This window comes from Pithys albifrons, chromosome 9, assembly GCF_047495875.1.
Source record: "Pithys albifrons albifrons isolate INPA30051 chromosome 9, PitAlb_v1, whole genome shotgun sequence".
Lineage (NCBI taxonomy): Eukaryota > Metazoa > Chordata > Aves > Passeriformes > Thamnophilidae > Pithys > Pithys albifrons.
The window spans coordinates 18,611,732-18,755,158 of NC_092466.1; the positions used below are offsets into that span (position 1 = coordinate 18,611,732).

The 143,427-nt window shown below is 42.1% G+C and overlaps 4 protein-coding genes across 5 annotated transcripts; 1 reads left to right on the forward strand and 3 right to left on the reverse strand.

Moving 5' to 3' along the window:
- Window positions 1-1,218: 1,218 nt before the first annotated feature.
- ANKRD22 (ankyrin repeat domain 22) lies at window positions 1,219-13,475 on the forward strand. 2 transcript variants are annotated; one of them, XM_071564190.1, is made up of 6 exons: window positions 1,219-1,802; window positions 7,772-7,963; window positions 9,743-9,850; window positions 10,557-10,634; window positions 11,480-11,578; window positions 12,310-13,475. In XM_071564190.1, the coding sequence occupies exons 1-6, from the start codon at window positions 1,782-1,784 to the stop codon at window positions 12,385-12,387; spliced, it is 576 nt and encodes a 191-aa protein (XP_071420291.1). In that variant the 5' UTR covers window positions 1,219-1,781; the 3' UTR covers window positions 12,388-13,475. The 2 variants fall into 2 exon arrangements, with proteins under 2 accessions (XP_071420291.1, XP_071420290.1); XM_071564189.1 differs by lacking the exon at window positions 1,219-1,802 and having other exon boundaries at window positions 3,803-7,963.
- LOC139675937 (lysosomal acid lipase/cholesteryl ester hydrolase-like) lies at window positions 12,315-27,699 on the reverse strand. Its single transcript, XM_071564187.1, has 10 exons — window positions 27,553-27,699; window positions 23,975-24,113; window positions 22,580-22,694; window positions 21,416-21,614; window positions 20,698-20,807; window positions 19,060-19,196; window positions 18,390-18,530; window positions 16,915-16,986; window positions 15,939-16,007; window positions 12,315-15,022 (listed from the first exon to the last, which is right to left on the reverse strand). Exons 2-10 carry the CDS (start codon window positions 24,104-24,106, stop codon window positions 14,789-14,791), a joined length of 1,209 nt encoding a protein of 402 aa, XP_071420288.1. The 5' UTR covers window positions 24,107-24,113; window positions 27,553-27,699; the 3' UTR covers window positions 12,315-14,788.
- Window positions 27,700-30,545: 2,846 nt separating this feature from the next.
- On the reverse strand, window positions 30,546-39,101 carry LOC139675938 (lipase member M-like). The gene is made up of 9 exons (XM_071564188.1): window positions 39,057-39,101; window positions 37,802-37,919; window positions 36,934-37,132; window positions 36,151-36,260; window positions 35,292-35,428; window positions 34,711-34,857; window positions 33,599-33,670; window positions 31,993-32,064; window positions 30,546-30,868 (listed from the first exon to the last, which is right to left on the reverse strand). Exons 1-9 carry the CDS (start codon window positions 39,093-39,095, stop codon window positions 30,635-30,637), a joined length of 1,128 nt encoding a protein of 375 aa, XP_071420289.1. The 5' UTR covers window positions 39,096-39,101; the 3' UTR covers window positions 30,546-30,634.
- Window positions 39,102-55,771: 16,670 nt separating this feature from the next.
- TMEM72 (transmembrane protein 72) lies at window positions 55,772-63,281 on the reverse strand. Its single transcript, XM_071564191.1, has 5 exons — window positions 62,937-63,281; window positions 59,134-59,200; window positions 58,652-58,723; window positions 57,766-57,905; window positions 55,772-57,580 (listed from the first exon to the last, which is right to left on the reverse strand). The coding sequence occupies exons 1-5, from the start codon at window positions 63,004-63,006 to the stop codon at window positions 57,120-57,122; spliced, it is 810 nt and encodes a 269-aa protein (XP_071420292.1). The 5' UTR covers window positions 63,007-63,281; the 3' UTR covers window positions 55,772-57,119.
- Between the last annotated feature and the right edge of the window lie 80,146 nt (window positions 63,282-143,427).

A 143,427-nucleotide genomic window follows, 5' to 3' on the forward strand; every position in this document is an offset into this window, starting at 1 on the left:
TGAATATGCTGTTCTGAAGTTTAATTGATATCTGGTTTTAAAAATTAGTTTCTCTTATTATTTCTCTGATGAAGACTCTTCTGACAAACTCTTAGTTCCCTTTTAGCTCATATGAAACTTTTGGAGTGTTGTTAAATTCTGTCAGGAAGTAAGAAATTGTATTTCCTACACACTGAGTAGGTGAGAGTTTGCCCATGTACTGACTTTGAGTGTCTTTTGGAGAAAAAGACTTACAGACCAAAAACAACTCCAAAATTTCCAGAATTCTAATGTAATTCTAAGCATGGCTGAGAACACTGAAGCAATACGTGAAGCAGAAGTGAACCTGTGTCTGTACAGATTTGCTCGATTCTCATACCTCATCATGCTTGGACTGCTTATCTGTTCTCCAACTGAAGCTCTGACAAAAGTGCTTTTCAAGTTGTTATGCATAACATCTTAGTGATTTGACGTTTCTTTCAACAAGTTATAGTTGATATATTTCAGCAGCCTGGCCAGTTGATGCAGGAAGATGTGAATTCCTGAGGATCTGGATGTGAAGAAATAGTGGAGGTATACCTTCTCACCTTTGAGGTGCTACTCACTCCTCCATGTCTTTAGTCCAACAGAATATACACCACATGCTGAAATATCAATCTGTTGTGAGGATAATGAGTTTGTCGCAGGTAGATGTTATATCTGTTTCTGTTACATGTTGAACTAATTTTCTTCAGATAAACAGCCACTAGAAGGATTACAACTGGTGTCAGTGAACAAACGCTACAGTCAGTGAGGCTATACAATTTAATTAGAGAAGGATAGAGATAAGTAATTTTATATGGTGTTCTACCTCATTGGAGAATAAATATGAAAATTATATGAAAATAAAAATTATCAAATGTAAGGTAAAGGGCTTGGATTTAAGATGCATACTTACAAGATTTAAAACTGGTTTTAATGTTTACTTGAAATACAGGGAACATTAATTTAAAATATAAAGGGGAAAGATATTTTGAGGTGTGTGCAGACACTTGAAATACACATGCCCTACTTGGAAAGACTGAGTGTAGTACTATCAGCATCTTATCCTCTGGGCCATCAACAATAATTCTCTTCCCAATTAACATATAAAATTATCAGGTTAAACATGAATCATATTCATTGTTTGGGTGGGGCTAGGAAGAGTAGACTGAACAAAAGGTGATGAAAGTGGCTGGCCTGTTTCATTGGAGACTGAGACTAATTGTACTAGGAGCTCTCATTAAATTAAAGGCATGGGATCTAGGTGCTTCCATTTTCCTGAGAAGAATCTTGAGGTGTTCTTGCAGAGGGTGCAGAATATGTTCTAGTCAGAAGTAGTTTGGGTGGCAAACTAGTTATTTCTCTGAAGATTTAGATTTCAAGCTTTTTATTCTTCCCCTCACCCCTCTTTTTCACTTGTGAAACTTTCTTCCTCTCTCTGTCCCTCCCTCCTCCCCTCCTCGACCTGTTTTTCTACTTTCCTTTTTAGGTAACTGGAGGCCTTTATTGCAAAAATAACAAAGGAAAATGCTTCTGTGTTGTAACTTGTTCTGTCAGTCTCCGGGAAGCTGTTGTTCTCACGTTTGCCTCCCTGGTTTGGGTTTCTGAAGACAATTGTTTTATACTACTGGGTAGAAAGCTCTGAAAGGAAATATAGCTTAAGAAAGAGTGATACTTTTAAGTTAACTATTAACCAGATTCAAACAAACTCAGGTGCATTCTAATGAGGTGAACTTGTTGGGCAGTTGAACAAGAACGAGCTCAAGCACCGAAGAATAGGCATGGGAATACTCTATTCAGAGGTACGTGACCACTTTTTGCACAGTAACTGAAGTTATTGAAGGTATGGATATTACTGGATTTGGTTTGTTCCCTTCTCCGCCTTCCGTATACAGGCTTATACAGATCTGGAAGATTTTTCCCTTTTGGAAATGTTTTCCTTTGGCTATTACAAGTTGTCAGAAGTATTGTTTGTAGGAGCAAAGAAAATGTAATAACTGGTGTAATTATTGTAACTTCACAAAGTATGTGTTCAACATTTTTTGTTGTTCTGTATTGAGATCAGAATGATTCTGAAGATGGTGCAAGCAACAAACAACTTTGCAAAAAGCAGACAACTCCTTGGCTTACATTGGCTATAGATAATAAAACAAATGCCTAAGAAAACATCCCGCTCACCCCAAATTGTTTTTGGAAGGTGATTATTTTGGTTTTGGGTTTTTTAGCTTCCTTTTATGTTTTTTTTCCACAGACTGTGATTCATTTAGTTTTTTCCTGGACTTTAGCATATATGTGATATGTAAACCATATAGTTCCATTAACTTCCCATTTGTACACATGGGAACGAATGAGGATTTTTGTCCTGTATGACTGTGAATAGAGTGTGTTGCACTGTTGTTTCTTCTTCTGGAGATAGCATTACATAGCTGTTCCCTTAAAAGATTACATTTCTGTGCTGAAAGACACCCTTTTATTTTTAAAAAGCTATTCAATGAAATCAAGTATCTTCTCTTCTTTCAGTATTACGGGGAGCTTGAATCTGTGCATTCATAAGGTAATAGTTGAACAGACTGTTCTGAAACAATTTGGTGCCTCTCTCCAGATCTACTAATCTGAGATAGTATTGCACAGGAAAAGAGAGTCATCTAGCTTAATTAAACAGGTGTTTAAAGAATTTTCAAACGCTGTCCATATTTCCCGTGTTTATTAGTTAGTATTTTCATATATATTAGTTATCTTTCTTTAAAAATTTTGAGAGACATTTTTCTGGGTAAAGTGGTGCTCATTTCTACAGGACAGAAATCTAGAGAAGTGAAAATAAGAAAGTGTATGTTGCCTTTTCTGAGTAATAGGCATCGGTTATTAGTACATACCTCAGCATCCAAAACATAAATTAGACTTTTCTGTTTAGTTCATAGTGTGCCTTTGAAATAATTTTAGTGCACAGGAAGAGGCTATGAATTGATTTAGCATATTTTGACTTTGCAAAGTATCTCCTTTTTGTCTAAACAACTGCAAAATGCTGGTGTAATTTAGGCAATCCCCTGCAGTTCTCAAAGGCGGAAGCAATTATAAACTCAAATTGTGCTTCTAGTTGCAAGACAGGCTTTACCTTCACCTCCTCTCTACTGGCTGAATACTTTGTCTTTCATACTGTGCCTTTAATCTTTATTTCATATGTGGTAGAACTTGATGAACAGCTCAAGGTTTATCACTAGCTCAGCAAAGCTAAGCAGAGAGGGATACAAGAAACCCTGAAAACAAGCAGAAAAATTCAGATGTGGCAGTTCATCTGGATCCGAGAAAAATACCAGGACCTGACATCAATCACATGTTGCATAATGAATTAATCACCCTCCCCTGAAGAATCAGTTCTGCAATTGAACTTCCTGACAGTGAAAGTTTGTTGCTTTTCTTGCACTTCTATCTGGCAATCTATCTCAGCCATCTTGTCTGTCTTGTAAGTACTTCTCACCTTTACTGAAGCCTTAGATAGATATTGAACAATTAAATCCTGGTCTGAAGGGCTTGCAGAAGAAGTATTGTAGAAAGAGAGATTTCAAGAACTCAATCATTAGCATATGTAACCTTCAAACTCCAATTTTCACTCTCCAGTGTCTGTTATTTGCTTTTTTCAGACAGGCAAACTGTACTCTCGTTCATGATTAGCCCTTATGCTATGGCATGGAGAAGGCACACTTGATGAAGGTGAAAGGAGTTTGGTGTTGTGATTCTCCTTTTTTTCCCTCCCTTCCAATGTATGTTTTGTGCAGCATCATGCTGTCAGGCTCATCTTCTGTATCTTGTCTGAATGCTGGGTGGTGCTGCAGATGTGTGAATGAGAGCAGAGGTGAAGGGCTTTGCTGCCAAACACTTCAAAGAGGCACTCCCTCTTTACCTAAGCTGGAATTCTTGGTCCTGCTCCCACTCCCTTCACACCTGAGCTCGTGTTTTTGTTGCGTGCAGTTTGTTGTGCCTGTGCCAGGTCTGCCCTTCTACCTTATGGAGGTGGGCCAGGTCTGTTGTGACTTCTCTGGGGCAGTCAGAACACTGAGATTTATAAATAATGTGGTGTAGGCAAGAATAGTCACTCTATGTCTTGGAGTGCAAGCCTCTCCAGAAGTTGTGAACTCAGTTCCCACTGATACTTTCTTCAGAGTTTTTCATTGTAGGAACATTGGGCTTTGTTTCTCACACATCCCTAAAGTAGATGTTATAGATGTTATATCTGTACTCTGCTTGCCAGTACATCTCTGACAAGGGAAGCTGCAGGGGTTCTGCTGGCTGTCCTCCACTGCCATCAGACTTCTGCTCTCATAGTTCTGCTCCTCTCTATAGCTAAGCCCAAGTCTGAGACCTGAGCTTTGGATTCTTTGGATATGACTTCCACCTTGCATGTGATCCCAGTTATTCTGAGTACATATCCCACAGGTTTATTTCCCTGTTGTATATGATGGGTGGATAACAATAACATAAGAATATGACTATTATAATATTAATAACCATAACACAAATCTGAAGCTAATTGTTAAGTTTTATCACTGCTGAGCTACTCTTCTAACACTGTGGATAACTAAGTGAAGTTTCTCAGTCTTCAATCCTCCCAGATTTTCTGTAGACTTAAAGGAAATTTGTTTTCTTGGGTTTTGGATGGAATCTGCTTCTAATACCTTACATTGTTCTAACTCCATAATTGGCCTCCCTGCTGATATTCCAGATAGGTGCCATCTAATGCTATGTTTGTAAGAAACTCCATTGATTGTCTTCTGAGCAAAGCTTGGAGAATTGTTTAAAGCAGACTTAAGAACAGATAGTCCTCATTTAGATAGGGATGCCAGAGTGGAGACCCAAAAAAGTGAAACATGGAAGACTGATTTGTGGCAAAGTCTTCACAACCACAGAAATTCTGGCATATGCTCAGGCTCCAGCCTGTAGCCAGTCAGGTTTTGTATCCATTCTGCTGCTACTGAAAAGCTGTTTGTCTATTTTACTCTGTAGATGAATAGAAATCTCTTTATAGTTTTCATGCTAAATTTCTTGGCCAGATATAGCACCTTTTTCACCTTGCCCCTTGAAATTAATTGGGTCTTCTTTAACACTTACTCTTTAATTTATTTTGGAACTCTACAACCCTATCTCTCCCTAGCCCAACTAAACAAATCAATCTTTCTTCAGGCTCTTCATATTCCTCAGTTGTAGAGATGTTTCATGCTCCTGCCATAGGTTGATCTCATTTTTGGACCCAAGCCACAAGAACTATCCCAGCTAAGTGCCTTCTGTAACAGCTCTCTTCTCTTTCTGTGACAGAGACTATCTAATATAGCATTTGCCACTGGTTGCTGTTTCTGTTGACTTTCTTAGACAGGTGTCAGATTGCCACCTACTTGTAATTTTTCTTATCTTTATGCTTTGCTAACACATTTTGAATCCCTATTGGTATTGATATCAATATAATGAACTTATAGTTGTTTGTATTACTTTGTTCACTTACTTAAATATTCTGCTACTGTGTTTGCCCTTCTAGTCATGTTTGCCAATTTGGGAAGTATGCAAGTTTGATCTATGGGACTTTTCACCTTTTTTGACTAAAAGGGGAATTTTCTAAAGTAGAAACCAACAAAGTGGGCCTCAAAAAATCCCATAAAACCAGAAGAAAGTTTGTCTTTTTTTTTCTTTAAACAAAACCAGAACATATTAATACAGAAGAGAATAATTTCTACAAAACCCCCACTGCAGTGAACAATAATAATAAGTTAAAAAATACTTTAAGTACATCAGTTATCCATGTATTAGCTGTAGGAATGGATTAGATTTCCTTCCTTACATTTTCTGTGCCCTAGATGTTTTCTGAGAACAGCCAGTTTTGGTAGGTAAAATAGAATGTGGGAGTCATGTGTGCTGGTCTCTGTGCGTGACTTCAGTCCTAGATAATGTGGTCTCCTAGGAACTGGTATGTACTCCATCATTATTCGTGGCTCTAGAACTGAGTTCAACAGTAATGTAAGGTTTAGAAAAAGATTCTGCAGGTTAGTGACTGTATCAGTTCAGAAATGCCTTGAGTTTAATGGTCTACCAAGTAAAAGTCTTTGAGGCAGTACAGAATGAACAGCCAAAAAGCTCATCGTTTGGTGACATGAGTTGCTGAACTAGCGAGAATTATTCCAGAAAATAATAAAACTGTGTGGTAAATGACTGCAATTTGAGCAGATGTTCAATAAAGCAGCAAATCTTCTGCATCTTTAAATAAGCAAGGCAATACCTAAAAGCAAGAGTAGTAGGGAAATCAGAGGTGCAGGCAGACTTCACTTGATCTTCTCTTTCCTGAACATGAAGATACAGTACTAGACACCAACATGACAGAGAGCAAGGTTCTCGAGAAATCTAATCGTGTAGATGGCATCTGTGTGCAAGTCACACTGAAAGGGATTTAAAGGAGGGTTTTCTCCTCAAAATCCTTAAAACAGTTCTGGTCCTGGTGGAGTGCAAAATAATAAATGACATAAGTAGACTTTTGTGAGAATACAGGCAGATGTGCAAATTACACTATTGCATGTATTCTTTGTAGATTTTTGTCTGAAATAATAAAACAAGAAGTGGTGCAAGGTCTGCTAAGCATGTAAATACTTTCTTTGTAAACAAATGACTTCTCTTATGCAGCTGTCCAGAAGTCACGATACTAGAGGGAAACTTGGGTTGTTGATCAAAATTTGGTTGAAATGAAAGTGTAAATAAGATGAATACTTTTAATATGGGGTGAGGGGAGAGGGAAGTAACTGCAGGCAGAGTGAGGAATGAACTCTGAGTTCAAGGTCAGATCTTTTCATGTAATGTATTTAGGATGTGAAAAAAAGGAGAATTGAAAGGAAAAACTGTAGACAATATTTTAAAAAAATTCCTATTTTGGAAAATATTGAATAAAATCCTTGGTATCAAAGACAGAAGAAAAGAACCTTAGTCTCTTTTTGACTGGTGAATTCAAATGTTACCAGTCTGTCCTACTTCTCATTGTTATTTTATGCTTGTACTGGACTGTTAGAAACTAGTAGTACTCCTGCCATTCTCAGACGCTCCTTAATCTGAATTCTTGCTGCTGGAGGGGGAAGGAATTGCAGTTTAGGTCAAAGATGTATAAAAATACTAAGCAAAAAGTTGAGCAGCAAGCAGTTTTCAAAAGCCAAACAGGATCTGAGCAGTGGCATACAGACATGGATTTTTTTAGGTGCAAAGTTTATCTTCAAACTTAAAAAGAAATATCGGGGTGGGTGGCTTTTTAACTTTCAGCTGAAATGTGATTCTGTTCTGAGAAGTGACAAGTCAGGAGTGATACCTCCTGTTCAGCAGTGCTCAGCCAAAGTGAAAGTCTCTTGTACAGTCAGAGAGACATGGGCTTGTCCCTGCTTGCTGCTTAATACACTGACCAGCTTCTATGAGATCAGAAGCTCTTTTTTTTTTTTTAATGGCTGCACATAAACCGGATTTATCTCTTGGATTATAGAAGAAACATCCAAAATGAGCAGAGAACTCATTCACTATGCAAAGGCTGTGTGACCTCTGAGGCCAAGGGCTGAGAACTGCTGTGTGACCTCTGGGGCTAAGGGTTGAGAGCTGCTGTGTGGCAGCTGCAGCCGTGTCTCCTATCACCATCTTCTGGAAGTCACCAGAAACTACAATCTTTGTCAAGTATTTCAGGATGTGCAAGCAGTAAATCAGAATGGGAAGTATGGATGTCTTAATGAAACACGTAATGATGAATAATATCTTTTCCCTTCAGCCCATTTGTCAGGCAGCTTATTACAACAATTTTAATAAAGTTCAGCTCCTTTTGGAGAGCAACTGCAACTACCTGAACATCCAGGACAACTTCAGTGGAGACACCCCCTTAATCTGTGCCTGTAAACAGGGGAACAACAGGATAGTTAGCTATCTTCTAAGAAGACATGCTGATGTCAACCTCAGAAATAAGGTTAGTGTCCACTGACTCCTTCGTTGTGACTATTATTTCAGATTCTAGAAGTGCAAATGGACACACTTGCAAGCACAAACAAACCTGAGGGTTTTTTCCTACTGAGGCATAACTCTCAAATTATAATTCAATAAACCTATATGTTTCTTTTACTCTCCTCATTTCTTTTCTTAACTTGTTAATACATGCAAGATAATAAAATTGCAAACCTGAATTTTTCTCTGTTCATGTTCTCCAGTTAGGTAAGACTGCATACCGCCCCTGGTCCCCATTGGGTTCTGCCTGCTTGCCCATGCAGCAGCAGTCCACATTCCTCTTGCCCTCCCCCTTGCATCTATCTCTTCTGTAGCCTTTTTTCCACTGCCTTTTTCTTCACGCTGGCTAAAACAAAGATCTGAACAAGAGACTGACAATATTTCACAAATGTGTCCCTGAGGAGAGATTGGCTCAACAGAAAGATTCCTTATTTCTTCTGCAGACCTACATTTTTTCATGCTACAGAGCAGTAGCATGACAGGTAATGGTGTCCTGGGGGGCAAGGAGGGAAGCCTTCTCTGTCTTCCTACCCTGTTCCCTATTTTAGGAAACCTATCTGCCTTGCTGTTTAACCCCAGCCAACAACTAAGTACCATGCCTAATGGGGTAAGAAAGTTGTTTTTGTGACAAATTTTCTGCTGGGTTACAAATAAAAAATGGCTGGAAGATGTGTGGTCTGACTTAATTAGTGATTTATTCTTACACTATTAGGGGTGATAACTAGCCAGGAAAAAACGCTGCAGCATTGTCAATTGTATTATAGCATCTCATATAAGGCAATTTTTATCAAGTTCCTATACACTTATGGGCTATCTTACATATCTGGTCTCCAGTGCATTTGTTCATTTCTTTGGAGAGCTACAAATGTTCATGGGGCCAGTGGAATATTCTATCCCACCTTTTCTTCTCAATGCAGAAAGTTCTTCATCTTACCTCAAAAACCCTTCAAAAGGGGTCAGTGTTTTACACTAAGATAATTTTTATTGCATTTGTAGACTTTTGCTAGCCGTGCCTGTCTTTCTTGAATGCCTCCCTGCTTCACCTTCACAGGAATAAGGCCCTTGAGCACAGAGCTTAACTGTGGTGCTCAAGACGGAGAATGAGGAGCAGCAGGTGGCACAGAAGGGCTTCTCTGCTTAGTTTGGGCCCCTGTGTCACACTGTAATCTAGTCTGTCAAATTCCAGTTTGACAACCTACAGGAAGCTTAACACTAGCACAAAACAGCCTTGCCCTTTAGTTGCTTTGATACAAAGTGGGTTTTATACTCTGTTCTCATTAAGAATCTGCAGTGGTTCTTGCTACTTGCCTGTATTTCTCAGATGTCCCAAAGGAGATGTCCTAAAGTCTCATATGTCCTTGCTTCAATAACCAGCACCGTCATAAGAAGGACTATGGGCATTCTTCCTGCTGATTGAACTTGCTGAGTGGTTGTAGTTTCCACATGAGATGTTTGCTCTGTCCTTTGACCCTTTGCAGCTGTGTCCAAGTTTGCAGACATGCACAAAAAGTTCTTTGGATCCCACATCCTCCTTGCGTGTCGTATAGTTCAATTTCCATGGCCCTGTGTGTGTTAAATGTGCCTCTGCTTGAAGGAAGGAAAATACATGTGTCTTTTTCTGCTTGAAAATCAGAGGAATATTACTAGTAGATAGTGAAATTTAAAATGGTCTGCTCTTGACAATATTAAACAAATAAAGTCAGATCAATGAATCTGGTACTAATCAGAGTTATTTTGTGTTTAGAAGGACCGCACTTGTCTGCATTATGCTGTGAGAAAACGGTTTACCTTCCTTGACTATGTGCTCATCATAATCCTCATGCCAGTTATGCTTATTGGATATCTTCTCATGGTGAGTCTGGATGAAAGTAGGAAAGACACTGTTGTTGGAAGAAATTTGAACTTAGAAGTTTTTGTGCACAGCCCAGGCCATGGAGAGGGAAACGGGGCCTCTGTATCCTTGAGCCTGCTTCAAGAAGAGCAGTAAACAATAGATAGAATGCGGCAACCGTTGGGAGAAGCAGGTAAACACATTGATACAGAAAAGCATAGTTTTGAGAGAAGCACCAATCCAGCTGGTAGCACGCCCTAGCCACTGACCTATGATATTCCTGTACTATTCATAGACTGAGAGAATATGTGATATGTGTGTGTGTGTAATGTAAACAATAAATCAGAACACTGATCATACTCCTATGGAGGTTACATCATGATTCTCACGCCGGAACCTGGCCAGCTCCAAAACCCAACATTTCTTACTTTACACTGTATCTTTCCTTTTCCCTTTATCACATTTTTCATGGCAGTAGTTCAGGCCAGGACCTGTACAGAATATAGAACTGCTTTCTTAAAGCAAGGAGTGGATGGATGAGTACAACAGAAGAAGCAGGAATTTTGCTGTGAATATAGCTGGTGCAGGAACATAACTTTATCAGTACCTCAGCCTAGCATTTGCAGAAGACACTGTTCTATTTTGAAAATCCCACTGTTTTAGCCCAAACTTACTTAGCACTATATGGAGATGAACTGTCTTACTGTGTTTCTCTTGCACCAAACAGGTCTCAAAGACTAAACAGAATGAAAACCTGATCAAGATGTTGCTTAGAGCTGGAGCTGATGTGAATGCTACAGACTCTGTAAGTGATTCATGAAAATGTAAATGTAGTTCTCTTGCATGCAACATTTCTAAACAGAGACTATAGAATCTTCTAGCAACATAGTCCTGCTTTCAGAGTGGGATCAGGGAATGAACTGTCTGTGATGTACAAGGAGAATTCAGTGTTTTCCCTTGACACTTAGGCAACAGTTTTTCAATGTACTAATGTACTCAGAAATAATCCCCACTGATCCACAAATTCTCCTTTTCTGAACAATGTCCTCAAAAGAGAATTCAGGCAGGCTGGGTTGAGATACTTATGTATTCAATATCTGATCCAGTGAAGATTCTAGTGATATAAGGGTCTGAGTTTATCAGCATTTATGAGTTCTTGTACTGAAGCACATTTATGGGCTAGACCCTGTGTCTTCCCTTAGACTTCAGAGTGTGTTGATCTGTCATATACAGAGTCCTGTATTCACTAGACTACTTGGGTGTAGTAAAGAGCTACTCTAAGATAGAAAAGAAGACCTAATTTATATCAGCAACCAAATTCTAAAACACTGAAGTGTGAGCAAACAGTATTGCTTAAGACCTAGCTGAGATCAAGGGCATGAAATCCTCTGAAATTAGTAAAGAACTATTGACTTCCTCCTAAAGGTATCAGACCGGTTTTAGCAGCTGCATTCCAGGGAAAGAATGAGGGTTTTTTTGTTCCTGTTGCCCTTATGACAATGTATTTGTTTTATGTAGTGTATCGTGGCAGGAAATGGTATGTGTGTTTCGCATTCAACTGTCAGAGGAAAACCAAGGCTACAGGAACTTGCTTAAGGTCTACTAAAGAATTCATAGAGCTGAAATTCATCTGCTTCTGTCTCCCTTCAGTCTGGTAGCACAGCCCTTCACTATGCTTGTGAAATGAAAAACCAGGAAGTCATTCCTCTGCTACTTCAAGCTCATGCAGACACTTCTATAAAGAATCAGGTAAGAAGGTGAAATTCATAACTATGTTCTTATCATGACGCTGAACCAGTAGGTTTTACAGCAGTTTAAAGAAAAAGGTGTTCAGCTTCCTGGCAACAGAGTTGTTTTGTGTTTGGTATAAAATATTTGCTCCACTGCCTTTGTTAGCAAGAGCAACTTCAAAGTACAAATTTTTCATTGCTGGATTTCTACCAGTAAACACTGCCTGTATGTCCCCTGGCTTGGCATGTCTTAGCTATCTTTATGGTCCCTCTTCTTAACTCAGACTGCTCTACAGTTGTTCCTAAGAAGCAGGCTGAAGGGGAGTGATAAGCCTTTTAGGTGCTTTTGGTGCTGTTAGGCACCATTCTTCTGAGAGGCTAAGTCAAGATGCTCCTGTCACCAGAATAGCTCAAATGTTGCTCTGAGTGTATCTGCATTACTGAGTTGAGGTGAGCAATATATTCCCCATGTTGCTCTTGAATCCAAATCTTAGCTTTGCTCTGCACTTTTGGATATTAGTCCCGGGAAACAGTGAAATGGCTCTCCCTACTGGATGGGAGGTGTCCGTTCCTGTATTCAGTCAGAGTAGTATTAGACCCAACATGTTCTGAAACCTTTGTTTTAGGAGAATGAATATGACAGGGAAACTTATACAGGAGAGCACTGCATCTGGGTGGCCAATTCAGGAAAGCTTTTTGTACTTGATCAATATCTATCATATTGCAATGTATTTCATCTGTTTCTTTCAGGATGGGGAGACTCCCTTAGATATAGCAAGAAGATTACAGTTTCACAACATTGAAAGCGTGCTAAGAAAAACTTCCTAGTCATCAAGGACTCTGAAACATGCAGAAAATTACCTCATCTGACAATACATTTTGCATAACAGCAAACATCCTACAGAGGATGAGTGCTGTTACTTGGTAAAGACTTGGTCACATTCACCCATTACTTGCTGTAGACTTTGACAACTTTGTGTGAGACTTGACAGTTCCCCCAAGGCCACGTGTGGGCTGGAAGGAGTTGATTTGATTTTACTGAGCCATGAATGATTACAATAGTGTTCAAAATACTGCCTTTCCCATCTGCTTCATTGGTTTTATTAGTTGACTTCTGCAGACTGTGGATTTCGAAAGCTAGTTATAAAATATCTGGAAGCCTAACATTGCATATGATGGTTGGCAGACAAGGCAAAAAATAAAATATCCTTTAGAGTGCACATTACTTGTTCTATATGAGAACTAATCAATATGCTACAGCAGTTATACAAAGTGTGGTACCCTTACTCTAAGTATTTCTCTTCCTACAATGGGACTGACTGGGAAAATAGATCTTTCAGTTGAGCACTTTCTCTTTCCATCCCTCCTACAAGTTTCACACACCTTAATTCTCAATATGTTTATGTTGCTACAAGGGTAGGATTATCTTCTCTTTTTTTTCTCTCTCTCTTTTTTTGGTGTTTTTTTTTTTTCATATCAGACACAGCAGAAAGAAATTCAATGCCTAGTTGGAGACAATAAAGAAAGTCAGTTCCCAGATCACTTTAATCTATTAAGAAACAGTAATGAAAATATATTTGGCAAAAAAATAAAAAAAAAAGAAAGAAAAAGGTCTCTTGCCACCTTTCCAATATAAACAGTGTACTAAAGAAAAAAGAAGTCAATAAATGAAATGCTGTTGATGGGAACCAGAGGTATCCTTCCCATGGGACTGGACAGAATAGGATGCTTCTCAGAGTGGTGCATGCAGCAGGGGATAATACCAATAATAATATAATAATAAAAATAATATACCCATGAGTCTTCTCTTTCATAGGTTAAGGCAGAAGAAAACCTGCATTTGTAAGCATTGTATTAAAGTGGCCTGGTGCTTTGTGATTTAATAATACAGCAATAAAAGGGAATCTCCTTTGGAACACTGCTGTACCTTGCCTTCTTGATCTAATGGGTCTTTATTTCTGTTGATAATTTTGGCCTTTTCCGGTAAGCTGTCAGAAGTGCTGCAGATAGATCCCATGAGTAGCATTGCTAATGGGTGCTACACTAGATGCATAGACAAGCTAGTGTACTTTTCCTGTGTTGAAGAAGACACATATTTTTCAGTGTAACTATTCTATTCAATGCCAACTCCATTGAGTCTTGGCTGGGCAATATGAGTTTAAGGCTGCATGCAGAAACACCCCATCAAACAAAGCTCCATGTTGTGGCCTGCAATAATGAGCACTTTTTGTATGTAATCTGGGGACAGACACTCAGCAACCAGATCAGCTTGTAGGTGAGTAGATGTGAGGCACTTGCATGGAAAGTGAAGATGCCATTTCTTAGGGCTAGTGGCTAGAAAGGAAAAACAACTCACTGCTTTCCTATGTTTTAGAACCTGCCTTAACAAAGAATGGACAAGACACAGAACAGTCTAAAAGTCAAAGCTGGTATCTCAGAGTGCTTGCAACAGCTTCATTGCCACTGTCAAGAATAATTCCTAGGATGGAAACTGTATTGCCTGGAGTGCACCTTGCCAGCTGGGACTACATCTCCTTATTCCTCAGCTTCCATCTGTGGTCTTCAAAACTGAGGGTTTTAGAACATGTGAACAAATATATGGATGCTTTGCAGGCATGAAGGGAAGAGGAATATTTCTATGAGTTTTTCTGAGGCTGGATTCCTTGATGTTTGGTAGTCATCTGTTTTCTGCTCAGGTTCTTATGTTCGAAGATCTCTTGGCTATGTGGACAGTGAAAGCTACTATAAGGAAGGGAAAAAATTTTAAAAAGCCAAGTTCTCTGTAATTTAAACAAAGATCCTCATTTCAACTGAGAAATGACCAAATTACACTTTTGGATCTCCATAGGAAGAAAAAAACTGGGCATTGGAATGCCTTGATACATAGAGATATGTGAGAACAACAGAATTTGGGCTTAGGAAAACCAGTCTTGTAGAAATAGAAGGTGTTCAGGTTAAGTGATCCCTGCAGTATGTGCTCAGATATATTCATGTTTCCAAATTTCATTCATATACATCTCAAACTTCTCAGGAAGATACCAGTCACAGTAATACCATGGAAAATTTCAAACAAAGAGGAAAGCAAGAAACAAACAAGAACAGATAAATACTTATATAGGTATCCATTATGTGTGCCTGCGTGTTTACTTCTTCCCCAGATACCATCTTTTTTTGCCAAATAGAAATTTTAGAGGTTTTTACTGAATGAATCAACACTCTGCACTTGGTTTCAAAAGTATTTTGCTAGTAGTTCAATGATCTTCGTATACATTTTCTCCGTTGCATCAAGGCCCCAGATGAAATCAAGATGTCCCCATGCAGGAAAATGCTCATGGTAAATGAGATTAGTAATCTGAGGAAGTAGCTTTGCTGTGTCTTTTGGATCTGCAAAGGTGTCCTGTCCACCACTCCAAACAGCAGTTGGAATGGTTATCTTCTCTACCTCGTACACAGGAGGAGCAGTCTGTAAAAGAGAGAGAAGGCTGAGTAAATGCTGTTGCATCAGAAGTTATGTTTAGAGAAAGGATTCTGTGTAAGTATCTCTCCTTCTCTTTCCCTTCTGCCCTTCCTACAGTAAAACCGTAAGGATGAAGGCCACCCTCTGACTGTTCATTGCCCCATTCCCTGTCTGTTATGAAAGGAATGACTGATTCTATTCCTGTATCTTTCTGTAACACATGGCTAAGAGTTGTCCTGCAGTTTGATACCAGCTTGCGCCCTTCAGAGGTGAGAGCACAGAATGAACAAGGTCAGCGCTCATCAGTCAAGGACAGTGGGGTTTTTCCCTGTGTATACTCAGGGTGAGAACATCTATAAGTTTCATTGGGGCATGAAGTGCAACTGTTAGTTTTCATGCATGGAACTCAAGTGGCTGACTATATCTCTGAAGCCTTTCTGTCTGTCAAAAACAGCTTGTTCTGGTATAACACAGGACACTGCAAATAAAATGTGCTGGTTAAGAGTGGAATGATTGTCAATCCATCGGAGAGCTCACTGTAACTGTGAAGTTCATTTTCTCCCTTAATTGAAAGGCAAGCCCTAAAGATTTTGGGGAAAATGGAGAGCCCTGTACCCATCCAGTCCCAGGACTCAGGTGTGGCTCTTAGTCTTTTGAGAATGACATTTAAGTTAGCATGTCATTGGACACATCCCTGAATCAGTAGGGGAGGCAAAATGAATTTCTGTTAGCTGTCTGCAAGGGTCTGCCTATGCCATGTCTGTGAACAGACTTTTGTACTTATGCGTGTGATTAGGTTGAAACATTACCTGAGACCACTCTCCCCCTTGGTAGCATTCCTGTGTGCTAAAATTTGAATTTTTCTATTTTTAATTTCACCAGGATCCAAGAATGAATTCTCAGGGAAATCATGTTGCCTTACCTGGTTGTATTTCTTCATGTTTTCCTTAGAGCCGTAGTCGTAAGCTCGAAATTGGCCTGTATGTATTACCTATTTAAAAGAGCAGAAAAAATGAAAGTGATTGGAGACCAGAAGTACAATGCAGGAAGCATTTTCTTGCCTGTGATATAAGTCAAGGCTCAAGTAGTGGACTGTGTTACTCCCCCACCTTTCTCTGGTTGCAGGCTTCCAGTGTATTGAGGATAGATATAGGGTAAGTGGCTTCATTCCTTTTCTGTTGCTAGCTTTCTGTCATGGTCCTTATCTTCCACCTTTGGTATGTTTTGTTAATTAAAATTTTGCTTTACTACCTTAGGTAACTAAAGTTGGGGTGCCTGTTTGTGATGGAGAGTTGGGTTCAGTTGTCACATGGAAAGAGAACCCGAATGACTATAATGTGTCAGGGCTATTAGTAGTCTAGTGTAATACAATATACCTTGGAGAACTCGTAAGTGAAGAGTTAAGTACGCATACATGGAGTTTTTTGTTTGTTTTGGTGATTTTATTTTTTGCAGAAATATGACAAGTAGTTTCATTTGTGAGTGGTTGTATGTAATAAAGGCCGAGAGAAAACCAAGGTCTGTCAGTTTAAAGTAGCTAAGTATGTGCTAGAAATCTGCTTGCTGTGTTGCCTTTGCTTTTTTGTCTTGCTGTATCTGTGTTTGCTTTGTTAGAGGCTGGCAAAATAGACTGCAAAGTCACTAGCTGTGAGTGGTTTTTCTCCATTTCCTGGCTAGTTGTATCCTATGGGACTGACTGCTGGGAATCATTGTCAGGGGTGTCTTCAGGAGCACGTCTGTATTCTAGACCACATTAAGTGTGCAGGTGCTCATGGCAGTGGCTGAGAAGGTATGATGGTCAGTTTTCCAGATCCATAGTCTTCGGATTTCCATGTAGGCTATTGGTTGCATAAAAAGCAGAAGTAAAAGACTGTTTATACATCAGTGCACAGTTATACCTGTTGCCAATGAACCACGTTCTGTACTGATGTTCCAGCTGGGGAATGTCCTACGTATGTATCTATTCGACTCTGAGAAGAAAGCAGAAATTTTATAAAGAGAGAAATTCAGTGCTGTGACAGAATAAAACTGTGAAGAAACTGAGCAACATACTGCTGCTTTGTTAAACCTCCATTTTAATTGGTTATTCCTCAAATATCAGATAGAAAACTCAGAAGCAGACTGCAGAATAGTTGGTTGAGAGTATGCATCTGCACACCTTCTCCACAAAAGCAGGCCATTCCCCAAAGATAGTATAACTGTGGGATGCTGTGCTCAGCAAAAGCAGAGAAAAACCTTCCAATCCTTTCAAAGTAGTCTTCCCACCTCACACCAAATTCCCATGCAGGTATAAGTCTTATGAAGATTTGTTTTTCTCTTCAATTTACTCCTAGTCCTAAAGAAGCCAGCTTACAAAACTGGTACACTTTATTTGTGTTTATATTTTTTATAATTCTGTTAGGGAGATGTTCCAGTTCCATCTTCCAAGATTCTTCCTCAGCCATGTTATCTTGCCCTAAGAACCATACTAGTGACTGGTTAAGGTCTGCAGTTCAAAAGGGCTGCAATGCCTTGAATTGCTTTTGCACTGTAATTTTGATTCTAACTGCTTTCCCACATGTGCTTCTAAAAGTAGTAGATGGAAAAAAGTGGGCCCCAGTCATTACAGGTATTGCAGTAATAAACATTATACAGGCCAGCTTTTGCACTTTGACCACCATGTCCATATGCTGGCAAGCAAAGGGAAAACTCTCCTGTCTCTCCTGTCCCCTCTGACTGACACATTACTGTTTGTGAATCCCACTGTAGGTGTGCTGTACTTCTTAACACAACAGAAGGACTTTGTGTAGCTCTGCACCCTGTAGATCGAGCTGTTTGGTCCAGTTCTAAGGTCAACAAAATGTGACAGTGCCCCTTGCAGTAGTTCTTTGGGACTAAGTTTTGGTGCAAGTGAGAAGTAGAGAGAAAAAAGGGGCTTTTTTATGTTCTATCTCTTCTAGTGTTCAGAGGACCTCAGGGTCCACATGTCAAGGAAGGAAACTGGCAACTGTATTGTCAAGAAGAAATCTGGCTCCATTCATTGTCTCTTTTTACAGAACATCTCTGTGTGACCAAGTTCCAGTTGGCTTAGCACCCAAAGAGGGTACATCTATTGACATACACAATATAGCTTTAGTCAGAATTCAGTCCTTTCTTTCTGGAATTGGAATGTGCCTAATTGTTGGTCCCAACCATCATTTAACTCTAGCCATGCTGCCACTGTTGACAGCATGCAATGTCCTGGCATTCCCTCGGTCTTCCAAGAACTATGTTGTGGTTTATGTACATTTACATGCATGATGGTAACTAGATAAGGATAGAGTGCACAAGTGTAACCTCCAAAATCATTTTAGTTCTTCTTTTACTTTGAGTAGGTGTTCTTGCATATACTTACCGTGTTCAGATTTTTTATGCTGCCTCCAGCTATGTAACAGAGAACATGGGCACAAAACTTATTCAGGGTTGTACATAACCGCGTCACGGGTCCTTTCAGAAATCCAACCTGGTGCATGGTTCCTTTGCTGCCAAATACTAACTGAAGGAAAGGAAAGGCACAACACTTTTTTTTTTCTTGTTACAGAAGCATTTTATGCAGGAAATTGTAGCTAACAGCCTAGTCTCCTAATGCAGCATTCAGTTTACCCTCACAGTACCCATAAAACACTCTTCCCCATAGTGCATCATTTATTCTTCCTTTTTCACATAACTGTCATCAGTCCTGGAGGAAGCCATACTTCTATTTCTACTGTAGTGACCTCAGTGCCTACTCATTTTTGAAGTTCCAGATATTACCACGGCTGTTATTGCAGTTCTGGTTTAGTTCCTCCTGCATGAGTCCAGCAAAATATTAGTTCCACAAGACAGAGTTTTATTGCAGCCTTCAGCTGAAAGCTCTATATACTTTTTTTCCCCATAGATTTTGGGAACAGATTTTTCAAGAGCACTCAATTCATCCCAAGCTCAGTGTCTGCATGTCACTTGTTTGGGAATGCTTTGTCTCAGGCTGAGTGAAAACTGTGAAGGTTAGTCTAGCATTGGGTGTCTTGGAAGGAAAAATGACATACCCTTAGCAGTGGTTCAGGAAGACTTGTCATCTTAATCAGAATGCTTGTAGCATGTGGGCATGCAGTTATTGCACCCAGAGCAAAGAACACTTTCACCCGTTGAGCCAGCTCAGGGTATGTAGAAAATGCTATGAAACCTGCAAAAACAGAAGAGACAAGCCTGAGTTAGTGAAGATATCTTCCACAGATAAAATAAATACATAAACAGTGGGTAGCGATACCAGATTTGCAGTCTGCTGTTCATGTTTGTCTGTGCTGCATGTTTTGTTTAAGGCAAATTTTGAAGAAAAATTATGAAACTAATTTTATTTGGGAGAAAAAGTGCATTCTGAGGTTTAGAGGATGTCTGAGCATTGCCTTCATCAGAACCGTTTTTGTGGCAACATGTCAGTGAGGTTTTCCTGACAACATCAATTCCCTCTGTAGTTCAAGAAACTCTCATAAAAAAATGAGCTTTTCAGATTATAGTCTCTAACCTTCTATGCATGTTTAAACTTTCATGAACCTATAGAATAATCACCTGAATACTGGGAGCATTGAGTGATTTCAACTAATTGTTTGCATCACAGGCAGCTGAGGAAAACCTAGATGATTAGGTTTTTTTGCCATGAGGGTCTTTAAATACTCTTATGAGAGGCAAAGAATGAAAAGTTCTGGAGTTGTGACAATATATGATTTTTCCCACATTTCCTTCTCTTTTTTCCTGGGCTATTTACACAAATGAACTGGCAGTTGCTCATTTCTAATCAATGCCCATTCATGGATCTTACACATAAACCAGAAATATCAAGAACTTTAAGTTGACACTAGAAGAAAGTTAGCTGCAGTCAGAGACCATGAAATAAATTAATGCTAATGGTTAAGAGAAAAGAAGCTATTAATGTTTTTCTTTCCTAATTTTCAGTCTCTGGCATTATGTTTTTAAACAGTAATGAGGCCAGTTATAGACACTCATGAACTACACTTTAAACTGTAAGATTGACATTAAGACACATGACTTAGTAAAGTTGAGGTTGTTTTTCCTTGACTTCTGTTAACTTAAAGTATGTATTTTATTTGCTGTTTTATCATTTTAGTTTTTCCCTCCTGTTCACAAGGAATAGGCTCCAAAGGAAGTGTTTGCAGCACCAATGCTGACAGAGCCCAAAAAGGGAAGCATTTGGACAGTGCTCTCAGGCACATGGCATGACTCTTGGGGCTGGCCTTGACAGGTTGTGACCTGGGCTTTGATGATCCTTGTGGGTCTCATCCAACTCAGCATATTCTATGATTCTAATTGTATACCTTAATACGAAAGAAGAAGTTAATAAACATTCATGTGTATAACTTAATGAAAATTCCTATCGCTGTGAAAAATATCTGATGGTACCTGAAGTACCCAGTAAATGACCACTTCTACATCTCTAATTATTTAAAAATTTAAACTATACCTGCATCTGCTATTAGGTTTATTTGCTTGTTAAGGGTAACCAAAACTGTTTTTAGAAAAGTTTTGCATATATTCAAAATATCAACCCAGACAAATCTCTATGTTTTTCTGGTGGTCTACAAACAAGGAAAACAGCACAATCAATGGAAAGACCCACCTACTAATCAGACAGGAAGACAAGCCATTGTGAATAAGTGTCCTAGCATTACCTGAAGTTGTGCCTTCAGAGTGACCAACATAGTATACCTCCGTCTGTCCAGTTTTATTCATGATGAAGTACAGCTCTGCTGGAATATCATATTTACCCATTTCATTGAAGCTACAGGAAGAAACACAAAAAGCTTGCAGATGATTCAGCCATCACAGTATGAGTTACTGAATGTCAGTTTGTTCATTGCACCAAGCAGGACCCATTGAAGGATGAGGTTGCAGGTTGTGTCTGCATCTCTGCTTGGTTTGGGGAAGTGGGCAGAGGAATGCAGCTGCACAGACAGGCTGCCTGATGCCTTGGTCTCTCTATGGAGGGGGTCCCAGTTTTGCCTGACAGCTGCAGCCCTTGGGGGACTGAATTTAATCATTGCTTTCACCAGCACGGGTTACAAAACACATTGCTTTCTTGGTTGACTTCAACTGTGAGAGATTAGAGATTTCTAGGCAAGGCTGCTCACCCTGTTCTAGCTGAGGTTCTTGCTCTCCCTCTCACAGTACTACCTTTTCCTCAGCATTCCATTTAATTTCCCAGTGTCTGAAATCTCTTCCCCAGCAAATACTCCCAACTCTGAGTAGCAGTGAGCATCCTTCTCCATCTGGTTCTTTACTCTCCTTGGTTGTTGTAGATCCTGATGCTGGTTTAGGTAAAAGCCATCAGGCTGAAGTTATCTAGTCCCCTTGGAGTTTCTGTGTTGAGTAATTCTCTCTACAGAGTACCTGAACTTCCAGAATTCTTTCTGGGAGGGCTTAAGTGTCTTGTGTTTTAAAGACCAAGTGTTTCCTCGGCTGTTTCCCATCCAGACATCATAGCCAGCATCTGCGAGGAGGAAGCCCAGGCTGTTGTTGGGCATGTTAGAAATCCAGTGAGTAGCATCTCCTAGAAAAGCATGCTGTAGAAAGACTACAGGTCTTTGCCCTGAAAAAGATTAAAATATTCCTATATTGGAACATTAATTAATACTGGAGTGCAGAGTTCAGCTTAGGAGAGGTTTTCTTCTTCAAGGAGTTCCCAGGAGAACTATACATAGATATTGTTCGAAGAAACCTGAAGGTTTGTTTCATGCAACAGTAACCAATTTATGACATTTCATAGCCATTTTATGACAGGTCTGGCAAATAAAGAATTTACTGAGGAGGCCTGTCCCCACCTCCTCTAGCACTGGAAAGCCAGCTTACAGGCCTTTATGCTGAAACCATCTACCTAAAGCTGAGGAATGCTGAAGGCATAATAGTATATGGAAGACAAAATAAAATTAATCCAAAGAAACATATCCACCTTTAGGTAATGACCTGAGCAGGGCTGAGAGGCCCCTGTTTTAACCTCTCCAAATAGGAGAAAGCATCCAAAATAAACCATTCTATAACAAAGAGTAATAAACAAAGTAGCAGTACCCAGGGTACCTCAAATTCCAGTGAGAAATTTTTATTGCATCAGCAAATGGGATGGAACCGATGAAATGAATTTGTTTTTCACTGATGACCTTATCTCTTACCTCCTTCCGCAAGAATATCTTCATCCTTCAGAAGCCTGGAAATCAGTTTTCATATGCCTGACCTCAGAGGCTTTCTTATCAGACTTCTATTATTTATTTATACTACTTAGGGTGTTAATGCCAAATCTCCCTAAATCCAGTTTACCAATCTCTCCCCCAGCCCATTTGAGGGAAAAAAACCCAAAAGCGAGAAAAGAAAAAAATACTAGAAAAGTCTGGAATAAGGCAGAGACAGTGAATTTGCAAACTTCAGATGAATTCAGTGTTCAAGTCACATTCTTGACTAGGTGCTGCTATGGAGATGGAAAGGTGTGCTACATGCGATTGCATGTACCAAGGGGAGGAGTTGGCTTTCAGACCTTGCTTACGTCCTCTAACTGTGTCGCACCTGTATTTTGGCTGTTTCTCCCAGCAGGAATTCTGTAAACAGCAAGAATGTATCCATCCTCTGTTGTAACTTCATATTCCTCACTGGGGTACCCATGATATCTGATAATTTCACTCTGTGGAAAATCAAAGAAGAGTTTGCTAACATGCAAGTTGTCCTGTTCTGGAGGGTGACCAAGATGAACAGTGTGAATGTGTGGGATGTGTGATGGTACTGCAAGACCCCTGGCCATAATGACCATGGTTGAGAATAAATATTACAGGTCTTATAAAAACATGCAGCAAAGTCCTCTCCAGACCTGCTTAGATGGTAGTTGTTCAGTATTAGGCTCCCTGGTGTGGGACAAAGCAGAACTGCACTGAGTGACTAATTTTTTGGGAGATAGTGTGTCATGTTTTTCAAGGTTGATACAGATCATACCTTTCTACAGATTAAATATGCAGCCCTACCTGCATAAGACAATGTAAAAAGCTATGGGAAGGGTCCATAAGGAATCCCTTCTTGCCAAATGTGGTTAGGCAAGCCATACAGGCAAGGCAAACAAGGGTGGAGATCTTGTCAAAGGAACTTATGAGACCACCTACACCTAATTTCTCTGAGGAAATCTTGGGTGATTCAGGGCAAGGCATCTTGAAATAGCTTGTGTTGTGAGAATATGGTCTTTAAAGAATGGGTTCAACTTCCTTACCACTGAGCAAACAGATTGTTACAGAAGGGCAGGCCTTTTAGGCGCTTTAGCTTAGAAACCAGCCTTTGCCTCCACTGCAAACAAATTCTTCTCTGTGGCAGCCCAGACAATTCAGATAAGGAGAATCAAGGCTTCTTCCAGGCTGTTACTGGAGGGTTCTTTGTTGTGTTGCCAGATTTACCCTCCTCCCTTTGTGCAGTAGCCCAAAATATCAACATGAGTTGAGAAAGCTGGCTGCAAGCAGTTGTCATGAGGCATTACAGGACTTCACATTTATCATACATCTCTTGGGGTTCATCCTAAATGCATGAAGCAAAAGTTTGTTGTTCAGTTTGGTATGAACTGGAGCATGTAGTCTATGCTTTGGCCACAATCCAGGGGTGAGTCTGCTTGCTGGGATCAGAATTCAGTGGCCTAGATCATCAGTGCCCTGAGGAGGTTCTGGGAAGTTGCCTAGCCTTGGAGCCGAAAGTACCAGCCAGCACTCTCCATTGCAGTGCTATGTATCTGCCTTCATGCAGTAAGTCCCTGGCACATTCAGAGCCAGCCCTCATTGTGATGTTGACTCTAAGGCAGTGGTTTTGGAAACAGCAGGTTGGCAAAATGGGAAATATAGAAGGAGCCCTTCTTAGGTTCCTAGCAAAGACTTAGTTATGGGACAGTAGTAGTGGTACTGGGAGAGAAACTTTAGAAAGAAAAGGACTTACAACGTTCATAAAGCATTCGGGGTTGCGAGTCTTCTTGTACGGGCTTGTGTCGACACTCAGAGTGAAGCGTGTTGTGAATCCTGCTGAAAAGGCAATTCCTTGGGAGCAGAGCAGCATGAGTAGGCACCACATCTTGGGGCTGTGTGAAAGAGCAAATACAGGAGTGTGTCTGTTAGAAAGAGAGTGGTGCAGAATTCAACTGGAAGACCAAGTGGGGAGTCTCCTGAAGGCTGCCCTAGGTCTGTTTCCCAAGGCCTGTTAGAATAACTACCTCTGTGAGAGGAGGCTGTCTACAGCTCACCCTGTTTAAGAGGGTTGCAGAACAGGAGAAGAAAATACTTGGGGATACCATGCAATAATATGCCTGAACACTCTATAGATTACAAGGGAACTGTGGCTGATAGACAAGGCCAGCTCTTGATACAAGCCTAGCAGAAGTTTGACAAGGAAGCATGAGTACCTCAGATGACCATCACCCAGCTTGTCTGCTTTTTTCTGTCTCTACTCTTTTTCCAGCAGAAGACGTGAAAGAAGAAGAAGAAAGTATTATTTGTTTCCTGTCTCCTCAGGAATGAGGTAAGAGCTTCAGAATGGGGTCTCTTTAAACCTGCTCTCTCCTCTTCTGTGATCAAATGTCATTCTTGGGGCTGTCAGTGCTGTGCTGCGGTGAGGGATCAGGTAATGAGGCTCATGAAGGGGCCAGGAGTGATTCAGAGACTCTATGAGATGTAGTTGCCTTAGGGCAAAATGCTTGCAGTGGTTCAGTGCCAGCTTGTGCTTTCATCATGGGGTGATGTGCCACAGACCAGGTTCAAGTTGTTTGAAATTAGTTACTCTGAGAATATGAAGCAAACAAAGTGGCTGTGTGTGGCTTCCCAAAATCACCATGAGTCAATTCCCAGTCAGCTTCACCTCTTGGCCACCAACCAAGCAGCCACGAGCAGTGAGCAATGGATCCTGAGACTGCCTTTGTGTTGCCAGGTGCCTGTCTCCTTTATCTCTTAGAAATGTCTATCTGCAGTGCAGGTCTTGTATTGGTCGTGGGGAATTGAGACCTTACCCTTTCCTGGGCTGACTGAGAGTGCCAGATTAGCTTTTCTGATTATAAATTGCAGAGTGCAGCTGATCCAGCACCAGTTTATGCAAACTCCACCTACAGTAGGAGTAGGCCATATGCTTCTGAGCTTTCGTCTTTATTTTCCAGAACCGAGGACAATGAACGCTGGAACACTTATCTCTGAGCTTCCCAGACCTTTTTTCAGCATGAAAATTTTGACTCAAATACAGCCTAAGAGAGGGAAGAACAGATTCTGTGCCCCAGAAAGTTACTGAGTGTGGGATTATGGGCTAAAAAATATTTGGAGAGCAAAGGAATTGCTCACAATTTCAGTGCTTCTTTCCTACAAGAGAGCTGTGGGTAGATAGGGCAGAATTTTTCTTTCTGAAGAACTGTACAAAAAAAATCAATGCATGAAGCTCAGTACTGTGCTTACACATTCTTGAAAAGCCCTTAGAAATCTAGTTTTTGTTGTATGCTGTTCTTGAATGTGTGTAGAGAATGAGGACTGTGAAGAGAAAAGTAGCAGTTGTTCTGGATGTATATAAAGACCATAAAGATCAGGCAGGAGTCCTAAATGTTCAGCAATAGAATCCATGGACAAAAGGTACACCTAATGCAGTGTAAGGCTTCAGCTCATCAAGGCATCTTGTAAGATTGCCTCACCAGTAATGACCAGGGACATCACTGCTCTTGTGAGCTTGGTTTCCTCAGAATAAGAGGACACACTTCTGTGACCACGGTGTGCTTGTGTTAACTCACCTTTCTGTCCATTTTGTAATTAACTTTTGATGTAATCGTCAAATATCGACCAAGTTCAGCACTGACATACAAGCCTGTGAGGTAATGGGGTTCACAGGAGCTCCTGGGGACTGTTTGTCAGAGAAGGACTATTCAACAGGGTTTAGCCTGCCTGGGCGGTAGGAGGCCAAAGGCAGTTGTGTGTCTGGCAATCAGCTGAGCAGTCAGCAAGAGTGAGCTGGTCAACTTTTCAATGTCCATGTAGCTTCAAAGCAGCCACAGCATGCATGGTTTGTGAAGGAATTTTTTAGGAGCTCTGTCTGTATTACAGGTTCCATTTGGCAGTTAAGCAGACCCAGGAGACAAGTATTTCTTAAACCAGGCATTGGACATGGAGAATGCAATTTTTAATGAAGAACAGAGGTTCTCATGCAGCCACATGTTTCTTGAGTCTGCTTCTAGCATAAGACATCTGCTATGATGAGATATGGTGCTCTATGAAGCGTATTTGTATTTGGAAATGTTCAATATCAAGAGAAAATAAGAAAGTATTCCCTGTGAAGTTACAGGGAAGATGAAAAACTTTTGTGGGAATAAAAGAGTTGTAACCAAGAGATTTTAGCACTCTCTAAATCTCCTTATAGGAAAATATGTTTTGTCTTTTTGTGATATTCAATTTAACCATAAATTTGACTGAACAGATTTAAAGAATTCAAATCTCATGAGTCATCAAACACTTGAAATGAGGCAGCATTTGCAAGCACCCAAACTTGAAAGCTGGCATCAAAACACATTCATTTGATTCTCTTTGTATATCAAATACTTCTAACTTTCTGTTGTCAAAACAGAACGCCTCACAACTCACGCAGTGCAACACTTTGTTTTGCTTTCTGCTGTTTTATTCTGTCCTAGTGGGAATAAAATATACTTCCCTCTCCCTGCATGGGGGATCTGATTTGGAATGAAAAAATTCTGCTAATGTCTCAGTTTGTTTTCAAACGCAGGTTAATTGTGGCAATGCGCAGGCTAAATTATTCCTCTTGTTAGGGAAAACTTTCCTCAATGCACTGTATGATCACCTGGCTTAGCTGGCATGGCTTATGAACTTCCAGGTATTCACCTTTGAATGAGACACAGCAGGTTAACTACTACCAATCTTGGCAGGCCATGCTTTAGGAATAAAGACAGGAGACATGAACAACTGTTTTCATCTAGTGAGGTGAATTTGTAAAACAACATGCTTAGATGGAAAAAATAGTTAGAGAAATGCCTTTGAAAGGTCTTTAGATACTTCTAAGATTCAAACTGATATGCAAGAAATTACAAAATTCATCCTTCTATCCTTGTGCCTTAAGCAGTCTAAAATTTATTTTGTAGAAGCTGTAAGGCATACACGTACCAAACAGAACAACAACTATGACTAAACACGTATGAGAATTTGCTGCCTTACTCAGTAACAAAACATACATGTGCATTACACAGCAGGAACAGGACGTCCAGATTGCACACTGTTGCAGTACTGGGACATTCATTACCTTGTTCTCAAACTCAAGAAAACAAGTAGAGAAAATATAAATAATTTATCCTTTTCTTCCTTTTGTGCAGCTCAAAATTCTTTGTCTTCTAACTTGAGCAAAGAAGTACCTCTGCACAGCAATAGGCTTACAGATCAGAGAGGCAACACATTGTCTATTTTTACAACCAACTGCACAAAAGCAAGACAGCACATTTTTGTGGAGATAGAAAAAAGACTATGAGCATGTATGTACAAGCAACTTACCTCTGCTTTGACTGCCTTGCTTGTGTCTTCTGCCACAGTCCCTGGTCTGTCTCCACAGGCAGACTGATTCACTGGCAGAAACCTGCACCGATAAAAGGAAGTCAAAACAAAATGAGCACTTTAGGGAAGCAGCTGTGAGGGTCATGAGCTGGCAGCATGTATTGTAGAGCGTGTTTGAGTGCTGATTTGGCAATGCTTCAGAAGTGGGGAAATCTTTGTGATGAAAAAATCTTCTTGTTTAATTCCCAAACCCCAAATGCACCACGGAGCAGGAGAGTTTACAGAGTATCTACAAATCAGTGGTTAGGATGTTTAGCTGGGACTTGGGTCTTCCTATCCACTGGGACTGTGGCAGATCTTGACCAGTACTGTTGCCCAACTGAAGGGCTGCTTCAAATGTGATCTTTTAAGATGAAAAGGAGCAAGTGTTCAGCTTGTGTCAACACAGTCTCTCAAGAACACTGTCCCTGCTATTGCTTTTCATTTGTTTATGTAAACTTCAACATTGCAGACTGACCTAAGTCTGTTTTCCAGTGAACAGCACAACTCATAAACCCCATCTTATTCTGTGTTAATCACAATCCAATGCCAAAGAAGCCTTGAACACATGTAACTTTTTTCTCAGTGAGGGAACAAACAGGGGTTCTTGTTTATCCCAAGACATTTCCATCAGCTCTGAAAACTGGTATCTTCAAAGATCTTTGCCTAGTGGCTGAATTAGTTGTAGTCAGCCTGAGGTCTCAGTCCTCACTGAAACTGGTTTGCTGGTTATGGGCAGGAGGACTCGTTCTGTGTCCTTGGGCAGCTGGCCTATAAACTAAACAGAATCCTCCTACGTGAGGATCAGCCGTTTATGCCAATTAACTTACAAGTGTCTTCAGAAGAACTTGTGTTTCATCATGGACTGATGAGCATTTAGAAGAACACCAGATGGAAGGGGTGTGTTCTTAGGAACACCATTGCAAAAATGTGATGCCTTTGACTAGTGAAGGAAGGCAGTGAAATAACAGGATGTCAGTGAAGGCACAGAAACAGTTCTGCTTTACATATAAAGTAAAGAACATTGTTTGGGATAGTGAAAAATGTAATTTGGTATTTTCTAAGTGAAAAGTATTATGGCTGGGCTGCTCTGATGTCTGTAAGTGACAGTAACTTTCATCAAACCATAAATTAATCACTCAAAAGGATTTCTGCAATATAATCCCTCCTCACATCTCAAGGTGGGATCAACAGTCCCCATGATGCACCCAGTGCTGTTTGCAAAATCTGATTTTACTGATTTTTCAGAAAATTCAACAGCCTCCCTCCTCTATGGTGTCTCAGGTAGCAGGATAGTTACATAGTTGCAAGCTCTTTTCTAAGGGACCTTAAGGGATACTCTGGCTGCTTTCAGGTATATTGCCATTGCATTTATCATTCAAAGTATGGAAAACTTATAAAGTGGGTCTCAAGTCCTTATAGATTTCTACTACAAGCAGTGAGATAGTTGAAAGATTGACTGTCTGGAGAGTTTTTGTCTTCAAGAGTTTGTATTTGGTGTAAGGAATGTCCTTGTCTGGAGGGGAGCTGTTTTGGTTTGATTAAAATCCAGTTACATTTGTGAAGCAGAAGAAAAAAGGATAGACTTCAGCAGTGGGCTCAGGAGATGAAACAGGCCTGTTGTTTGCCTTGCAAGGGAAAGGTGCAGAGGTGGCAACAGCCATGGTTAATTTGTCTGGCTAATGAACCATTGTGCAGAGTGAGGCATTGTCCCTTTGGTTGCACAGTGTCTTCGGAGAACTGTCTTAGTGTAACAGCTGTAGCTGCCCTGGTTACCATCCCAGATTTGGCCCATATTAAACTTCATTCAAATGGAAAATGAGGGTGTCATATTGAAAGGAAACCTCTAAATGCACTGTCTTTTCATAATGAACCTAATGGCATTTTATTGTGGAGGGATGGTGACCTATAATGCTGCAACCTAATAACCGTGGAGATTACCCTTCAGCTGAGTGGTTTTATGCAGTAACTACCTATTTCAAACAAGATTGGTAGAGTCATAGTTACTCCAGAAAATTAATAGGATGACAGTTTCTTCAGCACTGTTTTGAAAGCAGACCTTTCCAGCAATGTCAAAGTGCTCTAAATACCCATGGGGTGGAGATAATGAATTCTTTCTAGCAATGTTTGGTTACTTTTCATTTTAGGGTTTAAATTCCAAAGAGGCTGCTCACAGCCACAATAAAGGTTAGAACAGCTCAGCTCTGTGGTGACCAGTAGCTTACATATTAAATAGAAGGAGATGTGAGATTCCTGCTGGATTCGGGGTGTAACTTCAAACTAAGTGTCCAATGGAAGTGCTGCCATTGCCAAAATGAAATCAGCTGCTTTCTCCCACCTTGGAAAGATCATTTACACAGATCCTAAAAGTGTTGCCAGCAGAGAGTGAGTCTGCAAAGATTTCTTTCTCAGGATGGGTCTTGAACCTGTTTCACACCTTCCAGGTACATGCTTGAACCATGAGACTGGCTACTGTTTTCCATTGGGCCTACCTTGTGTCCCTTTCTTTTCCTCATGAAAACAGTGAGCAGTCTTGTTTCAAATGAAGACGAACCATTTTATTTTCAGGAGTGAGGTTATTTTAGTATAAACACATTTTTTCCTTTCTGGTTATCATCATCTCATTTAATAATAAAATTAATCAATACTACAACTGTTAGAATTAGTTTTGTCTCACACTATGCCTTTAAACAACTGTCAGCCCAACAAACTGAGAAATAGTAAGAATGGAAAACTTCTTGAGATCACTGGACATATCCAGAGAAAGTAAGGGCTTTCATTACTGTTACAGCATAAAGAAGAAAGCAGGCTGCAAGCAAACCTTGTCCTCTGCTAGCTAAGTATGGTTATTGCAGAATCTAAGCTGTATCAATTAAAAAAGTATTACAGACCCATAAGGTTGCCAGAAAATATGAACTGCATTATCAGATGCAAAGACATTGGAGCCTTTCTCTGACTCCAAATGCAACAACAGAAGGTTTTTTTTCATAGCAAATAAATCTGCATGCTGTTGAATGAGTCAGGTAAGGCTCCTGGCTGTGGGTTAAGGATACTTCTGCATCAGATCAATAATTTCATTGTACATGTGCAAAGGTGCGTCCAATCCCCAGATGAAATCCAGGTGTGCCCATTCAGGAATCTTCTTGTGATAGATAAGCTTCTTGATTTTAGATAGTAAAATGGCCACATCCTTGGGATCTGCAAGCAAGTCTTGTCCCCCAGTCCATACTGCAGTTGGTACAGTCATCTCTTCTATGTTGTAGAGAGGTGGAATAGCCTGGAAAACATGAAGCAGTACAGGAATGAATGTCCAAGAGAGCGCAGAAAACTTCAAATATTCTTTTTGGGCTTTCTTCTATCATGGTTCAAAGTACAGGTGCCTAAACCAAAGAGAAAGGAAGTTCCCTTGCTCTCATTTTATTCAAGTGATAGCAGTGCCAAAGCTAAAACACCTTTTGAGTTGACAAAGAGATACTGTTGGGTCTTTGCCCTCTGAACTAGGAATCTTAGGGCAGGAACTTAGAACAAGACAGAAGATGTCAGGATGCCTCTGGATAAATCCCCATCACGGTCCTTTTGAAGTACTGGTCAGCTCCAGAAGACACAGTCTAGACAGAAAACACACATGACAAGGATGAGGAGAGAGGAAGTAGCTTAAGACTCCTGAGTTTAGAAAATAGATGCCAGAGCAAGTACAGAAGACAAGATTATACAATCAGAAATAGACTTAAGAAAGAGCATAGGAAGTAATTATCCCATTACTTCTCATAACACAAAACCTAGAAGGCATCCAATGACTTCCCAGGAGCAAGTAAATTCAAGACAAACCAAAGGAAGCTATGTTTCATGCAAGCCATCATTAAAACATATAACTCATAAACACAGGCTGTTGTGGAGACCTAAAGGGTAGGAGGGTCAAGGATGGGATTAGAGACTTGAATGGAGATGGTCCTCAGGGTCCGTTTGAGAATGAAGTCTTTTCGGCTTTGGCTACCAGGATCTAGGGGGGGTATTAGTTCTCCAGTTGTACTCTTGCTAATATTGTTTCCCTGAACTGTCATATATTGTCAACTGGTTTAGTTCCAGTAGTAACCAAGATGTCTCTGTTCTTTTTCATGTACCATCCTTTTTCAAAATTCATTTTCTATCCTTTCTGCCCTTTCTTATTCCTATGGATCATTAAATTGAAAAGTTTTGCTCTCTCTCTCTCTCTTTTAAGATGTATTAAATTTATTATTGCCATTAATGCATGAATGCTTTCTTCATTGACTCCCAACCTGAAAAGCAGCAATATTTTCATCCACGTATATTCTGAAAATGTGTCTCCTACTACATACGTGCTCTCCTCCTGTGTTCTTCTGGGCTGTCTAAGGGTGATAATATTGTCTCACCAAAACATACCTGTTGGTATTTTTCCATGTTCTTCTTTGAACTGCCCCAGTCATAAGCTTGGAATTTCCCTGAGTGGGCCTCCTAAGAGGATGAATAAGAGAAGGGTAGTTATAAAGCCATTATTCAGAAAGTTGCTGTATTCTTTTCCTGCTGAGCCTCTGACTCTAACCTAAAACCCCAACAGAAATTCTCCTAAGAGCTATGTAATAGCCAATAGTAAATTAATTGAAAGCTTCAGACAGTGGAAAGCAGTCAAATGTTTTTGTCAGAATCAAAATAATCATGGTTTCTGCAGAAAGACACAGAGATATCCTCACAGGCAGGTTTGTAAAACTGCTAATAGCAGTTGCCTTCAGCAAGTTCCACTCACTGCTACTGCCTTGTCCTCTTCTGCCACTCATGTTGCCATCTCTCAGCTCTATGAGTGGCTCCATCTTAGGTTTTCTCTCCCCACTCTATTTTGAATACAGAAATCACCATTTCCAGTTCTTCTCTTGTGTTCCTTGGCTTTGCCTACAGCATGAGTTTTTACTACTGTGAGAGACACTATCAATGAGATCTTAATACTGAAAGGCTCTTAGCTCCCTGAATATTAATAACAGCAAGAAAAATGAAAACTTGGGAATATTACTTCTGCATGTTTGTGCTTGCCAGTCTGTGGTTAGATGTTGAATTACATTTGCCTCTATTTGCAGATCTCCCCCAACAGTGCTTTGGCAACCCTTTTTCTTTACAGGTCTAGACCATGGTTGCAAAAGCAACTTAATCAAATCTAATATTTGATGGGAATTTACAGCCAAAATTATTGTTTAATTTTGAGTGAGTGCCGGTGCAGATGTCACTCAAAATATCCATGTGTTTGCTGTGTTTAAAAGTGCATTAACACTTTTGCAAAATCACTGTGCTCAGAGCTGTTTCCTGCACTACTCTAGAGCCTGCAGTGCTGCCAGGAAACCTGTCTTGCTACAGAGGCTTCTGTGAGTGAGCCCAAGCTTTATAAACTGTGAAAGTGTGAACCCAAACACAGAAAGGGAGATCCCATCAGCATTGCTGCTAATGGGGTACTGTGGCATTACCTGTAGGCAAGTGATATAAAGAGTCTACTAAAAAGTTTATTATTTATGGTTCTATTGCTGTCCATACACTAAGAGCTTTGAAAGCAAGAGATTAAACTACAAGGGCTTTTACTAATAAAATTTGATAATTTATATAGCAGCCAAAGTCCTGCTCATTTCTTGACTCCACACTGGAAACATGACTAATTTCTTAAGGTAAGCTCTGTATAGAACTGTGGACATAATTTATAAAAGGTACTAGATACACAGTAAGAAGAGTGATAATACATCTGCATACACAACTTCCAGCATACATGTTTTTACACCAATGCAGCACTGCTTTGTTGGCTTCAAATGTACCTGTATCACATAGGGTATTTCTATCCCACTGGCAAAAGAAAGATCAGTGAAAAAGTCTTCTGAATTGAGATTTCAATTTCAAATCACAAGTTACATGTGTTTCCAATAAGTTAGCAATGGTTTCACAGAAGGATATCTCTATACCTCTCTACTCAGCCCAAGGTGAGTACATATTTTGTCTTCCAGGGGTTTGCTCCTACCTGACTCCAGTGGACTATGTTCTGCACAGAAGTTCCAGCAGAGGTTTGGGCAATATACACATTGATTCGGTTCTGAAAGAAAATATTGTGAGCATTCTCTTCTTCCCTTCTATTCAGATATACATTAAAACATCTGCAGTGTCATGTATCCAAAAAATCCAACAGAAATTGGAGTGGCATGATTGGAGATTCCCTCAGATTTACTTCAGATATGGCAATGTATTAGGTTAGGAGTAACACTGAAAAAACACTCCCAAGACAAAATATTTTCCAGGATAATTGAGAATGTAGAAGAATCTACAGGTGGAAAGGATAAAATAGAAAGTTAGTGATTTAGACACCAAACTAGGTGGAGTTTTTTTCAAAAGTCTGTGTCAGATCCTGTGTGAGAAATGAGCACTGTTGGACAGAACAGCAAAGGGAAATGTAACCGCCTGAGGAATGCACAACTATTTGAAAGAAAACATGTCCTTGTCCTGCCACACAAGCTGCTGTGTGATCTTTCCACAGCAAATGCACTCTAAGGTATTTTTTGAAAAATGTTGGAGCAAAATTTCAATGCCTATGTGGTCTGATCTGGACATAGCATGAGGTGCCCAAGTATGTCTTAATACCCCTCATCCAGTGTTTGCCAACTCTCTCTCAGATATTCCCAAGGTATCTTGTGCCTCTGGACACATCCCTGATGGTCCAAGGCGTGGAGGAGAAGGACAAGTGGGAATATGTGTGCTCCTTTCTCTGTTGCAACGAGAAAGCATGAAGTGTTTTATTTCTTCTGCAGTGTGCCAGCATACCAAATATCTCTGATGAGACCAGTAGCCACTGTATGAGGCAGGATATGGTGCCCTGGGCAAGGTCTGGCAGAAGGCAGACTGCAGAATTTTGAGGGGGTCTCAGCAGCTGTTGACTGTAGGGATAGTGCTAAGTACTCTTGCAAGGAGTGAGGCAGTGGTGCCCTGCTATGACAGAGCAATCAGCAGATACTGCTGTGCAGTAGTGGGGACTGTTTCCTGCAATGTGATAGAAATTCAGCATTCACACTGCAGGATAGAAGGTGAGTTTTGTGGGCATAAGCTTAAAGTCTCAGTAGAGCTGGTAAGAGTTATACATACCACATCAATGTTTTTCAGGTTACAGCCACCCAGACTGAAGAAGACACTTCTACAAAGCCTGGCAAAAGCTCGGTGGCTGCAGACAGGGGCTATTATCCTTGTTAGACTATCAGTCTGGGGAAGGAATTCTCTTTTGCCAAGCATACCCTGTGAAATACAAAGTACCATTAATTTAAGAATATGCACTGTTCCTCTTCAGCACTTTCAGTGGCTCTTACTTGCTTTTTCTCCATTTGCCAAAGGATGTTGTCACAAACAAGAAAGAAATTATTTGGTTTTCCATCATCCTGCTTGGGCATTACTCAATTTGCATTATGTCACTTTTAATGAAGAGATATGTTAAACGTTAACTCCAATTCATAGTTAGTTTTAAGCTTGTGTATCAGTTGTGATTTTGCCTATAGGAATCTTGGACACCTTTGAGGATCTCCATCTTTGTGCCTCTCTAGGCAACCTGTCCCAGTGTTGTGGTATTTCCTATAACAGACGGACTTCAAAAATCCTTGTACTTTCTGCTTATCCATTTTAAGAGCTGGACAAGAAAGAATACAGTTAAACAGTTGAGCCAAGATATCACATACCCTGAGCACTTTTTCAGGAAGGTAGAGGAGTTTGGTTGCTGGGCCTTTAGCATACTTAATAGCAGTGACAGGAGCCAATGCAAAATAGAGTTTGATTTTTTGAGCCAGCTCTGGCATTGTTGAAAATGCAATGAAAGCTGAGAAAACAAAAAAGATTAATTAAAAAGAAATCACCATTTTAACATTGTTTTCACTATTAATAAATGCTATTCTGCAATTTCAAACCTACAAGCAACCCTGTTTGCTGTTCAGAGACTATGGTCCTGCCTAGATTTATGTGAAATCCCTCTTCTCCTAGAGTTACCAACTTGTAGGGTTTTCCCCTTTTTGGAGAAATTTCTTTCAACATTTTGCCTTTGCATCTTTCTTCCAGACCTGTTTAAACATAAATGAACACTTCTGATATACATTCATGCATTTCATATATTATTAGGAGGAGCAGTTGTTTTTCTTCTTGTCAGCCCAATTTTGTATTATCTTTTTTTTGTGTGTACATCCTGTCCAAACTGTCCAACTTCTCTTTCTGTACTTTCATATTCCTATTTTGTTTATTTTGGTCAACTGACCAGATGCTGTTGGGCACACCCCTGTGCCTTGAAAAGAAACAATTTTCATGGCCCACAATAATTTCCAATATAACTCTAGGTCGACAGATTTCCAGCAGCAGTGCATTTGAAACATTATGTTTTATTGCCTTTATAATAAATTTAAAATGCCTACAGGATGAAAACTCCTTATGCTATGGCTTTCCAACCTGCAAAGAGTTAATGGAAACCCTAAGTACATTCAGGAGCTCAGTCTCTCAAATCATGTTTTACTTCTGTTTTCCTGAAGCATTCACCTATTGTATGTAACTTACCGATGGTAGTACCTTGAGAATAGCCAATATAGTACAACTTTTCCTGTCCTGTTTTCTCCACAATGAAATTTATTACTGCTGGAAGATCAAACTTTGCCATCTCATCAAAACTGTGGGCAGAAAATTGAAAGAGAGGCATGCATAAATGAAAAATCAGACTTGGAATTGAATTCATATTTTTATTAATGGCTTGTAAACAAAGAAATGGTCTGAACCATTTAGTGAATCATTCATCTCTTTTAGGTTCTGTGTTTTCCTGGCACTGGATATGGAAGATACTACTCAAGATTTTCTGGGCTAATTTCTCCCTTGACATCAACAGAAGGACTATAACTTCAATAAGTATGAAGCTGAATTATAACTGTCTACACAGAAGGTGATATAATAACAGCTCTCCTTCCATGGAAGAAAAAGTTCTGTTTCTAAAAAGTCATTCAAATAAATGCAAAAGTTTTTTACATTTTCTCCTCCTGTGACTTTTATATTGTTGTAATATACAGACTGGTGTTTCTAAATTGCTGCCAAAACTGCCTCCAGGGTATAGGAATGGTTGGAGATGGCCTGTGCAGGTTCCTCTGAGTTGCTCTGCTGCTATGCCTCTAGTTTGAAGAACCTGTTCTAGTGGTAATTAGTCTCCATTACTATTTCAGTTCACATGCATGTATAGGGGCACCTCAGCAAAAGTGAAGGCAAAGAATGCTCTTTAAAAGGTAGCATTTTTAGCCAGCTGAAATTAATATGTAAGGATGGGCAATGGATCTGCCCTTCAATGGTTCTGTCTACCTGAAAGCCCAGAATTCATCTTGATCAATGGAATAATTTTGATGTTTTCTTGACCAGCGATTCCCTCTGCTATTTCCCATCCAAACATCAAAACCAGCATCAGCTAGTAGGAAGCCCAAGCTGTTGTTGGGCAGGTTTGTGACCCAGTTGCTAGCATCTCCCAATAATCCATGCTGGAGAAACACAGCGGGTTTTGAAGCTGTAAAGAAAATGAGAAACAAAACAATTTATAATTTTTTTCCCTGGTAGTTTAGGGACAGTACTGTCCCATATTCAATACTGAGATTTGTTCCTGCCTCAACTAATCATAAGACAAAACATCCTGTCTGTAAGAAAGGACTTGTAAGCTTCTATGAAGATTTATGGAAAGATCTGCCTGACATCAGCGCAAACTAACTTGGCTCCTTCAGGTCGTTGTTTGTATAGCTCAGCTGCTTCAGCTTGAGATTGTCACCTCTGATACAGAGAATGAAGGCGTGGGATTTTTTGCAGAGGTTTCCTTTACCCAAAATATGAATCAGTCACTGATATTAACCAGATTTAAGCAAAAGCAAAGCAAAATTAGAAGCTGGAACAGCTTTCTCAAAAGAGACTGATTGGGTAGATTACAACCTATATTTAATTTTATTAAACCTTTACTCACCAACTCTTATTAGGAGGCATATGCTTTGTATTAGAGTGGATTTTTAATATAAATAAGTGTCCACGACATAAATTCTGTAGATCTTGCAGGTTGTTCAGGGCACACAGAACTGTCTTAGAATTTCACTTGTATCCAAACTTTCATGGACTTTATAAAATCACAAGGTATTTCTCTTCAGTAGATGCCCTATCTTGGCTCTTTTTTTGTCATATTAAAGAACTGTACCTGGGCTTCCTTGATTCTGAATACCATAAGGGATTCTGTTAATGGTAATGGTATAACCATCTTCCGTCATCACTTCATACTCCTCGCTGGGGTACCCTTTGTAAGTAATGAGCTCATTCTAGAAGAGTAAAGGTACAAATGCATTTGCTTGCAGAAGTCTATTTCATAACTTACCTGCGTAAGATAGTCAGAATGAAGAAATGTTAGAAAACAGATACAACTCGGGATTTAATCTACATATGTTAAGCATATGAATAAAGCAGTATTAGATTGAACATTGTAACACTAAAAAAACCAACAAATTTCCTTTATTCTTTGTATTATATCTAGGATTTTGCTATTCAGTTAAATTGTCATGTGACACCTGTATTACACTCCTGCCATACAATCATTGCAAGCTCTTGTATTCTGGTGATAAAAGAATCACTATAAATTCATAGCAGAAGTTTATGAGCTGAGCTGAGCTCTGTGGCTGAGATGAGGAGCTGCCGAGGTGCAATGGTCCTGATCTGCTGCAGTGCAAGCTGTAACCAATTTATTTAAACTACCTTCAGAGAAATTCAGAAAGCTACACAACTACCCTATTGTGAACAGCATAAATGCAATGAGTACTGCAGAGAAGTTGACTACATTATGAAAAATACAAGATCGAGCAGTTGCATACTCATAAGGGAAACCACTAGCACAGGCTACCTTAAGTCCTGAAGTAAATATTACTTTTGACCTGTGACATTCAACCTGTTTGTTACAAAAGAGGATTGTTTTTCATAACTTGTTCTCAGAGAGTTACTCAATATATTTTGTCATGCGGGACAGAAATCCCAAGATTTTAACAAGCAACTAAAGACCTTAACAAGTTTACTTGGCAAGAGGGATTCTGAAAAGCCGGCCATTTCTGATCTATGCTGGTCACCACTAGTTATTTAGAGACTTCTGTGTTGATGAAATGCTGACATTCCAGATGGTCATTCTTTCAGATAGGCAGGTGATGCTGGCAATGGCAAACTGGTAACTGATATGACAAAGGAAATTAACCCTGGAGATTCACTAAGGAAAGTGGTTTGCCTCAGTTTCTATCAAACAGAAGATGTGCTGTTAGACATGCAAACAGAAGAGAATAGAACAAAAAGCAGGGACTAGAGTGGATAGATTAAATAAAGCTTATCTACTTTGTTCTTTCTAACACTTCGAAACCCCTTCTACTTTAATTCATGCATGTGTGTACATCCTCAGGTCACTCCATAAAGCAACTTACAATATTCATAAATGCTTCACGATCCACAGCTCTCTTCATTCTTCTCCATTCCTCTGAATAAGAAATTCCCTGAAACAAATATGTCACAGCAACAAACAGCCATATCTTCTCTCTGCAAAAAACAATATATTCATCTGTCAGTAGTTGTGCTCTGCACTTGTAATCCAGACAGGTTTCTGATGATAGAAGTGCTGCCTAGTAATAAATGGAACCAGTCTGGTACACCTTGTTCATGCATGGAACAAAGTTGACTTCCAGTATCTGTCTGAGGGAGTTTGGCAACAACCTGGATTCTCTGCTAAGGTTTGGACCAAGATGTTGCTCTTGTTCTGTAGTTGAATTTGGAGACATTTCTGGCTTACTCTGGAAACACAGGTGTTATTGGGCAACGTGTAAGTAAATCAATCACTGTCAATGAAACTTTCCAAGTGGAGACAACCCAGTTTTTGGATAATTAGCTGAAAAAAACAAAGATGATTGAAAATAAAAAGTAACTAGAGTGAAAAAAGTAAATATTTATAATTTAATTAAAAACTTAGGAACCTAAATAAAGTAGATATTTATAGTTGCCTGGTGAAATTTATATGAAACTGCTCAATAGCAAAATTTATCCACTCCATAGGATGAGGATGGGGAAAGGAAAAGAAAGCTTTGCTAAATGCAGTGCTAGGTAGAGACTGAATGCATGGATATCCAGTTTTCTTTGGCAAATAAGGAACAAAAAATCCTGAGAGGTAATTCCCTATTTAGATACACACATAGGAGCTTCACTGTCTGTGAATACCTACATATACTTAGCTCAGAGAAAATGTAGGGTTTGAATTAGCATCCCCTCTACACTATGCAAACCCCTGGAGGCCACATCTGAACTTCTGTTGCCCCAGTAATAGATCTTTAAGCCAGATTGAATCAACCAAAAGATCTATTGCATTTATTAGTTTCCTAATCAAGAAGACTTCTAAACTTTTTTTCCCAAATGATATGAATAGCCCATTTTTTTCTTATGGTAGAACAACAATTTGTATTTTAACTTCCTAGCACTACCTTCTGGTACAACCTGTGTGTTAAAAATACTTGGCTCCTTTTGCATAGAAAGGATTAGACATTTTAAAAACTTTATTTTACTTAGCTAGCCTCATTTCTTTTAGTTTAAAGCCACTGCTTTCTTATACCCTCACTTTCCATTTTCCTATACCTGTCCAGCTATCCCAGAGTTACCGAAATTCAGTGTGGGTGAGCCAGGCTACTCCTCTTTAGCCAAATGGAATCTTTCAAGAAACAGCCATATATTCACCTACATGAGTTACAAACAAAACAACAGCATTAAATATATTTGTTCCCAAACAAGAAATTAAGTCCTTAAGCTCAGGTTTGATACCATCTTTTGCAGCTTCCACAAATTCTGCATCAGTTTTGGATAAGAAATAACTCAAAGCATTACCCACCTCGTGCTAGAAGTCATGAGTTTGGCTGAGCAACTGCAGCTGCGGATGAATAGAAACTCAGTTCCTGGCTGTTTGGAAGCAGTGCTGGGTAAAGATGGCAGTGAAACAATGGTCATACACTGGTCTTTTCCCCAATCATGCAGCACTTTGACAACAAACAGCTATTTATTTTCCACTCTTCATTTCTTCTACTGTCACATCAACCTTTCTCTAAGGTAGTGCCAGAGGGAGAGGCAACTCCTTTTATCCTTAAACCTCGTGCTTTTTAGCTTCTTATCCACCACAGCTATAACAAGGCTTTTTTATTATCAGAGGTTGTTGGATTTTTAAGGAGAATACCAGCCTCTTTTGAGTGGCAGGGCAGGATCAGGAATTTTGAAAACAAATATATTCATAGATATACCTTATCATATCTAATGATATTGTCAATAAACCTGCAACAATTTTCTCTTTTACTAACAACTTACCAGTTTCACCTTCTCATGTTATCTGGAAAGGATGGAAGGAACTCTAACTCTTGATACCTCTACAAATGTTACTGCACATATTTTTCTTTTTTTCTTTTAATAATCTTTTTGCTTTTCTATAATTCTACATTGTTGCAGGAGTGGTTTCAGGAGATTTTCCTCTATTTATGTTTAACCTCTTAAATAGCCATAGAATTGAATGGATATTTCCTAAATGGATATTTATGAAACTAGAATGCTTTTCTATATTCTGTATGGACTCAGGAAATGTTATGATAATAGGCACACTTTGTGTCAGTGGTCTCAAGCATACTGGGAATGAGCCAATATTGTCCAGCAGCGGAAATTAGGTAGGTCTGAGTAGACTGTTATGCCTTTAGGATAGTGGCCATTGTGAGACTCTTTTTTTATGTGGAGTCACGTTTCACCACATGAGTGGTCTCTTCACTACAACTGCAATATAAACTTTGCAGAAGTGTGATTCAGCCTTTTTTCCCCCCGCTTATGTAATCTGGTATAAACTTGGTGGATTTTGTATTCTTTCTATTCCAGCATGGTATTTTTAAACTTTGAAACTAATTATTCTTTCTTGTTCATTTCCCCAGTCTTGTTCCAAATATTCACTCTCTCTCACAGATACTGTTCATCCACATAGAACAGCTCAGCTTAAACACTGAGATGAACACTGACCAATGTTTTGATTAGGCTTTGACATTCCTATTTATATTATAGCTTGCATGCTTTCTTCTTGCAATACTGGCTGTTGTTAAGACCAAAAATATTTAATATACCCTTAGAAGTTATTTTCTCTAATATTTACAGATCAGAAAGAAATAAGAAAGAAAATCTCAAGAGAGGACTCTTCCTACAAGACTTGTTATCAGGCCTTCACAGAGAAATAGAAAGGTCTGAGTTCAGTTTCTGGCAGGGAACTGGGAGAGGAAATGATTTTCAAAGAGCTGGTTTAGGACATGGAGTGTTTTCAAATATTGGCTCTACACATGGAATGGGGTGTTTTTTGAATCTTATTATTTCCTTCTAAGATCTTTCATGCTCTCAAAGAAAAGCAGGCTTTTCCCTTTTTAAAGTCTCTGTCTTTTGAAGCTTGACATGAATTTCATGAGTGACGTGTTTAAATGTGTACTTGCTTTCGAGTACCTCATGCTTTTCTGAGTCATTAATATGTGCTATTACCTCACTGTGAACAAAGCCAGCTTCATTCTTTAGTGCAAAGCAATGCTTCACTGACAAAAATAATTCAGTAAAAATATACTGTGCAAAAGGACAAGGTATAGATGGCATAATACCGTAATTAGCAGACTATTGAATAAAGTCATTGGAGGTTATTGGTGGTATGCATTTGAAATGAGTGTTTGAAATGGGAAAAGAAGATGAAAAAAGGTGAGTGTCGGGCTGACATAAAAAAAAAAAACAACAAAAAACCAGACATGCACAGTCTGTTGTAAACTGACAGGTTTCGGGGGAAGTTACTCACGCTATAATCAGGCGTACAATTAAGGGGAATTGCTTAAAGGTTGAGATGTTGCTGACAGAGGTGTACCTGCATCTTCACAAATGTGGTCATATGTAAATGAACTTTTAACTGGTCAGTCTAGGTGCCCTTATATAAATATGTGCCTTAATATAAATTGTTGACTACATGCTAGGTTTAGGAAACCTCAACTCCTTCAGTGCTCTTTATGGATAAAAGCCCCAGCAATGTACAGCATACAATCTCTAGCATTTTGGTGTTTTTTTGTAAATGCTTTGCTTTCTCCATTCCCTCCTGCTTCAGGAATTAGACCTTGCTCTGAAAGTCACATAGGAATGAAAGATATTTGTGTACAGCTGAATATAGTAGTCCATCATGGATCAAATATGTTCTTTTGGCTTTTTCATCCAGCTCATGTACGTAGTTATCAGAAAGATTTGGCTATTTTAAGTATGTTAAGGAGGGCCTTTAAGGGGAAGTATGCTTTATTGAGAGACAGATTTGTTTTTGTGAAAGTTGCCATCCAGGAGTTTCCAAGGGAACACAAAGCAACAAAAACAGGAGGAACTCTGCATGCACTCATATGGTTTTAAAAACATTTCATGCCATAACAGTGCATGCAGTTGGTTCTTGAGAGAGAGTAAAACACTGAGAACTAAGAACGGGGTCTAACCGTGTGCTATGCACAGTATCCCTGGTTTAATACCATTAATAATGCAACAGCTGTCCTCAGCCACCCACCCCATGATGTTGTCTCAGCTGTAGCACTGTTGGCTCCCAGGACAGGTATGTTTGGGAGGGTGAAGGCAGACCTTCCCTATTCAGCAATGGAACCGATACCTCCAAACGCAGAAGGAATTCCTCCCAATGGGGTCCCCACACAAAGAGAGAAGTGAAAAAGCATAAAGCACTAGTGAGAACAGGTGCTGCTTGGGTGAGAGATTCTCCTCAGCTCTGACAGTCCTGTAAAAATATTCATGGTGGTCATCATCAAGGTCAATGGCATGGGCTTGCCTGTGGTTTTGCAGCAATGAGGCTGAGTGGCACAGTATTCCTAAGTGATGAGTGATGTAGGTCTGAGTTAGCACTTATGAACCTTGCATATGACAAAGGTAAAGTGTCAAAAGTGTCATGAAGGAGAGAGAAGGCTGTACACCTACCTCTTCTCACACTGCTGACTCCTTGTCTGGGAATATCCCAGGCATCTTTGCCCTCCTGCCCAAGCACCAGTCATCCACAGAATAGGCAGCTTGCAAATGAAAGCTCAGCGCAAGCCTCTCTGTTAACTTATACAAGGGAAATACAATTTGTGAAAACAGAGATCATTTCCACAATACTTTCTGGCTGATGCTGAAGTTTGTGAAATGCACACAAGCCAGGATTTCTTCACCTCTGAGGGTGGTTGAAGTCTGTGTTACAATTTATAAACTGCATAACTGTTCAAATTATTTTGCTCCACAATCAGCAGAAAAGTAATTTTTATCCTTCCGCTGATATTGTAGTAACATATGGAGCAATATCGCTTCACCCCCATAGGGTAATTAGAGAGAAAAGGAATTCATGCATCTAGTGTCATGTGTGGAAAGCTGAAAATTAAGTATGCTTTATTTCTTTATCACTTGTTGCCAAATGAAAGTCTTGGGAGTGTGATTTCAAATCCTCTGGCAGAACTGGAACCATTATGAGCACTATGCAGGACTTACTCTCAGTGTGCACCAGTCAGTGCTAGTGTCCTGGTGAGCATGTGCCATTAAACACTGGCAAGATTGGACTAATGAATGAGGCTGGACTGGGTCATGCAGTGTGCTCCGGTCAGTTTTGTGTTGGCATGAGCAGGACCCACTCAGCTATTTTTAAGGATGGGTCAGAGGCACTGTGGACAGAGTGGCTTGGGTTTTTCTTAGAGCTAAGAATTAAAGTAATGGGTTAGCTCTGAGACAGAAGGAAGTTGCTGGGGCAGGGATTAGAGAAAAGCATCACAAAACCTCTATCCTCCATTCAGACTGGGATTTTTGCATACTTTTAACTGGGCCAAGTGTGAGTTGAGTTGGCAGCAGCCCGGAGTGGGCAGTGAGATTACACCAGGTCTGGGCACCAAGCAGCTGGAAGCTGGGACCGCTGGCTCTCTTCCTGTGAACATCTTTCTCTTTGCCTACTTTCTGCTGAAAAATTATCTTCTAATATGAATTCTACTATTAATCATCTCCATCATGGTTTGTTGATTTTTTCATCCATAAAAAGCAACATTTCACTAATTTTTGCTATGTCAACAGTTTAGATAATAATATATTTGTTTTTCCAAATTGTGAATCATTTATTTTTTCACTTGTACCTTTATACACAAGCAGGAATTTCTTTTGAAACAGCAAAGGTATTGTTAACTCATAGATCCAATACTTTTTCCTGACAAAGTGAAGATACAATTACCAATACAAACTGATGATCTGCACCAGGTGTCAACATTCATTTTCCCACATGCAATAGTCTTCTATAAAAAATGAAAAATTAAATATAAAGTAACTACAGAATTAAGATGATTTCTTTGCACTTAGGACTTAGAATATTGTTTGGATCTTTTGTAAGAAAATGGAACATAATAAAAGTGTTTTAACCTTAGCTATAGAAATTCACTTTAAATAGCAAAGCTGCTTATGTAATATAGTCCATATTTTCAATACAAGTTTTCCCTTATAAAGACAAAATTTGTCTGCTGACCCCAAAGTGATACTTTTCAAAACCAAATTAAGAATCTACATGTTTTATTTTACTTATATCAACAAAATATTTCATTCTTTTGCTATGTGAAGGAAGTTTACTTCTGAAATATTAGTGCCAACACATAGTCCCACAATACTGCACAAAGGACAAATGAAATTTATGGATGACTTTCAAGCTCTGCTCCTTTGGATGCTGCACGAGACATTCAACATTTTCATGAAACAAAGGAATATTCTGTAATTAAGACAAGTAGCATGAGACAAGAGCTTAATTCTTACCATCACAAAGGAAACTGTCTTTTTAATGATCAGGGTGCCCTCTTTGCTTTAGAAGCATTTTATGAAGTCTGGAGGCAGGAAGATCCCTATGCAGAGAGGTCTCATGGCTGTTTCGCTTCCCTGGAGCAGGTAAAAGTGACCATCTGAGAAGTAGTGAGTTCCTCAGGACTGTGTAAGGGGACACCATGTCCCTCGGCAGGGATGCCTCATGGCTCCATACTCTCTACTAGTGGAACTGTCAATTGCAGCAGAGAGGCTCCAATACTAGAGGAGAAACAGATCAGAAAAGCTGGGAATTTGTATTTTCCTTTTGAAAGCCAACAGGAAAACTGGTCACATCTTCACTGTCCAGCAAGTTGTGGTGCAGTCATCCTCAGGCTAATTCTGGTCTGAGATGGCAGCATCCCTACAGAGTAGCATACGGGGGTACCAGCTAAGACCTGACTCTGGCAGCATCACTTTTAGGGTCTATAACCCTTGCACTGCACCCTGCCCTTCAGCTGGCAAAGCTGGGCCGACAACTTCCTGCTGCTGCATTTCCTGACACCACTGCAGCACTGCTCAGCCAAATCCCTCTGCACTTGTTATAACCCTGTTACCTCACCGAGGTCATTCTGACCTCTTGAAATAACCGGTGTCCAGGACTAAAGACCAGGACATTGGGCTGCTCATCACTGTTATTCAATCTTCTCAAGTAATTTTGTTCTCCAGGGCTTTTGTTTCCTTCCTGTTTTCCAGCTGGCACCACCAATTAGGAGGATTTTGTTCATGAACTGTCCCTGCTACTCATCTGAACAGCTTCCAAGGGATATTTCAGTTCAAACTTCGATCTTGCTAATCTGAATGAATATTCAAATAAGTAAATGAAAATTGTAGCTGAAATCCTTCCTTTTGTGCTCTAAGGGATGTCAGATTTCATTCATATAAATCATAAAGAAAGAAATGTCCAAATTACAAATTGCACTGATAGAAACTTATGAGAATGGACTACTGGAGATAAAGAAGTCCCTTTTTATTTAAAAAAAAAGGAAAATATCTGGAAAAAAAATTAAACAAAATTTTGACAGGCAGGTTAATTCTTGGAGTTAGCAATGCTGTCTGAAATTTCATTCAATCCTATCAGAATAGTTCTGCATTTAATAATTTGTTCCCTGAGTACTAGGTGAAGCAACACTGGTTTCCTGTCAGTTTGTTTCTTACAGTTGATTGCAAGCTTCAGTTAAGTATTTCCAATAACTGGGGTATCTCTCTTGCTCTTTTTCTGATTTCCTAATCATGTTGCAGTATTTACTGGTCAGGACACTTGTAGTCTTTCTTTTCTACGTGGTCAACCTTTGTTCATGAAACACATGACACTTTAGCTATTTTGTGGAGGACTGTGCTGCTACCTGTGAAAACCAGGGAACATGCAGACAAACACACAGACAGCATAATCTCATGAACATTGTTCCCATAGGAAGACAGCTAAACTGTCCTCTCTTAAGCCTTTGAATAAAATCACTGTATGCTTCTACACTGCTGCTGAATTGCTCTTATTTAATAAATGAGTTATTCTGATATTATGGACCCTCTGATATTACAGACTCAGACTGATGGGCAACGTGTCATGCAAAACTTGTATGTGATGCACATATTGGGTACCTGCTTTTTTTTAATTTCAAAGAAAGCATTTGTTTCCACAGAAGGCACTGGCTTAGCAAGCACTCTAAAGTCAGTGCCATTACTTTCTGCATGGCTGTGCATGGTTCAATTTCCACAAGGGAGGAACAGAAATTAGACCTGTTCAGAGAAAACAGGATCCACTTAAAAATGGGTAGGAGTTCCCAGTCTTCTAGGGTTTTGGAATGTATATGGAAAGATACATTACCATTTTGTGTAGTGTGAATTCTCACCTGGCATGTTCAGCACTCCGGAGGTTGTTCCTGACTCTGCAAAAGTGAACCATCCCACCATTTGATGTCCTTTTCACACTTTTTGTCTTAGCAAGGGACATTGAGGAGGGCCATTGGAATCATCTGTGGAAGGAGACAGCTTTCCCTTCCCCACTGCAGGATTGCCTAGATCAGCAGATCTCCCACGCGATGCCTTCCCCACGTGTGATGACCTTCCCACGTGCGATGCCTTCTCCATGCTGTTTGCTGCCACTGGCGCCAGGGAGGGAGAGCAGTATCAGGGGCAGATCAGCTCTGAGATGGCTACTGTGACCACTAATGTTCACTTGGGACTGCAGAGAATTACAGCCTTGGAGTTTATTTACTAGAAATTTAAATCAAAGCCAGAGCTAGATAATTACTTATGGCAAACTGGCTTCACTATGTGGTACACCACCTGTCAGCTACCAGCAGGTGAAATCAAAAATACAAGGTGCATATGCACATAGGATGTGCACATACAATCCACTACTCACAACAGCTATTTTTTTCCTTAGATGGCAGTTCACCTCAGAGGGAATTTATGGGAAAATGTTTTTGCAGAATCACAGACATTCAGGCACTAATTTGTCTGCTATATTTTTTTTCTTTAGTCTTTGGCCACTGCTACCTAACATTGGACAAAAAAGAAGTTTAGCAAAAGGGGCTACTCAACACATCAGTAATAAGTACCTATGTCCATCAACAAGAAGTAACCAAACATGGAGTTTAGTGCGATTTCAGATCCACTTTGGTATCCTGCCTGCCTCTGGGATTTGTCTTAGGCTTTGTATGTAGTCATTTGGCTGAACCAGTTTCTTGCTGGATCATGTCTGGAGTGTGTGAAGTGTTATCCTTATGTACCTTATCTGCTGAAGATTGCTTTATGTACAAAACTATTAGCAAGTAAATGAAGACTTGATTTGCAGGTAACCTTCACGTGGTTTATGCAAAGAAAGAGACAGATTTTCAGATGTAGAAGACATTGTCCATCTGTGATGACTGATGGGCACAAGATGGTTAAACTCATGAACATCTGTTGTCTGCAAAAATTACACTCTTTATAGCTGAACATTATAGGAGGAAAAAGGGTGAAAGTAGGAGTTGTTTATGAGAGAAATTCTAAACATTTTCCCATTAACAGGTCATGCAGACTAGACAATTCTCTAGTTTTGTGCATTTAAAGGCACATACAAAGTCTTCAGGATCAACACGTGTTCCCAGTTTTCAAGCTTTTTCTGTATGAATGAGGAATCTCTATGAACAGCAGCTCAGTATATCATCGCTTGACTCCAGGAGTAGCAATTTTAATGGAAATGCCAAACAACATTTCAATAAAATCTTAGTAAATTCATTAATGTATTACATCATGGTAGTTTAAATTATGGCTCTTCATAGCTATAACAAGCTTGGTGATTATTAGCATTATGACATAGGGTTTGATATTATCCTTAGACTTCAGAATAATTTATAGGTAATCTCATAGTTTTTTTATCCAGTTCTTGATGTTGTGCCAGTTAGAGGGTTTCGGTTTATTAGTTGGTTTTTTTTCCTATTACTGATATATTTGGCTTTGTTGTTAACTCTAGTGGTGAGGCTACTTTACACCATTACTACTTTTCTAGCGTGGCATATCTCCTTACATGCAACAGACCAGTCGACTTGCAGAGATCTGCGAAACACATTGAGTGTGTGTGTAATAATAGATAGGGGTGGTTATTTAGGGTGAACCTGTTTTTTTCAATACAATCGTAGCATGAAGAGGTATGGTACCTCCTGTATGAGCTGAGAAAGAGCTGGTTAGCTACAGCTGTGGTGGTATAAGGACGTGCCATTCCCATACACACCCTGGTGTGCCACGTCTGAGTCCCATGAAGTCATCTCCATCTGCACGGTGAGGTGATGCACATTGTGCTGCTGCTCTTGCCACAAAACCACACAGCGTTGCTGCAAGCATCAGAGTATTGCACAAGGAGTTCAAACCATCTCAAAATGAATGATAAAGCTGATGGAAATGTTCTACAGGGCAATTAATCATCATGTATACATGTTTGCTTATGTTTGCTATATCTTTGCTTTTTTTTTAGTCTGCCTGCTGATCTTTGAAGGGGGAAGAGCCACTCATAATATATGTGAAAATTTCAGTTTCAAATTCAACATTATGTTGCCATGTTTCTGCTCAGGATGAAGGAAAAAAAAATCTTCATTCACCTCTCCTTCTTTTTGTACACATCCCTTTGTGAGTGATTCATCCAAAGCAGAGTAGATTTATAGACTCATAAACTGAGAAATCTGTTAAAGTTGACTATTTTGAATAAATAATATTTTAAACATGGTTAAATAGATCCAATGAAATATAAACCATGGTATAGTAAAAAACCAGAAATTCTACTTGGCTTCGGTTCTTAGCAGCTATCCTGCACAGAGATTGAGCCATGTATACATTTACTCAGCTTCACAGGAAAGGATAGAACAAAGGCAAAATGCTATTAAAATTTTCCTTCATCTTAGTAACTACAACAGTAAAAATCCTTGTAAAAGAACTGAATGTTTTGAGAAATATTATTTAACTTGTAATTTCCAATTACTGTTAAGTGAAATCTCTGCAAACCTTGATTTAAAATCATCATTAATGATTTTCTACTTGAGTCTAGCTTTGACTCCATGGTAATTTTCATTGTGCTTGCCTGAGATGTACAATCTTTTTAGCAAGAAAAAAGCCTCACCTGAATGGCTGATCTGAGTGCCAGTAATATGGGAGTTACAGTCCTATAAAAAAGATTTAACACATTACTCAACTGGATTTTTCTTAGACTTTTGTTTTACTGACTTAGCTGTTTGTGGGGCAATAAGTCAAATAATTACTTTGTCAATAAAACTATTGAGGAACAAATCTTAGGTTCTGCATGGCAGTTTCATGCAGTCCTGAGCATCTGTGTGAACATTCCACAGCGGTCAGCCACACAAGGGTGGGAAGTGAAGAAGATGTTTGAATGGGCAGGCAGCTGGATCTGAGCTCCGAGTACCTCTCTGCTGTCATTTACAGCTATAAACAAATGACAAAAAAAAGAGAGAGTCTGTCCAGAATGGCACAGAGGACACTGTTCCATGGCAGAACCAACACAGTGGTTGCAATAGAATTTCCATGGTAAGGAAAATTTTTTATGGTATTTTTTTTCTTTGCCTTGTCTGGCAGTGTTTGTATTGCATGATCTGTCATGGTGCCCTGTCTGGATACACAGTATTGATGGAATAAGTCATACATGTGGCACAGTTTCAGGAAAGAGCAATGTTGCAGTTAATGAGTTTGGGGCATTCTTAATTGTAGCTTCAGGACACAAAGCAAAAAATAGTTTGCCATTTTGTGCCAGCTTTTCCATGGTTGAAAGTGTTATGTAAGTGGAAAACAAAGGCATGTAATTTTGAGTTAGAAGAAATCAGCTTAAATAAGGAAATGTTTGTGCCTGTGACTAATAGTTGAAAGTGAAGAAAACATGAAACAATGAGGTTGATAAAATAGTTAAAGCATAAATGCATTATTTTAGGTACTGGATAACAGTCAGGAAAAGTAATGACAAAAGCACAGCCTTCTCCATTTCCAATTCAGTCAGCAGGAATTTGATTGCAATTTCCTTCTTAAGGCACTTCCACAAGAGACGTTGACACGAAGATTGTTACATTTTTTACACTGTCACAACATGCACTCTCAATGTGAAACACATAACATATCTATGCTGAGGCACTTGGATTTCCATTAATACAGCTGATGATTTCTTCTGAGTCTGCAGGTGCTTTCATGAGAAACAGATGCTGAGATGGAATAATAACTTGAGAGGAATAAAATGAAGTTATTTTTCATGCCTGGGATTTTGAGGAAAGGTGTGGCTAAGAGGTGTAATTCCTTCTCAAGTCCAACCTACCAGGACCCTCCCAGATCAAGCTTCCTTGGAATGCTGCTGCAAATGTATATGCCCAGAAAAGAGCTTCTGGTTAAGTGGCACATCTGACTTCACCCACCAAATCTGGGATCATGAAGAGGATACATGCACTGTAATACACCTAAACATTCATTGGCAGACTCATTGTTCCTGAGCACATGGTATGGGGACATAAATTGGCAGTCCATGACATAAAATGGGATGTAGTCCCTTCATCTGATTGGGCAGGGAGGCAGACTAACTCCTGTGCTGGGGACTGTCTCCTCAATAGGCACAAAAGTGAAAGAAGCAATAAAGAAACCAGGAAAAGCCTTCCCACCTTAAAAGGGAGAAATGTAGTGCTACTATATCGAATTTCAAAGTCCTATCACTATACAAAATTCCCCCAGAGAATTCTACCAGAGTGCGACTGAGAGAGTAGCCAACATAGAAGAGCTTCTTCAGCTCAGTTTTGTGCACAATAAAACTTTTTGTGTTCTGCTTTCTCATGCTATTGAAGGAAGCAGTGCAGTCTAGTAAAAACATTGATAAAAAAACCAAATTACTTTTTTACAGTACAAATTTTGTAGCGCATAAGCAGATATCAAGAGTTGAAAGGTGAGATTTAACAAAAAATACTCCAGAAAAACAGCACGTTACCTAGGGCTGCCATATAGCCTCCATTCCCTGGGCATAACTCCTGTGTCTGCCACCTTCTTTCCTTCTAAGCACAATTTGCCTCCCTCTGCAGTGCTGAAAGCCTGCAAGTGTGTATCTCCAGAGAGAGCAAGTGTAGGGGCAGTGGGCTGTGCACCACAGGGGAGCCAGCAGGGAGTTGGCAAGCAAGGTTGGGCATCTGGGTGAGCACCAAACCCAGCCACTCTACAGAGGAGTTTTGGAGAAGGAAAGGTAGAAAGGAACTCTGCAATGATGTCACAATATGTGTAATTTTGTTTAGCATGACTTGATCAAAATGATCCTTCCTTTTAAATAGTGCTCTGGGGTGGAAAATTTGGGGTGAAGGAGTGTCTCGGCAGAAGGAAGAGATGAGAGTGAAATGGGGATTAGGGTTAAGATGCTGTTCACAACTTCTTCCTGTGCTGTAGGAAGTCTGGGATGGGATGAGGAGGAGTTGTCAGTAAACACTACTCTTCCTTTTTTTTCATTTTTATTTACTTTTTCTCTCTCTGAAATATGGATTCCCTCTTTAGTCTGTGATCCAAAGACCTGGGTTAGTTCCTGGTGTTTTGCCTAGAGCCTCTTAACAAGGTTCAGTAAAGTCACATGCTGAGTGAATAATTGCCTAGAATTAGAATCCTAAAGGTGCCTTAATCATTTATTCATATATAACCTATGCAGTCATTTTACTAATGGTATGCCAGATGAGATATAGTGGCTGAAAGTTATATTCCTACTTTTGCATTATGCCAAGAAGATAAGGGAGCTGACAGCTCCAAATAATCCCAAGCATGTTTGGAATCTAGTTTCTGGCTTCTGTAACTTCCTGCACAGCACAAAATGCAGGAGGCCAGACACCTGCATCTGTGGCCCAGCCCTTGGAAGAATCTCCTGAGTGGGGGTTGGCAGTGCAGGGATAAAGAGTGGTGGGGTTGCAGGTATATGAACACAAAGCATTTGGAATTAAATGGAGATAATTCCTTTCCTGCATAGGCATATGACTCAATACTGAATTAGAAGCCACCCACACCACTGATGCTGGCACTGGTATTTGCTGCCATGAGTATTGGAGTCCCAGATACATGCAGCACACTGCTGATTTTGAGTACCATAAATTGCAGAAACAGAATCTTTTCTCTCCAAATGTACCTTATTTTCCTAACACTGCTGTTGTTTGGGTAAAACATTAATTTCTGTGTTTGAAATATGGAGCAGTGCTCAGAGAACCTGGGGACCAGAGTCTCAGTGGGGAGCTAGGAAGTTTGGAGGGTGACCATCTAAGGACATGATGTGAGGTGGGAGCACCGTGGCAGGGCAGGTAGTGTACATGCCTCTGGGGATCTGCAGCAACTACTAGTATTACTGTGCACTGGAAGCAGAGAAAAACTTTAACTGAAGCTTGCACAGAAATCTGATTTTGCCTTCATATGAAACCTAAACTGGAGTAATTGCTTGCAACATACCAGTTCAGGCAGTTGTAAAGAGAGCTGTCAAGTAGCATTGAAGAGTGTTTCTACTGCATATCTACATGGAAAACAGGCAAATTTTTCCTCATGCAGGGATATTTGGTGGAAATTTAGAAGGAAACTATTTCTGCCAGGATTACCTCACAGAGTTTTACCTTACACATGTATTTCTTTTGGATGATTTATCTTGTTTCCTTTCAGTATGTGAATCCAGAGGAGTTTATAGCTTTATGCACTCTAACTCAGTGGACTAATCTCAATGGACCAGCTGAGTAATGAATTTTTGCAGTGCAGGCAAAACTTATATAGCAGAGTTCATGTAGTGCTGTGTGGACTTACAATTCAAGGAGCTCAAATTCAGACCTTACCACACTGAACAGTTAATGACATTGAGTTCTTCCTCTTTTTCTTTTTCTGCAATTACCCTGCATGTATGAGATTTTTTCTCATACAGACCCCCCACAGCCCTCTGCAGGATCTCCGGAGTTTTCAATAGCTGCTGGGATGACCCTCACAGTTAGATGGAGGCAGAGGGGCCAACAGAGATGTGCTCACTTGAGTGCATAATCTCTGAGGCCTCTGCAAAGTCACCTGACACCCCCTGAGGCTGAACATTTCCTCTGCTCTGAGATTTTAAAGAAAGCCTGAGGCTGTGTTTCTTTAAGCAGTTGAGCTGCTCTAACAGCCTACTTCCTCTCAAAGAGGTGCTTTTATCCCCCATACCCTTCATTTGTGTCTGGGCCTCTCTGAATTTATCTGGCTCATTACCCAAGAAGATAGTCACCTGCTTTCTTTGTCCTAATTAATTTTCCTCTGGGCTAGCAAGGTTTGTATGCTGATGGAGCTGGGAGATGGCACCAGAAGTGGGATGGGTGGTGAGGTACAGAGCAGGGGAGGTACAAATGGACTTCTTGGCAGGGGCAACCCAGGAAGCAGCTCAGCCCCTGAGGTGGGATAGCACCCCACTGGTGCTGTTTGAGGTACAGCTTGTCTGCTTCTGAAGGAATATCCACTTCCCTAGCACTGATGAAGGTTCTTGGCAGACTATAGGGTGAGTCATCTGCGGTGAGCAGTCAATTTAATACCACAGAAAGGTTGAGTAGCTTTTTATCCTAGCTTTTATATCCTGAGCAAACTAGCTCTGGGGCTGGAGAAGAGCCGGGCCAACACAAGGGAGCAGGCAAGAAAAGCAACCAGGTCCAATGCACTCCTTGTAAATGGTGAAAAAACCCCCTCACCTTGTAGCTTCCTCCAGTCTTGTTTCTGAAGGGAAACCTACAACAGACTTTTAAAAGATAAGCCTAAAAACTGAAATCTAATTCTGCAGACTCTAACAACTACAAACTCATTTTAAGCATTTTACAGAGCAATGAAATTTGCTCCCCACACACTTCAAGGTGCCAGAGGTGCTCTCACCACCTGAATTCTCCCCTTGCCAGCTGGCCCTGCTGCCCCATAGGAATCAGGTAAAGGTTTGATCAAGTAAGGGTTGAAGGATGAAATTTGCTGCAGAGCAGCTGTTCCCACCCAGGCTGCCCTGGAGCTTTGCTGAGGGCTAGAGAGCAGTCTGCAGAAGTGCAGTCTTTCTTTTGTCAGCAGATTGCTTAATATATTCGAAGCGGTACCTTTTCAGGGAAGTTTCTCTCTCTGTAATTAATTATGCAATATTCAAAGAAGAGCCTCCAATTATGCAGAAAGCTGACTTTGCTTACAAGAGTGGGTCTAACTGTAGAAGAGATGTGTGGTTGAGCTGGGAAGCCAGCTTCAAGCACAGCCTTTTTGGGCAGTTGGCATGGGTGGGTACCCTGTTACTGTGGCTGGGTCGGGACCTCCATGGGTACAGGTATGCTTGTTTGTCACCAGGTTTAGAGGAAAATAGCTTTATTTTTTATTTCCTAATGTGAAGAATACACTAGGTTGAGAGTGGAGCTGTGGTTAGATCCTGGGCTTACTGCTATCAGCTGTACAGTGTTGGACTGTAACTGGCTGCAATTTTCTGAAGACATTTCTACTGGTGCAAATCCACCCTAGAGGCAGATGTGTACGTGACTCTTACCCAGCACACAATTATGGGAGGGAAGGTTAATTTCTTCAGCCAGAAACAGGAGGTCTCTAATCCATGCATCATGTTTAGAGAACTTCGATACCAGCTATCATTTTAAATGTTGGTGATGCAACAAAAGGGTTTTGTCTATGCCTGACTGCAGGCTTTTGTCTGTGTCTGATTGTAGGCATGTGCAACCCTTCATAAGCTTCTCTTGTCAACAGAATTTCATTATCAAACACGGGCAGTTAAATATTGTGAGTCAACATCTTTCACCTTCTTCCTCATCCATCTCCCAAATTAGAAGTCAGTTAAAAAGAATTTATTAAAAATCAGTGCTGGTTTCTTCTCTCAATTGTCTTCTGATTACACTTTGACCTACACCATTTTCCTAAATGAACACAGTAATTGCCACTAGGAGAGCAGAGATTTTTAAAAAGAAGAAATAACTTATTTTCAAGGAGAACAGCCAGTTTGACTGGCTTCTACCTTATAAATAGTCTAGCAGGTCTCAAGGAACTTCCCTCTTTACCACCGGCTTACCCCAATGCTGTGTGTCTGGGCTCTGAGCAGTTACAACTCCTCGTCCCAACAGTGTGGCCTCATGTCCCATGTTCAAGGAAATCCAACCACCTCAGTTCTTTCCGTGCCCTTAGACGGGACAGGACCAAGGGTATAAGCTGAACAGGACGGAAATGCCTGATTATAAGTGAACAGTCCTCAAAACACAGAAATTATGCTAGAGTTAAGCCAGAGGTGAAGTGTTTAGGGAAGAGCTGGCATGGAGGGAACTGGTGGAACAGCACTATAATTTTATTATTACTTTGCCCTCTGGGGCCATAATTACACACATTGGGAGAGACACACAGTCTGTTGTGCCAGTGTGGTGCTGAATCTCAGGACCTGAGCTACCATATCATCCCAAAGCTCTTGTAATTCAAGAGGGCTGTCCAAGTGGGGGACATCCAGAAGCCCCAGTGTGCTCCCTGCTGCTGCAGAGCGGCCCCCAAGACCAGAAGTAACTTCCCTGCTAGGCTCAGAGTGTGTTTCAGGGGAGGTACTGAGCAGGTGCTAGCTCCAGGGGTGAGCTTGGTCTCAGCCAAAATCCAAAACAATGTTTTGGATGTCCCAGGCTGCTGCAGCTGGTGCAGGTGATGTGAGGGAACCTCTGGGCTACAGTGCCTTGTGCTGAACATGTCCCAGACCTGAGTTCTTCAATGTGCAGCAAGGACCAGAGGGAGACAACTGCCCCAGCAGAGGCTGCTCTGGAGCATGGTGGTCTCCACTCCTCCTGCCTGTTGCTGGCAGATGGGAAGCACACATGATGGCTGTGATGTTAGGCAGGATTAGCTGCAGTGACGTGTAGTGCTGTTAACAGAGGCATTGACCCATGTGAGAGGACATGGGAGTAGAAAACTCCCTGTCCTGGCACTACCCTGACAGAACCACTGCCTGTCTCCCAGCTCTGCCATGTGTGGGACCATGTAGTGTGAGCAGTCCCTTGAAGAGGGGGGTGGCACAGCTGCCACCCTAGAAGCATGAAGGGGAAGAAAGGCCACTTTTGGGGGCCCATTGGCTGCTGGAGCATCAGGGAGCACTGCCAGTGCTGGGGTAAAAGGTCCATCCTGTCCTCATTCCTGATGAGGGCTCAAAAGAGCCCTGTGGAGCTGAGTGGAGCAAGGATGATGGGGGCATCGGGTGGGGTGAGAATGGGTGTTGTGTCTGATGTGGTCTCTTCAGCCTCACTCTCCACATCCTCCAAGCTCTCATTGACAGAAGGAATGATCTGCACCACCTTCTCCTGGAAGTGCACTTGCTTGCGAGGGACTGGCATGGCTGCTGGTTGAGTAGGAGTTACTGAGGCCAAGGTCCTGTCCTTGCTGCCCTTCATGATGCTCTTCATGTGTCCCAGAAGTGAGTGGTGCTGCTCTCTCTGGGCACCATGGAAGGTGTAGGTCTGCTCAGTGTCACCAATGGTGGTTGAGGATGCCATGGTGGCTGAAGGGTCCACATACTGGCCTGTCTGTGGATGTGTCTCTTTGTGTCCTGGGCTCTTCCTCCTCTTGCTCAGCAGGAAGTAGGCCAGGGCAGTGAGCACCAGCATGGACCCTGGGGAGAAGGCCATGTTGTCTGAGGGTTGGAGCAAGTGGGAAGATCTTGCCAAGAAGTGCTTTGTCTGGCTAGCTCACTACCATCTGACACTGTTCCAGCACCCCACACATCCCCACCCTCACTGGCCCTTGACACACCACACTCCTCTTCCATCTGCACTACTCCCCGCCCAAGCTTCTCACCAGGAATGGTAACATGCCAGATGAGAATGGGATGCAGGAAGCAAGCCACTGAGAGCAGCGTGTACCCCAGGAATTTCTGGAAGCTCCCCGGGCGTCTAGCTCTCTTCCAGCAGGTCTGTGCCAGGGATTCAGGCTTGTGACTGTGGAGAGAAAGAGAGGTCCTTGTGGGATGAGGCACCAAGCACATGGCAAGAAGATTTGGACCCCATTGCCACCCATCTAGATGTGCAGATCCTCACTCTGGTTTTCCAGAAGACCGGTGTGTTGGTCAGGGAAGGTAAGCAAAGCCTGAGCATCTCCCATAGGGAGAAGCTTCTAGAGCTACACCTGCCAGAAGCCAGCATCTCTGGCAATCTCTCAGTGGGTTTGCCCACTTGGCCATTCATCGAATGTCTATTACATGGAGTAAGGTGTTGCCTCTGAGTAGCTGGAGTGAGATGTTACCTCTAAGATATAGGGGCTTTTGAGTTTATGCTAGAAGACAGTGGCAGTGTTCAGCCTCTGAAAAGTACATAAGGATTTTGTACATTTTAACTTCTGCACTGTCTCTGGGAGGGAGCTGAAGTTTACCCTGGGGATCTGGCTCTTCTCTCAATTCTAGTACCTTGTACCTATATGCTGTGTTAAGTGGATGCTGTAGAGCAGAGTTTGTTGTGCTGATACTCAGCAAATTAAGATGCAAGCCTGGGTTAAAACTCAGGTTTAAATGGCTGTGGACATGGTCCCACACACCTCCCCACAGTCTGAGTACACTTGTCATGGCATTAGGAAAAGGACCTTTGGTCTGGCACTTGCAGCTCCCCCAGGTCTGGTGTTGCCTGTAAGAGGCAAGTTGCCGTAGGAAGGTCCCACCGAGGCTGGAGAAACATGGAGAGGGTCTACTCACGTGAAGCACATCTCCAGGAACAAACTGATAAAGAAGAAGCCTTCACAGACAGTAACTGCAATCCCTGAAAAACTGAAAGGTGGAGCTGTCAGGGGGGCAGGGCTGGGCTTGAGTATGCTCTCCAGTTGGCAGAAGGGGCACAGAGAGCAAGAATTTACCATCCAGTTCACAACAGAGTCTGTGTACTGGGGTCCAAACACCTTCTGCTCAGCTGGTTTGTGGAGGAGAGCTCATACCCTTCTGTCCCTGGGGAGTCAACTTGCAGCCAGTGGCACCTCTGGCCTGCAGGAGTCTGCAGTAGCGTATCTTTCTGTGACAGATACAGCTTATTTTTCTGAAACCTCAATATGAAGACCTGAAATGGCCAAAGTCTTGGACACTGTTCCCTGCTGTTGTTGCAATCTAGTCTGGTGTTGGATATGGTGGAGGAGTCGACTATGTCACCCTCTGCCAACTCTGTCTTCAAGGGCAAAAATACTCACAGCAGATAGAAAGCCAGGCTTTTGAACTGTCCTCGCTGTAGAGTTTCTACGCCCACACCAAGCAGCACTAGAAAGAGAAGATAAGGAAAGATGCTGATTGCAGGGTTAGTTCCCAATTCCCTGGTGCCCTACCAACACCCAGGATCAACACCCTTGTTCCCTCAGGGCCTAGAGAGACTGCTTCTCCCGTGCAGCGGAACACGTTAGGACTGGCAGCACCACTGATTTAGGCTGATACACCAGACCATGGGAATCAGAGCTCTGTGCTGGCCTTGATGTACAGTCCTGAAACCCATCCCAGCTGCACCACTATTATGGCAGCCTTGTCACTGTGTGGGCTGGGGAAAGGTTCTCTGGGGATACCAGATAGCCTTGGACAGCTGGCGGAAGTGAGCAGTGGCACTCATTGATCCTCTGCCATGCCACCACATCAGGGTCATGACAGGGCCCACCGCCCATTGCCCCATCCATCTCTGCCCAGATCCCCCCAATGCCTGCCAACCTCATTCCCCTGCCTCCTCTGCTTGCCCAGGCCTGCTTCACCCAACACGTGGCTGCAGGGCAGCAGCAGGACAGGGTAACTGTGCCAGCTGCCTTCACAAAACACTGTAGCCATAGCATCCAAATCCTTAGCTAGCCAAACAGAAAAACATATAATGGGAGCAGGCAGACTAAAAACAGGGAATGAACATTCTCTCAGTGTCCCAGCCAGTACAGCACACCAGGGAGTCACTTTAAGGGGGATTTAAGAGTATTAGTGAGGCTAAAATCTTCAATAGCTTCAGGGGATAGAATAGTTCCTTCAAGATCCGTCAGTTTCTTTTAAGACTATTTCTAAAATGGAGCAGAAACACAGTGCAGAAACCAGCTGCAGTCACAGTGCACAAGTGCCAGCTGCATGCAGCTGAACAGAGCCCAGATTTTATGGCCAAAGCATCGCTCTGGACAGTCACTACACTCCTGTCTACACTTGATGCTCCTACACTTCACCCATCCACTGGTGATCAGGAAGCTCACCACTGGTCCTGCTCAATGCACACTGGCCAAGGTATGAAGTGCAGGTTGGATCCATTTCTCTGAGTTGTGGTTTGACTGGTCTGGAGAAGGATATCAGGCTCCCAAACAGGGATACAGGTCACTGTCCATCAAGACTGCAGGGTGGGTCAACACCAAGGTTCAGCTCTCCCTCTGAGGCTCAACAAAGTCCCTCTGTATTTTCTCTGTGTCATCTGCAGCTGCTGTGCCCTATCAGCCAAGGGAACACATGAGGCCCATGTGCCACCCTCCTCTAGTGTCTTTCCAGCCCTGAACAAAGCATAGGGAAATCAGTCTCATCAGAGGGCTGGGATTACACGCAAAGTATTGTCTGTTACTATCTTGTGACTGAGACAGTTCTTTATAATCTTCCCCACAAATGTGGAGTTCATTCATTCATTTACTCCCTGTAGTTGAATGCAGAATTCAAAAGCTTGGCTGTTAGCTTGAGCCTCTGCTCTGGATGGGAAGGTTTCCCCATTTTGCACAGTTTCTCTTTTGTCCACAAAGCTGTTTGGATGAAGAATCTGCATGTAGAAAAGGGCTGTTTCTGAGGTGTTTGTTTGGACTAGTTGCTGCCTTGATTTGGATTTTGTCCAGACCATGTGGCAAAAGGCACATGATTAGGAATTAAATGGTTGAAAGCACGAGAATTAAGAAGTAGGAACTCTTTCCTAGATGTAAAATCACAAGGCCTAAAATTGCTGAATTAGAGTGATGCCTCAATACTGTAGCAAATCACAGGGCTATTTGATTTCACTAGCTTGCCATAAGACAAGTTAGCCATTTTCTCATATAGAAGAATCCCTGTAGCTACACATTGCAGACAGCTATTACACTCCAAAATCCTGGGGAAAGGGGGGGTTTATATTTATGTGAGTAACCTGTATTTACCAGCAGCATATGGAGCTGGCCAGGCCTTCTCAGAATCAATTAGTCAGGCTGATGCATTCTCCCTTTCATAGTTTTTTGGGGTTTTTTTGAAAACCCATAGGGGTTCAGCATGGTTTCCATTTCATGCAAAAACCTCACACACCTCATCATGCACTAAACACTGCATCAAGCTGATTTCTTACTCCATTGAGACACACAGAGGAATAAAACACAGGCACATCCCATTCTTCAATGGCCTTTTTGGAAAGTCAGGTGATACTGGGAATGCACCAAGGCTATGGAAAAGCACAGAGATTGGTAGTGGAGCTGTCCTATGCTCTGTGATGCTCAACAGAGAGACAACTGCACTGCTCATCTAAAGAAAAACTAAAGAAGACTCGCAGATGATAAAAAATGATGAAAAGAAAACAAGCAGGAGAGAGATTATATTGCACTAACACACTTCCACATTATAAATTACTTTCAATTTTGTTGTTCTAGCTTTAGTTTTGCCATGGCAACAAGTTCACATTTTCTCCCAGGAAGGTCTCTGTGAGTTTCCTTGGAGCTTTAAGTGAGAATATGACCAGCATGGTGCTCATATAGGCCCAAGGGGGATGGGGATGGAGAAACAAAGAGGTTTGCATTTGCTGGTTAAAGCTGTGTCCCTGCTTCCACTGTTGCAGTCTCATCATGATGTGCATTTACTGGCAGTTTGTATAAACTCAGGCTCAAATCTCTGGTTGTTATGAGTATCAGTCATTTAAAGCACATTCCAGGGCCTCCATCATCCCAGCTGGGTTTTGCGTGTCCTTGGGGACCTGTGCACTCTTCAGCTGACCTATGTGCTTTTTTACTTTAACCCTGACTAGAGCAAAGTGCCTTTTTCATGGCTGTCCACAGCTGATAAAGGAATTGCAAAGGTAGGAGGGCCTGCTGTGACTTTACAGTGTGTGATTATGAAATCCCCAGGGGTCTGAAACAGGAACCACAGGCACCACCTCAGGTCACCTCTCACCAGGAACCTCTGGTTCATACCTCCAGCCTATAGACAAATCAGCCACCTTGATCTCTGCATTACTGATGGGGAAACTGAGGCAGAGCGTGCTGTCTGTCCTGTTCCATAACAGCAAGTCAGCAACAGTGCTAGAGTCATACCCCTGAGCCCTCCGCTTTAGTTGTTTCTCTAGGTCCCATCTAGAGATGCTCCATGTTAGAGGGTTGTTCAGTCATTCTGAGTGAGATGCTGTGTCTGACATCTGGCTCAAAACACCTGCATGTCACCTGAAACCAAGTACAGGTGACAGCAAAAAGCAGCCCCTGACAGTGGGTGAGAAGATGCAACTAGCCAGGTGGGTGAATTTATGGTGTGAGACTGCTCCCCATCAGGTTGCTAGAGAGGCAGAGCAGTGTTTTGCAGTAACTGTGCCCTGATGGCTGGAATGGAACCTCTCCATCCCGCCTGGCATAGGACATTTCACTGTGCACAGCACAAGGAGCTCTTCCTTCATCTTCACATCCCATAGAGCAGACTGACACTCTTACACAGACATGAGTATTTTCAGTCTCATTCACGTCTTGACTGTGCCCATGTCTTAGAAGAATATAGTTTAGTTTTCTTTTCTATTTGTGCTTTAGCTTGCCCTCTCACATACTTAGTGCTGACTCTTCCTTTCTGCTGTCTCACTGTGCCTCCCACAGCATTTGGAAAGAGCTGGGCCAGGCACCCATCATGCTCCCTCCCTGGGTCCCAAACCAAAAGAGAGCAAGTTTTCTTGTCCCTGTTGTAGGATGGGGCAGTGGTTGCACCTGGCCAAAGGCAGGGAGACAGCTCAGGGGTCCCAACACGCACTCAGTGCCTTTTAGTGCCAAAGAAGAAGATAATTTCCTCTTACCTGCTGCGGTGGAGATGCCCAGCAATCGGCAGGTGTACTCCAAGGCACTCCAAAACACCTTGTGCTGCATGGTGAAGAGATGAAGACTGTGGTACAGCCAGGCAGAAACTCCTCTTCAGAGTCCCCACTTCATGTGTAGCCCAGCAATTCCCAGAAACAGGCAGAGACTCCCACTCCCTGGACCAGGTGACCTTCCTGAAGGAAAGGACTGTGCATGCAGAACTGGCCACCTCCACGGGGCCTCCCAGGGGAGGGTGGTCAGAGAGTGAGCTGCCACCACAGAGAACCGGTCAGCACTGCTTCCTGCTGCTCCCGTGGGGGCTGTGGAGACCTGGCCTTTTCCTGCTTGCTTGCTGCTTGCTCCTTGCTGGCCTAGGTGATTAATAATTGGTAAGGCAGGGGTGCGGCTTTGGGAGCATTTGTACCCTGGATGCATGGCCTTCCCTGCTCCCGAGGAGGAGGCTCTGAAAGCCCAAGCTGATTAAATGAATGTGAAGTCATTAGTGCTGTGCAGCTCCCGGCAGGTTAACCATTTGTGAGGATGATGATGTTTGCTCTCGGCAAGACAGCAGCACATTTCTGGCAAGTCATGAGGGGCATCCCAGCTCCACTAGCCCCTGCGGCTGAGTCCTCTGCCATGGCTGCTGATCACCATCCAGGGTCTGCCAGGCCCCAGATTAGTATGGCTTGGGAAGTGTCTGTACTGATGTGCAACCACAGGAACAAGGAGATCAGATTTATTCACAGGGGTCCTACAGACTCAGGCCAACCACAGCAAGGAAGATGTGTGTTTCTTTGCTTGGGAACCCCAGTGAAATATGGGTTTGTGTTGTAGCTACCAGACTCATTTGAGCAGCACCAGGGTTGCACAAGTGTCCTAACATGTGGAATGGGCTGCACGGGTACTCTGACTCCTTCATCTTGGATTTGGTAGACAGCTTGAGGGTCCTTGGCTTGTCTCTGCAGGACACACTGCCTCAGGAGAGGGGCAGCCCCAGGTATGTCAGACAGGCAAGACAAGAAAGCACTGGCCTGCTCTGGACCACAGCACCACATGCCTGTGTGCTTGAACAGGGTGCATCACACTGGAGGACACCATTAATCCCCACCTGTTGCTGCTCAGGGGAAGAGGTGGTGAGGGCACCAGTGTCTGGTCAAGGCAGTCCCGGCAGGAGGGGTGTGTGAGCACAGCACAGTCTGCTGCCTGTGGGCCCATGGGTTCACAGGTCAGTGAGCTCACCTTGGGCTGTAGCTGGTGTCTGGTGAGTCACTGCAGCCCCTGCCCCTCACTGCATTTCCTGTGAAGCTGGCAGTGGTACGGGCAAGGGGCTGGGTGAATCACACTCAACTCATGCACAGACAGTCCTCCAGAGAGGCAGCAACCTGCTGAACCTGTACCCTGTGATCCCTTCTCACCTGCTTGACAACATAAAGCTGAACCTGGCTAGTATGTGTTGTACTGACTTGTCCTGCAGGTAGACATGACTTGGTCCAAGGGTAGAGTGACAACTTCTCTTTCACAGGATCTCAGCCTGTATTTCAGGCTGGGATTTTCCCAGCACAGCCAAATGCCTGAGCTTATGAAATGGGTCTATAATTCCTGTAAATAACTGCTGAGAGTGTTTTTTTGAACACTCACAAGGTCATGGGTAACAGGAATTTTTCCAGTAGGCAATGCTGACAAGGAATGGAGGCAGTGCACATTTGCCATGTGAAAAATAGAAAAGCCCACAGCAGAAGGGCTTCCAGAGTATCCTGAGGGGCAATGCTGAATGGCACAAACCTAAAATGCCTCTTTGCCTTGCAGCACTGGCTCTGCCTTTGGGTGTTTCCATTTCTTGTCCTCCTGCACCATCTTGGGTGTTTGAAGGAACTATCCTTTTTTCACAACTAGTGACTCAGTAGTGTGTCAAAACATCCTTTTTGAGAGAAACACAAAGTGGAAAACAGAGGCAGCCAGCAGGGAAGTTCACATGAAGGCTGAGGAAAAGCCCAGTTGGGGCATCCTGCTGTCCTTCCCACTGTGGCTGGGCACTACCTGTGTGATCCCTGTGCCCTCTCACAGGGCATTGCCACAGGTTCCAGGAGCACCCTCTGCCTCCAGAAATCACCAAACTGGCTTAAGAGCCCTGAGGTTGTGCAAACAGTCTGGATGGGTTTTTTCCTTGCTGCCATGTTTTTGTTTTTGTTTTTTTTTTAATATTGATTCACTGAATTTAAGGTGTCTCTTTGCAAACACCAAAACTAGAAAACTACTTTAAAAGCAAATAGATGAAAGTAAGACATAAGAATCTTCCAGAATCACTTAGAGACATGAGCTTGGGCTTGATGAAAAGCAGAAAACATCACAGTGCAAGCCTTGGCTGTCACCACTCACCCTTCAGCAGCACCCAGCACTGCTCAAGGCAGCAAGCTGCTGCCTCCTCTCGGGGGGAGGGGGGGGGGAGGGGGGCGCTGAGCCAACATGGGCAGTGCAGCGAGCTGGGCTGTTTCTCTGTAACTCTTATTAAACTTCACCGAGCTCTCACCCAGAAAGTAAATTACTTTCTCTAAGTGTCCTTGACAGCAATGTTTCCTTTCTGGAGAACAACATACCTCAGGGTTTTATATAAATGTAAATTTATGGGTGGCTGTAGTGGTGGTGATAGTTCCCCAAAGTCCAAAGTAAAAGGAAGATTAAAAAAACTGTTGGTGCAGATGACGGTCACAGTCCTGTTGAGGTTCTGCTCCTCCTCTGGATCTGGCAAGTGATCCAAGAAGTCCCCAAACCCAAGATTATATACCCTCAGGTTCAGGTGGGAATGCCCAGTACCTTCCCCAAGGCAGGGAGTTCCACAATGGGTGATTTAACTCTGTGAGTCATGGGGCATTTTTGATCATTGATGGTCCATTAGCAGACATGACCCCTCAGGCTGGGTGTGGAGGTGCTAACGACTTCCTGGATCGGAGTTATCACAGCTCTTATCTCACAGGCTTCTTTAACACCCAGCTTACACTCTGAGGAGTCAGGTGTGCCCTGGGCAGCTGTTGCAAATGGTCCTGGAGAAATAACATAGAGGGTTTACAATACAAAGCTTTGGTCACAACCATACAGTGATAAAGTGGTCCCAGTTTGCTGAATTGGGACACTTCCATTTAGGATTTTTTTGTCTAGTGCTCCTACAAAGCAACCTCACATGAACTTGTTTTTTCTTGGTAGAAGTGTCCTTTCTCATTCTACCTCTGTTCAAGTAGGCAGATGATACCCTCAATGAAGCTATGAGCCATTTCAGTGTTTTGGAGAGATTTTTAGGAATGAGTTTATGCAGCCATTAAAGGACTGAGAATTTCTGGTCTGAGAGGGGTTTAATAGCCTGTAACCAACACTGCAAAACTTATGCACCAGCACAAGCTGTTCCAGAACACTAATTAGGCAATGTCTCTTGCACAGAGGATTGCTATTTGCACTTTGGCTACCAGCCAGGATTCACATTTACAGGCTGCTTTCAGTGATATATGGGTTGATTTGAGAGGATTTTATTTCAGTGTTAGGGTTTCATGGTGGTGGTGGTCTTTGTCTTCATATCTCCCTCCTCACACTTTGCTGAAGTCATTTTAGCTGTGGCACGACCACTGTGGCCGTTCTTATGTGACCAAAGCCACAATGAAACATCTGTGCCAAGTGGCCACCCTTGTAAGGCTGTGGGAAGCAGCACACACACCTTATGTTTGTCTCTGCAAAACAGTGATACTGCAAGAGCACTGCAGAGAGTGGAGATTCCCATGATGGGGCAAAGGGTACCACAAGGCATGCTCTGGAAGAAACCTGTGGAAACATCCTTGCCCAACATATAAAAATAGTTCCAAAAAACAATGTTCTAGAAATCTGTTTTTGTTATTTCCCTCCCTCCTCTCTCTAAGCCCTCAGCTATAACCACTATGTCAAGCAGGCTTGCTCGGCAGCCTTGCTTAGCAGCCTTGGTTTCCTCTCTGAGCAGTGGCAGCAGAGGTCTTTCCACTGATGTGTTCATCTGAGACAGACTGACACCAACACTCTCCCTTGCCCACTGAAGGACAGGGAGCCAACAAGCAGCTTCCCAGAGCCAGTTAGTGTTACCATGTGCTGCCTTCCTGTGCTTTCCTTCCACTTGGTCCCCTGCTATGGAGAGGAAATAGATTGTCACAAGAGCTAGCTGATAGTAGATGGACCCAGCTGACTGGAAACACCAATGACCTGCAGCTGTACATTCACTGGGTGCAGTTTTGCTCTTCCTTGTATCCCCAGAAATCCACAGCTTTCCAAACCAGTATAAATGAACTGAGAGCATCCTGAAGCAAGTTTGGCAGATCTCTCTCCTCTCTCAGGGCAGGGAAAAACAGGGCAATAGGGTGCCTGAAGCCACATAAACAAAAGAGCTGAAGAGAAAATCTTAAATGTGACCTCTCTTCCTTTGCTACAACCACAAAATCATGCCCTCTGAGTTCCTGAACATGGGGCAGCATTGGAAGCTGTGCTGGGGATGCCCAGCAGGGGACAGCAGGATCCCACCACTGCACAGAGAGTCTGGCTGTTCCCTGCAAAAAGCAGGCTGTAGCCAACCTTCTGCAAGGTGGGGAGGAAAGAGCACCACTAAGTTTTACTGTTTGAACAAGAATGATAGACACTATGTGAATCTGAAGGGGGCTCGGGAGAGTTCAGAGCTGCAGCAAACACAAATCAATAACTGGCCTGTTTTGCTTTATGCTCTGTGATCAAAGGGATCAACACACTGCCAAATACTCATCTGCTTCTTTGGGAATTTCCCATCCCAGGGATGCCAAGGCTCAGTAGTACACTGCCCTGATTGTCCCACATCAGACCAGCCAGCCCCAGAGGGCTTTGGTGCACAGCCCTAGTGCTGCAGGCTAATCTAGCAGAGATGGTGAGCTGGAGGGGCTGGTGAAGAACCTTTGTGCTCACAGCCCTTCCTTGGGACACTCTCACTGATCACAGGAAGATGAGACACTGGGTGTATCCTGGGGCCAGGCCTGGCAATTGCAGTCTGGGCCTTGTGCCTGGCAATGGCTGGGGGATGAGCTCTCATCCAGGCATCTGATGTTAATAAATCTAATGACACTGTGGTGTGGGATGATGTGAGTGTGATGTCAAAGGTAGGGGCTGAGGCTGGTGCCCCTGTGGAAAAGGCAGCCTTGAGGAAAATGGATGTAGGAAGGCATCTGATACACTTTTGGAGATCTCCCAGACCTCTACAGCACCTATATCACCTTCTAATGGATGAGGGCAGTAGACTGTGCCTCTGACTTGTTAGTGATTCCTGCTTTCCCTGTGAAACCTGCAAGCCTCCTCACCCCACCCCTAGGCTAACTCCTCTCCCTCCAGAAGGTAGATCAGCATAAACTTCCATTTTCTCATTTGTTAATCTGTTTGACACCAATCTTAGAGGCTTTCCAAAAAGTGGACTAACACTGGTTCCCTGTGGGAGCGTGTGTGAGGGGCTTCTGGATGGCCATCCCTCAGGTATTGGCTGTGCTCAGTTTTGCTGGGCCATTCCAGTGACACTCTGCTCTCCAAGAAAGGGTAGGCTGGGCACTGTGTCCTGAGCTTGTGGCATTTTACACAGTATTTGTCAGACAGATGTGTGATCAGGATGTATGCATATGTATGCATGTGTATGCATGTATGTAATGAAAACTCATATGTATGTCTTAAACTAAGCTGCAATAACAAGAATTATCAAAATCACATTTATTTATTATGCATTTATCTTCAGTTCAATAGCAGAGCTCACAGAGGCTGGTGTCCAGCTTCCAGAACAATGTGATTATGCAAGACTCTCCATAAAAACACATTTCTAGCTCAAAAAATTGCAGAGAAAAACTGCGGAAAGAGACTCAAAATCTAGAGAAAATTCCCAAGTTAAAAAATCTTTCGTTGCTGTTATTAGTAGTATTACCTGTAATTGTATGGCATAAATGCATGAGTTTTGGGGAATTACAGTAAAGCTAAAACAGGAATGCCACAGTGGAACGAGACAGAGGGGACATCAGGAAAGCTAAATTCAAGGGACTTATTACAAATCTAAGCCCCAAGACAACAAATGTCTTTGATCACACCACTTCTCAGCTTCCTGCAAGGTTCTTTGCTGACAGCGGAGTGTGAGTGGTGAGGAGGACTGAGGCAGGAGTGGGGTTAGGAGCTGCAAAATACCATGAAGGCAGCAGAGGCCTGACAAGGACAGGGATACTTCCCCCTCTTAGCAAAGGGCAGAAGATGCCAGCCACTGGGACACGAGTCTTCTGTCCAAGGAGCTGCCAGTGAGCTCATCAGGGATGTGCCCAGTGCACCAAGTGATGGGCTGCTCCGTGTTGCAGGCATGAGCCCTCTCCAGTGGGACTGTCTCCCCTGTACTCTGGGAAACACAGCAAAGGAGCTGGTTATCAGCTCCACTGAGAGGGAGCAGGGTGAAGGGGGAGCCTCAGCAGGATGGGGTTGCTGTGGTATGCCCAGGGCAAAGTGAGCAGAGCTCTGTGCTGGGCTTGATAGTGAGGACTTGAGGGCCTTGTCCACCTTCCTTAGGAATCTCTGGTCTTTATGAGACTGATCTTGATGCTCATGTGGATGACAGGAGATCTCGACTTCCACGTAAAGAGGGAAGGGAAACATAAAGGCAGCTACATGATCTTGAGGCATGGCTACACCCTACACAAATCCCTGCATGTCCTCTATGTGCCTGCTGCCCCTCAGATCCCATTCTTTCTTGCAGGATTATGGGCTTGGTCAAACTTCCTTGCTGTAAACTGCTCCCATGTGATGACTGTGAGAACTCCAGGCGGGGTCAAAGACGAGCTGACATGTCATGCAGACCATGTGGCCCACACATACAGGAACCCCCCACCATGAATCAGTCAGCTGCAGAACTTGGGAGAGACTTATGCTGAAATTGACATCAGTGCCTCTCAATGGCCTGTTACACTAAAAATAGATCCATCTCCTTTTTCCATAGAGTCTGCACATCTTGGATGCAGTCTAAAATACTCACAGGATTTGCATTTGATGTGACAAAGCTGTCCTAGCAGGTGAGTATTTTGGTTAGTATTGTCTAAGAGGCAGCTAGAAGTGACCAATAAGGCAAATATGGGCAGGCAGAGCAGATAGAAAAGGCTGTGCTTAGGATGACTTAGTACGGTATAGGCATAGTTTGTGATATGGATGTGAAGGTCATGGATTTCACCTCAACTAGATACATGTGAGCACATATCCACTTTTCCCACTGACACTGAAAAATTCCTCACCCCATAAGAAGTCCCATGGGACTGGAGTGATCAAATAGGGAGGTGACTGAAGATTGAAAGACCCATCCCCACCTTTAATGATAGCGTATTTTTTCTAGAAATGGGTTGCATTGAAAGCAGTCAAGCACCACACCACAGGTCGTAGGAAATCAGAGTCCAGGGGCCATCAAAGATAACTACACAGCAGCAGTGCAAAGGCAAAAAAATTACCAATGAGATACTCCAGAGAAGCCTCAGCCTATTTGTATGGAGCTGAAGAAGGGATGAAATCAATCGCATTTCTTCTGTATGAATCAACAGTTCAGCTGCTGTTGGGATCCCTGAGTAAAGACTGTAGCTTGCTCCCAAAACCAGACAGTTCCTTCCTCAGTAGCTGTCTGTGGATGTGAGCTCTGGGCTGTCATGATGTCTTGGTGTCGAGGGGTGGATTTAACTGTGAACACATGGTAGATGTTTGAACTGCTGGCCAAGCTGCTCTAAGGTTCCATGTCCCCTCTTCCAACTTCATCCTTGCAACTTCCAATCTACAAAATAAATTTGTAATATCAGCTGTCAGCCTGGGAGATAGCAACTTGTAGCAGCAGTGCAAGAGCCACATGCAGGGGTGAGGGTGTTCACAAGGAGTTGCTTTCCCTGGAGTAGTAAGACGTCTTACAGTGTTGTGTATATGCAGGCTGCCTCTCATCACTGACCCGACAATGTATCCAACAGGAGTGCTATGTCAACATAAAGTACACACTCTCCGTGTTTCTATTGCACTGACTCATTTTCATTTTGAATGGGGGAAATGAGGCAGGGTGATGCCTTGATCCAGATAGTATCATACAGCATATCAGCAGTGCAGCTTACTCAAGGATGATGAATCTTGCCTGTCTGTCAGTGAGTCTGCACATCTCTTGTGAAATACCATGCTAGCTCTCAATCAAGGAAGTTACTCGCTAAACTCTAACCTAAACTCATGGTTCACTTCCAGGACTCAAAATGAATGCCAAAAGTTGTGCTATAATGAGGAAGAATGAGATCCACCTCTGTGTGGAGTGGGTCTGTAACAAGACTAAAATACCATGGCTGATGTTCTACTTATTCCTGTACACAGAGGAACTGCCACCACAGGAGGGAATGCAGAAGTGTAAAAGGAACTCACAGAGATCACATATTCATGTGCAGGCTCTTGGTCTGGAGTATATTTCATAAGGAAAGATGGTGGAGGAGTATTTTATCAGTTAGTGGGAAGAACGAGTGCTAGTAATTCAGTATACACAAGCTCTGTGCATAAGCTTTAGCCCACAGACATTCATCCATCCATCAAAACCATTTGACTTTTTGCCCTCTTCTCTGGCAAAGGGATCTGGTAACTTCTTTGTGCATGGGAGCAAATAAGGTGTGCACAGCAGTGATTGATGCACCTGGTGATTGAGACATACATCAAAGAGCCTGCTTGCTGCATTTCAAATCCCAGTGAGCAATTTATAGAAGGGTTTATGCAGATAAATAACCAGGGAGGTTTATGTGAAGCAATACAAGACACATGTTTTTGGCTGCAGAGATGTAGAAATGCTCAAGGACTTGAAAGCTGTGTAGCTGAGGTTATTCGTAAAATTGTTCCTTTTTGGTAGGATTGATTCTGGGGCTTCATTTTACTTGGTATTGCCTCCAAGAGGCTGCAAAGCAAACAAGCACAGCAGGATCCATCACTTCTTTTACTATGTTGTCTAAAAGAGTTTCAAACATAGAGGTTTAAAACCAGAAGTTTTGTCATGTCACCCCTAGGTGGGGCTGGGAATAGGAAGATGTTGAGAGCAAGGAGAAGCAGCAGCAAAGCAGACAGACCTCCTGGAGATGAAGGTTGGATGAGGTTAGATGACTCCGTGGGGGGTCCCCAAATGCCAACTCTGTCTCCCAGTCTAGGCACCAGGCATGGGGTCAGAAAAAAAGACGCTTCCCCTGCAATCCTTCTGACCCTGCTGTGGGTACTATGATTTGGAGGGAGAAGAGGAGGCTGTCTTGGAATCACCTGGAAAGCTGGGATGTAAATTTGAGTTTGTCCATCACATCAGATGTCCAGATGAGTCTATGATAATGAGCAGATGCTTCTGTCATGCATCATGTTTGTCTGGTTTGAGCCTCCCCTGTGATCCTGCATAGCACTGGCTGTGTTGTAGCTCACTTCACACAGAGATCCAGCCCCTGAACGGATGGGCTCTTCTGTGCCTGCTAAAGTTTAGGAGCAGGCTCAATGCTATGTTAGCATGACAATGAGCCAGAGCTTGGGTGTGCTTTCACTGCTGATCCACCCTGCAAACTTACCCTCTCAGGTAGCTGTGTGCTCTGGACTCCTGCTCCTTTGCCCTTGTGGGGTAGAACAGAGGACTGTGCCAGCAGTCAGCAACTTGATGAAGACCTCTTCAATCAGAAAACACTCACTGTGGGACAGGTAGGAAAGTCACCCTCTAACCTATCTGAAGGTGTGCACCAATGAGAGCTGGCAGTTTTCACACACAGTTCCACCACACTACATGCAGACTCTGACACATCCCTTCATCTGACAGAAGAGCAGATCCCCTTGCCACTATGGGACATTGCGCAGCAGATGGAGGGACAGCTGTCTGGCAGCCTGAATTGCCCCATGACTTATTTTTCAAGTCTGAGCTGCTTCTCTTTCAGGAAGGAACAAATTGTCCCCAACTGCCTCCATAAGGTGTCCACCCTGATCAAAACTGATGTACAGATATACCAGCAACACAACATTAAGAGTGGAGAAAACCTTCCCTGGCTGCAGACCGTTTATCCATAAAAATTCCTCCCCATGTGTTCCTGTACTCTGACCCTCTCTCCTCCAGGTTTCCATCTCCTGGTGCTGGAGGCAGATCTTGGTGTGCCAGTAACTGCTATTTTCTACCCCGGGTACAGAAAAGGATCGGCTCTTTTAAGGAAAGTTATGACTGCTCCTAAATATTAGGTTCCCTTTCTCTATACAGGAGTGCAGGGCTTGGGATCTGCTTGGCAATCAGCCTTCTCATCCATGGGAAAGTACCCCCTGCCCTCATGTGCGCTCACCACATAGGCCATTTTATTTACATAGCTGGATCCACACATTTATATTTAGCATGTTTGAGAGGCCACCGTGGACTTAGAAAGCTAAAAATGAGGATGGAATAAGATGTATGAAGGCTAGAGGGGCATATGAGTGAAAACTGAGGAGGCTGGAGCTAACTCCAGGGCTTGCTTGGCTGTGTGGCCATGAACGCCAGTGTCTCCTGTTGTGAGCAAAAGGATCAGAAGTTGAGGTCACCTTTTGATATGAACCCAGGTCAGATTCAGGATCTTCTTTAAACATTCTAACCTTAACAAAACTTGAAATTGCAAAACCAACTCAACCTTATAGACTATAAGACATCTATATATCTGTCTGTATATATACTTTTTATACATAATTTTTAATTATCAGATAAGTCTGACCAGAGTCAGGCCTGGGGTTTCTAGCTGCAGTGCTTTAACTCAGGTCTCTCATGTGAGCACTCAGGAGATTTGCTGCCATTCTCTCAGTAAATGACACCCCCCAGAGGGAGAAACTATTTGACGACAGTTGGAAGCCGATTAGGCACTCCTCCTCCCACACCCCTCCTCTCTGGTAGGCATTTGTTTTCTTTTGCTTACTACAAACATGCTGTGAGCAGCATTTGCTTCTCAATTGGGAATACTTATTAAAAATGAAACATTAGACAGGACTGCCGCTCAATTGCTGTAGGCATGGTGCAGCTGTGGCATTATCCTCTCCCCTCACCAGCATCATGATGCCCCTTGAGCGTTGCAGAATGAAGATCTGATCTGCTTGTGGACAATAGGGTTGAGTTTGAGGAATATCTTGCAGACCAGGTTTTGGTGCCAAGTAGGAAGTAGCTTCTCTCAAATTTGACTTTGTCTTCTTCACAGAAAGTGCTTGCAATAAAGTTGATCAAAACAAACATTGAAAACAGCATTTATTTTTCAGAAGTTCTCAGTTAAGAAGGAGGTGGGCAGGCTGAAGCAGAGGACCTTACATGAATGTGGTCCTGCTAGGCTTGTGCTACTGCTCATGGCATATTTTTGAGTCAAAATTGCAGAAAAAAACCCGTAGAATGAAATCTCCAAAGATGTATGAAATTTCTGTGTCTCTTTTTCCAACTCTACTTCAGATTTTTTAATTATATACAGGCTTTCAAAAAATCAGATGAATGTCTTTCAGCCTGTGGATTGGTGTTAACACACTTTTGCTTGGACTTCCTCCTCTCAGCTGCTGATAATTTGGTAGAATGTCACAGATCAGCTGGCATTGCCTTATTTCCGAATGGGAATGACTTAGAAAAGAGAAGCATTCCTATTAATTTAAGGCACAAAGTTGTAACTTGTTTTGACATACAAACCATTTGACAAATTGTTCCCATTAAAAAGAAAGCAAAATGTCAGGCACGTTGTTACGCAAACAGACCATGCCCCTGAGCAGAATATATTTGTATCTGATCGTATTTGTATCTGATCATGAACTTCACTTTATACTGTGCACTGCTGCAGCTTGCTCAAGCACAGCTTGCTATCATGCCCTCCAGAAATGTTCTCAGCGTGTCTCAGCATCTTGTACAGGGTTATTCCAAAACTTAAAGCTGTGATCTGAGGCTAGCTATAGATATTACTGCTCATCTACTGCTTGCATCTGTTTGTTTATCCCCCAGCCTTTTTCCTGCTTCCCAGGCAGCACCTGAGAAAATTGTTGGGGTTTCAGAAGCCAAGATTCACCTGGAGAGGTCATCTCTGAGAAGGGTGGGCTGGCTGGTTGTGGTGGCCTATGGGAGCACAGTAGGGTACTTAAATATCAAAGGCAGAAGCTGAATAAGATTTGCTTGGAGATGCTTATTCTTGGCGGGGAGGCAGCTTTGGGCACAGCTGCTGTGTGTTGGGAAATGGGCTTTAAGGTATTGGGGGATGAACCCTGCAGTTCTGCTGCTGTTGTTGCTTTTACTTCCTCACCAAACCAGCACCTTGAAAATAGGACCTACCTGGCAGTGGGAGCTGAATACACCTGGGTGAAAAGCTGTTTCTGAAGGTGAGTGCCTCTTCCAGAGAAGCTTGCTACTCAGAGGGTTGGACATGCACTGTTGGGTGTACTGCAGGGTGAGCAGAAGCTTGGCAGTGTCTGGTCTATTGGATATTGAGGATGTTTGGTAACAAAGCAAGTAACCCTCTGATGGGGTCTGAGGCCAAGTAACACCTATAGCTGTAGTGAACTAAACCTTGTATGGGCATTCTGGGCATGCAGCCCTGCTTGGCTGAATTCTCTATGTGCCAGTGAGATATGCATGTTTTAGTGGTTGCCACTGGTCTGCTGGACACAAACCTTGCTTAAAAGCATGACAGAGTCCTTGGGTTTATAGGCTTCAGCTGACTTACTGTTGGGAGTGAGGTCTGGTGCACAGATAGGGGAGAATGTAAAAATTTGTCAATTAAAGTTGATTTATCAGCTAGGCAATATATGATGAGTCATGGGGTTTAGTGCTGTCACTAGCCTAGCATCACAGCTGCTGGCTGACTGGATGGGGTGGCTAGTCCTGTTTTGCTCTAGTATGAGGCTTCCTGTTTGACTTTTTTTCTGCCACTATCTCCAGTAGCACGTGGCCTGCTGCAGCTCTAGTGACTTTTCTCCTGAAAGATCTGCTGAAGCTGTTCTGGGCCCACAAATAGCTTTTGTGCCAGCTGAAAGGTTTTTTTCATACAATGAATGCATTTGGCAGAAATGTTGCATTCAGCACAACTAATGTCTTCCTTTAGCAACTATAAGCAGAGTAAATGAAACTTTCATGAGTCTGAAGTACATTACTATCCTTTGAGCTCCAGAGTCTATTTTCCTGGTCATCCTGCATCAGCAGGGGTTCTGCTGGTGATGTTGGGGCCCTCGGGGGAGATGGTGCTGCTCACTCAAGCTGGTGGTGTAAACAGCGTTAAATTATTGCTCATCACTCTTGTCTTTGGTAGATTGTGTAGCTGCTGATTGAGGCCGTTTGTGAGTTGTGGTTACTGGAAGAAACAAGGGCAGTGTGCTCCTTACCTGCTGTGGCTGGGACTGTTCCCTGCTCAAACAAACAGGACCTAGGACCACCTGCTAACCAGCAGACTGTTAGCTGAATGTCAGGAATCTCCTTCTCTTGAGGAGGTAATTTGCCCTCATGTCCTCTGATGTGATGTGCTTAATTATAAAGAGAATGAAAAAGTAGTTTCACTGGCTCCAAAAATACATTTTTTTACTCCCTGGCCTGTTCTGTGCTTTGCTGGGGAAATGAGAGAGATTTTGTAGTTCAGACAGGCTCTGCATCTGACTGCCAGCTTCCAATCCAGGAAGGTAATTTCTGAATATCCAGGCTCCTAACACTGCAGGGCTCTGTTAGAAAAAAAAAAAAAGGCAGTGAAATCCTCCCTCTCTGCAGGTGTGCCCACTCTGAGCCCCCAGCAACCTAAACCACTCTCTTCTTGTGGGAATGGTGTTTTCCCTTTCGTGCTAGGGTATCCTGAGTCCAGGGAGGAGCTGGGGCTTAGATTTCTTTTTTTGATGTTAAAGCTGCCTCTCAGGGGTGTTGACAGATAAAAATTTCACTTACTGTCACTAATTCAGTGGCTTAACACCCTGATGGAATAGCTGTGGAAGCATTTTTAGTTGATGGATATGAAATTTCCTACAATTGGAGAATATAGGATTATGAGTCTCCTGTAGCCTATGGTAAAACTTGTTTCAACTCTGGCATGAAATTCAAAGGAAATTTTAGCCTTTTTCAGAAAGGAAGAAAACAGTGGTCTTGACAGAAAGTAAAATTCTCTTTTAATGAATCCAAGCTCTCTTAATCTGATATTTCTACTTTTAACAGAAGTTATTCTTGCTTTAGATTCATGTCTGCTTGCAAAACTCGGCTTCAACCCATCAACACTTTCTTATGAGAGAATGTTGCATCATCTAGCTCCAGTCAGAAACGACCTAATTTTATTTTTGAGAGTGTGTAAAGTGGACCAAGGGGAGGTGATTCCCTTCTTTAAGAAATGCAGTCTGTGCTGGTGAGAGGTCTTAGGGGATTAGCATTCCCTTGGGTGGGAGAAGAGACAGCAGTGGAGGCAAGATTTTTGCCTTGCTGCTCTACGGCCTTGATAAATTAGGTACTGCAAATCACTGCTGTTTTAGATACTGAACTTCACATCCCTTAATGGGTGGGAGTAGAAGTGCTCTGTCTTTTGAGAAGATCCTTCTGTTTCTTACTTGAATGTTAATTTAGCAGCTCTAAAAATAGCAACTTATAGTACCTAGATTCATAATTCATAATGAAAATGCCTAACAATGTTCAGGCTCCACTGTTAGTTTGACCTATATGCCTCTCCATGAGCATACATTTCAAGGGATTTTTGCCCTTTTCTTGGGCAGGGCCATGTGACTTATCACATCAAGTTAACAGAAGGTCATATAATAGTCATAAAAATATTATGGATCCCTCCCACATTGCTCACCAATGGCAAAATACTGCAACAGGGAACAATCAGTGCTTTCTAGCTGGGCATCCAATAAATCTGGAGTGGTATTAGGCAGAACTGAAGCTCTACAGCTGTTGGAGTGGAGGGTCAGTGCAGATGAATTTCTTGGGAAATGGGGTCCTTTTGTTCCAGGAATAAAACCTGTATTTCAGGAATGTCTTTAAGAGGTGTAAATGTTCTATTTGTTAAAAGGTCTTCTGTTTTTATTTGTCAGCTGTGTTATGTAGGGAAGTAAATTCAATGAAGTTGAAGTAATTTTACAGAAATGCTGTTCTGCTCAGTTGCTTTCTCAATCCCTCTTCAAACTCTCTGCACTGCTCCTTGCTGAAGTCTTGCTGCTGCCAGATGAGCAGCTCTTAGCTTTGTCCCTTGGATTGCTGGAGCAGTGTGTAATTCAGGCTTTTCATGCAGACAAACTGAAATGTCTCCTACAGGCTGTCTGTCTTCACGCCTCTGGCCTACTGAGTCCTCTCCATCTGGCTACTCTCTCAGGCTCTGCCTGTAGCCAATGATTGAATTGTGCTGGTGTTGTCAGCCCAATGCACAGCCAGGGTGTTTCTTTTCCCTATGGTGCCTGAGTTCCATACCCTCTCTTTAAGCCCCTGTGGGAAGGCCTAGGGGAATGTGGCTCTTTTTTATACTTCTGCCATTTGATCTGCCCTGGGTCTGAGCTGCTGTGTGCTCATAACCTCAGGCTGCGGTATTTGGGGTGAGAGTTGTGCTATGTGCAGTGGCATGCTACAGGTTGCTGCTGCTTAGGTCAACACGGAGTCACAAAGTTCTCATGCCACTTGGGGTTCCTGCAGAGAAGACCTGTGCAAGCATCTGTAAACTTTTCTTCTTCACATTCCCTAATATTTTCTGGAATCGCTTGGTTCTCTCAGCCCTTGTCTTGGCAAGACACTGTGCCTTTCTTGAGGACTCTGACACCATTCCAGCTCTTCTGGGCAGTGAGTTTGGCTTCCACAGCTCTGCTGAGTCCTGCATGTCATACCTCCAGCTTAGCCTTAGTGGAAACTTTCAAAATGAAATGTCACCCTTTGTTAAAAATGTCACATGGACCAGGAAGGGAAGGACACTGATGCCATGTGACTTAAGGTGTTTCCCCCTCCCCTAACCCATTGGTTTATATCTGTTTTTTGCTGTTTTCCATAGTGTCATATCAGAATTGTGCTGACCTCTGCAAAGCTTCAGTACAATTTAAATGAACCGGTTCTGTGGAAATCAATGGTAAATCGTTGCTATATTGGTATGGAGGAGTACAAAGTAGCGTCAAAGCATATTAGGCTTTACTGTGTATCAGAGCCCATGTATCTGTATATCAGTATTCTTTCATATATTTTAAATTGAGTGACAGAAAAATAAATTATATATATATATGTAGAAGTGAAGTGAGTTGCCCAGATCACTTGGGAATGCATAGTGGCTTTTTACAGGCTGAACTTCACCTGCTCATGTTTGTATGCTCTTGTCTACTTGCTGTTGAATGCTTGTTGTGCTGTGTGTGTAAGAGGACAGCAAAACAAACCTCACCTATTCTCTCTAGATCCAGCTGTGTGACAGTTCCCCTGGGGAAGCTCTTGCAGGGACAAAAAGCCAAAGCCTCTGTAACAGAGCCAAACATTGATGAAGTAAAAGTCCAATTTCCCCTTCTTATGGCGTTTGTAGTACAGGAAATGTGGCCCTCTGAGACACATGTAAATTTAGGCATATTAACAAATCTAATGGTATACTTGTCTGAACTCCCCAAATTCAGGACCTCCCTACTAGGCAAACAGTTGCCTCTAAATGCGAGTTGTTGAGCTGGAGATGGTGTCTGCTTCTCCTTCACCCCACCCACTAGTCTGTGCCCAGTGCAGTAGGTGAGGGCCAGGTGTATTGTAAAATAGCTGGCATGGGTTATTTCACTTGATTCCTTTAGCTTTCCACATAATGTGATGTCTGTAACTTCCAGGGCTGTTTCTTCAGCTATTACTGAAAAGGGGTGTAAAAATTGAGCCATTGAGCCAGGTGAGACACTGTCCTGAACAGCAGCCTGTGGCTGTCCATGCCCACTCTAGGTAGTGCTGCAGCTTGTTGTCAGCCAAGATCTGCCTCAATTTGAATGGACTTGAGAACTGCAAGACTTGGGTCTCCTGCTAGTCCTAGTGATTTTGTTTGTGATCAGGTGGTTTGTTGCTGAATTCAGTCTTGGCAGTTGACAGGTTTGGGTTTGGTTTCCAATCATGCCTTTGGGAGCAGGTGGGGTGGTCCTGGGATTGTCAGTACAGGTCTGTGACCCAGTTGCCACAAAGGTATTATAAGGACTGTTGCTTCAAACTGGTGTGAGGTGGTTCAGTGTAGCCAAGTGAGAAAAGAAGTTGGAGTGCATCAGGCTGACTGCCAAAAATTCATCAACTATGATCTCCATAATTATAGTTACAGTGCTATACACACACACCAGTCACTTGGCAAAGGTTTGTCAGTGATGGGAACCTGCTAGATGCACCACTGAGCAGAAACTGCTAGGAAAACTCACATTCCTAACTCAGGCTCTCACAACAAGAGGGCTGTGCCTTTAGGAAGTACTGAGCTGCCTGAGGTATGCCAAGAAGAAAACAGGTAAGTTTTCCTTGAGTGAAGAAAATGCATATGATAGAAGCCCAGGTTTCTGGCTGCAGGTATAGCATTTAGCATGCATGCAAAGAACTACTTTGTGTCTTTTGATGTGTTATTTGACTGATATCCAAGGGTGTTTTCTCACTGTGCTTTCTAGGAGCAGCCTAGCCAGATGCTGAACACTCTTCTTTCTAGATGAAGGGGCAGCTGTGTGTACTAGCTGGGTCTCTGTCCCAGGGAAAGGGGAATTAGAGTGCTCAGCTGCTTCTAAAAAATTGCTGGTGAGGAACACAAACTGACAAACACACCAGAGATTTTGCAGTAGACAATTAAGGAGCTGAGATATTTTTCCACACCTGAGTGCTCCCAGACACCCTGTGGGCAATGGGCTCTGTACCCTACTGGGTTTGAGCCCGGACTCGGGGAACTGCTCTCTGGTCTGCAGGCAGTCAGCCGCTGCAGCCTATGCAGAGGCTGGGCTGCAAGGGTGGAGGGTTGAGTCCAACCAGGACTGGCAGGGAGCGAGTTACTTCAGAGGTTACGTTTACTGGCCATAAAATTTGGGAACAGAAATCAAGACATGTTTTTTCCATAAGCTCTAAGCAGGTTAAACAACCCATCCCACATTGGTCCATCCTACAACACTGTCTCATTCCTGCAACAAGCAGTGGAACATCAGACTGATGCTCCTGATAGCAGAAGAGGGTAAAAAAGTGTGATGCCCAGTTGTGAAGGCTGATTTCATTTACTGCTGAAAAATTACCAGCTTGCCTTCATAGCCTTGTATCCCCTGGGGACCAGTAATGCCAGTTTATGCAGTTGTACGACTACCCACTGGCTTCATCAGGCTGCAAGTCTTGATGCAATTGCTCTATCATGTTTAGCTGAGGGAGAGCAGGAGTATGCGAGATGATGTTACCCAGACTCCTGTTTTGGGATTCACCCAGCAATGCAGGGAGCTCCCTGTGCTTAAATGAAACTTTTGGTAGCAGATTGGTTATATCAAACACTCAGTACCCTGGCAGCACTTCTGAAAGCCAAACTCAGAGTGAATGACAAAGTGTTTTTCCATTCCTTTGGAAGTACAAACTGCTTTCCTTTTTGCTGCCCCACCATTCACTGTATGTGGGGGATTTGTTTATGTTAGGCTGTGGGGTTTTTTTTTTAAATCTACTTGTTAGCTCAGAGCTGAGCAGATTAATCCAGAGAAAGATTTACTTGAGTGCAAATCAAAGGCTTAGTTTTCTTGTATAGTTCTTCAGTGTCTTGAATCTAAATCCATCATGCTATCCCTGCAGCACTGAAACATTTCAAAACAATTTGGAAACTTTGCTGTATGCTGCAGTTTGTAACCAGACTGGAAGTACTGCGTGTTTTGCTGTCTTTTTTTCTGTTCTTGGGCATTCTGCTCTTCTATCTGTTATCTCATTTTTTGTTAGGTTTTGTATTGCAGAGCTCTGAAGCCCAAAGGAAGGCTGTACAAATAAAAGCTACAACTCAAATTCAGGACATGAACTCTTAGTTCTGTGTAAACAGATTCTAAGCTGAGCCTGTGTAACTGATGTGCCCAGGGCTGTACTTAACCAACCTCTCACTGCCCAGAAGCAAGAAAATATTCCCATAGTTGCTATACTTGTCTGGTTTTCCTAAGTGTTCCAGGCAGGAACCCTTTGGTTTAAGATGCATAAAAAGTGTTCATCTCCTTGTATTCCTTGCCTCAGGTGTTAATTTATTTCCTGCAATGTATTCTCAGGTTACTGTTGTCCTGCAGGTACCCTCCTACCTGGAGTGCTGTGCTGCCATGTCTTCATCAGGCACATTAGTAAGTCTTTTGGAACAAACTCTCTTCCTGCTCAACAATTTTTTTGATGTGAGTTAAAGGAATGGTAATGAGCATACACCTTGTAGGTACCACTGTGTGGGGAGTGCTTTAGAAGTGGGTAACACTTTTATTCTCACCTTTTGCCTTTAAAATACAAGTGTATGGAGAATATGGGTCTCAATATATTGATAGCTGGAGATGGACAGTGCAAGAAATGTTGGCAGAGCTCTGAAATTCAGCAGAACAACATTGTGGCTCTGGGTTATTTAGAAAGTTGGGCAGGATCAGGTCTGGGTGTTGACAGATAGTTTATAGTTCGTGTATAGCAGCTTGACTTCCTGGACTGATTGTTTAATGTGATCTGGAGGCATCCCTAGTTAGAAATTGACTCCTGGCTCTTCTGTTGTATTGACAGGGCAAGCTGAAAGCTCTGTCTGCTTTTTCCAGCAGTTGTGAGCACTTTTCAGTTGAACCTGTGTGCAAGTAAACTGATTTTTAAAAATTTAACCAAATAGATATTGGCTGCTGATGCAGCTCTTTAGTTTAAGTGAAAAAGAAAACAGTGTGCCCTGAGGCTAAGCTCCACATCTGGCTGTCAGGCTGCAGGAATACTGAATGCAAGGGGCTGGCCTGGAGGAGATGGGGAATCCAGACTTTGAGCCAAAGACACTGGGATCACAGGAAAGGATGGAAAACCAGGTGCAGGAGCAAAAGCAATGTTTCCATGGTGTGGTTCCAGCAAAAGGGCAGAAAGCTTGAGAGATAAAAGGTTAATTATCTAGAGCTTGGGGTGTTGTTTGGTATGTGTCTTTTAAGGTTGGGAACTAGCATCTTTAATGAAGCCTATTCTCTTGGGATTTAAATACTGGGTTCAAATAGCAGTCAGAACAAGAAGTTTTGTTCCCATGTCAAATCAAACTGGAAATGGCAAAATATCCAAACCAATTGGCAGCTTGCACTGTCAGGTGCAGAAGGCTGAGAATTGCCAGCCAATTCTTTCCTGGGCTCTTCCTTTAATTTTAAGTTGTTAGCATGTAAAGATTTTTGTCTCAATCAGTTTTGCTCTGGGCCTCTATGTATGAGCCTTTCACCCTTTTGGTTTAGGGAGCACAAAAGCAGAGCTCAAGTGACAAGCCTTCTTGTACAGTGGCTTTCCCCTGCACGTTTTATGCAGCTGTGGGCAGCCACGTGGGCTTCTATTTTTAGAAATTCTTTATTCTGTCCATATTTCTGGCTTGAGCACTGTAACTGAGAGCTAGGTAGAGTATTTTTTTTGTGTGTTGATGCTATAGATTGTCTCAGTGATGACACTATTAAGGTTCCATTTCTATGTCGGCATGAGACTGGTAATCAGTGCTTGCTTTTGCCTCACAGAATATATAATTGGTGTATTTCCAGTGCTAATAAAAGGTGTCTCCCACAAAGGCAAACTTACAAGCTGTTTTTAAGATACCTTTCTCTGTTTCAATGGGATTGCAAATGGATTTAATGTCTTATAAAACCTTTACCAGTAAAATGATGGATCAGCTGCTGCATTTGTTATCAGTTGCACATGAACCTATTTGGGAGGCACACTGTGTTAGTATACTCAAAGCTATGAGGAAGTTCTCCCACTGATTTCCTTTTTCTATGGTACCAGTCTGTCCTGATGAAGATGATGGTAATGCAGACTAGTGTAAGCAAGGTGAAGTCAGTTCACTTCTCATATTACAATTTTTGGACAACTTTCTGGAAAGCCTAGAAAAAGAAGAAACCTTTTCATAAGAAACCTAGATAACCAAGAAACCTCTGCAATGGAGGCATTGTTCACTTTGCTAAAGGTTTCTTGGAAGCAAATTAGCTCTGGACAAGAGGTATATCTGAGCTATTAAATTTTTTTTACCAGCATTATTGAGCAAGGTGAAAAGGTTCCCTATGCCAGAAGGAGCAGATTAGTTTGATTTTATCCATAATTTGCTGCCAGGTCCTCTGGGAGACACAGACAGTTACTGCAACCCTTTGCCTATTGAAACTTCTCAGATGTTGTCAGTTGGTTAATAACATATCAATTTTTTGTTGTTGTTGGGTTTTTTGGGTTCTGCTCCTTTTCTACAATATCTGTGGGTGACAAGTTCAGAGCCTTGTCTCTGCTTTTTGTGTTGTCTTCCAAGTTCATTTTATCTCTGCTCAGATCTTGTTGGCTTAGTTCTCTGTGCCTCAATGTTGGAATTGTGGTTTTGTTTTTTGTTTGTTTTTGTTTATTTAGTTTTTACCTGGCCCAGATGAATCCTTTATTTTAGTGACGTCTGCCTTACTAGATTAGGCCCTGCTACTCCAGTCAGATGTAAAATTTATTGTGTTCATGATGGACTCAGCCTTTCCTTCCACAGGCTGCATCCTCTATTTCTGAAGCAAGTGATAGAAATGCTGCTCCCCTGGATGTCCTCATACAAGGTTCTAAACCTAGAAGGCTATTTGCACTTAAAATTGGATGACATGTCATGGTTGGCTGCCATGAGCATGTGTCTGACCTTATATTTGGCCCAACTTTAAAACCAGATTCTCCTTGGTAGCTGCCAAAATCATAATAGGACATATAGTATTCCAGCTGATGGCAGAGGCATTTTCAGATGGGGCTCAAATGGAGGGCTTGTTGCTGTCTCCAGTCCTTGTGATTAGCAGCATTCAGGGACATGTGTGAACATTTGCAGACCAAATGTGAGAAGCCAGGCTGAAGATTTCATTATGTCAGTAATCTGTGGTCATTTGCCTGCATATGTATTACTGGGGGGAAAAAAGCAGCCACACAAATTCCTCCAAGAACTTATTTCCAAGCTAAAATCTATTTGAAGAAAAAGAATTTTCCTGCATAACAATTCTTTGAATTCTTGTAAAGATGACATGCTTTGTATATGGCTTAAACCTCAATAAACAGCTGTAGTGCCAGGGCTGACTCGCCTACAGTACTGGTTCCAGCCACCATGTGAATTTACCTGACTTCTGCTTTCCTCCAGGGTTTTTCAGCTGGTTTCCTATTCAGCCTCTGTCTTAGTATAATCTTTCATGTCACTTTGGCCCAGCTTTTGACTTTTGATCTTAAGTACTGTCCAACACCTTTTGAGCATGTTGAATTTCTGAGGGAATTTTAGAGCTTGAACAAGTCATGCTCTTTTGACATTAACTTTTGAATGCTATGCTAATTGTTTTCTTAGTGCTTCATCCAATTTCCTTCCATATGTTTTCTCAGACTTCATCCTCTAGGAGGTGCTCTGAGATTAATTTCCCATTGAATAACTGGCAAGTCTGTTTTCTGTGTTTCCTCTTTAAATCCTTGTTTAAGCTGGATGATGTGCTAGTTTTCTCTTTTGCTGTAATCTCAAATTTGACAGTTGAAACACTCACTATATAGGAGGATCTCCTCAGCTAGTTTTTTTGGAATCAAATATTGGGAAGGAGGGGAGAAAAAAAAGAAAAAAACTTTCTGGAATGAGAGGAAGTTGCAGCCCGAACCTGCTAAAACAACAGAGTGTATAATGCATTGCTTAAACTGCAAATCCCAGCAAATAAGAATTTGCTCTGGGATTGATGCTTGGCAGCAAATCATGTCTGAAGACAGGGATATTTTTGGCCCAGTTAGAATTTCCCTTCGTTTTGTAGCCAAGTACAAAACCGCCATCCAGCTGTATTGGTAGATATAGCACTGACCTTTTTACCTTATAGGACCACAGTTTGATTCTTAATTGAAATTGCATTATAATTACACCTTATGTCCCAGTGGACACTTGTCTGTCTCATAAAACCAACACAATATATTGGAACAATCGGTTCTCAAGTGATACAGAGCAGACTCTGAGGAACTGCTGCCTCTCATCCCTGCTGGTGGTGGTGATTCCTCCAGGACAGCATGGCTAAATCTGTTATCAAGAGTTGTATACCTGGGTGTAAGAGGTTGGTGAAGTTGTGGCTGGTTTGAAGGGATTTGGGTCTTCCTTATAACTGACCCCCCAAAACATTCCCATGAAGCAGAAGTAAAACCCTTAGATCATTGGAAAAATCAAGATCTCACAGCATTAGAAAGGTGCATCTATACTCCTTCAAGTCTGCTGTGACATCAGCACAGGTCTGTAGAGCAGTGTGCATGGGTCATACCAGTACAGTCTGACACTGGCTTCAGGACTGGGATATATGTCCTAGCTGGATTTCAACCCTGTAATAGGAAAAGCATCAGCTCCACTGACTTCTCAGTCACTGAATTGGATGGAACCACTGTGAGTTACCTGGTCCAACCTCCCTCTGCAAGCAGGTTTATCCTAGAGAACATTGTGCAGGACTGTGTCCAGACAGTTCTTGAATATCTCCAGTGAGGGAGACTCCACAAGTCCTCTGGACAGTCTGTTCCAGTGAGCAGTCACCTGCTCAGCAAATAAGTTCTTCCTTCCTTGCAAAGGCATCCTGAAGGACAGAAGGAGGCTGTGACATGTTTGGCTAAATTCCTGATTTGAGCGATTTAAATATCAGGAGCATGAGGATATAAATGTACTGCTAGGTTTAGCATGTTTTTTTGTGTTTCCTGTAGTCTTGATGCCTTTCTGGTTGAAATAAAATGCAATTTACACCAAAAGGCTCAGTGAACTTTGTGCTAAGGAATATAATGATATTTATATGGAGGTTCACTTGCATATTGTACATTAATGCTCTGCCTAGGAATAGGGATGCAGAAGAGTTTTGTAACACTGGTTGCGGACCCTGCCAGCAGGGACTGGGAGGGACCTGGCTGAATTTGAAGGTTAGCTGTGAGTAGAATACTGCTTTCCACCTAAGTGAGTAAAACATAGCTCCTCTTGCAGCTGAAATATCTGCAAAACAATGATACAGAAAACAAAAGCTGTAGTAGCGAGCCAGTTATACTGTAGTTGTTTGCCATATGATGCATGTAAAAACTCCGGGCAATTATTTCTTTCTGAACTCTGCCCAAACTACCTTTTAATGGTCTTAAGTAATGGGAAATCTGTCATTTTTCCCTGGACTCCCCCTTGGCCTAGGAGCCATTTTTTCTAGTCAATCTCCATTTCCTTTCTTTTGGTCAGACTCACGCAATTATATTTTCTCTGACCTTTCTCTGATTCCTCCTTGCTTTATACATGTCTGTTAGAGCTGTACAAACAGTCTGTACCTCTAGGAAAGTTACCTATCCCAGGAGGATTTTGCCAGTGCTGAAGATAGGTCATCCATCATGATAAAAATGCCTCATGGAGACAAAGTGAAGTGTGGAGTCTTGGGGACTTGCCTGAAATTTTGGATAATTGGTTGCATATGAGGCTGGTTAATCACTGTCTAGTCTTGTGTGTTGAACATGCAAGATGAGGGTTTGGTGATCTGGGGAGGGGGATATGCAGAGTTGAGAAGATGACATTACAAGGTCAGTGTGACTAAATAGCAAATGCTGGTTAAATCCTAGAAGTGCAGTGTAAAGACTGCAAATCATGTCCTCAAATGTGTGCTTGCACTCCAGAGGACATGGGACTGATAGACACAGGAAGATGTGTGCTATTAGTGTTAATGTGGGGGAATTGTGAAGAAGCTGACACCCCTTCAAGTGGATACCTAAAACCAGGTAGAACCTGGGGCTTGATTTCTTAGAATGGCTACTTGTGATCTTTACCTCTGTGCTTTACTGTTTTATCTGTAAATTGGGGGTAGTGCTGCCCTACCTTCACATGAGCTTGTTAAATTTCATGTTTGTGGGGCACTGAGACTGAGCAGTGGTTGAACAGGATACATTAAGGGAAGTGAAAGCAATAGCACTGTGCAGACAGCAGGACTTAAGAGCCCATGCTGAGCCACCAAGGGGGAGGAAAATTGTGAGGAGCTGTTCAAATGAATTTTGCCTTTCCTGTGGCTCATGTTTTGTGGAGCAATAACCCATGATGTATTTTAACACTGACTACACTGGAAGTTTCTCTACTGTTATAACAGGTGGTTTTCACTTTCTTGATCATTCTAGCTCAAATGGAGCCGGGTATATAAGTGCTGTGTGATGAAGCATGTAAGGAGGATGCTAGGGAGTTGGAACATACAGCTGATACTCTGCACACTGACTGTTTCAGGCATTTTTCCTCTTCAGTTGGGCTGCAAGGAGTCAAACTAGCTGTGTAAACACAGGGACAAGGTGATTGAGACTAAATCACTTAAGAAATGGCAAGCCCAGAATTATGGATGTTATCTCTATCCAGTGAACTTGTAGAGCCTAATGGCCAACTTCTGTTTTGTCCATTGATGGAAATAATTTCCCTGAGAAACTCTTTGAAATTATCTGTTAATTGTCTTCCTCCAGCTCATGTCATGCCATCTGGAAATTAGCAAACCTGGCTTTTAACAACTGGCTTCTCAGCTCAGCAGGAAGACTGGGCAACTGATTTGCTAATCAGAGTATCAGGCAGTTGCTACTGCTGCTGTCTGGGCTTGCAGTGTGAAATACAGCAAACTTCTGGCTGAGGGCAAGTGTATTGTGTGGGGCACTCCACATCTACTCTTCTGTCCATGATGAAGAGCTGGCTGTGAACACAGCTCAGGTGGAGTAAGCAGCTGGTTGTTTGCTACTCCAATCTCTGACAGGACCATTTCTGCTTGGGATTGTTCAAGGAACTTGGAGAATGGAGTATATTGATACTGATCTCCCCTTCAAGCAGTTTGAAAGGTCCAGGTAAAGCTTTCCAGTCCAGAGGACTATCTTATCTTGAGCTTTCTTGTCTCTTCTCTGTAGAGAAGGGAGTTCAGAGTTTTCACTAAAGAAAACTGCAGCAAACAACAGCAGAATCACTTGCAAACTTACCTTTTTTTTTTTTCTGGGATTTCTGTGTGAGACCAAGCAAATGAAAAATGTGAACTTTCTAAGACAAGATATTTGTAATCTGTGCATTCCCAAGGGAAGCAAGGATGGCTTTTCTGAATGTGAGTGGTTTGAATGCCTTCTCTGATGGGCCACAAACTTCCGCTACAAAGAATTTGTCAGGAGACCACACAGGATAAAATTCAGGCAGAAATAATCTGCTTGGAGGGAAAGGACTCAAAATTCAGGACTTATAGTGGGAAAGTGTCAAAAATGTAACAGGATAGTGACTGCTCTTCCAGTACAACCAGTCTGCAATATCACTGATTGGAAGGAGTCAGTGCTGCCTTGTTCCCCGCATCGGACAGCAGCACCAAAGGACAACCAGTGTTTAGGGCAGCAGTCACACAGAAATCCTTTTCCTCCAAACTGACATCATGTCAATGGTTTACTTCAAGGACATTCAGGTGATTTTAAAGACCATAGGAACAGGAAAATGTCACATGAAAAAAAAACTTTATAATTTTTTTTTGTATGGAGCCAGGCATTTTTCCTTTGTCAGAAGCATTGTAAGTGTTTTGCTGACAGATCTATACAATTCAGTTTTTTTATTCAACTTTAAGGAACCTTCTTAGTTGCAAAACTGGTGTGTATTGTAACCTAAAGATGAGGAATAAATCTGCTTAGCTCCTGACTAATATGTGCACTTGCAGAGAGCAAGGAACATAGTTAATCTTGCATCTTTGCTAAAAGGAGTCGGTCATCTGGAGATCAATTTTCTCTTAAAAATTTTTTTTAAAAAGCAATGATTTTTACTTTATTTCTCTTGTGAATTTTGAGCAAATTTATCTAGGACAAACTTTCTGGCTTTTTGTAATTCACCAAAATGGCTGGAAACATGGAACAAAAGCTGGTTCTCTCTAATGTAACCAGCACCCAGACTGATGTTCAGTGCCCACAACCATGTCCACAGCAGCACCATGGTCCCAGTTTGCACTGATGCAAACCTATCTCATTTTTTCCCTTTGGAGTGTCCTTGCTGTCCTGCTTGGCTGCCCCTGTGCTGCGCTGTCTGGTGGGTTAAGAGCTGCTCTGGTACTTTCATGTTTTCTTTCAGTAAGTAGTGAGGCTAAAAACAAAATCCAAGATTCTCACTTCCTTTTCTTGGCATTTGCTCAGAATAAAAGGTTTTGCCTTTTGTAGAGGTAAAATAAACATCAGAAGACTTCTCAAATTTGGCTTATGCTTCAGGTTTTTGAAGAATAGCTTTTAGAATCTTCCTGAGAGCAAACTTCTAAACAAATAAATGTTTTCCCACTGATGTTTACAATCAGAAGGGGCAGCCAGAAAATTTGAAAGCAGTGAAAAATAAATTGGTCAGTAGGTATCTTTGCCAACAGAGAAGTAGAAGAAAATAAACAGCATCTGTTATGTAAATATCTTTTATTTGAAAGGTGTTTTTCAGGCCAGACTCTTGAAGACTATTAGCACCAATGTTAAGGATGACTGGCTTATATCTTTGATTTATATTTCAACTTGTTCACATGCATCTAAGTGTTGAGAAATGACCAATTTAACAAACAAAGCCTTTTATTCATAGCTATACAGGGTTCATATTGCAGTTTTGTGTACATATAATTACATTGTGTATCTTGACATTATAATTTTTCATGTTTGCTAATAGTTGCTGTTTGCCAATAATTAGTATGTTTCTGGGGACTTAACTGCAGGCAGTTGCTTTCTCTGTAATCACATTTGATTCAGCAAAGCACTTAGGTTCTGGTTTTGACCATGTGAGACCACTGACTCCAGGGGTCTGCCTTAAACTTTGAGTAGGTCTATATGGTTTACTGGATCATGCCTTAATCAGGTAGAGATCTCCAGCACAAGCAGTCCTGAATAATTAATATATCATGGGGAGATTAAAAAAATGAAGTGTGAATCAGTTCAGTAGGATCTTTGGGGCTGTAACTTGGTAATAATGGTGCCCACAGCTGTCTAAAGTAGAGATGATCAGCTCTGCATACCAGTGTTTACTAGTCAGGCCATTTATCAAAGGTAGGGATGTAAGAACTGCTCTTCAGACTTAGTGTCAGACCCAGAAAGATCCATGAGAACAACAGGGAGGCATTAAACTCGGTGAATGGCGTCAGTCTGATAAAACCAGATGAGGCTCTTGGTTAGCTACTCTGTTCAGAGTTCAGCTCATTGACAATCAACATGTGCAGTCATAGCTTGTGATTCAAACAGGCATTTGCATTGTTGTAAGAGTGCCACTTATCTTCAAAGTGCCTTGCAAACACTGTTAGCTCACAAGATCTTTGAGGGACAAGAAGCTTGTTTTTACCAGCCGAATCTTGTTTCCTTTGCATGCTTCAGGAGATGGGAGATTCCTTTAGTCTTGATGAAATGAAGGGAGAGGAGGGGGCACATTTTGTGCAATTTGCAATTGATTAATATTTTGAACTTTTCATTTGGATAAAACTTACTTTCCTGGAAAATTTAGGTCTCATCACTGACAAGTCACGTGTCCATGTTTCATATCCTTCATGTTGTATGAGGTAAAAATCCCCTTTCATGTTCGTCGAAGTATAGGGTGCTAAAACTTTAAATCTTATTTTGTGGGTGCTGTGTAGCTCATTATTCCCTTCTGATGCCCAAAGGTGCCCTGGTAAATTGTGCTAACCTCACCAAGGAAGGGTGCAGACCAACCATGATGTGCTCAAGCAACAGAGAAATTGTCCCAAGAGAAGTGGCTTTTGGTAAGTGAGCAAGACTGGGCCATGAGCTTTTGGGTTGCTCATTGAAATGTTATCAATTCAGGGGCTCATCAAAGGTCTGTGGATGACAGAACACTTACAGCATTGATGTAAGGCATGTCTCCCTCCCTGACAGTTTCCCTGCAGAAAACAACTGCAGAGCCAGAGCTCAGGACAGTGGAAGAGGTAGCTGCTAAACCATAACAGGCTCCCTTGTGCTCGTGGGGTCACAAGAACAAATTGTGGTGCCTCCAGTCAGAGCTCCCATGAGTCAGTGCACCAGGAAAGTGAATACTGTGTGACCATGGTGCCAAAAGGAGATAGTAAATCCTTTAGAGAAGAGGGGAACTCCGGTTTAGAATTAAACACAGAAAGACATTTCCTACCTTATTATATACTTGTCATACCTTATCAGTTTACTTGAAAAGCACCAGGCATCTGTTCAAAGAACCCTTCTTCCCTGGTCTGTTGAATTTCCATCACTGCAGTCAGTGTACTCTGCCTTCCTGTTATAGCAGAGGTAAAGGACAGACTTGGAATATTTCCTCTTTTTCAATTGCTTCTTGTAAATGCAGTGTTGAACCTTGTCAGTGGGGAGGAGGATAATTCTGGGAGTGCAGAACTCATCAGAAAATCCTGTCAACTTTTCACCCAAACTCATCGTGTTTCCCCATCAGCCTGTAGGAGGGCCTGGCAGATGGGTAACCAAGATGTTTCCCAGCTCAAAGGTCATAACACTGGCAAATAGGAATTTTGAAGTTAATCAGAACATCTTGATTTATGATTCAACCATGGACTTCAAATGCATGTAAAAAGTGGTAAAAACCTCCCTGTGTTGCTGGCAATGATTGCTCAGCTGCTTTAGAAATGTCTCTACTCTTCTTATTAATCTACTCTACCTTGAATGAGAATTTTGTCTTATCACCTTGCCTTACATGGTGCGCGAGCACAGGAGTTGCCTTGTCAGGAAACACTATTATTTTTGCCCTTCTAAGGACATAGGGGACATTGGAGTGCATCTTTGTCTTGTGGCTGGGCACTCAAAGTGATTAGGCTCTGAACTGGGAGCTTAACTTCTATTGTAAAGCAATACAAGCCTGTGTGTGGTGTGCTAACTGGCTTAATAAGATGGTTTAATTAATTTTGTAAACCTGAGTTCCTTGAGCTGTTGTTGATTAACACTGCCATGCACAATCAAGTGCATTATGTAGAATAATTTTGACTGAGTTTTAGATCTGCTTTACGTAAGGAGACTATTTGGGTAGCCTTAAGTACATTTCGAGCTCAGTTTGTTCTCTCTGTGTGCCATAAATTGATTAGATGTGTTCATCAACTATCCATCATTCCAAACGCATCACTGTAAATGAAAGGAATTTTGCATAACTCTGAAAGGTAGTTAGTTTGGTAACAGCTAATCACCAAATTCACATAACTTACCCTATTTATGCATCATTCTCTGTCATGCTGAGCTGTGAACTATATTGGGGGAGACACTGCTTCAGCAGGCCAGTCTGTAGAATGGTCATTAGTTACTGAAGAAGAGCAGTTAGGAGCTAAAACACATATATTTTTTTAATATATAAAGGACAGATATATAGCTAAAAGTTTTTTAAATTGTCTCCTTATATCCAGGAGTATTATAGAAATCTCCCCTATGACCAGCAGTTGAAGATCATACTATAGAGTCAAAAGTGGGCTATTGACAGCGTTGACTAGGATAGGTTTATTGGACTAATCATGTAACAATACTCTGTAAAATCCTTTCAACAAGAACAACATTCTGTGGTCTAGGTTATATTGCTGGCAGTATTTGGAGCTCTTGGTCAGTTGGGAAATGATTAAAGTTTCTAAAGGTGTTTTTGTGTATTGGTTACTCACAAATGAAATACAGATGTAAAACTGCATGAGTTATAAATCTGGCCTCAATCATTCCAAACATTTCAACATCATACTGTGCAAAACGGCCTCCACTTAAGTAATTTCCAAATGACTGAACTTCACATTTTTCTTCTGTTATTGTCAGCAACCTCACCAGATGTCATAATCAAGAAAGAGCCACTAACAAGAAGCTGCTGGTAAATTTGGCATGTCTCAGTCACTTCCATATGAATACCTGGAGAACAGACTGAGCATCTACAACAGCCAATGTGAATCAAAAGCAAAACTAAGAATGAGAGCATGACTGTGAGCTGTTCTTTCAAACTAATCTGTGTAATCAAAACAAATACCCCTCTCAATGTATACAGAGCAACAGTATGACTAATGAACAAGGTGAACCTTTCCATTCTTGTGGTTCTACTACACTCTACAACCAGACCAGGAAACATAGCATGTCTGAGCATGAGAAGCAGTAACTATTTTGTAACAAACACAAGTCTGTTATTTTAAGATATTATTCATACAGTTCAGGTACACCATTGACTGATAGAAAGTTAGAAATATCTTGGTGTTCCATTAGATCTCTTTTAATATTATATGCATCAAGACGGCAAAGAATGATAGATTTTTCTGTTGCTACAAATGTTGAAGTCACTGGCTGAGTCTTTCCATAGTTAACTCTTTCCTACACAGAACAGACATTTTCAAGATATTTGCGTGGCCTAATACGTGTGTTTATGTATTTCCTCATTCAGACAGATTTTCTCACTGATTTGATTCTCAGAAAACGTATGAAGAGTGAGAAAGAATATGGAGAACAAAACATATCTAACATATTTCTCTTGATGTATGTGTTCATCCCAGCTGCTCTTGTAATAGAGATGTCTGAGAGCATTTGGGATGAGATGAACTGTGACCTTTAGTGAACAATGGCCCATCCCCAATACACAAGAGCTAAACTTTCTCAGACTAAGGATTGTCCTCACCCGCCTTCCATTGTGCAAGTTCCCTTTATGTGGCTCTTTATGATAGAACAAGCCTAGATCCAGTTCTGAACACTCATATCTTCGATAAAAACCTAACTCCAGGGTCCCTGTGGCTGTTCTTTATGGTTGTACAGAGAAGTGGTTGTAAAACTAAAACCTGTTTGTAAACAGTTTGTTGAATCAGAAGCTAAGCATCTGGTCTCTGTGTGAAGTTTTCCCTTTTTGCTGTTTTGTGAGTTTTTGCACATGGGAAGATTTGTATTGTTGATGGAGAGTGATTTTTGAGACCATGGCCAACATGCTGTTAGCCAAGAAATAAATTTTTGGTTTGCTGTTTAATTTTTAAACAAAGATATTGTATTTAAGTCAAGTTATGTAGTCAGTCATTAGAAATCATGGCATGTGCCCCAAGTGACCAGGCATAGGGACTAATCAGTAAGTTACACAGACTGAGTAGACATGTTAAGAACAATTTGAGAATCACTTGGTGTTCTGGTCCCTTGGGAAAAGCTACGTTCGTCTCTATTAAATGAAAAAATGGATAAAACCCCACAATCTGGCAAGAGGAAATTTGTAAACAGAGGAGCTAGGAAAAAAGCTATATTGGAAAATTGTTCACTGGTTCTAATGGTTTAACAAATGCAGTATGGATACTTCAGTAGTGGAGAGGATGATGGGATATGTGTTAGAGAAGGCTGGATTGAATCCAGACCTCTAGGATGATTTTCTGTGACAGTTTGGTTAATTATAAGAACCACATGAAAAAAAGGCACATAAAATTCCTCCTGTTCTGTTTTAAAATTTTCCCCAGAGCATAAGTCCTTCTTTAAAGGTTACCCTCTGATATGTAACACATCCCGAGTTGTTTTACTAAGCTATGACTCTGTAATAAGTGTTTGAAATTTACAACTTCAGTTAGTCATAGACTTGAGAAGTGTTTATTTTTTCTCAGTTGTTCTTGCTATGTAATGAATGTAACTCACCAAGCACTCTCACTCTAGCCCTGGACTCTGGCAGCCACCTACTTTCCAAGAAATAGCACATTGGCTACAGCACACTGGTAATATGAGTGAAGTCCTTCTGCCTGTTACAGAGTAATAATTTGCAGACTGAGAAGGAAAGACTAGAACCAAAGTCACACAAGGTCATATCTGCCCGAATTGAAAATAAAGCCCATGTTTTAAAGGCAACTTAAGAAAATTACAGCCACTTATCCATACTGGCTTATAGAAAGAGTCTGTCTGCCTATATGGATGTGGTGGGTGCAAAATGGGGGGGGCTCCTTTTCCATAAGTAACTCATTTGTCTCGGTGAGTTAAAATTCCCCATTTGGATAAAGTCTGTGGCTGCTAGCAGTAATTGCGATTAGTACCATGTTGCAAGCAGCTCAGGGTTTCTTGTAGGCACAATGGGAGCTGCTGTGCATCAGGGATCCAGGATCATCTTCAGGAGACTTTAGAAGCATATGTTTGTCTGTTGAGGAAAACTGAATATGCTTTATGGGAAAAGGAAACATCACCATTAATACAAGACTTAGGTTCTGTGAATGATTAATACATCAACTAGATACTCATTAAAACTACTCTTCTGTTCATCAAGACTGATTAATAAATGTTTAATGCTAAGTATTTGATTTATTTAGTATTTTCATAATGTTCTTAATGATAGCTGCATAGCACTTATGAAAAGATTTGTTTCAAAAAGTCTTGGTAGAATTTTGCTGTGTAGTGAAGATCAAGCTCTGTGCCTTGGCCTCCTGTTGCCTGCAGTGAGTACCTACTCTGTGCCTAGTGGTCACAGCGTGGGTTCCTTCAGTTGCTGCCTCAGGCAAGTGGTGATTGTCCCTGGGTTGCTGTGGCTGCCACTGGGCAGGCTGGCAAAAGACTGCACCATGCTGCAGGTAGCAATGGGTACGCAGAAGCACTGCCTACAAACTGCACAGCTCCTACTCTAACTCTTAGTTTCTGGTATCTTTGCCAAAGTTTTGTTGTTTAAGCTAAAGCTCTTTTGGTGGTTCCTGCTTCAAAAGAATATGTGTATGTTTCTTAATCTATTAAAAGTAATAGGAGGTTGATTTTTTTTAGATAGTTCTAGATTATATTCTCCTTTTGACTGTTTTTCCTATGATATTCTCAGTCTGGGCTGGACTTTTTCATTTGTCAGTCAGCTTTTCTGTCTGTCCCCCCATAGCATTACCTTATAAGCTTCTTCTGCAGTACCTGGAATGTCACAAGGCTGTCAAACAGTGGGTAGGGCTAAGGAGGAGTATTTGAATTCCTCTGTCTGAATTGCCCTCATGAGGACAAGCTGTGCTCTGAGGGGCTCTGTTTCTAATGTATCTGCTACTCACATGTCCCATGCACGAACACTGCTGAAAGGTGGCCAAGTGCCCCAGTCCTCAGCTGCAGCAAACTGTTGGTGTGGGCAAGGTTCCTGGGAGTGTCTTCAGCCTTTGCTGTAGACAGGATCAAGCTTGGTGTCTGTCTAGCTATGCTTTCAATGGAATAAGGATGGAAATACATACTATCTCTTTTTTTTCATGCAAAACACTGTGGGAGAAGTGCTCTGGACCTGCAGAGGCAGTGCTTTTTGTGATAACCCAAGAGGCATCAGATTACTGCTGAGCTTTCACAAAGCTTCATGTGCAGATGAGTCCTCTGCACCAGCGCCATGCAGGTTTGCATTAAGGGTAAAGCAAGTCTTAGGTAGCTTCAGTGAATTCCTTTAAGTGCACTGAGAGGGCTGTGAGCATGGTCCTCTGAAAATGCAATGGAGGCTTCACGTAATTACTGTGTGTCCAGAACCTCTGCTCTGTACAGCCTCCATATCTCCTCTGCCTTTGTAGTGATGTCAGGCATAAAAAAATGACTAGGGCATTTTCACTGCAGTGGCTCTACTATATTTCCTATAAGAAGCTTGAAACTGCCTGCTTGGGGTTTAGCAGCAGCCTGAACTGACAACTACTGGCTAGGCAGACTATGGGACACGCAGACTTGGGTCACAGAATCTACCAGGAATGCAGAACTCAGGGAATATTCTCACTGGCTGTATTTCAGTGTAAGTGATTTCCCTCTGAAAATATTCTTTTTTTCAGGGCTTTACTGGAACAGAAAATGTGGCCTGTAGGACGTTGAGGCTGCTTCAGGTTTGGGTTAAAATATCATCCAATTGGATTAACATAAAATGATTTCCTGTTCTCACCAAATCACTTGGTAGCCAGCTGGGGGTGCTGCAAAGAGGATGCAGTGCTCTTGCCCAGGAGCTGAATAGGATTTATCTTCATTCAGCAGAATGGAAAAATAGAGAATAATATACATGGGACCTCTATGCTGTTGTGCAAACAATTTCTTGGCATCAGAGCACAGCCAAGCAAGCCCATCAGTGCTCATTCATAATCAGCCAGCAGCAGGAGGGTCAGGTTCATTACTTGGGGGATTCTGTTCAAGTGCAGGCTCTAGTCCAAGAAGGAGATGTCAAGAAAGAGTGAAGGCAACATAATCAGCTCTGACTATAAAAGTTACAGTCCGTTAGAGGAGGGAACTCATAACATCTTGCAATGAGTGAAGTGAGACTAGGGCTGAAGGATGGAGGAAATCAGGGTTGGAGGATTTTCTGGCTTTTGAGGTTTTATGAACCTTGCAAACTCTTTTATAGGTTCACAAAGCTGGTTGAGTCTGTGGGTTTTTTCTTTTTTTTTTTTGTATTTTAAATCCTTTTCTTTCCAAGGGCATCCAGGTTAACAATAAAAAATAATGTCAAACAATGAATTAAAGCTAAATCTGTTCTGCAAAGATGAGATCATCCTACAGCTGAGCCACAGAGAAAAAAACACACTGCCTTTACTCACTGAATGGTGAATAAATGGCTGCTCATGCTGGCTGTAATTTGTTTCTAGCCACATCCTTATTTTCAGTAACTTTCACTCTTTCCTGTATTGTATTTGATTTTTTTTTATTCTGGTTTTACAAGGAAACAAAATTTATTAAATAAATCCATTTGTATGTGCATGAATGCTTTTCAATCTCACCCATCCAGTGTTTTTGCTGGAGTAATTTATTTAATCCAAATTCACCAGAAAGACACAATTCTCAAAAGTAATTGTGTTACAATATGTTTTGTGAAAATAGGTGCCTAAAGAGAGAGGGAGGGGCAAAATTTAAGGCAATTAAGTTTGTTAGGAATTATAAACAACCCTCACAGGAGAAGAGGAGAAAAAAAAAAAAGGAGGGAGGGGTCTCAGGAGAAACATGCCATGCTGCAGCTTTAGGAAAAGCTTGCAACTACCATTAGACTGAAATTCTTATGAGACTGTTGTTAAATTGTGGGTGTCTCTGGGTTTCTGCTTTGGTGAATATCTCTGTAAAGCAGGACGTAACCTGTAACATCTGAGAACAAATCAAACTGACAATCCAAGCAGAAGTGAAACTAGAACAGTCTGTTATTCCATGGCTAGTATGAGAGATATGTGGCGTTTGTTTCACAAATTGAAACATCCCAAATTATCAGCAGGCTTGTGACTGCTCTGCATTTTTGTTTTTTTTATTAGCAGTTACTAAAGCCAAACAGGACCAAACCAAGTCTGTTACTTCATCTGTGGTTGGCTGGAAATGCCTCTGTGGTCTGATTGTGCTCCTAGAAATATTAAATATGTCTTTGCATCAGAGGATGCTGAATTTGGAGGCAATGTTTTGTGAATTGGTCCTACTACTTGTGGGATGAACTCCCTTTGGAGTCTACTGCTTCCTCTGGACTCTAAAAGACAGGCATATGTGAAAGGAACAGTGATGAGAATGTTTTGGAGTTACACTGGATAATGTTGTTTTCATGTCCAAATTTACACACAATCCCTGCAATTTCAATAGTAAGTTTAGGAAGAAGGAGAAAAAAGTGAAATATGTAAATATTTTTAAAAGGGATGGAGAGTGACTCCCTTCTGGTCAACATATCTGTATTGCACAAACTGTCAGGTATTCTAGGGCAATGAGTGTTCCTCCTCCAATCCCCAAAGAGCAGCTTTGCTTGCTGGCAAGGCAGTGCTGAACTGGAGCAGTAAGTGTATTTTCCTCTCCTTCTCTTGAAAGATCATCTTGTGTTTTTCATCCTTTAAATTCTTATGCTCATGTCAAGTGCTCTCCTGGTCATGTACCAATACTGCTATCAGGTAAGTACCTTCTTGACCAAAATCCAGGTGCCTAAATGTACATTAAATGAAAGTAATTTTGGAGATTTTCCACCATGACTTTTCTGCACTGAGGTCCAGCATCTGTCCCACTGGATTTGGGATCACCTCACACATGCAGTTCTTCGGAAAAGCACGATTCTTTTGCTAAATACACAGAGATGTCATGCATAGGCTCTGCCCTTCTGAATCCTGCTATAAAGCAGTGCATTCAGCCAGTCTTTGAGGATTCATACCCAGGTATCTGACCAGCTTGTAAAAACTGACTTGGCTGTTTATGTAGCTTCAGCCTCCACTGTTGGAGGTGCCTGCCTAAGGCCATGGTGCTCTGCAGAGTCCTATCTTGAGAAGGGCTCTGCCTGTATTAATTTGCAGCCTCAGTGGAAACAAGCTTGGGAGAAAAAATGGGAGTCCCTGTCTCTCTTTGGCCTTGAACCAGTTTCTTAGTAGATGACTTGATGAAAAATTCAGTGGCTCAGGAAAAACTGTTGCAGTGTCAATGATGCTTTGTCTCATGGATGTTAGAAATTAAGTCCTCTCCTTTTCAGAGTTGCTGTTTGAAGTGTTTTACACATAAAAAGCATAAAGCCTTCTGTTGAAGCATATTGTTTTACAAACAATGAGGTCTGACTTTGTGTCCCTGGTACCTTCCAACCATCATCCTTCAGTGAGTGTGGGGCCAGGCGTGCTCTGTCTGATGCCCTCAATATGATCTTTATGCCACCCAGGGCCAAAGGTGCTCCAGGCTGTGATGTGTTGTGGCCATATGGCTTTTGGCTTTGGACAGAAACTGAATCTGGCCCTGAGAACCATGTCAGGTAAAATAGTCTACTTTTTAGTATGAATTGATTCCTGAGTAAGCCTTCCAGACTCTTGTTAGAGGGGTGTCCCCCATGGTGCTTGGTTTCCCATCTGGTTAAATAAAGATGGTAGATAGACTGTGTTGCATATATAGGTCATGATTGTGTGCTCTTCTAGCTAAAATTGCAAAAATCAGCTGTCAACCAAGACCAGCAAGTGAGAGTGTTGCTGCTTTATTGCTCAGGCCATTTGGTGGAAGGGAGGAGTGAAGAAGCTGGACTTGATCCACTGCAGGCTACCAGCATTCTTTCTCTAGGGCAGGTCCTTCACAGTACAATTCCCTTATGCTCTTTTATCAGCAGTGGGAAGGTGTTTTATTAGTGGGTTGCTGCTGGCTGCTCACCAAGCACCTCTGAGACAGGAATCGTCACTCAAGCTAAATTAAAGAGTGCTTGAGTACATACAGGGGAAGGAAAAACTAACTGAATCCAGAATAGTTGACATTAAGAGCTACCTGGTAGCTATCAGTCTTTTTCCTCTCCCCTAATCAAGTACCACTCTTGCAGGTGAAACCCAGGTTTCCAAAGGTGTCCAAAGGAGTTAGCCACCCAGCTTCTTTAGACTGAGATGCCTAATGTCAGAATTCAGGATTTCTGAAATTTCCTCTGACTGTCTCTAGTTCTTTGTATGCTCTTCAGCTCAACAGTTAACTTACATTAAGTATCCTACTCCATGCAGTAATGTCCCTTCACAGCTCATTGATGCTGCAGGCTGTGGAGATATGCAGTTGTTCAAGCTTGGATGTGAAGAATTGTGTAGGCCAGAGCATGGTTATTCCTGCAAGCATTAAGGTATCTTCTGCTGTGGCAAAGCCACGGGAGCCCTATTCCACACCCCACCTCAGATCAAAGAGCTGTACTAGCACAGTGGTGGTGCACAGGCTCTGCCCTGCTTGCTATATGAGGCCCCCAAGAGCAACTGGAGTCAGATACTGTGGGAGCTGTGGCTCATATTACCTGCAGACCAGGCCCATGAACAACTTGCAGCAGGACAGGGGCTGTCTTCTCTCAGGCATGATGGTTTGAAGCAGCCCTCAACATGCATATAATATAGAGGTTTTGTTCTGTGGGAATTGTCATCTACAGCTTGTGCTTTCCTTTGGAATGAAAATGTATGGACCTGGCAAGGAAGTGGATGTTTTGGCAGTTCAGCAAGCTTTGGCTGTGAATGGAAACAGATTGCATGTTGTGCATCAAGGTTTGGGCTGGAAGGGCTGGGGTCTGTCCTTGCACCCAGTGGTCTGGAAGTATGATAGGGCACACAGCAATAAGGTGTGGGGTGCCTGTAGTACTGCAAAGACTTGGACACCATCTCTTCTGCCTGTTGTAACCCCACCAGAGCTTACATTTATCCTCTTATGGGGAGGGACTCTGAGTTGAGTTTCTGCAAGCTGTTTGTGTCATATCATTCTGTGGAGCTGGTACCAGCCAGAAGCAGGTCTGTGTGTATCACGGAAGAAGCATTTTTCCAAGGAGAAAAAGTTCAATCTTTTGTGTGTTTTCCCACAATTTTGACATTTAGGATAATTGAGAAACCGTATATTTATAGCATTATATCAACAATTATTAATACTGTTGCAGAAAACATTATTTTCCACCAAAAATATTCTTTCAAACAAATTTTATTTACCTATGTGTTTATCAAACAATATCTGAACAACTGCCTGGGCTGAAGAAGAGGGAGAACTGTGTGTAGAGAAGGGATATGTGGATGGTTTCCGGAGGGAATTTATTAACATTCCTGGTGAGGGAGCTGGATAGGTCCCTGCCGAATTCTCTGTCATCACAGAGCATGTGTGGCAGGCAGAGGAGTTGCACTCTCCGTTCAAAAATGTCATGCCTCCAGGCATTGTCTACCCCAATCTTTTGAGGCACTTATTTAAATAGTTGTTGCTTTGAATTGCTTGTCCTTGATAAGCCCCAGCAAACTTTGTTAAACCAGCCCCGACTTTGACCCACACCCTTGAACCACAAGAAACACCAGCTGACATGTCTGCAGCTTGCAAGTAGTCTGGAAATGGGACACCCCCAGGGCTGTGGATGGCTTGTCTAGATGCTTTTCCCTCCTGAAGGCAGAAGACCCCTCTGCTGATGGTGTGGGCCCTGTGGCTGTGATGGAGTTTTATGAACACTGGCTATCAGGATTTCTGTGCATTTGTTGAGCAGCTTAATGCTACAGGATAAATATCCAGGGACAACATCTGTATGTATGTATCATCACAGCAAACCCTCTCTGAACTACCCTAGAACCATGCTCTCTATAAGCAGCATTTAGGCTCCTATTGCGATTCAAGTCCACATTCAGCCCTAGATCTGTTTTCAATTTGCTGATAATGATGTTGTTTATTTCTTGGTCTGGGTACACTTGCATATCAAATTGGCTCCCTGCAATTGTGTTGTTCTGTGTCTTCCTTCAGTGATACACTCCTCTGAGCAGTGTTTTGGTCTTATTTGCAAACATTACTTTGTAGTGAAGGAGGACCAGGAGAGATTATTTTGGTTTATTTCATCACAGCTTTCCAATTCCCTGTTAAAAGGTTTGATTTTGGTGTTTGCAATGTGCCAAGTCTGGATCTTCAATGGAGCCCAGGCAGTACTAGGATTGAAAGGCCTTTGGCAAGGGGATTGGAAAAGGCTGTTGCAACAACTAAGGCAAGAGCAAAGCAAAGGTGAGAGTCAGATTTTGCTGTAGGCATGCAGCAGTTGAATGAAATTGGGAACTGATGTCCAGGGACTGGGGCTAGAGACAGCATTTGTGCTTCTTCCCACCACACCTTCAACAGAGGGGTACAGTGCTTTCCTGTTATTTCTTGCCAAGGTTTCAGACCCTCTGGGATTTGAGAGATACAACAAATATGCCTGTATTTCTGCCTCATGAAGGTTGGGAGAGAGGATGAGTTTAGCAGTGACGTTGGGTCCACAGGACATACCAGGGTGGAAGGAGAAACCAGCATCTTCTGCTAAAGGAATGCCTGAGAGATGCCCATGTATCCAAATGGTTTGTTTCTGGGTTGTGCAGCCTCAAGAAAGGGGACTGAACTACCTAATTGTCACCTGGTATGGAGTAAAAATGTGGTGATTTTTCTCTAATAACTGTATGTGCTATATTTCCTCAGTTTTACAGAATCTTGCAGCTCCTGCTATGTCCAAGTTCGGACCACTTGCTTCTTGCTTCTATTGCTAAGCCTTTGGTAGCACTACTGCTTCCAGCCCATGCTCTCCTGGAGCAGATCTTTTTTTCAGGTTATATACCCCAAATTATTTTGCTTGCTTTTCCCCAGTCTGGGTCCTTGCTTCTTCTAGGATGCTCAGAGTGTGTTTTAAAATGTCTCTAAATCTACTTGTGTTTTTTCAGTCTCCCCTACTATTGGTCACATCTCTAAATTGTTTCATCTGTGAATTTATTTCCTATTTGCTTTCCTCTCCAAAGGATACAGTACATTTATGGTGACAGAATAAATACATAAAGGCAGATTCCAGGAGTAAGTGGAGACTAACAAACTTTGTAGAGTGCTTTGGACTACCTCCAGGTCTGGACAAGAAATCTGAGTATCTAGAGACAGCTAATTGGCGTGAGTGCTCTGGGGCACGGGGTGTCCAAGTATTTGAAGACACTTAAATTTCTGTCGGCTTGTTCTTCCAGAACAAGACTGAATCCAAAAGGACAACATTTTTCTGGAAAGAAATTATAGCAAAGAACCCTATTATTGAACTAAAAAAATAGGCTGCAGAAATATAAATGTAACTCAGTAATAAAACACTGCAAACAGATTTTCACTTTGCATGTGGCATTGGAAGTCCAATGGCTCTGAGAAGCTTGGTATTGCCAAACTATGGTCTTCTATGGGCATAGAGGCAAGTGTGCAACTGAGTTTATTTGCATAATGAAAATATTATTTATTTTTCAGTTTTCATTTGCTAACCACATACTAATTTGATGTGTGCTCAGAAACAAAGGCAGGTGCACGTAACTCAAGGATGAAATTTTGCCTCTTGTTAAGGTCAACTTAACCTCTTTAAAACTAAAGAAACCACAGGTGTTGAGCTTTTCCTGGTGCTAATGTTAATATGAAAAAAACATACACTCATTATAATCTTGTAGTGCTAGAATGGGCTTACAGAGATCTTCATCATGCTGCTCTTAGGCAGGAGGATTATTTCTGGACAATTCTTATGGTTGTTTGCATGACTTCTCATAAAAAACTCTCCTTAGGTAACCTGCTGAAATATTTAACTATGCTGATAGTCAGAAAGCTTTTTAATAGCACCTTTAAACCTGACTTGCCTGGAGTAAAAATTATTTTTCTTCTCTTCCTTTTAGGAAACATGGAAAGCAATTGATCATAATCTTCCTGACCTTTTAAATGCGAGAATATTGCTATTATGTTTCTCCTTAGTCTTCTTTTTTGTAGACTAAACAAATCTACTTCCTTCATCTATCCTTCCTGGGCCATATTTTCCATACCTTGATCCTTCCTATTACTATCCTTTGGACTTTTTCCAGTTCTCTACTTCTCTCTAATTGTGGTGCCCCAAAATGAATACAGTATTCCAGAAGAGTGAAATCATTGTTCTTGTGTTATATACACATAACACTTGTGATAATACATCTTAGAAGGAAATTTGTCTTGTTTGCAATGGCATCATACAGTTGACTCATTGAGTTCAACTTGACTATTTTAAGCTGTGCAGTTGCCTGTTCGGTCAGTGCATACCTCATTGTTCTCTCCTCTGTTTCTGTACTTGATTTTTCCTTTTGATGGTAATACCTTGTACTTAAACTAACCAAATTTCATGTTCATTATGACTATCTCTCCAATTATCAAGGCCATTTTTCATTCTGATCCTGCCTTTCCAAGGTGTGGTACCCTCCTTGAATTTGTGATCCTTTGCAGAGTTTAAAAGTGAGATCATTTGGCTGGTATTCAGGAAGGAGAGATGCTCATTCAGAGAGGGCTAAGAAAACGGTCGAGACTTATAAAGAGGAGGAAAAATTGTGTTGTTTTTTTTTTCCCAACCCACTTGTATGTGACCATTTAAGCAACTTCTGGTTGTGGTGTTCTTTCATTTCTGAATTATTAAAAGCATTGGATTTTTTTAGCTGTGTGTTGCAGATGTACACTAGAAATAGCTTGTAAAAATGTATGAATACTCATATCTTAATGCCATTTTCTCATAGAGCTCTCCTTTCTTTTTGAGTCCCATTTGTAGTAGAGACATACTGACTTTTCAGGCCCAAAATGAGATCAGTTTTCCGTATTAATATTTCCATATTTCTGTTTAGAGAAAAGACTTATTTTTGTTGTTGTTGAAAAGAAGTTGCTACAAAGGAATTCCCTCAGCTATAAGAGAAAAGACTTGGGGACTGTGGTCTGTGATATGAACTCAGTCTAGATCTGTAATTTGGTGGGTTTTGTTTCTCTTGTGCCCTGGAAGTTCATAGGACTATCTGTTCCAGTAAAAATCTAGTTCCCTGAAATTCCCCCTTCTGCATGTGACCAGATTTCTTCTTGTGCAGCCTCCTAGTATCAATCCTCTTCTTACTCTCTCTTGGTCCATATTAATAATACCTCTTCCTAGGCTGTGCATTTGTATAGCAAATGATAATGGAGTTCACAAAAATGGTGGATAAGTGGGAAGATACTTAATATTAACTGAAGGAAAAGGGATTTCCTTGTTCTCATCCTTACAAATTGCTTGCTGCAAGCAGAGTTTCTCCAGGAGGCTCTGCAAGCAACATGTGCAGCAGACTCCATTCCTGCAGCTTATTTCCCTGGCAGCGTGCTGACAGATACTGCTTGGACCAGCAATTCCAGTAACATCCCTGTCTGTCCAGCTGTCAGAGGACTGCTTGAGTATTTTCAGAAAATCAGTTTTAAGTCTCACCATTTCATCTGTGTAAAGTCGTTAGTCCCCAGGTAACTGTTGAGACAGACTGTAATTATGTCCTGTCAGCTGCACTATAAATCCTTATTTTCACTCATGTCTGCACTGGAGCCAGTCTGCAACTTTCTTGTGATGTGATGATCAGCTGTGGGGAAGTCATCTGTCCAACACTTCTGAGAGAGGATGTCTTCTCTGAAAGCTATACCCTCCCACCTAGATTTTGTCTGCGTAGACATAGGAGTTGCTGGAAAAAGTCCTCTGACCAGGATGTCAATGTACTGTAAGGAACAGAACAGTCCCTTGGTGGCTTTGCTATCTGTGGACCCAGAACTCACTGGCCTGGATCATCAGGGTCTGTATTTAGGGACTGCAAAGCCTCCTGAAGCAGGCAAGCCAGAGGGCAGAGCTGGGAACAGCTACCCTCAGTTCTCTCTCTATACAAGTATAAACTAAGCATCTCCCTCAAGTGATCTTGTGTGATTTATTTGGCTGGTTACTTTGGCTGGCTTTACCTTCCCCAATCCCAATGATGTTTGGTTGTCTGCTGGGCTTTGTTGATAAGTGATGGGAAGGCAGTGCAAGATGGTCCTACCTTTGTCAGTCTTGTGTTCGAGGATGTCTTGGCTCATGCACAGCAGAGAAAGCTCATGTTGCCCCAGTTGGCTCCTTCTCCCTCTTCAAGAGCAAAGTAATGCAGGCAACTCCCTTTCCCTGCCAAGGAACATCCATACTGGGATTTGTATATAAGAAGCAATTGTTATCTGCCCTCCCTAATTGCTGCAAGCCACATGCACTTGGAGACACCTAGGGCTGGGGGAGCCTGTTGTACAAGTCAAGATGAATTAGAAGGATGTCAGGATGCTCTCTGTACATAATAAGGAGAAAGAAACAGGCTGGAAAGTATTGGACAAATAAAAAAAAGGAGCAATCAAGGAGAAAAGCTAATTCTGGGCAGGAATACTTGGCTTGGCTGTCTTCCCTGAAGGCTTGTTCCATTAACATTTGGATAGTCAGCAAAAGCTGTCTTTGCAGGAGTAGAGAGATAAGCAGAAATGTACTGATGTTTAGTTTAAAAGTAGCAGAGCTACAGGTTTCAAGTGCTTTCTGGCTGGCTTCCTCCTCCTCCCTCAGTGAAATACTTTGGCTTTTCTGTAACAAAATATGTGAGTGAGCTTAGGACATGCCTAGGTTCCCTGTGCACATGTGGTTCTGCTCCCCTCTTCTGATTTCATCCAGATGTCGTTTTTATTATTATTATTGTCATTAAACTGTACTGCTATTAATAACTTGGAAGTAGGATTGTTCCTCTCAACAGCAACTGGATGCAAACCCATAACTTCAGTTTTCATTTAGTGCTGACTTCTTTCTTCAGCTATTTACTATCCCAGTACTAAAAGATGCATTCCCAAAACTAGGATTATATGATCCTTTCTTTTGCCTGTCTGAGTTTACACCTGAGGGTTGCTGTTATACTCTATGCTATGCACTGTTATGCAAAAGTCACCGGAAGAGTCCTCACAGGTGGGCTGGCTGCCACGTGAAACCAGTGTGATGGTTTGGCTGAGCTGAGATCAGAGTATTCACCATCTCATGGTTTGCAGTATGCATGAAGGAATTTAACTTCACTCAGTGTGCACACATCCATTGTCTGGTTCTCAGCACAAGTAGCACATACACTTACATGTTTCTTTTCAAATATCAGTTTCACCGACTGCAAAATGCTGCTGCTGAGCTTATATTGTAAGTTACAGGGCATGTCTGGAGGGATGCCACCTTTTTGAAAGAGAGAGTAGCTGCTCCCAGAAGTTTTGCTGTAGAAAGAATGTTGTTGGATTCACTGCCTTGCCAAGAAGCCCAGATGTGGCACCTTTTGTCTGAAGTAATGAGGAGAGGGAGCCTGTCAATGGCAGTTTAGCTTTGTGAATGAGACCTCTCCATATCAGATTGGAGATAGGTCTAGTGTTTAGTGTTGGTTACACTGTTGTTTTCAAACTTTGGTGTCATAGTTTTAGACACTTAAATTGGTGATCCTAGCATCGTATGGAGCATCTGCAACTCCCTTTGATTACAGGAGAGCATGTTGAGGTTTGGGGGTCTATATGACTGTGATCATCTTCTTCCAGTTGATACAGGGAAACCAAACCAAACATGAGCCAAGCCTCTATGAATTGTATTCTGTGGTGCTATGAGAAGTGGACTTGGTGATCCAGCAAGTCCTTTCCAGGCTTCATTCTTTTGGATTTGAAGCTGGAAACTTGACACAGGGTGATTTCTGAGGACCTTATTAGCTTTGGCTTTAAATGGTAGCACATATCTCCTGAGAACCATTCATAACATGAAAACCTGTTCTTTTTTCTTAATGGTAAAACCTAAACACTTTGCTCAACAGTGATTTAATGAGCAGAATATTCCCATAGTCAGGGTCTGATGTTAATAATAGACAGATGGCTGGCAGTTTGAAAATCAGTCAACACAAAATATTTTCTATATAAAACTCAAAGCATTTTAACTTGAAAAAAATGAACCGCTTATTCCACGGTCAGATTGTAAATGAATTGACAGTAAATACAATCTACTGACAAGATGTGTTTATACTGCAGAAATCTTGAAAACACATATAGTGTATCTGATGTTAAGTGAATTATACATATGGAAAAAAGGAGGTGGGAAGAGGGAGCCTGACAGAGGGTAGAAGCAAAGCAGTGATGAGAAACAGCAGAACCTACAAAAAGTGAGGTGTGAAGATGAAATTTATTGACTTGTTTCTAAGAGACAGTTCTGTTAGATTCAGAATTAGGTAGTAGTTATACATAGTGCTCTGCACTGTTTTAAAAAAATTCACCAAGAACAAAGTCCTTACAGGTGTGTTGGTTGGCTGCTGGGATCAGGTGCACTATCTAATAGTGTTAGATGTTCATTGGTGTTCCTCCTGTTTCTTCATTGGAGTAGTCAACTCAGACTGATATCAGTAATGTCCCAGAGCCAGTGCTTTGGGGAACCTGAGGAAGAAGTTACATATGGAGGTGTTTCTGAATTATGATGGTCACCCTTGGGTTTGTATTGTTTATGTTCCAGTCCTTTCTCAAGGCTAGTTTTCATTCCTCAGTTCATTACTGGCAATTCCAAACTCCTGGTTTCACTCCACTGTTATCTCTAGCTTCGTGAGCTCTGAAATTTAAGAATACACTCTTTGTGGAGAGCCCAATAAATCCACCACTTGGGATCTGGGCTAGCAGGAATTCCCACAAAAGCAGGAAGTTCCCTAGCATTTTCCACTGCTACTTACTGCCTGGAACAAGGTATGAAAAATATGCTAGGTGTATATTACAGCCCTTCTTCAGAGATGTGTTCTGCTGTCTAATAGTTATATATGTTCCACATGAGTATAGTTACATTATGTAATTCTCCAGATAAACACTAGATAAGGAGTCACCACTTTGAAGATCTGTTTTGTTCTTACATGTAGGAAAAGGATGGAAGATTTTCATTGTCACAGAAAACTCAAGGTGTAAAGTGTAATACATTAGAACAACTTCAGGGCTGCTCTTGGGGATAAGAACTATTGACTGGCCTCCAATTTAAACTGAATCCCCACAGTAGGGAAGAAAGACTGGAAAATATAATTAGAAAACACTGTTTGAGAAAGAGCAAGAGATACTGAACCTGTCTGAATTTATAAAACAAGAAAGCAATCTGTGATATAGCATTGCCTTTCTTGGAATCATTTGAAGGAATAATAAAAAGCCAGAAGGAAGATTTAGAAAGACACAATGCAGGCTATGGAAGAACTGCAGGCAGTCTACTACAAAGAATATTTATGCATAAGAATATTATTTGTCAGCACTTGATGAAGAAAAGCTTTCCATTTAAAAAATAACAGCAATGATTCATTCTTAAGAGAAAAAGGTTTCAAATATAGTCAGTGAAAAAATTTCGGTGATTCTTTATTTTAGATAAGATGAAAATAATCTGAGCTTAGTAATATCACTGGAGATCAAGAGCTGCAAAACAGTGACATGCTATACCTGCTAAAGATTCAATGTTAAAGTTAACCTGAGTGTGAAAAAAGCATGAGATCAATCTACTGAGAACCCTTCAGAAGAGTCACTGAAACTAATTAGTTTGTAGTAACATAGTTTGGAGGAAGGTAAGCCATCTCTGCCCTGAGAAGCAAAATATTTACTTCTTAGCTTACAATGAAAACCTCCAGTTTAACAATGGAGCTATGATTATTTTATGCTATAACCTAGTAGTGCAGATCAAAAGCTAAGATTGACTCAGCTTTGTGGTCCTAAACCTAGTCCTTTCAGGTTAGCTAGAGTCTCTGCTTGTAATTGTAAGCTGCTGATTCCAGAGACATCTGGCAGAGACGACATGTAGTTTACAGTAATGAGCAGGTACTAAAGACTTTGAAGGCTTACATATACTGCCTTGATCCATGCATCTATTTGCATTTATTCTTTGAGCCACACGTTTTTTGACCTCTAAATGCTTACACTTTTTTTTTTCCTTAAAAGTATGCAGCATGAAATATTTGAAGTAAACTACAAAAATAAGCCCATACGTGCAGGTCTTGCCATCTTGAACACAGGTTGTGCAGCAATGCAGTGCGTCTGTAAGGCTTCCTTGGGCCCATCTGGATTTCTAGAGTGGTAAAACTGCCGTGACCATGGCTGGGAACAGACTTTTCCTAGCTGCTGTACCCTCACACGATTCCAGAATTTAGTCATACAATTCCAAAGTAAAACATAAATTACAGCAGAGGCAGAGAGCAATTGACAGGTATGGGGGAACGGGAGAAAGGATCTATTGTGTGAGAAGCAGACAGATCTGCTGATGTGAAAATATATTATTCTGTGGAAGTGCAAACCAGAGGGTTTATGGAATTTGTTCTCAATTCACCATGAAAATGCTGGGCTGGGGGGACCATCCATTTGATGTGGGTGGTCCTTAATGCACATCATAATTTACACTTAAGGCATATACGATCCCTTGAAATTCCCTTCTTAGGAGGACCATAAAACCAGTGTTGCATATGGAGCTCACTGGAGGTTTCTGCAAAGCTCTCCCATTGTCAGACATAAACACATCCTATAATTCTAGCTTAGGTCAGAGTTCAATGACTCCTCAAAGCTTATTTCAGTCCTAAGCTGATCCCACTGCAATCCGGGTGGGCAAAATAGAAGTGTTTCCAACGCAGCTACTTTCCTCTGGCTGCTCTGCTCCTCAGTCAGAAGCAAACCTGAGTCCTCAGGCTGCGGGTTAATGTAGTTTATTGGTGAAATCACCCTTGCTCATCCTCAGGCTGCTTTCTGCAGGATTTTGCAAGCATTACTGAACTTTCCTCTTCACCGTATAGGAGATTCTAGGACTATCGTTAGCCTCATCTTCAGGAACAGGAATCGGAAGTTAAGACTTCATGCAGGGAATCCTTGTTAGCACATGAAATAGATCACAGATGTGCCTTTGCCTGTCTGCTGCAAAGGCAGAGCCTGGCCCCTCGCTGCACCCCGTGGGGCTTGGCCCCTTGCTCAGACCCAGATGTCATGGCTGTACTGCTGTGCTGGGCACTGCCTTGCTCCTGCACAGACATAGAATTGCTGGAGCCCTTTCCTGTGGGGCTGGGTGGGCCTGTCCCCATAAACTGGGCACCCTCCCTGATTCCATCTTGGGCAGGGCAGCAGTAAACAGTCATGGTAAATAGCAATCTATTTGGTCTGTACAACATGGCAAGTCCCTAGAATGAAGCTATTCCTTGTTCTCTATATGCCAAAGCACTTTCCAAGGCCATTTCTTTCTTGCTTGTGAGCATGAGAGGCACACAGGGCTTGGAGAACATCCCAAAGTGAATCCTCAAAAAAAGGTACTGTTGCCTTTGGGGACAGTGGCCCAGTGGCTGCCAGTGCCCAGGACAGAGCTGCTGGGCACTTAGGCCACAGATCTTGGCTGTACAAGCTGGGAAGAAAACCCTGCTTCCCACCTTGGGAAATTAATGGCAAAGGTTTTGCTTTGTCCCTCATCTCAGCTGACAGGAGGGTAATCCTGTCTCTTTGGACTACATGGCTCTGTGGTACAAGGGATAGCTTCACAATAAGCAGGTGAGAAACATTTTGGCCATAGCTGCAGTTCAGAGATTTCAAGAGCCAAATACAGTAATGAAGAAAAAGAAAAAAATTTGACCTCAGGGTGTAAACAGAATATAAAGTGCTTCTGGTTAGCATCTTGTAATAACTGGACCACGTGCCTGGGGAGAAAAGCAAGATATTTGACCTAAAATATCAATGCGTATCAGTATTTGTTTCTCCTTTTCATTCTTCTGCCTCTTAGAATCAGGCAGTTTGTATTCTTAGATTTGGGCTGCAAAAGACTAGAATGGCAACTCAATTTGAGAGACTGGGTGGCTGGACCTGGCCCTTGGTGGTATTTTATCTCTACTGGAGAGAAAATAGCAGAGACAAGGAATGAACATGGCACAGCCTCTTTCCATTACTTTCCTGGGGTATCTTTCCCTGCTCCACTCTTGAGCAACAGTTTCCACTCCCTGAAATATTGCCCATTCCCTTCACTAAAGTTTCCTGTGCTGACTGAAGTATTAAAAAGGCTGAACAACATGGGCAAAGTTTGTTTATTTGTAGGGCTGCATATTCATGCCTGGTTTAGGCCCACCCTGCTGAAGAATTTCAGATATTTTGCTGAAAATCTGGGGCTGGGGGTATAATGGCCCTGGGGAAAAGTGGGGGCTTATGGTGATGCTTGTTACAGAGGTCAGGGGCAGATGATCAGCTGTGTCTTCATAATATGGACAAGTATGAGTAGGGAAGAGAAACTGGATGTGAACTAGACTGAGCCCTTGGAAACCTGCTGCTGGAAGGGACAAAGAGGGGTCAGGCTCACAGCCACCACAGGGGGCAGTGGAGAAGACACAGAGGGACTTTGTGCACCCCTTCTCTTGTCTACCTGGGCTCTAGCACCTCAGTTGCACCTGGGGATCTCTGGGGAAATTTATTTTCCTCTTGAGGATCCCAGACCCATCCTCCACTAGAAAATCTTTAGGAGCCTCCTTGCAGGGACAGGCTGTGCTTGGACCTCTGCTCCCCACCACTGGGGCCCTCGGCCATGGTCCCTGAGGGAAGCCATGCAGCCGCTTGCATCCTGGGGCGATTGTTTTTCAGGCAGTGCAGCAGCAGGTAATGGTCAGCCTAGCAGTAGGGCCTCTCTCTGGAAGCCTGACCAGTGCTCCTGTGAGGCACCTCCCTTGCAGTGAGAGGCAGGGGCTCCCCAATAGGAGTGGCTGCCCAGGCATCTGCCATTGGCAAGTCTTCATCTGAACCTCAGGAAGCATTTGTGCTTCCTGCCATTGTGGGTTCTCAGTGTGGCTATGTAGGCCAACAAAACTCCATAAGCACCACCAGCCTCACCAGGAGCAGGGATGTGGAAAAGGTTTGCATGGACTAAACATTGATTTGCCAAGGCCTTGGGAGCATGGGGTGGATTAGGCAGCTGTGTTTATCTCTGTAAACAGTTGGCACAGCAGGCTCTATCAATCCATTTCAAAGAACAGCTCTTCTCCAGACACAGAAAAAACAGGTCTAAAGTGTTGTCTTTAAATAGACACATTAAATAAAAATGGTAGCAGCAGAAAACTGCTGTGTGCATCAAAATTGTGATGACTGAAGCCTGAGACCCAGCAAATATCAACAACCTTCTCATGCCGAGGCCTGCAGGGGCCCTAATAAATGTGCAGCTGCTTTCCTCCTGAAGCTGTACAGAGACCGGCTTTAGTATAGAACCAAACTGGGATGATGGGCTTGCTGTGTTTGGTCCTGTGAAGTCATGCTCCTTCTGCAGCACTGTGTGAAGGCACACTGAGAAGAGAGGCTCACTGTGCTGCAGACAGTTCACTTGCCTTCTAAGTTTGGGGTCCCTTTGTCTATGTGCTGGCCAGACTTGGAAAGCTGAGGATATTAGTCTTGCATATTCTTCATTAGTATTATTTCAAGTTCTTTTTCTGCTGACAGTTTCTAGAGTAAAGAAATTTTTATTAGAAAATACTGTGACCCTTCCCAAGTGTCTAGTGTTGGATGACATTTGAGTTTGTGTGTGCTTTACAATTAAAATCTTAAATGGTTTCTAAAAAAGGAAAAGAATAAAATCCCTAATATTTGAAGACAGTGGATGTTTTCAAAAGAAAAATTAGCTGTTGCTTCTGAAAATTGATTTTCTGGCAAATGATTATATTACAGCCATTTTTCATTAAAAAATAATCTGCTGACCAGCTGTAGCACATTCATGTTTCAAGAGAAAGAGGGAGATGTCCACGTGTTGTAGTTTGGCTTGAACAGTCAGAAGGTGGGAGGGGAAACAGTAGCCCAGGGATTTTCTCGAGCACTGGTGCAGGCAGAGAATGGGATGGTAGGGAGAGCCTGTTGAGCTGACCATGTGTGTGGCCTCACACCAATCATCTGCATCTACCTCTGGCACCCCAATACAACACTTCCTACCCCTAGGAAGCTGTAGGGACACAAACCCCACAGCCTGCAGATATAGGACAGAGGTGCCAATCTGTTCTGCCAGGCTGAAGTCAGGATGTCTGTCCCTCCAAGAAGATCAATCTGATTAAGAGATTAAAGAGCACATTAAGAGTTGGAAAGGGAAAGTGTAACTGCAGACCTTGAGATCTCCAGTGACACTCTGGAAATAACCATGACCATGCACAGGCTTGAAATTCTGTTGTATCCAGCAGATGTATAATGGAAGGTGGTGTAGCGATGACAGCACTAAAATGAATGCTGTCTGAAGGTGCAGAGGGCAGTGACCTAGTTGTGAGAGCAGCCAGAAAACATCTGACACTCAGATGATATTCGGGCACTAAAAAGAAACTGCAATCCTTCCAGCATGCTGCCAGAGCTGAGCCCTGCAGAATGTCCCATGATCTAGGTGGAGGCTCGTCAGGGCTGCAGCAGTGGGGCTGGATAACTGGCAGCTTTCGCTTTTGTGAAATTCTTGCTTTATCTTTCGTTCTTTTTCTATAGCACTCTTTCCCTGTCTGAATGAAAGTGTAGCTAAAGATGCCAAGTTAAAGACTGCTCCTCAGAGCATCCCAGAGCTCAGTGGTGGCTTTGTCCAATTTTTCCACACAGGAATTTTCCAGTGGGATTTTGGTTTGCGTTCGGAGCATCCTAGTATGTTTAGGTTTACAATAGAGCACCCAACTTACAGAAGAAAGAAAACACTGATTACTGCAGTTTTCCTGATCACTTGCCAACCAACAACCAGCTCTGTCTCTATATATTTGTAAGATAACTTGCGTTTGCCCAGCATGTGTTGTAATCAATTGCTGTGTTAACAGATTACTGAGTTAAAGCCAGTGGTTGTGCAGCCATTAGAGGGAGGAGTGAGGAAGTAAGTAGGCCAGTTTGTAAATTTGCTTTTTTTTTTTTTTTTGCTATCCTTTCTTGGAAAACTGAAGAAGATTTATATCTGTTGTGGTTTTGCACAGAAAGGCAATGGGTATGTGTGGCCCATTCTAACTGTACAGGGGGTTGAGCCAGTCTTGCCTTGGTCAATGTCTGCTAAACCTTGGCAAGCAGCAGGCATGGGAGAAGGAGCTGAACCTTGGGCTTGCAACTAACAGCAAACTGCACCAAGGCTTTAGCCCCACATTCTCATCCAGATGCAGCTCTCACTGTGAGTGTGTGCAAAGTGCCAGGAGCCAATACTGAGGGAGCACTGTCTGTTGACAACCTACTTACAGAAGCTACCAAGAAATTCCAGCATTGCAAGTGAGGGGTACAGTGGTAATGGTACCAAAATAATATCAAGCAGTTGTGCTGCTGGGTTGCATTTTGCAAAAGGGAAAATGTTCCACCACTTTTTTTTACCTGCTTATCATGTTGGTGAATCTATCAAAGGAGCAAAATATGAAAATATGAGTGTGATAATAGATGAGAAGCCATGTTGATGCTATTCCCCATACATACTTGTTCTCTGCAAATATTCCTGCAACTAAACCTCAGACCGCAAAAAACTATTTTAGAGGGCACAGAGCTTCCTATCAGCATTCCCAGGAGTTTGTGTCATGGCCAGTTGTCTCCTGTGCCTTCTGCTTTGTTGAGACCAAGTGCTTACAAGTAAATGGAGTTGAATCCAGCAATGTCACAGTAGGAATCAGTTGGCTTCCCATGTATCATTATGCTCCAGTAATCTTCTCAATGTTGTCATTGAGCAAATATATGCCCTCTGGCTATATGCAGCATGAAATCAGGTGTTTACCTGCAGCCCACCTCCCACTATAGAGGCACTCTGCCAGCAATCCTTACTGGGTTACATGAGGTATGGGCTTGGTGCCAGTAATTCCCTGTCATAAAGCCTCCTGGCTTTAGCTAGGAGGTACTCAGCAAGTTTCCTAGCCAGGAACAAATGTCTTATGTCCTATCCAAACTTTATCTAGGAGGGGGGGGGGGGGGAATCTCCAAGTCTGTGCTGGTGTTAGGATTAGCCAGCATTTCTTCTCCCATCACTCTCACATGAAGTCAGCAACAGAGTTTGCTACCTATTCCCTTCCTAGCACTTGGTGCATTCCAAATGAGGCCAAACTCACAAGGTGATGGTTTTGCCATTCAGTCAGTATATGTGAAACTCTCATGTGGTCTCTGTGCCCTGTACCTTCACGTGTGGGAGGAAACAACACTTCTTTCTAGGAGGTAGCAGTGTCCTGGAGAACTCTGACCTCACTTGTGTGAGGCAGTGCCTTATTCTTTCTGTATTTGTACAACATCGAGCACAGAAAGGGGCCTGGCCAGAAGCTGGTGTACCTATGTGCCATCATAGTAACAGTAAACAAAGAAGCATGTGATATTTGTCAGGGAAAAGCACAATAATCTACTCTGTTGGGTTTTTTTTTTTTTTGTATTTGGCTATATGCATTGCTGGAAATTTTTCAAAAACCTAGCCAAAGGAGTTGTATAAACTGCTTTAAATGTAAACCAGATACTGTCAATTTAGGGCATTTGTAGTGGTGGTGTAAACTGAGCCAGAAAAGCTGAGCTGTGAGTCCAGGAGACAGCCAAAATGCAGCCAAAAGTATTTTCTCTGTGTTTAATTTAGTACAAGTGTGACTGGATAGGTACCAAGCCATGGTTCTGGTCACGCTCTGTGTAGAGAAACCTTAGGAGAAAGTGACTGGGGACTTTTGGTGAGAAATCACAGATCTTGGATCAAGTTTTATGATGAAGCAACAAAAGTGGGTGAGTTGGTACCTGGAAAACCTGCCCTGAGGGCTTATCTGTTATGTTTATCAAAGGATATGCCTGTGAAGTGCTATGCACATGTCCAAGCAGACTGGAAACCATGGGAATTTAAATTGTGTTGGTTTATGCCTCACGTGATAAACCTCACTGTGACCTTGGTACCTGTAAACCCCTGTAAACTCCTGAGGGCAGAACCTGCAGAGATGTGTCATGCAAAGGGCTATTCTGTCTCCCTAGGGTTTTACATTTGTATTTAAATACCTGTGGATGGCTATTGTCAGAAACTGGGCTGGGGTGGTACATTTGGGTCTGACTCAGGCATCTGCCTTATTTTTTTTTTTGTTGGCTCAGCACACATGGCTGTGTGGGGGTTAAGTCTCTTACAAAAAGATTTTGCAGATGTAGTTCAAGCAAAGTTTTAAAAGTGACCAGTTCCAGCTTTACATGAGCTGCCAAGGGAGAGAGCTGCATGCTAGAATGCTTCTTTTGGAGGTGTGGTCCAAGCAGATCCAATGGACTGGAAGCCAAACAATTCAGTGTGGAAATAAGGTGCAGATTTTTTTACAGTGAAGAGAATTAACTGCTGAAATAATTTACCAGAGGCTGTACTGGGTTCTCTATCATAGGTAGTCTTCAAATCAAAACCAGGTGTCTCTTTAAAATACAGCTTTCTTTAGAAGAAGGATGGGCTCACCCCTCCACAGGGGATGATATTCTCCAGCCAGTGTGATGTGAAACACCAGGTTGCTCGACTGGAACATTTGCTTCTGGATTTAAAAACCTATGGATCCTGTGGGCAGAAAGAACTGTGTGCTCCATAACAGGGAATGTCTCTTGCATCCACTGAAAGCATCTGGCAAAGTCTGGCAGATCTATGAAGAAAAGGGTGTTTGGAGTTGCCTCTTGCGGTTTATGGGAGAGGGTGTCCCTGCGTGTGAAAGACCAGTGGCTGGGCAGGGATGCTGCATATTGGGGATCTGGCTGCTTACAGTCCAAAGGAAGAGCTGAGATATACTGGTCTAGCTTGATTGCCTGTGCTCCAACAGAAGATGTGGTTGAAAGGGCTGATGGATTTCCATGGATGGGTTCCAGCACAGCCATTTTTGCCAGGAACTGCCATGTTGCTGTAAGGTGCTAGAACAGGGAAACATGGCTCCTTCTTACCTACAGGTCAGGTCTGCAATAAGTGTGAGAAAAAGAAGAGAAAAGGAAATGCAACTCAGAGGTGCACAGATAGGGAGAGTGAGTTTAGATATAAGGTTACATTCTCATCAGTGGCATCAAAACCAGCTTGGGAGGTAGGCATTCAGGAGTGCATGTGTAGCTGTGTTCCTCTTTGACTGGATAGCAGATTGGCTGCTGCAGAAGTTTTTATTAAAAGTCAGACTCAGTAAGTGAAGCCGTTTCAGAGACAAAATAAAGAAAAACAAGGAAGAAAAAAGAATCCATCCCCACCAGAAACTGTGTGACTTCTCAGAGCAATCTCATATGAGCTGCAAAAGCCACATAGTCAGCAGTCTTGACTCCAACTGCCCTGACGCCTGGAGAGGTGACACTGTGAAAACTGAGCTGTGAACGAGGTGAGAGATGTAGGGGCACAACATGCGCTGCACTTGCTGCCAGGCACTGTAAAATCCCTCTGTGCTGCATACTATGCAGTCAGCAGGGTAGCCATGGTGCTCTTGTGTTTCTACAAGTTGTGCATCTCTTCCAAAGCTGATTGTTTATCCCTGGCTGACTCAGGACATCCACATAATCGAGGACAAATAATTTTGAGAACTTAGCTACCTCTCCCAGTCACAGCCATTACATTGGCAGGCTTTGCTGACAGATAATGCTTCATTTGGCAGAGAAATTCCTGACATTTACAGCTTCTGCCTCAGTTCCAGTAGAAACAGCCTACATGGCAACACAATCCAACTCCACTGGGTTCCTGGCTCAGCTCATTATCATTAGCTGTTTTTAAGGCAGCCCCTAAAAATCTCTGTGCTTCTGCTGTCAGTACCTCACAGCGTCAATGCTGTAGCTGGTTTACAGATGGGGAAAATGAGTCACAGCAAAACATAGGCTGATTCTGGGAAGTTTCTTCACAGTCATCACTCATACTGGGTAGGTGCCTGCAAGCTCTGCCTGAAACCAGGGTTATGTGTGAAGACACATTGTCCCCATAAATTCCAGCACACTACCCCTACACATGAAGGCAATGAAGTGCTTTACCTCCTTGCTAGAGTTGGCTTGGGGCCTGTGGGCAGAGTACTGATGAGCACCTGCAAATCCCCTCTCCCAGTGGGCACTGAATGTGTACTGCTCACTGTGGCTGGCAGTTAATGCCTTTCAGAACCCCAGCACCCCTCCAGTCCTCCCAGGGATTGACTCCAGGCTCAGACATGCAGCCTCTGGTCTGTGCAATTCACAGGTGCCCATGGACTGACCCCAGTCTGCCTTCCGTCTGCTATCCCAGGAACTGTGGAAATCAAGATACACTGCTTCTGACTCATTTGCTTAACTGCATTCCATGGCTCTGGATTATTCTTAAGTGTTAGCAGGATCAGATTTCCAAAGATATTCAAGTGCCTACAAATGAAAGTGGGCTCCTAATGTGATCTTCAAATATTCCCAAATTGGCAAGCCAACTAATTGCCCCACAAAATCTATGTAGTTTTTCTGCATCTGTGGGAAGGACAAGTCTCAAAGGAACCAGACAATTCAACATTTGCATGAAATGATGAGAAGCAGGTATGATTCTCTGTCCTGTTCTTTAACTCACCTGTACCTTATAGCCAAGGCTCTTACAGTGCTACACCATACTTGCCTTTAGAAGCCTTTATTCAGCCCTTGTTCTGATCAGTGCCTCATGTTGATATCATAAGTACAAATTAAAATGTGCATCCCTTCAGGCTGTGATTCCAGACCAACAGAGTCCTTTAACTTCCTTGTTTTTCTTGCCTTTTGTGTCATTGAAATGCTTACTTCAGTTTTAAAACAAGATTAAATAAGCAATCCCTGTGTTTTCTGGTAACTATTTTTGAGCTCTTCTGAAAGGCAAAGAAGAGGACACCAGAAGCAGATTTTTTTTTTTTTTGGCATCACCTTTGATCCTTGCCTGTGATCACCTGACTTAGATCAGAGTAGAGTTTTTCCTCTGCTGCACAAGTTCTTCCTCTGCTTTGCTATTCCTGGCTGAAGCGCTCTTTTGGAAGGCAGCAGACCAGAAGGAGTGCCCATGTGAAAATGATAAGGGGTGGGAGGTCTCAGATTCCTTTCCTACTTTTTCTTCTTGTACCAGCTATGTCCAGAAATATTGTTGACAACAAAAATTTTCAGTCCAAAACTGAAATTCTTTCAAATTAAAATTCATTAGCTAGAAGTCATTCAAATAATAAAAAACACCTTGTAGAGATTTATATCTTTTTAATTAAAAATTATCACCTGAATGGAGACTTTCATTGGAAGTGAACCTTCCATCTCTACTGCAACCATCTGTAACTCCAGTATCTGGCCATGTCAAACTCTGCCTGCTATATGGAGGTGTTTGTTGTTTGCTTAGGCAGCTTCAGAGGAGAGGTTTATGTGTCCTCGTGTCCAAAGATATACTTGGTGGCCCGGTGCCTATGTTGTGTCATAGGACTGGGATGATTTCCTGGCTGTGCCCAGGGTGAGCACTGGCCCCTACCATGACAGTCTGGTGAGCCTTCTTTTTCTCCTCCTGAGGCTTTGATATTTGCATGTTGGTGTTTTTATTATTCCTGTGATCTTTCCAGCACTCAACATGTCTTCTGGCAGAATAGTCCCTGCACTTTCCTGCCTTTATACTTTCTCCTTAATTTTCATCCTGACTCTGTGTGTCAAAAGGTTTTCTACAGCAGAAATAAAACCTGTGCGCCTTGAGAGCTGCAAAGTCACAGACTGATCAGGGAACAATGCAGCATGATGATGAATATTCCTGACAGCATTTTCTACTGCAAACAGGCCAAACCCAACTGAGAAATAATTTTTAATGTGACTTGTCTCAAGAGCAGAACTAATAACATTTTTACATGGCAGATGGGTTATAGTGCTTTCGTTCTATTTACATGGCTGGGAATGTGACCCATCTTATTTTTCATAGCTGCCATCTGTTGGTCAAATTCATTCCAGTGCAATCAACCAAGTCATGGTTTTGGTTTGCTAGTTGGTTTTTGGAGTTTTTGTTGTTGTTGTTTTTTCTTTATTTGTTTTGTTCTGGTTTTAATTATTATTGTCTCTGAGCGGACTTTTGGATCAGTGAGTAGAACAAATGTTTCTCTCAATCTTATAATGGCTGCTTGAAAGGGCTTACTGATAGAAGAAAATATTCTCTCTTTCTGCTTGCTTGCAAGTTTTTCAAAAAAATAAAGCAACCAAAACCCAACCTTTGAACAGGTGAGCACTCAGTCAAAGTGTTGGAATGATGGATTTGAAGTCTTCTCACAATGCTTTGTCCAGGTCAACAGAGGACAATAATTAAAAGATCCATATCAATACAGCTCAGGTTTCAGGCAAATTAAGAGCTGAAGAATGCCAAGAGCCTCTTTCTCTTGAAAAACAGAAAGGTCACATATTATTCCCTAAACTAAACCTTCTTTCACAAATTCCACTACACTAAGATCATATCTAGTCCATTTTTACTAAGAATTTTTTTGCTTTATTTTCATGAACAGTCCTTGTTTCTGCCTTGTAATTATACTCTCACAGAATCAGAGAATCATTAAGGTTGGAAAATACCTCTGAGATCATCTAGTGGGGTAGGAACAGTCTGTTAACGGGGGATCCTCTGGGAGGATGGCACCAAAATGATTCAAATCCCCACAGCAATTCTGTGAACTTTTGCAGAAGAGCAAATGACACTGTGAAAAGAAGAATTTATGTCTCTGTGGTGGTAAAAATATAGGAGTGATTCTACCAGAGGTAGTGTAGGCATTCAAATATAGGCAAGAAGTAAATTTTGCCCTCTCTTTGCTCAATGTGGGTAACAAGAATGTCCCTTCTGTCCAATGTGGTATGGCTGAAGAAAATGGAGAGAATTGGTCTTTGTTTTGAAAGCACTGAAAATCAGAGACTTTCAAAGCATTTGCAGGGAAATGCTATAATTTAAGAAGATTGTAGGAGAGTTTTTGGTTAATGCAGCTGTTCAATTGCCTATAGAAAATGGAATGTATAATGTAGTTTTCTACATTGGTTGCAAGAAAAAGAAAACTTTTCTTAAGAGAACTGAAGATACTGTCACCATGTTGGTTTCAGAGTGATCTTATTTTTAACGTCTACTGAGAAATTTGGGCTATATCCATGTGTTTTTATAAAGTCCCTAGAAATCTGCTGCAAATTTCTTATACTTTTGTGGAGGGAATGTGATTTTATGGGGATTGTTATTTAGAAAGAGATCATATACTGCTTACTAGTTTTTAGCTGCATTTACATTTCTGATAATCATTATAATAAAGCCTGTGTTTATTTTGCCAGAAAACCTTTTTTTGTGTGTGTGTTATAAAAAAATCTCAGAGGAAAAACATCTGTTTTGAAGAAAAAAAAGCACTTCCCCCTGACTAAAAAACCCAAAAAACAAACAAAACAAACAAAAAAACCAAACAAAAACCCCAAAACAAAACCACAAAACCCAAAACAAACCTGCTTGCTTAAAAGTGTTTAACTTTTTTCAGAGCAGGTTGGGAAAAAGAAATTTTAAAAATGTGACCAACTGAGGATAAAGGTAACAACCTCTTAGACTGGCTACACAAATAAGGGATCGTGATGGTGGTGCTTTTTCTATGTAAGTAGACTTCTGAGACTTCCTATCTTTATGATCTTTATTAAGGTAGACCAGCTCTTCAATAGGAACCTGCCCCAAATAACTAAACACTACTCTTCCACCTTAAAGTAAATGTTCAGTGAACTGAAGCTGGATTTCATACAGCCAGGTAAAGTCCAGTGGAGAGCTTACACTGTCTCACATTTCACCGAGCTTCCCTGTCTGTAGCTTGGCAGAGGTGGGCACCAGATGAAGGGGGAGGAGCCAAAATGGTGAAAGGGGTGATGACAGACAGACAACACCCATACATTCCTCTTCAGATGCATTTTCACATCTGTTTGGCATTTCGAGGGTTGTTTTCCTATGAGCATCACTCAGAAACGTCCAAGCAAGGTAAGATCCTGCACCTGAAAGGCCAGGAAGAAGAGTGTACCAGGAAGGTACGTTGGACATGTGTGCTAAAGTGTGGCTGTATAAATTAAAGGGCTGAAGGAGCCTCCAAAGAAATATGGACTATTCAGCCTCTATAGCAAAATCAGCAGGGTTTCTGGGTTTTCCTTTTTCTCCCAGGAAGAAAGTATTTTTCCAGTAGCTTGAACTCCTGACCCAAACTTGCAGATCCATAAGTGGATGTATTTTGTTATTCCCAGGATCATACTGCTTTCATGATCTGGATTATCTACAGAAAATAAGACTTAGATGCTTAAAAGACCTTGTAGGAACACTGCCCGAGGCAGCAAATAGTCTGTCTTTCAAAATATTCTTTCACCCTGTAAGTGTTGTTCAGTTGTAGCCTCAGTAATAAAGCCATAGCCCTATATATGCCTCTATTGCCTTCTGTCTAACCATCAATGCTCTATGCTTTGGCATGAAGCCTCCAGCCCTAGAAACATCACCAGGTACCAAATGTTGTAGGATTCCTCCTTTGCAGTCCAGGGGAGAGAAGCACAAGCACCCTGTCACTTCCTGTGTCTTCTGGCATCTGTAATGTGGAAAAAATAAGGGACAGAAGCATTTTTTCAGAAACTGAGCCTTAAAAGTTTCTTTAAACATCTTAGTTGAATATCTTTTCTCTCTGACTTATCCTGTTGTAAACACAAAATGCAAAAATCTTTTTATGAGAGTTTTTAGTGGATTTCATTAAATAGAATAAATACACACGTCAAATTCAGCAAACCTCACTCTGAAACTACTGCTATAACAGCGTTAAGATAGTACAATAGCCAAATCAATGTCATGACTGAATCTGAGTTATCAGTGAGCTCAAGCAGTAGGTATCTATTCAAACCACAGGATCCCCACATGAAGGAACACTTTTGTGGTTGCCCAAAGGGCACGATTTATTTCAAATGAGTGTCTCAAATATGACTATGCTCTTCATGGGGACAGGACATGGTTGCCTTTAGTGGTTTGTGGATGTTCTACACACAGAGGCAGCCCAGTGAAAACCAGGTCAGATTTGGTTAGTGCATTAGAGGAGACAGTGACAGCCTGATCTAACAAGGAGGCAACCTCTGCTTTGGCTTCTCTGCTGATGCAGTAGAGCAGGATCATCTTCTACATTGCCTTGCATTATAAAGAATCCAGTTGCTTAGCCTTAGAAAGCATCTTTAAGCTTTTGGATCAGTTAAATGGCGTATTGCTTTTGGAAACAGATTTTATCTATTCAACTCATGGTATGTGGGTGGGAGGCCACTATGGAAAGCCCAATAACTCCTGAGAGTTTGCTTGCAAAATCTTCTATGAAGTGTCATGAACAATATTTCTTCCATATCAAAAATGCTGAGTGTGAGTTTGGTCCATGACAAAAAGAAAAGGCCACCCATCTGGAACTCCATAATAGGGTTTGTTATCTATTAATGGATTTTGTGTCATTGCTTCATTAACTCTTGAAAAATATTGCCTAGTGGGAGATTAGGGAAGCAGCAGAAGTTTGTAACTTTCTCCCAGATATTTAACACATAGGCAGGACTACCTTTCCAGTTATGTTCAGGATAGGAGCCGTTTAGGATAAAGAAATTCAAGACTGCTGTGTGCCAGCCGCAGGCCATATTTGGGTAACTTTGCTCATGAGAATGAAGCACAAATTTCAGACTAAATCTTCAAGGCACACTGTTGCATGGATCCAGTCTATCTAAAAGATTGCATTTAGCTCTGGAATGAAGACAGTGAAGGAAAATCCTTTCTCAGACCACACTGAGACTTTGTGGTTCTCAACTAAAACTCCTTTTTCTGGTGATGCCTTCTCAGGAATGGATATCTGCCCATGCGTTAGGGCTCCAAACACTGCAGTATTGCTTCTGGACTCCACTGGGCTTTAAAAAGTCACTGGATTCTGACAGGTGAGGTCTAGGGGGATTTTTACCAAGAAGCCTGGAGTTCTCAAAAAGGTTTTAGTTCAGTCAGTTGATGAATAACATAAACTTTGGGCTCAGAAAATAACAGGAATTAAAGGTGATCAGGGATTTACAGTCAACATTCCTAAAACTCTAGAGGGTAAGGTATTAGGCGGAGTCTAGAACCATTTATTTTAGTTATATTAAATGGAAACTCTAGACACTGTCTGACTAACTGTGCTAATACCACCTGGCAGAAAGGTTATACTATTACTATCTGCAGTTTACTTTTATCCTTTTAAAAATTTTCAGCCTCCCAATCAGAAATGGGCACAATGCCATGGGCTCCAAGAGACTAGGCTCAAATGAGGAAACCAGTCAGATAAGGAAAGTGGTAGCGAACATTTTTCATCTGGCTATCTGAGCAATCCTTGAAAATGCCAAAAGAATCCAGATGAAAACCGTCTATCTATAAAATCAGATGACAAGCAGTATTTTTCACAAAGATACAGAAGAGTTGTACTCTTGAATCTGTAGTTCAGGTAACTGCTGGCTCACCCACTCCCCCAGCCCAACCAGCAGCTAACCAGGACCATGGGAAGGACCAGTGCCTCTGCGGTGGGCACCGGGACTCTGGAGCTCTGCCAGCAGGTCTCTGGTCTTCTCCAGGGCACTGTAGCCTTGCCAAGATTCGTGCCTCACTCTGTTCCTTTGTGGTACAGTTTGGGCAGTTGATTGTAGCATGGGGTTTTCCCAGGTACATGGCAGTTCCAGCCAGTGAGAATGGAAAGAGTTCAGTAAGGCTGCATCTGAGGTTGTATGAAGTAGGTGAGAACTTAAGGAGCAAAGAGCTACTCTGCAACATTTCCTAGGGCCTCAGAGCCCCACCAGTTCCTTACACTTCTATTTCAGGACTGCCTTGCTGCAACTGCAAAGTCTGCCATCCCCAACATTACAGATGAAATGAGAACTTAATTTTCCCTTTATTACTGAAAAGCCTTCAGGCAGTTCTGATGTTCAGCATCTTGGGAGAAAAGTTCCTTGCAGAAGTATGATTCTCTTAATTTACAGCAGTATGGAGTGAAAATCTTTTTCCAGGAGCCTTTATGTTCCCTTTTGGAGGCAGGAGGAGTGAATGCCTGCATTGGAATGGCAGCTCATGCCCCATGTGTCTGTGCAGAGGGATCACTATGATGTTTCCAGGCCTTGTTGTGCTGTCTGCACAAGGTCTATCCAAGCTGCTGACCTCCACCCCACATGGTTCTTCCTGTAAGGATATGACACTCACAATGGCTCTTTCAGCATGCTGCAGCACCAAACCAACCAGGAAGAATAAATTAATTCTTAAAAATAAACAGCTGGCCATAAAAGTGTCCTGGAAAACCCTGGCCTCTGCTCTTCTGATAGCCTAGGGGTCTCAGTGACAAATCACCCTTGCTACCTACCCTCAGTGAATATTCCCTGCTTGTCAGGTCAGCTAATTGTTTTGGAGTGGATGCAATTCATCTTCTGCTAGGAGAGGTTTGTCAGGCACATGATGCTGTAAATGATCTTCTGTTTATCTAATCTTTTCTCTTGCTGCTGTCATTGTACATATACACAAACCCCCTTTATAGCTTCCCTCTAGCCAATGTTCTGAGTACAAGCTTAAACAAGTCCTTGATCATTTTAGAACTACAGGCTTATTCAAGGAAATGACTGCAATAGCATTAGGTTGTTGTGGTCTCTTAGCAGGTAAGGTGTGCTGTCCCTACTCAGCCCGATTTTCAAGGTAAAGATCTTTGCAGAAATTTCTCTCCACTGGACAACCGTTCAGCTGGGACACAGGTCTGGTGTCCTTTGCTTATTTCACATATGCAGAGTAACCCTGGACTGATAAGCCACAAAACCAGACTGACATACCCAAACAGATGAAGGTCCAAGAAGTAGTTACCCAGGAGCTGGATACTGATTTCTGCTGCTGAGATAATCTTGCAGCTCACTAGAAGACACTCAGGGAAAGCTGAAGAAAGATGGGACACAAATACACCATCCAACCCCCAATGCATATTCCTAAAGCAAGGGCTTAAGCCACAACACTGCAATAAAAGTGTGGCTTAGTGTGTAGACCAGTACTAGAACTGACCTTTTCTCTATGTTGCCTGAGAGAAATGTGAAACCAAAGGAAGTTGTATGACAGCTTACAAGCTCTCTATCATTTCTGCAGTGAGTGAGTAGGCAGGCGATTAAGTTTTAATTGAAAAATTTGAGAGAATGGGGGGAAAATCAGAAAAAATAAACATTCAAGTCAGCAAGTCACATTAGTGACAGCAGCTAATGTTTCTAACGTGAGCTTTAAATCCTCAAGCCTTCCTCCAAAGCAAACGTATTATGCATTGTTCGCAACGATCTTAATTGGAAATATTTAGCTATCCAAATAGTAGAAGTATATTCAATTATTTGCTCAGAGCCTGGATCAATATCAATATTAATAAGTCATTTTAGGGGAGTTGAATTTAGTTTTCATTTTAGAGATCATATGCACAAACCAGTTTGAGACTGTAAGTTGGGCATCTTGGTTTCCTGAAACCAATCTCTGAAAACAAGAAGCTGGCTGAAGGCATCAAGGTTTGTGATGGTGGAGGAAATACATCAGGGCTTTCCTGGCAGAGAAAACACTGCTTCGGCACAGAGGATCTGTCTGAAGCCACCTAAGACCTGGGCTCAGGAGGGCTGGCACCTGCTGAAGTGTGTACAAATGGCGCAACAGTCTTCAGCCTCTGCTTCAGCCCATGGGCTGCAGCTGTGTGCTCTTATCCCAAGTTGTGGCTGTGTCCTTTGTTTCTCCAGGCCACTCACTGCATCTGCCCCATGTGTAACATCGGGAACAGGGCCTAGACCTTTCTGGGTGACAGGCAACTCTCTCAATGGTCTTGATCCACCACCTGGTTGAGTTTTCCCATGTACTATATCCAGTTATTAACTGGGAGAGACTGTGAATAACAGAATGATGTACAAAAGAGGTAAGGCTCTCTTTGAAACCTTAACAAGAGTTGCTGGCACTGGTGGCAATAGGAAATTACATTTTCAGGGTAAAGGGAAAATTACACATTCAGGCATTCTAGTTCCTGGGAGGAGGGAGTTAGTGAGTCCATGGCGAAACATATCCACTGCCAATGGAGACACATTTGTAGAAAATCCAAACACAGTAACCAAGCAGCTGTTTTTTTTCTTTCTAGGAACCAGCCCAAATCCAGCTCATGCTGGGGACTGTTTGCCATCTGAGAGCATCCTGTGTGAGATCCCAGCCCCTGTCCCACCACATGTTGGCAGCACAAACCTCTCACCCATTGTCCCTGCATGCTTGGCTTCAGACCCCAGAGAAGAGTCCACTGTGGAGACAGTTCATTTCTCTGCATGGCTCATGTATGATACTGGTGGTGAGGGCTGTGGCTAGGGACTGAGTAGAGAAATTACTGAGCTTGTAACAGGCTGTAACCTCCAGATAGTCAAGAAATTAATATTTTTCAGCGCTTTTGCATTGGGTGACAGTTACATTATGAAATTAACAAGGAATTTAACATGAAGTCTGCATTTGCACTGAAAGGATACATGAGAAAACATTATACCTTTATATTACAAACTAATTTTTCATTCCAAATGGTCTTTTTTTTCCACTAACTTATTCAAGAAATATGGTGATTTTTCCTACAATCCTGGGGAACAGGAATAAAAATTATATTTCTATATGCATAAGTAATAGAATATGACAAATGCATTTTCAGGCCATTTCACCCTTTGCTGTGAATATTTTCACACTGTCCCTCTGGATGCCCTGGATACAGATGGGGTTTGCATACTGCTGCTGAGGCTTCTTTTTCTGGGTAATAGTGTTATCCAGGGTTAGGAGACGTATTTGCCATCACAACAATTGTAAAAAGGACTGAGACCAGCCTGGGCAGAGACTGGCCTGCAATCCTCTACTGATAAATAAACATCTCTGTTTCCCTTTTGCAGTATACATCTTGATGTTAAAGGTTTCAAAGAAAAGTTGAGCTAACATCAAAAAAAAGACTCTCCAAGGCAAATAAAGAGAGGTTTATTTTCTTATTCAGGTTTCTCAAAGGCTCCTTCTCTGTGCCCTTTCACAATAGTTTTCACCATTTAGGAATGCTTTCATTTAATGTCTGAAATAGCTTTTTGTATCTCCTGGTATCTTTCTGTAACTGTAAAATAAACATTCTTTCCTTAATAGGTCTAAAGATGTGGGGTCTGGGGCAGCAGGCAAGTAGTTGATCCAGAATATTTTTTTCACTAGGCTTTGCTTTTCACTTAGTTATTCTTTGTGTCCTAATGTCATTATAATGCTGTAAAGATATAATTTTGCATTTAAGCTAAAGTAGTTACATCAACACAACTGCAGTGTCAAGTATGTGATGTCTTTTTTATTAGTACAACATATTTCCCTTGCTGTGCAGGAACAGAAATGGGAGGATGTGTTCCCTTACACTGGCATCAGGGCAGCTGCAGTGAAACAGGGCTGGATTCAGGCAAGTCTTCTGAGATGGTTATGGGAGCAGGTAGTTAAATCCTTATTACTGAGTACAGTCTACTGAGGGATTATCCTACAGCTACTTTACCAGATCTATGCAGCTCTTGGGAACAAGATATTAGGAAGAAGGACCACAGGGCAGATCTACTCTTGATCAAAACTTTATGACCTTCTCTGAAGTCTGGTTTTTTTTTCTGAGGAAAAAGACCAAACCATTCCCAGTCCTCTGGCACAAGCAGCTGCCACTAGCATTATTGAACATGGCAGAGTGTGTCTCGTGGTACTGCTGATTTTTTTTTTAATTAACTCAAAAAGATGTAACTACAATGATGATGAGACTTCAGTGTCTTAAGCTGCAGACACTGGTAGGCAGGGATGCCTGTGTGTGAGATGAATTCCTGCACAGTGATGATGGGTTATCAGAATTTCCTGCATGGCTGTGTGAGTCAGAGCCATGTGTCAGCAGCTTTCTGTGGTGACAGACCAATGCCGGAAAGACAGATGGAGGGAATCTGAAGTGAGAGACCTTCCCAGCTCCAAGGGAGGTTGAGCTGGATAGATTTACAATCTGCCTCATTCTCTTTAGGAGTGATGCTTTCCTGAAATATTTTTTCTCTGTCCATATGATATTTTGGCATTAGGTTGTTCCCCAGGTGCTGCATTAGCTGTTGGGAAAGAGAACTGCATGGTCTCAGCTCAGGTGCATCCTAGTCAGCTGTATCTCAATATCTGCCTGAAGGTGGGTGGATATTTTATCCCAGCTCTAACTTTTGAAGCCTAAGGAGAAGACAAATCAGGAAGATGCAAAGGGAGCTTACTGAATATCTGTATCCAGACAAAGATTAAAGATATAGCTTAAAAGTAGCTGCCTTATGCTCTGAGAACAGCTTATCAAAATATTTACTGTATCCTCCCTGCCTTAATATAGTTTTTGGTGTTTCTTTGTGTTACCCTACATAACTAATTTATTGCAATTTGAGTACGCCATTGTTGGTTTTGAACTCAAACAAATGGGTTTAGTGGTGATTTATGTTTAAGAAATAGGAGCTGCCTAGTACTGGTGAGTTATCCTACAACAACAAACCAGCTCAGGCAGGGCACTCTTCATAATAATCCTGTTTTATGGCAGTACAGATTAAATGTCCAGCCTTTCTAAGACTTTTATGCTTTCTTTGTGGTACTTTGCTGAAGATGAGGTGGTATAAGACTACAAGCAAGGCAGGGATGCTGGAGAAAAACAGTATCTTTCATTAGGCAAAAGCCTTCACTATGTGAAGGTTTATCTAATTTCTCCAACTATGTCATTTAGTCTGATAAAAGATCTTGCCTCTCCTTCCAAGCCTTTGTTGAGGACATTTAAAAATGGGGCTTACATTTAAAGAAACTGAAAAATTAGAGAGGTTGCATTGGAAAGCTACACTCTCCAAAAAAATATCTGAGAGTTTGTGATTGCTTTGCAATACAGGGATTGGAGCTCAGGCTACTTAACATATCATGATAGAGGAGCCTTGCTCAGACTGGCAGTTGCTTCACTGGAAGAACGTACCCAGTTTTGAAGGGCTTTTTACTGTTGTGAAGTCACAGCAAGAGCCACTGATTAAGAGCTGGGACTATGATAAATGCTAGTGAACTAGAAATGACACTTTTTAAATGGTACCTTGCTTTCTATGAGCTTTTGTCTACATTCAGATTCCAGGCTCAATATGACAGTAACAAATGAAAAATGTAAGACCTATACATCACATTGATGGATCCTTTCCCCTCCTATAAAGAGCAACTTTTAAAATTATTTAAAAGAGCATGGGATTAGCTCCAAAGAGTCTTAAGTTCTGCAGTGCCTCCGAGGCTAAGGGGGACACAGAAATTTCTGACTCTTTGTTTGTATCCACCTCCAGAGATAATGAAATACCATACAGCCAGGCACATACTATAAATAATGAATGACCTAAAGTACCAGTTGGAGACCACTAAACATTGGAGGCATTTAATGGCTAGCCTAGGACTTAAGAGACATGCATGAAAATATCGGATCTGTCTAAGGTAGTTAATAGCTCTTCCTTTCCCTCACATTTATTTGTGAAGATTAATGCATTAAGGCTTGTAGGAAGCTCACGTGCTGCAAAATAAAGGCCAGGTGCTTAAATACAAATCAAAGGATGGAGACATACAATAAACAGGTTGGCAGCTGACAAGACAGGCTTTTAAGAGGATCCAAAACCTTTCCCCTACAGAAAACTCTGGTGTAGCCCCCCAGTGTGCTGGTCTGCCCTGGCACCTTCTCATGCTTGTGTCTCTGTGTACTCATTCAGGCAGCTGCACAAGCCTGGTGAGAGCATGGGAATCATGGGGAAAAACAATGCAATACTGGCTGTTAATTGAACAGCGTCAGTCCATAGCCTCACACCCAGTTAGCAAAGCCTTACTTAAAGCCAATTTGAAGTGAAGCAAGAAAAAGAGTATGCACTTGCAAGTTTTAACTTTCTTCTGATTTTTCTCTGCCTCTTGGTTTCACTCATCCCCAGGATAATTTTGCCTTGAAAATAATCAAAGTCCTTTAAACCACACACATTAATAGCCTCATAGAGACAGAGTAGTTTGCCACCCACAGACGCTGAAGCAAGCTAGTTGTACTACATGGTCAGTGGCCCGCTAGGGACCCCTTCCTTCCGGCTTTGAAGTTTGAAAAATTATATTGCTTCACCCACTTGAATTACTGAGGACCAGAAGTGCCACAGACAATGTGTGAGCACAAGAGTGTAGGCAGGTCTCCCTTTTATTTGACTTGGGAATACGAGGTGAAGTTCCTACTAACTGGAAGATTTTGTCTGAGTGAGATAGATGGCAAGAGATCTCATCCAGGGCAGGAGACTTCTGCAGACCTTGGTTTGTAGACGCCAAAAGAACCAAGCAGGAGGGATGGGATAAACTAATGGGAGCAGCTCTCAGTTCAGTAATCAGCCTGCAATCCCCAGAGCAGCTTATGCTGGTGGCTGCAGCTCAGCCCAAGCATCAGCTCTTCCAGGCTGTTTTTTCCAGCCTATTCAGGGAAGGTCTGATCCATAGCCTGCCAAAATCAGCAGGGGTCCCCAGCTGACACTGCTGAGATGCGGATCAGACTCCTACTAACAGGTGCTGCTTCTAGTGAGGCTGCAGCACAGGCAAAGGGAGCTCAGATATATGGGAGCTGATAAAACAAGACACAAAAACTGGCTTCCCACTGGCCTTTTCCTGCTGCTGGGCTTCTGTTGAGGGGTGTCAGGTGCCTGCTAATTACAGCTAATGAGGAATTTGATTGCCCTTCAGCACAGGGTTAGCTGTGCAGGTTGCTGTGTGTCTGGGGTTGAGTGGTGACTGGGGGTCTCCATGTCCTGCTCAGCCCACACACATGGTAAAAAGGGGCAGGAGGCCTTTTGCTGCCCTCAGCACAGGGGGCTCTGCAGGGAGGCATTGTTTCAGACCTATGGTCCCAAACATATCCACGTGTTTTTCTGATCTGCTCTCCTCCATCTGGAGGTCTTTGAATGTGGTAACCTTCCTGCTGGGACCTGCCTCCTCTGTTCAACATGGGGACTTTTGAAGGCTCCTTGGCAAGATATGTGCTTCTGGAGGGGGCTTGGGTTTGTGCAGTGGCTGTTTCTATCAGCTGTTTGGAGAGGGCAGGAAGCAGGGTCTTGGTGTTCTTAAGTGGTGAGGGGCTGGAGAGCCCCTGCTGACAGGCTGGTTCTCTTGCTTTGCCATATGCTGGGTTTGCTTTGATCCAAATGATCTGCTTCATCTGTGTGTTTAGGGGATGAAGCCTGGTAGGAAAAAGGTGCTTGTGGAGCATGCAGAGGAGGGCACTCTCCTCTCACCTATGTGTCTGCATGTAGGCTGTGTACCTATGCTCAAAAAAATTGAGTCTATGCCTCAACATACACAAAACATAGCAACTATTTTCAGGTAAAATCCAGGCAGGCAAGGTGATACATAGCATGTTGCACATTTCAGAGAGGCCTGTTATATGCAAGAAGAAGTCTAGCTTCTCTCCCAATCTCTAATAAATGAAAATTACTGCATTCTAATTTACTAGATTAGTCACCTTCTCCTTTACAAAAACAAAAGCTCCCTCAAAGAGTGTAAGTCCCATACTAAAGTTGCCCTTAGACTGTTCACATTCAGCACATGGCCTTTTCTTTCTTGAAGGCAGCTGATGTCCAACCAGAATTTTATAAAAGACCATTACTGAATAGCCTAATGGGAGAGAAGCCATTTGTGTGTGTGTGCTTGGTCCTGCGACCTTGAAATAGCTGTGTTGGCTGTAGGGTGTGGCTGTGGGTTAGAGCTGGGTGTGATTTACCCTCAGTAAAACTGACTGGGTCCAGTAAACTGTCATTGTCTCTTTGATTTTGTAACAATTGAATGTGTTCTCAGATTCTTGTTGAAAACTGATGAGGTTTCCATTTAGCTGGACAGGAGGTAGTTAAGAGCTTTTTAGCAGGTTTTTTTGTTGTTGGTTTTTTTATGGGTTTTTTTTTGTGGTGTTTTTGACTACTAAGAAATTCTCTGAACCACCTAATCTAACTAGATGACTGAATTCTTTTTAAAAAATGGCAAGTAGTAAATAGAAGGAAACAGGGTGGTTTCAACAGCTAGTAGGTGGTGGGTTACAGGGGATCCAAATGCTCCTATGTTACAGTCTACATTACAGATGTACGGCAGGCAGCTCAGCTGGGGGGAAAGGCTACAGGCCAAATTATTATTCTATTATGCTTGTGTAAGACTAGAAGAAGCCTTTCAGCCTGAAGTGGTTTAGAGAAATTGCTGTGTTTTCAGCAAGTCAAATGCACTCTTTCTAGAAACCTATCTCGTAGGCAAAATACTAAGCTATAAAGGCTCTATTGAATCTTTGCTTTGCTGTAGAAGCACATCATTCACTCATGTTTTTAAAGCTCCTTTCATTGGCTGGAAGGCCAGCACTGTGCTGAGGGTCTGTGCAATACCCTCGCTGTAGTTCGCTTCTGATCGGTGACATGGACTGACACTGTTGTGACACATAGGCATAGGGGGAGGCATAACTTTTATGCGCTCTGAATATGAGGCTCTAGGATGAGTCTCAGCTGAGTGCACCTGAAAAATTCAGGGGCAGCTGAGCACCACAGCACAGAAAAAAAGAAAGAAAATCTTGCCTGCTGCAGAGATATTCCTTGTTGACAAGTGGCCCAGTTGGAGACAGATCACCTGCTTCAGTCTGTTGTGTTATTCCTCCCTCTAATAACTCTCTTGAACTCACCCTGCAGACGGACCCTGGCCCCTTCCTGCTTTGGAATGAGTTCATTTTTAGCAATTCCATTTCTCCAGTTCACCTGTGGTTTCTGGCTTTGGTGTGTGCAGTTGGTGGAGGTAGCATTGGCAACGTACTGAGTGATAGTCTGCAAAGGCAGGTACATTTCTGTGCTGTCTGGAGGACCTACAAGAAGTCTCAGAATTGTTTGGTGCCTCAGACTTCTCATCTGTAAGACAGAAATTGGGAAGGCAAATGCATGTATGTTACAGGTCATTTAATGCACAGTTTCCTTAGGCAACATATAGCTGGTGTGGCTTAAGGTGATACCAAGGCTGTCCTGGATCACTTATGACTAACACAAATGTGCCTGCAGTTAGGGACCACTTCCACAATGCCACTTTGTTTAGGAAGAACTCAGCCCATGAAAGTTTAGACAAAGTTTGAAGCTTGTTTGTGGTTCAGCCTCTCTCGACAGACATCTGGAAGGAAAAGCTCAGCTACTTAAGCATGCTTATACACTGCTTCCAAGGCTGACAGCAGGGATGGAGGGTACTCAGTGTGTGGCAGAAAAGGTTTCACCCCAGCATCTCCAGAAACTTCTGGACACTGAACTGCCCATGGTTTCAGAGGGAGAAGGATCCCAGCCTTATCTAGAGGCTGAGAACTCTGTGGCCACTTCCTTCCCCAACAAGGGGTGTTCAGGCTTTAACTCTCCATGAATCTGTATGAAACAAGGAAGGCCCCAGCCTCGATCAGCACTGGCACTGACCCTTGGCAACTCAACCATTGTGACTTTTAGGTACCAGCAAATTTATTGGTTAATAGTTGCCATATCCCAGAGCACCTTCAGGTCTCATGTGCTCCTCTATGTGCCACCTGGCTTTGAGCAGTGGGGTGACAGTGACATAGACACATCTCTTGAAGGTGCCTTGTGGCCATCCTGGCTTGCTGGCTGTGCTGGCTAGTAAAGGAAGAACATTTTATCAACATAAAGTCAGAACTCTGCAACAGGCAGAAACTTGACATGTTATTCGCATGTCACCTCGGTGACAAGCAAGCAGCTGTCTGTGGACATCTGATCTGAGCAGCATGGGCTGCCCTTTCTGTGTTGGCCTGGGGCTTTGCACCCTGTCACTGACTATTATGTCATGTTACACGTAGATCTAGAAGCTGACCCTGTGTAACACGGCATAAAGCAATGCAAGGAATATATTGGGACAGCGTGGTGGATCCTAATCAAAAGCATATGTAGAATATATTTGCTCTAGTCAAAACTGTCGTGTCTGTCAAAGGAGAAGGCAGCTCATTAAATGTTGAAGTATCCCTGGGCTGGTGGGTCCTGGAGCCTGAGAAATGCAGGACCTGAATTCCCCCGTTTTACAGCTGTGCAGAACAAAAACTAGTACTGGAGTAGAGCTGTAGGGAGAGGCTGGTGTTGGGAATCGGACACTGGGACAAATGACCCTAGCATGACTGCAGCTGCTGTCAGAACTTAGAATCATGGCCATGGAAAGAACTGTTCCATTTTGCAAGCCAGTGTGTGGAGACCTGTGAGGCTAGCAAGTGATCTTGTTACTGCTCTCACTATGCTCACTGTGAACTTGACTGTGGCTAAAACTCAAGCATCTGTAGGTCTATCTTTTAGAAGATAGAACTTATAAAACCAGAGCAGGTGGTTATGGTCACAAGGATTTATGCCAGCCATGCTTTCCTTTTATTCAGGAGATTTAACCCTAGGCCACCCTTGGAGAGTGTGTGTGAGCTGGGCTGTTTGGGCACATTTCTTTCTCAATGTGACTCCTCTGGCAAAGAAGCTGTGGCTTCCTGACCTTAAGTTCAGTGGATTTTCAGCCAATGTTGTTCCATTCAAGAAACAGTAATTAGGAGCAAAAGCTTTACACCACAGACCTGTGAATAGGGAGCTTTCCCAGTTGTTTTCATTTCAGTGTAATATCTAGAATACATCCTGTGAAGGAGGGATTGCTACAGGAGAGCAGCACTTAAGCCTCCTTTTCCCACCAGCCACTACAGCACTTGCAGGCAGAGCTGAGACTCAGCATTGCCTTAAGAGAAGGATATCATCTCAGGAGGGATGATTTGTCTCTCCAGAAGTGTGCAGAGTGCAGATCCCCACATTTTGGAAAATGCATAGCAAGCTTTGGGTTAAGATCCTAAAGGTGATTAGTTTCAACCTGGTGGTGTCCCTCCCATCCTTCAGGGCCCTCTGCCAGAAGAGTACACTGTTTCTTGAACTGTTTTAATGGCCAAAATGTGGATGTCATCTGCCCAAGTGGTAATTAACCATGGGCTCAATTCTGCTCACAAACAACTGTTTGGAACTTACTTCTCAGAGAACTCAAGCTTCTTCAGTTCCATTCCTGGACTAACCGCAATGTTCTTATAACTTAGGAAGTCTAAGAAAAGTCAGTCTATGGAAACCAGTGCTATTTTATCTACAGCCTTGCAAGCCTTAGCTTAAGTGGCATCACTGCTTTAATTCACTTTGTGTAGTGATTTTTTGATATATTTCAAACTTCTGAGATAAGCAGACCTGAGATGCAGGGATGACAACTTTGGGTTATTCATTGCATAGGGAAAAAGAAGACATTGTTTTAGAAAATATTGCATGTAAAAACTTGCTAGGCTGTAGAACTGTGGGCTGGGGGTTTTTGGGGTCTGCTTTCATAGGTGATTTTTTGAAGACTATCACAGAACTACGAAAAAAAATTATATATAGTGTTTGTTAATTTAAACAGAATTCAGGGATTTAAGCTCTTTTTCATTCAAGAGTTGCACGTGTCTGCAGTGGAGTTGCTACTGAGTTGATCCACACATTTGTAGAGGTCTGCTGGCTGTATGAGTAGCCCTGTAGGAGTTACTGCTCTTCCATGGAAGTGTTTGACCTGGCAGTATATTAGATGTCTGCACAGTCTGAGCAGTGTTTACTCTGATAATGTATCTGGCTAGAAAAACAGCTAATTTTCAGGGGAACACAGGTGTGCATTAGTCTTAGTTGAAATAAGGAGTACCATTTTCATGGAGCTTTAAAGATTTAAATTAGGATATTATTTTATTTTAGTATTATCTAAAAGTTAAACTCTTTATAAGGAAAGATGCAGAAGCCACTGTGAATTGGCCACTGTATTTATTCAGGAACAAAATGCTTTCCCTAGTCTACAAGGTTTTCCTATTTTCAACTGAAAGCACTTTGCAACCCATCAGTTTTGGTTCTTTAGACCTAGAAGTTCTTTGTCACTCTTCAGAGTCATTGGTTTATAGTTTTTTAAGTTCATGAGATTTTTATTCCCTTTCTTAAAACTTTTATGTTCATACATTTCCTTATGTCATTAATACAGAAGAAAAAAACCTATAAAGCATATGTTACTAATGTACTGCTCAATATTTTGGAATCTGATAAGACTTTTTCAAATGACTGACATCACATATGTCTTTCAAGGATGTGAATAAACCATATGTAAACCATATGTTACATCTATTTCAAAGATTGTTAAAAAGTAAATAGTGTAATGAAATTAACTTACAATCATGAATCTGAAATGTATATGCAAGTATTCATAAGAATATTTCTCAAATGCTCCTTAGGGTAGCTTTTGTTTTTAAGGTATCCTGATTTAATCCTAGCTGGCAACTCAGTACCACACAGCTGCTTCCTCCTTCTCCCCCCTCTGACCCCAAGGAGATGGGTAAAAGAATCAGAAAAAAGGCAAACCTGTGGGTTGAGATAAGAACCATTTAATAATTGAAATAGAGCAAAATCTAATAATAACTGCAATGAAAAGGGAGATAATAAAGAGAGGAATAAAGACCAAGAAAGACAAGTGATGCACAATATAATTGCTCATCACCAGCTGACAGATTCCCATCCTTGAAGAGATCAACTTCTCCTGGCTAACTTCCCTCAGTTTCTATACTGGGCATGATGTTATATGGTATGGAATATCCCTTTGGCCAGTTTAGGTCAGCTATCCCAACCATGCTTTCTCCTTACTTGTGCACCTTGTCACTGACAGAGCATGGGAAACTGAAAGGTCCTTGACCTGGAGAGCAACAATACAACATCAGTGTATTATCAATGCTATCCTTGTACTAAATTCAAAACACAGTGCTCTACCAGCTACTAAGAAGAAAATTGACTGTATCTCTGCCCACACCAGAGAAGGTATCAAGTATGATTTTGCTATTTGTGTGGCATTATTAATACACTGATTCATCTTTAGTTTTCTCATGTCACAGCCAATAAAAAGAGCAGCCTAAACTAATAGAATACTTTCTTATTGGCACCTGTTTGGCATGTCCTAGACTTTCCCAAAAGCTCAGCTCAACAGAAAGCCATATTGTCTTCAGTGTGGGACAATTGTGTGAGTATTCCCTCTTGCCATCTTGTTTCCTTGCTATTCATCCCTCTTCCTGCTGGTACACTGCAGGCACTTCCTACTACCTGGTAGGATTCTGACTTTGCAGTAAATCAGTAATTTCAGCTTTTGATTTGAGTGTACATTTTATTTGTATGCTAATAAGGTATGGGATTAACTTACATTGATACAAAATGTAGAACCAGGAGCTTGTGGTGACACAAAGAAATTAGCATAAAACCCTAACATACGTAACATACCTGTGGGTGCAGAGACGGTACTTTTTTTCATTTCTAATTTTAATTAGAGAACTGCTTCGAGCAACCACTTTTCTGTTTGCTACCTCCCATTTTCACTTTTCAAAGTATCTTTTTTTTGTCCTTCATGGAAAAACAGAACTGTCACAAAAATGTTTTTACCAATGAAAACGCACCCTGCTATTACCTCTATGTTGTGGAGGAAAATAATGGGGCACAATAGGACTGAATTATGGTGGAAATGCTGAGAGCCTCAGTCCCTGCTCTCTGCAAGGTAAATTCCCTTCCCTCACAGAGATCTCATGTTTTATGTGTTTACGTTTCTTTCAGGAAAAACTTTTTTAACACAACTGGAATTATAAGGATGTTTTTGCAGATGGAAAGGTGTTGAGCTCAAGGTTTTATGCATCTGTTCTTTGTGCATCTTCTATAGCTGCTCAAATTTTTTTTCTTCACAGAAATTTAATAAGGGAAATCAATGAGCAACAAGCTAGTGAGATGATACAGTAACTGTATCCAGGCTGAAAATGAGTTATCAGCTCTGCACCTTCCCAGTCCAATAGGTAATTGCAGAACTGTGTGAGTGAGATACAAAGAGAGTCTCTGAAAGGCTCAAAATGATTTATAGACTATTTCAGACCACAAGAACACATGAAACAAAGTCCAAAATGTTCCAGAAATGGGACAAGAGGGACCTGCTGTCAGAAGCAGCTTGTCATAATAGTTATGATTTACCGTCCTCTTCCGAGTGATCTGTACAATCTCTGTCAGCAGCAAGGCAAACAAATAGCATTCAAGGGGACTTGAGATGAGTGTGTGGGAGAGAAGGCAGCACTGGTGATGGCCACTGCAGACTGAGGCAGTGAAGCCTGCAGAGCTCTGAGCAGAAAGCTCAGAACACACTTTTCACCTCTCTTTTCACTGTGAAAGAATAAACCCAGGTCAAGTAAAGGAAATATCCAAATATAAGAAGAATTTAACTTTGAAGTTATTCAAAGCTTACTAGGGAATTTAGGTAGTTATTGAAATTAATGGGATGGTGAATCTGGACCATGGTGTGTTGGAACTTTGAAAATCCCAGTTTAAGATTTTTCAAAGCCACCTCTTTCTCTATTTCTGAGTTCATTTATTTCTCCTTTTAGCCAGATGTGAACTTGTACTTTAACATTATTTGTATGTGAAGCAAAAGACAGGTCTGTTTAGACTGAGTACTTTAGGGTAATGCTTCCATTTCTGCAACTTTCAAATCTGCAAGAGTTGATAAACTATTTTGCTTGCGATCCCCCTCTATGTACACTGCAGACTGCAGAGATTTCAATTAATGCTAAAAGGTTTGAAATCCATATTTTTTTCTTGATATAAAGGAAAGTTATCCAGTTAGTCCGTTACTTTTTAAAACAAAACAAGCTCACTGAGGTTTGTTTCAAGTTTTATTTGCTTGTTTCTATTTGTTTTGGGTTTTTTTGTTGTGGTAGGTTTTTCTTAAGTGGGCTCCAGTTCAGCAACTAGTAACTGAAAGACCGATAAATTCTGAGACAGTCCATTCTGTGCCCACACATATGGTGCTATATGCTTGGCCAGGAGACCCTTGGCATTTCATAATAGCTCATCTCACTCAAGAATAGATATTAATTATGACATTAAAAATAATCAAGCAAAGGATCCACTTTATTTGTGACTCATCCACAGGTATGTTCCTACTGGTGAATAGCATGACCCGGGTGTGAGTATATGTCTGTATTTGGGGGGGGGTGTTGAGAGACTTCTGTATTTGGGCATTAAGGCATGGTTCTCGTATTACCAGGACTTCTGTAGTCCGTGTGTGCTACTCCACATCATCTTCACAAGCACTACTTGCCTCCCAGGTTGATGTCAATGTATCTTCCCATATTGAATTCCTTCTTCTACAGTCCCCATATCCTTTCTCTGACCTTCTACCTTGTTCTGTTCCTCTCTTCATGCCTATTCCTTCCTTTATATTTCTACAACTTACTCGTTTCTCAAGCATCCTATTACAAGTCCTCCTTTATTCAAACCTCTTCTCTACATCCTAGAATTCTTGTCTTGGCCTTCTCAGAGATCTCTCATCACTCCTTTATTTCCAGGAAACCTTTATTTTCAAGACAGCTTCCTTCTGATAGCAAGGAGGTATATTCCCATCTGCATCTATGACAAAGTCACAAAATCTCCAAGGGAATATGGGGACCTAGAACTCCTCCAGGTCTGCATGCACAAGTTCAGCCCAGTCCTGTACTGTCAGCTCTTTGCCCTCTTTGCTGTCACCTATCTGCCTGAGCTCCCAGGCAGTCCTGTCAGCCATGTGCAAGGGCAGGCATTGTTGTCTGTAGACTTGCTTGAATGATGATCAACAGCAGCAAGGAGGAAGAAGAGATTTGAGGACACAGCATTGTGACTTACTCTGATCTTTGTAAGGACAGCTACTGGGGTGTTAAAAGGAGAAACTTTACTTCTCCCCGGAAAGCTTTAGAGGAGCAGCCCTGTTTTTAATGTCTGAAACTCCTTTCCCTTTTGGAAGTCACTCTCCTAGATTTCCAAGCAGGCATTACTAACCAGTCCACTGACCAGCTCCGGGTAGTATGTTCAGCACCTGAAAGGGGGATGTATCACTAATATTCCTTCTTTATGGCTGCCATGCAGCACAGTTTCCTTTTACATCAGGCAACAAGCTCAGCAGCCCCTCTCTCCTTGGACTGGCCTGCTGGCACAGAGAGCCTTTGTGGGGAGGAAGCTGGTGTTGATAATCCCTTTTAGAAGTAGGCATGGAAGGTGCAGCCTTGGCATTCCTGTCACCAGTTTCAGCTGAGGGCAGGAACTGAACAGCTGGCAGGACCCGCTACACTTGATTACCAGCACAATATGCTTGAGATTCCTTGGCACAGTGCATGGACGTTACTGGAAGGCTGGGCTGTGTCCCAAACTTTCCCCTGGCAGAACTGGCAGATCATGTAGCTAGTGTTACTTTCAAGGACTTGGCCAGGCAAAACTTGCCCCTTCTCTATCCCTCAGCTCCCCTGTACTTGGCTTTGGACTATATTTGTTCAGTGGGTTGGCTGCCTCCCCACTGTGCATTCACAGGGCTTGAGGCAGGGTGGAGTGTGTATATCCAC

What these genes read in the sequence shown, in the direction of transcription:
- ANKRD22 (XM_071564189.1), top strand. Translation starts at nt 7,712, where the DNA reads ATGGGAAGTATGGATGTCTTAATGAAACACGTAATGATGAATAATATC. An exon ending in ATGTCAACCTCAGAAATAAG is followed by an intron (nt 7,964 to 9,742) that starts GTTAGTGTCCAC and finishes TTTTGTGTTTAG; the next exon opens with AAGGACCGCACTTGTCTGCA. An exon ending in TTATTGGATATCTTCTCATG is followed by an intron (nt 9,851 to 10,556) that starts GTGAGTCTGGAT and finishes TGCACCAAACAG; the next exon opens with GTCTCAAAGACTAAACAGAA.
- LOC139675937 (XM_071564187.1), bottom strand. Translation starts at nt 24,106, where the DNA reads ATGTGGTGCCTACTCATGCTGCTCTGCTCCCAAGGAATTGCCTTTTCA. An exon ending in TTCCTGAACCACTGCTAAGG is followed by an intron (nt 18,531 to 19,059) that starts GTATGTCATTTT and finishes CCTTTCCTTCAG; the next exon opens with TTAGTATTTGGCAGCAAAGG. An exon ending in ACATGAAGAAATACAACCAG is followed by an intron (nt 15,023 to 15,938) that starts GTAAGGCAACAT and finishes TCTCTTTTACAG; the next exon opens with ACTGCTCCTCCTGTGTACGA.
- LOC139675938 (XM_071564188.1), bottom strand. Translation starts at nt 39,095, where the DNA reads ATGAAGAGAGCTGTGGATCGTGAAGCATTTATGAATATT. An exon ending in TTCCTGAAAAAGTGCTCAGG is followed by an intron (nt 34,858 to 35,291) that starts GTATGTGATATC and finishes TGTATTTCACAG; the next exon opens with GGTATGCTTGGCAAAAGAGA. An exon ending in ACATGGAAAAATACCAACAG is followed by an intron (nt 30,869 to 31,992) that starts GTATGTTTTGGT and finishes CATGTTTTCCAG; the next exon opens with GCTATTCCACCTCTCTACAA.
- TMEM72 (XM_071564191.1), bottom strand. Translation starts at nt 63,006, where the DNA reads ATGCAGCACAAGGTGTTTTGGAGTGCCTTGGAGTACACCTGCCGATTG. An exon ending in TTCCTGGAGATGTGCTTCAC is followed by an intron (nt 57,906 to 58,651) that starts GTGAGTAGACCC and finishes TTCTCTCCACAG; the next exon opens with TCACAAGCCTGAATCCCTGG. An exon ending in CTGGCATGTTACCATTCCTG is followed by an intron (nt 57,581 to 57,765) that starts GTGAGAAGCTTG and finishes CCTTCTCCCCAG; the next exon opens with GGTCCATGCTGGTGCTCACT.